The sequence below is a fragment of the Excalfactoria chinensis genome, chromosome Z (assembly GCF_039878825.1).
Source record: "Excalfactoria chinensis isolate bCotChi1 chromosome Z, bCotChi1.hap2, whole genome shotgun sequence".
NCBI classification, from domain to species: domain Eukaryota; kingdom Metazoa; phylum Chordata; class Aves; order Galliformes; family Phasianidae; genus Excalfactoria; species Excalfactoria chinensis.
The window spans coordinates 5,558,510-5,702,688 of record NC_092857.1 but is presented as its reverse complement, the minus strand read 5'-3'; the positions used below and the strand labels follow the sequence as shown (position 1 = coordinate 5,702,688).

General features: G+C 41.1%; 2 protein-coding genes across 2 annotated transcripts; both read right to left on the bottom strand.

Moving 5' to 3' along the window:
• Positions 1–57,107: 57,107 nt before the first annotated feature.
• On the bottom strand, positions 57,108–87,535 carry LOC140263891 (rho GTPase-activating protein 32-like). The gene is made up of 10 exons (XM_072359204.1): positions 87,485–87,535; positions 87,219–87,300; positions 86,600–86,743; positions 86,063–86,165; positions 85,770–85,902; positions 85,492–85,574; positions 85,022–85,129; positions 84,509–84,654; positions 82,880–83,040; positions 57,108–57,278 (listed from the first exon to the last, which is right to left on the bottom strand). Exons 1-10 carry the CDS (start codon positions 87,533–87,535, stop codon positions 57,108–57,110), a joined length of 1,182 nt encoding a protein of 393 aa, XP_072215305.1.
• Positions 87,536–95,880: 8,345 nt separating this feature from the next.
• On the bottom strand, positions 95,881–105,785 carry LOC140263890 (rho GTPase-activating protein 32-like). Its single transcript, XM_072359203.1, has 10 exons — positions 105,735–105,785; positions 105,469–105,550; positions 104,850–104,993; positions 104,313–104,415; positions 104,020–104,152; positions 103,742–103,824; positions 103,271–103,378; positions 102,758–102,903; positions 101,056–101,303; positions 95,881–95,901 (listed from the first exon to the last, which is right to left on the bottom strand). Exons 1-10 carry the CDS (start codon positions 105,783–105,785, stop codon positions 95,881–95,883), a joined length of 1,119 nt encoding a protein of 372 aa, XP_072215304.1.
• Positions 105,786–144,179: the final 38,394 nt, after the last annotated feature.

Sequence of the window (144,179 nt, the reverse complement as noted above, 5' to 3'; positions counted from 1 at the left end):
TTTTTTTTTTTTTTTTTTTTTTTTTTTTTCCTGTTTTCTTAACTATTTTCTTTCCTTCTTATCTCCCCTATTTTGCTCTTGCTGGCTGTGGATTTTTGGCTGTGGATTTTATCTTTCTTTCTTTCTTTCTTTCTTTCTTTATTTATTTATACTTGGCACATCCCCCTTTTCCCTATGTTCCATGTTAGAGCCATAACTTAAGATTCCAGAAATAAATCTCTCTTTCATTTCTCCTGTAGTGTGATGCCAGAAATATCATGTTGGCAAAGGATTATAAGAAAATCATACGGAAACTGCCAATAAATTGATGTTTTATTTTAAGTGGTTGAATGCAAGAAGTTATGCCTTCCTTTTGTTTCAGACTCTTGCATTAGCCATCTAGTTTCCCCAAACAAAGGGAAATTTCTGAAGAATCCAGACACTGTGAGATGGAATTTGAGGTGAAAGTAAACAAGCTTGGTCAGTCAAAATTGCATCAATAAACAAGGCAAGAGCCACTGATGTTGTCTATGTAGATTTCAGTAAGGCCTCTGGCACGGTACCCCACAGTGTCCTTCTTTTGAAATTGGAAAGATATGGACTTGGTGGATGGACTGGTTGATGGACAAAAAACTGGATGCAGGATCATGTCCAGAAATTAGTGATCGACAGCATCTTGTGTGGGCGGAGATCACTGACAAGAGGTGTCCCACAGGGATCAGTGCTGGGACTTATGCTCTTTAATATCTTCATTGATAAAATCAACAGTGGGGTTGAGTGCACCCTCAGCATTTTGCGGGTGACACTAAACTGTGGGTTATGGTCAACATACCAGAGGGACAGTATGCCATGGAGAAGGACCAAGATAGGCTTGAGCAGTGGGTCTGAGTACATCATGCGGTTGAACAAATCAAAATTCAAGGTACCTGGGCTGAGGCAAAATCCTTTATCTATACAAGCTGAGTGATGAAAAGATTGAATACAGCCCTGCCAAAAAGGGCCTGGAGGTACTGGTGGATGGCAAGCTGAACATGAGCCAGTAAAGTACCCTTGCAGCCCAGAAAGACAACTTTCTAAAGAAGTGCGGCTAGCAGGGTGAGGGAGATGATTCTGCCCCACTATTCTGTACTGGTGAGACCTCATATGAAGTAATTTGTCTGGATATAGAATCCTCAGTACAGGAGAGACATAGGCCAGTTGGAGTGAGCACAGAGGAGGGTCACAGAAATGATCCAAGGGATGGAACACCTTTCCTGTCAGGACAGGATGAGAAATCTGGATCTGTTCAGCCTGCAGAAGACTCAGAGATGACCTGACAGCGATCTTCCAGTACCTAAATGGGAGCTACAGGAAGGAAGGGGACTGACGCTTTAGCAGAGTCTGTGATAACAGGACAAGGGGAAAGGATTTCAGACTTAAAGAGGGTAGATTTAGGTTGGATATAAGGAAAAGACTTCAATGTAAGTGAGGATTGTGAGGCACAAGAACAGGTTGCTCAGCGATGTGGTGGATGCCCCATCCCAGAAGATTTTCAAAGCCAGGAGGGACCAGCAATCTGATCTATCTGTGGATGTCCCTGCTCATTGCAGGGAAGTTGGACTAGATGATCTTTAAAGGTCCCTTCTAACTCTAAGGATTCTATGATTCCATGACTCTGTGATATTTAGATTTTCAATAAATTATATGAACAGAAATAATGCAGCTTACTATTCTTTTAAATGTACAAAACTCCTGGAATAATACCATATGTAAAAAAGTACTTTATAATATAGGAAATAAAATACTGGACATTGTCCTGTAAATTTAACTTCTTGAATTACCCAAATTACTTTCAAAAATATATACATACATATATATATTTCTTTTTCCCACTTGATCTTTGACATCTTCCTGTACATTTGATTTGAAAAGGTAAGGTGCCTATCTGCATTACTGTCTTCATTCTAGAGCAGTGAAAGCAAAACAGCAAAAGTGAGACTTTTAAATGAACAATCACCTCTACAATGATCTATATTTCAAACAGTGTAAGTACAAAATGTGCTTAAGAACTTGAAAAAATCCTACATATAGAAATATTTTGTCTGTAGCAGTCAATTACATCTTTTTCTGCACTTGTATACATATAAGAGGTATAGAAAGGTTTGTAGGCTTAGATCAATAATCGAATTACCACAGTTTAACAATTTAATACACATCACATCTCTGTTTATGAAAGTCCTTAGCAAAGATGACATAATGAAATGGCTTTAAAATAACTTTCATTATGATTCATGTGTTACAGACTCATAATATGCGCCTTGAACACAAGCGAATCACATTGATGTCCAGTTATCTGATGAGCTGCAGTGACTTGTCTGAGTTTACACACTACAAATAGCAAAATTTCTATGCAAATATGAAAGGATCAGCCTTGGCAAATGGGACGTGATCAAAAATGCTTCTCAGTCCTGTTTTCTCATGGAAAGCAGTAGTGTTGAAAATATAAAGCTTGGTACCAGTGAAAAATGTTGCCGAAGATGGATGTCAAAAATCAAATCAAAACAAAACAACCACAAAAAAACCCCACAAAAATTAACCGTCTTTCCTTAATTTTTTCTCATCTCTCTGCCCTTGGCATCCCATTTTTGCCAATTATTACATTTTACTTTATTCAGTAGAAGAGTTTAACTAATGTACAGGCAGAATATTAGTGCTGTGCTATTCTGCTTTGGTAGAATCTTGATTGCAGGCCATCAGTTATGGTAATAAAATAAATAATACCAAAGCTTTCAGTAAGCAGAAGTCTCAGACTCTAATACATACTTAAGCTTATTGATTACACTAGTTTATGTGATAATAAAAGTACAAACATATGCACATACCTTTTGCAAATAAGAAAAATCATTTGTCTTGGGCTATCTCCTCCTTTGTGCTTTCACAGCAATTCAAAAGTCATAATAGATAATGGGAAAACAAAGTGTTTGCATTTCATGGATGACCTTGGAAAAGTTGCCAGATTTCTCTGCACTGCAGTTCTAGTGTGTTGTCCCAACGTAAACATTTGTGAAATCATACAGCTCTTGCTAAGGTGAGAGTGAAAATACTTTATCTAGTATTTTTACATTATATATTGTTGTGAGCACACACTAATATTTAAAAGCAAACAAACAAAAAAACTCAATAAGTACACTGTAAATTTTGATTTTTAACATTACTGTATACATAAAAAATAAATCTATTATAGACATATAATTTCGTCTCAAGTGAAAAAATTAGTGTAGGTGGACTGTTCTATTTAGTACCTGAGTGGTTTTTGGTGAGAAATTGGGACATTTTTTATTGAGAAGAGGCTATGATCTTCTCTATAATTCTACCTGCATTGTCTTTCCTGTTATTCGACTACATGAACTTTGATATTTCAGGGACATAGACATGCATTTCTGTCTTTTCTTTCTTGCTTTTTTTATTTTTTTTTTTTATTTATTTATTTTTTTTTTTTTTTAAATGGGGCAAATACACTGTTGCATTTTGAAATCATTGTGGTTCATATCATAGAATCATAGAACCACAGAATCACCAAGGTTGGAAAAGACATAAAAGATCATCCAGTCCAACCATTCATCTATTACTAATAGCTCCCACTAAACCATGTCCCTCAACACAACATCCAGTCTTCCCTTGAACACCCCCAGGGTCGGTGACTCCACCACTCCCTGGGCAGTCCATTCCAGTGCCTGACCACCCTTTCTGAGAATTAATATTTTCTAATGTCCAGCCTGAACCTCCCTTGCTGCAGCTTGAACCCATTCCCTCTAGTCCTATCAATAATGACACGAGAGAAGAGGCCAATTCCCAGCTCACTACAACCTCCCTTCAGGAAGTTATAGAGAGCATTAAGGTTTCCCGAGCCTCCTCTTCTTCAGGCTGAGCATTCCCAGCTCCTTCAGCCTCTCTTCCTATGTCCTGTGCTCCAGAGCCCTCACCAGGTTTGTGCCCTCCTCTAAACACATTCCAGGGCCTCAACGTCTTTCTTGCAGGGAGGGGCCCAAAACTGGACACAGTACTCGAGATCCAGCCTTACCAGAACTGAGTATAGGGGGAATGTTTCTATTTGTGGGGCACAACATAATATGAAATAATGAATGTGAAAAAATGTTGATACTATAAAGCAGGGAATATTAGTCATTAATCACATTTGGTCTATACGAAGGAAATGTAAATCAAAATGTTGCTAGCAGTGCTAGTTCTACAATCATCCATCATGATATATTCATACAGCAGTGCCTGGATCTGGACACTAGGCTGGATCATGGCGTATGCACTGCCACCATCTCTGGCATTCCAGACTATCTAAAATGAGATCTTTTCTTGTTCAGCTCTGCTGCCATTATACTATAGGTACAGGCACCCTCCCAAAAAATGTTATAACTTGTTTGTCCTCAATGGACTGTTTTCATATTCCAAGTTTTGTATCCCTAGGAAGACAAACAAAAGGTAGACTGCCTGTTCAAGGGATATAATCCATGTTTCTACTCCTACATCTTTGCACAGGTTGTACAGAGATATATTCTGTGGCAAAGCAGATTTGAAATAAGTGCAGTCATAGTCAGGGATACTTAAGTTGCAGTCCAGTTAGCATGCTTGAAGTTCTGAAAAGGGATTGTACATCAGTGAACACCTGTCTGGCTTGGAGCCACCTGTGTTCCTCTTTTCCCAGCCAGACAACAGACTTTGCTTATTCTGGTGTAGCCTGAGTCCAGAGAAGTTTATGCACCTCCAGTTATGACTTATGGACTACTTTGGAAGAGAGAAGCTCTGGAATGCCCTGAGGCAAGTGATATTTTCTATTTTTATTTTTATATTATTTTATTATCTTATAAAGCACTTTAATCAATGAACTTGCGTAGATAGTAGAAACAGTCTTCAGTTTATGGGGAAACTTTTGAGATTTATTTTGGCCATTTGTAACTAGTGTCAGTGTTTGAGCTCTGAAAGAGGAGGAAGTGGAAATTGAACTAATGCTTTTTTTTCTCAGTATATGAAGAGCCAAAATTTTCTTAGCAGGGGCTCCACAAAACAGAAAAGTGACAGGATTGTTGTATTTATGATGTTTGTTGTGCATCTGTGTGAAAATAAATAGATTATTCCATATGAATTCCAAATAAAATATATGGCTAAAGTAAATTTTACTTATGGATATTGATTGTATTGACTGAAAACTCCTTCTTACAAATTCCCTTGTTTGTATAACACAAGTGTTATCACTTGGCTAAAAAATAATATATGATAAATTCTGACACTGCATATTTTACTTAACCGTGAACTGAAAAGCTTTTATTCTTCAGAGATCTGTATCCTGAATCCAACGTGGTGGTGGTGGTGATTATTTATCTCCCACAAGACAGTATAATCCTATGCTTTTTTTAAGAAAAAAGAATATATATATATATATATATATGTCTCTGCTGGTATGCCTACATAAACTACAGTATTAAAGGTAGCACTGGTTGAAGTCTGTTCCTGTGTCTTAACAGTATGCTAAAATGTTATTTCTGAATTCAGTCATGCCTAAGCTAGCAAAGAACTCTCTTTCTTTTTTTTTTTTTCTTTTGAGAATTTTGATTAATAATGATTGTCTTGTTCTGATAAAGCCCATCATTATTTGCTAATAATGGCATAGACGGGCAAAATGCAGTGTAAAAGAGACTGAAACACTAAAATGCTCTAGGATGCATTCTAATGTGAGTAAAGCTGAAATGCTTCCATTTTACTCAGCTCAGGTGACAGCATATTATTTATTTTCGGTCTCTTGCTTCAATTACTTGTCTTTACCATGCCTGAGGTCACATATCTGCTTACAGGATAGCTTTGTTAGAAGCACAATCATATTAACACAGGTACTGCCACTTAAAATCTTCAGCACCTGCATGGATGCCTGTCTTCCTCTCAACTGAATCCACAGGGAGTATAATCCCAGCTGATATCTTTAGATAGTCAACAGAGTAGATGTAGAATTAATTTGGACTGTTATTCTCAGAAAATATTCAAGGAGAGGAAATTAACCCCCCAGTACATACCTAAATCAGGAGAGAGGAGCAGCAGAAGAAACACCGGTAAGATTACATGAGGTTCAGTATCAACTAATGTGTTATGTTTAGTGGATGCAAAAGAAACACCAGTGGTGCAACAGGTTCATCAAAAAGCTCTGCCAGTAGAGTGTCAGCTTACAGATGAATAAGTTTAGATGGGCAAGGAAATGCTGTGTAGAACATGGAGAAAAGGAAAACAAAAGGAATCATCTAACATAATGCTTCAAAGTCAGTTTCATTTAACTACAAGTTAATATTATGTCAATGATAATTATATATTTTGTGCTCGCTGAGAGTAAAGATGACAGCTGAAGTGGTGTTGCTTTTATTTTGGCTGAAAGTTTTAACCTATTTTTCTTCCCTCCTTTTTTTTTTTCCCCTTTTCCTTTCCCTAAGGGACGTGGTTAAGTGAGGAAATACTGTTTGTAGTTGGATGGTTGGACTATATGATCTTAGAGGTCTTTTCCAACCTTGGTGATTCTGATTCTTCACTGAAGATTATGTGTGAGTGTAGGAGCAGATTTACACACAAAAACTTGGCATCTCCCAGTAACCTGACAGACAACTCCTAAGCTGCAGGCTTCACATCAGGCGTAAGTGGAGTGCAATTTGCAGAACTAACTCAAGCATGCTAATCTGCATATACTCCAGTTCCCTCTGAGAACATGCGACTATATATTTATGTATGTATGTGAACATGTATATAAATGACATTGTGGCAAGTTCATTTTGTCTTGAAGAACCTGTCTTCAGCAAATATTTAAAGAGATTCATTTTTATCACTGCTGAATAGTGGGAGTCTAAAGCATCAGACAAGTTACAGAGTTCATCAGAATAAAAATCTTGTTAGAATCAACGCAGTAAATCTTAGTCTTCTCAATCACAGTCTTACGCTGTCACAAAGTGAATAATTTTACCTTTGTACACATCTGTTTGGTAACAATAATGGCACTTTTAATATTTGAAAACCCTGATTTGACACAGAAATGTTTCAAAGGGCTTGTCTAGACAGCTTGTACTTCTGCTGCAAGAATGTGTTTAATCATTCTATGCCTTAGTTTACTGATCTGCAAAATGGGAATAGGCTGAATCTGGCCTTAACTCAGAGAAAAATTTTGTCACCCCAACAGACTGCATAAAAACTTAAGGATTTGGCCCTGTGCTGACAGTCTGTAAGCTGGAGTGCAAATGTTCTACATGTGCTGTTTGACCTCTACAGTTGAGGATTTAAAACTTTAATTATAGGAATGAGAAGATGAGAACAGATTCTGAGTTAGCTACTTTTTTTGAATAGATATTCAGACTCCAGAGGGAATAGTGATTTGCAGGCTCATTGAGGGAGAAAAAGGATGTCCTTTCTTTCCTAGGTGTACAGGGGAGGAACAAAAGCAGGCCTTGATACTGTTCCATTAAAATAAATCACTTCTCAATCCAGGCGAGAATTTGTATCAGAATATTTGATAACTGAAACTTTACCAACAAGAGCAAATCAGAGAGGGCATTTGATTATAAGGGGCCATATCCAGCTAAGCCTCTCTCAGAAGTGTCTCACTGAATTCAGAAGGAAATCAGTATGCGGGAAGTTACCTGGATAAGGCTGTTAGACAGTGAAGTCTGTGAAAGAGAGCTACGTTGCTGTTTTGTTCTGGGAGAATTGGCAGTGGACAAATTATAGGAGTCCTAATCCTATAGCCCAACCTCAAGCTGCCATTGAAATCAGTAAAAAACAAACAAACAAGCAAGCAAGCAAAAAACCTCTGACTTCAGCAGTGATAAGACAGGACATTTAGGATTTATTAATTCATTGTTTTCCAGAAAATGCTTTGATATCCTCAGTTGTGAAGGTCCTGCATAATGGCAAAGTGGCATTGTAATCCAGAGAGCACGGCTTCATAGTTAGAGAATTATCATTCATGAATACTGGAATACTATCATTATACTGTTGTGAATATGCTTGCTTCCTCCTGTTAGGGCAAAGAGATACATGTTGAGGGATTCAAATTGTCTAATCAACAACAGAAGCAGTAGTTGTGTACAGTGAAAGGAATAAAACTAATAAAAGAGTTCAGAGAATGGGTCTATCTGCAAGCAGTGTCAAAGAAATATGCTGAAGCAGTCAAATATTTTACAGAGACATTTGTTAGAAAGGGAGAACCTGAGAAGAGTGGTGAAATAGCTGTACTGGATTCGAGGGATACTTTACTGTGGAATTTAAACACACACACCGTAGGTTTCAGAAGGAAAAACAAACAAATGAACAAACAAAACAAACAAAACCAAAAACTACCACCACTAACAAAATATTCCAAAAGATAAAGTCCTTTCTTCCTAGTGTTTTGGGTTATATTTGGAAATAAAATTAAATCGGAATATCACAAATTGATTTTTTCTTCCTTACTGACCAAACAGTACTTTCAAACTTAAGACAACAGTTTGTGTATATATTTGTAAATAGATGCACATTCTTGCACTTTTACACATAGGAATTCTCATACTCTTGCTTTCCGTATCCTCTCCAGATTCTCAGAGAGAAATTACCTCAAAGCAACCCTAGAAAGAAACACTTGAGCCTGAATATATGTACTTTTTAAAAGACAGAAAGAAAGTTAAAGTTCCTTGCCTGAAATGATTATTAGCATGAACAAATGTCCTGTCTGTATTCTCTTTCAGCTATAGACTGCAGTACATCTTATATGTAGTCATTTACTTTTGCAACGCCCTGACAACATAGTACAACATTACCATTCCCATTTTATAGATGAGCAGAACCAAGGCAGAACGATTAAACAAGTCACCCAAAGTTATACAAGGTCTGGGGTAGAGCCAGAAATAGAATCAAAGTCTCTTGAGTCTCTGACCTTCATATTAAACACAAGATCATCCTCCCTCTGTTACTAGTTAGAGCATTCAATTCACCCCATCTGGTGTGCATGTATAATTTGTACCAGAGGGGTAATTTATCCCTAGAGGAGGGCAGGCGGGGCTTGCAAGGGGTGTCAGCTGTGTGCTCAAGATTTGCATAGCCTACGCATTCATTGAAATGAGAATTTCTCCCAAGGAGTATTTCTGGCAAACATATAAGAAGAGGTGAGGCAAAATTCTGTTTACACCTCCCCAAGTTTGTAAGATTGTGATGTTCCTCGGTTGTTTTATAACTCTGATTGAAAAGCCAAAAATGAAGCCTATCCCTCAGTAACTCTAGGCTTTCTTTACTACCCTGAAACTGTCATTTGGTGTTTGAGATAGGTGATCATTTAACGTGTTCTACTTAACCCTGCAGGGGACAGGCTGTTGATGGGAATTGTGTGGCTGGGAGAACCAATCCTTTACATGGCTTTCATGTGCTTAATTAGCCAGTACAAAATAAATGCCTCTCAGCAATCAATGTCATCATTGTTGGAGCTCAGCAGTGCTTGTTCCAATAATGCACCAAAGATTTGAGGGTGCTACCTCTAATAAGCTTGGGCAGAACCTCAAATGTGTTTGTGCTCCTGTGTGCATGTGTAAGTATACGCAAAAAATATGTCTATTATTTGTAAAGACATAAATGCTCCCAAATCATGTTTAAGGATATCTATCTGAAAACTGATTTTTTTTTACTATTAATTTATAGATTATTGGCTATAAATTATATTAAAATTAAAATATAAAATTATTATTAATTTATAGATTATTGTTTCTTAACTAGTTTTTTCCTTCTATGGTACCAATTCCCCTTTGGGGCAGGCCAAGAGAGTCGGGGTATTCAGCTCAGAGAAGAGAAGGTGCTGCGGGGACCTTATAGCAGCCTTCCAGTACCTGAAGGTGGCCTACAGGAAAGTTGGAGTGGGGCTTTTTAGAAAGATGTTCAGTGACAGGACAAGGGGAAGTGGTTTTAAATTGGAAGAGCGTATATTTAGACTAGATGTTAGGAAGAAATTATTGATTGTGAAGGTGTTGAGACAGTGGAATGGATTACCCACTGATGTTGCTGATGCCACCTCCCTGGATGCATTCTAAGCCAGGTTGAATGGGGCTTTGAGCAACTTGGTCTAGTGGGAGGTGTCCTTGCCAATAGTAGGGGGGTTGGTACTAGGTGATCTTAATGGTCCCTTCCAACTCAAACCACTCTATGATTCTATGAATTAGGACATAGAACTTATCTAATAAAGTAGGTTAGCTGTTCTCACAGGATTACCTGCAAGATGGCTCAAACTCAGGGCCTTCAAATTTGGATAAGAATCCTAACTTTGTACCTTTAACTGAAAGAAATGGTTCAACTTCTTCAGATTTATCAAAGGCTAAAAATTAAAAATTTAACTTGTCAGACTATGGGCATGTCCACTGTGAATTTGAAACACTTCAGCTTCAAATTTCTTATATCAGTCTCAAGAGTGGGACTGAATCTACTCTCTTGTCTGTTCTCTGAGAATATAATCCTTCTGTCTTCAAGAGCTTTCTGGCAGATTTGTGTCACTGTATGAAAGTAGGAAGAGAATCAAACTCAGTATCTCCATGCCTAAAGCAAAAAGCAAGATAATTTGATTTGTTATTTGGTGTTAAAATAAGCAAAGTGTCATTTCACTTAAGTCCATAAGTTTTGCAGTAATGCTGGACCATTTTCAGCTGATGTTGAAGTCAATGAGTGTTATTCACATGACTTCAGTAGTCAATAGGCTCATATTTGCTTTAATATTTATCTTTCCCAGGGGAGTGAACCACTTCTGCTGATTTCCTCTAAAGGTCTCAATCAAGCAAACTGGTATTGACAATGTACTCTCCTGAGTTTGGCCCTTAGCAGTGCTGAGCAGCCCAAGGGCAGGCAGGTATTATCTCGCTACTATAGAGTGATCTAGTCCTCAGCCCCTCCTGCAAATCTGCAACACTGCCTGATCTAGGAGTGTGGAGCAGAGCAAAATAGACCCTCAGCTTCCTCCAGTCCCTAGTCAGGGAAAGTAGTTTCTTATCTCATCCCTGACCAAGAGGCACCTTAGAAGCATCATATTTTGGGGAGTCAGTATTTAAACTAGTGGATGTAGTACATTCAACCTCATTTCTTCCCCAATTCCAGACTTTATCAATAACTGTGCATGAAGATCTGTAATGAAATCTGTAGTAAAGCCTTCTCAGACAGATTTCTTCAGAAGCAATGGAGCTCCTCACATGAGTAAAGCTGAGCTGGATAGGGCCCAAATTTAGTATTAAATCCTGGCAGTTCCAGAAATGTAGCTTTAACAAGGCTTATTTGAGATGAAGGCACATTTTTCAGTGCTCATAACAGCAGCAAGATTCTTATTATACAACATTTAAAAGCAATAATTTCTGCAGATTTAACCTCATAGATTTTCTAATACAATAAAATTAAATTTAAAAAACCCCGAATGCAGCAGATATAAACCCTTCATGTGCAATTAGCAAATTTTAAATAGAAACTTTAATATTAACATTATTCTTTATGCCTCGATAAGTGGAATATTATTTAAATTGATATGACATAAGAGGATATAAATAATTCCTAAGTGTAGATCTAAACCAGAATTTCAGACCATCTTTAAATGGCAAAATGTTATCAATTCCTTATCTCCAGTGTATCTTTCATTACAAGCCTGATGACGCTTTATTTTTTTTATTATTATTTTTTTTTTTAAGAGATTAGATTAACATTAGAGTTCTGATAAACATTATAAATAAATACAAAAAGCTATTCTAAAAATCCCATGTAACAGAAAATAATTGTGTATACTCCACCAAACTGTCTCTTCTTTCCGGAGGCTGAAAAAGTGTTATGAACATAATTAGAGAGACAGTGAACTTTTAGTGAACTTCTGCTCTCTTCACTGACGTAAAAATATAAACATCTTAAACTTGTAAGAGTAATTTAATTAGGGACAATCTTTTGTTGCAAATAAACATAGAATTCATAAGGGAGAGAATTACAACCGACATTTCTGACTACAGAAAACAACAACAACAAAAAAAAAGTTCTCTCTGTATAAGTTAGATGAAAAAGTTGCTTTCTCCTCTGTAAGGCATAAGAAGAAATCTGTAAAATTATGACAACCTATTACCAGAAATAGCCCTATGATCCATATTTATTTATTTATTTACTTATTATCACAGCAATAATTTCATTCAGATCAAATGATTGTGTGATGACAGCACATCCAGCAGATAACAGACCTCTGCAGTCTCTATACATAGTCTGTTTAGGCTGCAGCTATTTTAGATTCTTTCGGGTGAAAATAGTTTAGGGTACAAATCCAGAAATCTCTTGGCAACATTCTCCATAAATTTGTAAGGATTAAGCTTTTATAAAGTGACATTCATTTTCTAATATTGCTTAAGTAGATAAGAAACAAATTACAAGAGACAGGATTCCGTAAGATTCACCTTTTTCAAGATACTCAGCAGGAAAGTTTATTTAGTTGATGGAAACATGTTGCTTAAAACTTCTCTGCCTATATCCCGCAGTGGACTTCAGAAAGGCAGAATATATTTCCCTTCCCAAGACTACCAGAGCAGAATAATTATCCCATGGTGAATTTCAAGATCACTTGATATCTACAGATGCAAAATACATAGATCCCAATATTCTCTCTTAACACATACACTGAGGATAGAAGGCAGGCTGAAATGTAGAGCTAAGAAGTACTCTCAACAGACTGTGTTCTGCTGTTTCATGTGATGGGTACATGCTTCAACCCATGTACAGAACCCGTGTACATGTGAGGCCATGTACACAGTTACTTAAATCTTCAATAATTTTATTAATGATGTTCTGTGCCTTAAGCTCTTTATGAAATTAGAAGTGTCTGTAATGTCAAGACCTTGTCATCATAAATTCTTACAGAACTCATGGTCAAGTCGTTGCCAAGAGTCAATTTCCAGAACATGAATGAAGTCTGTGGTGCTATCCTCAATGACAGACTAAGTCTCTTTCAGAATCTGTAAATTAAAGTAACTGGACAAAACAAAACTATATATATATATATATATACATACATATAAATGCCAAAGGGACTTTTAACAAAGGATTTTGAAGAATAATTAAAAAAAAAATTCTCACACAAAAAGAAAGAATTGGAAATCCTGAGATCACAGACTTTCTTCAGGCTCTTTCTGTTTAGTTCTAAGTGAAAAAACAAACAAACAAAAACTCCTAAGAATAAAACACTTCCATTGCTTTCTCTGTGTATTAAATCACAGTGAAAAGACAGAATCATAGAATCATAGAATTACTGAGGTTGCAAAAGACCTTTACGATCATCAGATCCAACCACAACCTAACCATACAACCCTCCACTAAATCGTGTTCCTAAGCACCTGAGATATCCTAGTATTCCCATTTCACAGGCAGGAATAAAGTGAGAGAGTGAGAACTTCACTACTCCAGTAGCTCATACAAGAATATTCCTTTTTCATTCATACAGTTTCATAAGAAGGCAGACAATTCACTTTAATAAGAGAAAAATAATTTTATACTCTAATACAAACAAAATCTTCCAGTTCCAAAGTGATGGCACTTTGCTGAAATAGAGCTGTTAGGCACAGAGCTCTTTTCACTGCTACCACCCATTTTCCAAATTCCTGTGGCAAGTGAATAATGGAAAAAATAACAAAAAATATCCCCAAACTAACATGAACTATGCCCTACTTGTGGATAAGAGTAGAATGGCAAATAAGGGGAAGAGCTTCTAGACACACAAGTTAATCAACCATATACTCTGAAGCATAAGATTTGATTAACCTTAGTGTGTGCAAGTACAAAAGCTTTTCTGAAGGTAACTTTATTTTTTCTTTTCTTCTTCTTTCCTTTGAAGTGATAGAGCCAGGCTTTCAGTGCAGGTCTGGTCACTATTTCTTATTCTGTATGATCAAGCATATAGTTTTTTTAATGACTTCCATGATGCCACAGCTCTTTGAAAGTGTGAAATGATTCACTGAACCACATCCAGCTACAGACAGACATAGTTCCTCCTGCTAACCAGTATGAGATTGGAAGAAGTGAATATTAGGCATTTTAAAATACATACTACAGCCACAGGCTATTCCCATAGTATGTTTGGTATTGCATACCCTGCAAGTATTAGTAATTCCATGAGCTGAATGGTCAGATATCTGCAGATGGATAAGGGAAATATGTTCACCCTTATAAAACATTTTGAAAACTGAGACACATGGTCTCTGTTTGCTGTTTGGGTGATAACACCCAAATACACAAGAAATAGAGCATCACCAGAAATGTGAGCATCTCACAATTTTAACAGATAAACAAAAGCAAACAAACAAACAAATAAATAAAGACTATGGTTCCAAATTCTCTTCTGCTATTTGCCCTTTCTCTGGGTCACTGACAACACTGTGTCAGATTCAGAAGCTAGCAGCTTTATCTTTCAGCTGTGCAGAAGGTGTGCTAGCCTGCCTCAATTTATTCCAAGGCTGAAGTAACATATCCGGCCCATGTCTGCTCATGCACTGTAAGGGCTGAAGATTGCCTTAAAGAAAGAAGTTCCATCTTCCCTGGATTTGTCTTCCCTGATCTGATGGACATCTGATAGTTGGCTCTTATTGTACAGTGTGATAATACTAAGTGGTTATTTAATAAGATATTGAAATATAAATACTGAGGCACAGTTAGTCACTCAGATTTCTTGGACGATCACCATCATGAAGTGAATGAACACAGCACTACACATAAAGCATTCATGAGAGGAGATATCAGAAAAGGTTTATCCTTTTCAGCATCATGCAAATTAGTTTATTAGCTCTGTAGGAAAAAAGCCAAAAAAAGCCCTGCATTCTGTGAGAGAAAGGATAATACTCCTAAATCCCAAACAATACCTTCCTATGCTGTTTGATGGACTGGTAGAACAAGTCTAGGATCAGCAAAAAATGAGGGAAGAAATAGATGGAAATGTTAATTTAAGTTTTTTAATCCTGGATAAAGAGCAAGTCATATCCCAAACTGTTCAGACTGGGCAAGTAATATATGTTTTCTGCAGTTCTGCACTTAATACACTTTGCTATGAAAACCAGCACCTATGTAATGCAGAGATAGCAGCTTGTGTTCTCAAAAAATTAGCTACCTGGGTTGTCAGATTCTTTAAAATCTTTAAATCAACTTCTGGAATGCATGCAATACAGTGAGCACTTCCACATGTTTTCCTTTTCTTTTGGAATCAGCAGCATCCACACCTGAATGAACATGGATAAACTAGGTTGTGTAAAGTGCACAAAAAAAAAAAATGGTATCCTCGTTGCTTCAAAGACAAAAAATAAATATTTCTCCAATTTATTAAGGCTTACTGGATATTGTAGTCCATTCTATTCCTTTACCATGGGTATTTTTTAAGTTAATGCAAGTATTAGGCAAGGTGAATAAGTCTCAGGGCTTTTAACAAAACTTTATTAATTTGATAGTTCCTTTTAATTTCTTCTTGAAAACAATCACAGGCCAAATCTCATGACTTTTTATGTCTCATAGTGTTAAAGATTTTGCTTGAAGGCTAAACTTAAAAATTATAGCAGTTACATGGAGCGTAATCTCTAATTCAAAAAACAGAGCTGGAAGATACGTTGAGAAGCCAAGCAGTCCATCCTCAAGGACTCCAATGCAGTTTCTCAAAGAAGGATCAATTCTACCCACAACATTCCTGATAGATGTTAATAATTTCTCGAAGACCTCCAGTACTGAAGAGCCTACAGCTTTCCTTCACTAATGGTCTCAGAACCTTCTAGTCATTAACTCAGTTTTCTTTTTCCTTTTTTTTTTCCCTTCCATAAATGGGGTCTGTATGGACATAATTTAAATTGTATCCTTTTCTCTCTGTGATGAAAAGATAATTCCCTTCCTTTTTAAATTAAAAATTAGTACTAACCATCTACTCATTTTGAGTGTTTGCTTTGCTAAGAGCATATATGTTCACACAAAGTGAAGATAAAGGGGTTACAAACAAGAATCAGTTCAGAAATTACTAAGCCAAATTAATATTCAGGGCTTTCTCCTGCCTCAACCAGAGTTATCTACAAAATGAATTTTGTTTATAAACAATGCAATGCAGCACCCAGCACATTTTCCTATTTCTTCTCCTTTTTCACATTTTTGTATAATAAACAAAAACTCCCAAATAAATAATTAACAAAAATGACTTATTTATAATCAGAAATGTTTGGCTACCAGATGGTCCAGAGTATATCTTCATATAATAGGATCTCTAGTACAGTTTTAACTCTGCGGGAACAAACAGCAGAATATTAATAAAATGTCAATTAGTTTAATTTAGTCTCATATCTATTGAATGTATTTATTGGCACCTAGATGGTTTTAATTTCATTTTGAGATTCCAGCTGCTTTTGAGGGCAGAAAACTTTAAAACAATCAAATACAATAATAAAAAAGAAAAGAATTACAAAGAGAAATAAAAATGTCAAAGAATGGAAAGAAACAATTTTAAATGAAGCTGACAGGACACTTCAGTGGGAATGAAATAACTTTTTGTGCATCGGTATTGTTTATATCCTTGATTGTTTTCTCTCTAATTTTGACATTAATCTGAAAGTCTTACCTCAATTTTAAAGTATAAATATTGCTTAAGTCCCTCTTCAGTCTGTTTTCAGACACCTAAAGCTGCTGGTGAATGCGCAGATTTCTGCACAGTTTATCCAAGTTTATTCTCAGAATCACAGAATCATGGAATCACCAAGCATGGAAAAGACCTAAAAGATCATCCAGTCCAACCGTTCACCTATTTCCAATAGCTCCCACTAAACCATGTCCCTCAACACAACATCCAGTCTTCCCTTGAACACCCCCAGGGTCGGTGACTCCACCACTCCCTGGGCAGTCCATTCCAGTGCCTGACCACCCTTTCTGAGAATTAATATTTTCTAATGTCCAGCCTGAACCTCCCTTGCCGCAGCTTGAACCCATTCCCTCTAGTCCTATCAATAATGACACGAGAGAAGAAGCCAATCCCCAGCTCACTACAACCTCCCTTCAGGAAGTTATAGAGAGCATTAAGGTTTCGCAAGCCTCCTCTTCTTCAGGCTGAGCATTCCCAGCTCCTTCAGCCTCTCTTTCTATGTCCTGTGCTCCAGAGCCCTCACCAGGTTTGTTGCCCTCCTTTGTACGTGTTCCAAGGCCTTGATGTTGAACATGGTCCAGGGCTTAGATAACGTCTTAGGATAAAAATTACAGTTTTATACATTTTCCTGAATTACTGTCATGTTAATGGTATCTCAAATAATTAAGCAGTCAATGTGAGGTAATCACAAGATTGTACTTCTCTTCAATGCAAGATGTTTGAAGGATCAAACTGCGAATAGGTAATGGATGATATATCAAACTCAATTTTAACTTAAGGCACTGCTCTGGATCTGGCTGGGATAGAAATAACTTTCTTAACAGCAGTCTGTATAGTGCTGCATTTTGGACTTGAAACTGAAATAGTGTTAACAACCCTGATCTTGTAGCTTTTGATAAACAGCACTTGCAGTGCCAAGTTCTACTCTGTTTCTCACCCTGCCCCACTGCCCACAGTGAGTAGGTTGGTGATGGGCAAGGATCTGGGCAGGGATGCAGATGGGTCAGGCAACCAAACTGACTGAAGGCAAATTCTATATCATACAATATCATGTTTAGTAATAAAAGCTAATAGAGACTGTCTTCTAAGATAGGTCTTGCTTAGACACTTTGTAGGGCATTGGATTGGCTCTGGCAATCCTAGACTTAATACATGTACATAGGCTCTGTGAATGCCTAGTCTGATCAGAGTTTATGGTAAATACATTGGTCTGTTTTTAGAGTTTGAGACAAACTGGGATTTGTTCCATCAGAGTTACAAAACGTAGTCAAAAGTGCTTCACTTAGATGAAAATAATAATAATAATAATAATAATAATAATAATAATAATAATAATGTCAACAGTGACAGAGTTCTGAATTATTAATAAACACAGATCTATGCTTAAATTACAGGACAGTATTAACTTCTAGTTTAAGACTAGATATACAGATACAGATAGACAACACAAGCAACTGAATCAAAGTCAAACCCTTAAGATAGTATTTCAGGATTGTTTGACTTTCTGTCTGTGCGGTAGTCTGAAGTTCAAGTCCTGTACTTCTCCAGAAGTTCATCATGGAGTATTCTTTGCTGCTGTAGAAAAGGAAAACAAAAACAAATACACAAACAACAACAACAACAACAACAACAAAACCCTCAAACCTAAACCAAATAATGAATGAAAGAAAGAAATCCCAGTAAAACAGAACAAACAATAAAAACCCCCTCACATTTGCCCTGATTTTGGCTGAGATAGAGAGAAAACTGAATAATATTTTAACCCATGTTTGAAATGTGCTAGAAGAATCTAACCTCCTGTCTATGCTGTCCTGGGTATTACTTATGTGGATAACTCCTTCTTCCTAAACTCCACGTTCTTCAACGTTTTCCCCATGTTTGTGAACAGGTATATAAGTACACACTCTCTGGCTACAGTTATTTTCTTCAAGGAAGGATGAAGTACTTGAGTGTAATAGCCATATTACCTAAACGAAAAGCATGCAAAAGGAAGTGCTAACAGAAAGGATTTTGGTTCCCTCCTTACCTCCAAATATTATCCACAGGAGAAATACAGTCTTGTCTTTCTGGCATAGTGTTCTTTTTGAACACTGGGTTGCTGAATTTCTTCCTCTCTGTTTTTAGTTTTTGTTTTTTTAACTTGTAACACATCTACAAGGACTCTCTGAAAGTAATGCCTCCTATTTTATCATGCTGGTCCACAACATCAGAGGCAGGTGTCAGTGGCATGGCAGTAGAAGTTGAACCTTCCCAGAAATATTGAGTTAAATTTTGTTGTCGTGTTGCAGATGGCAGCAGGAAGCAGTTTAACAAAATGTCATCTAACAAATGAAGCAAACCACGTAAATGAATTCTTCTGTGACCCACTGCCATTTGTCAGCATTTGATGAACATTTATGGAGACCAATCAGTGGATGTTAGCACAATGAGTAGCCACAGCAGTGGCAACAGTGATGTAAAAGACAAGCCACATATTGGATGGCCATTCACAACTGTGACATTATGAAATGAAGAGCATTTTGATCAGCTCATCCATGCAGATCAATGCATTATGACCAGAGAACTGCATACAGAGCTGAATATTGGCTTCAATGCATGGGAAATGATAGTGTTAACACTGAAATACCACTGAGTTTTTAACAGGTAGGTCCATGAATGCTCACACAAGAATAGACAGAACACTGCACAAAGTTTGTCAGGACTTACTGAAACAATATGAGACTGAAGGAGAGTTTTTGGAATTGGGTTATTACCAGTGATGAGATGTGTCATCAGTACAATCTGGAGTCAAAACGACAGTGGAGTAGTGACATAAATGCCATGCTGGAGATAAAGTCCTCAGTGGGCAAAGTGATACACATCCTTTTGGGATAGGAAAGGGATGATCCTTCTGGATTTCCTGAAATCTGGACAAACATCAACTCTGACCATTCCTTTTTATTGCTAATTAAGCTGAAGACATGAAATTCCGGAGTCAAGCCAGAAAAGAAGAAAACCTTCCTCTTGAAAAATGGTAACATCAGGCTTCATACCAGGTTGAATACCATGGAGCACACTGCCAACCTTGGCTGAACTGTCCAGCTACACCCATTGTATAATCTGGCTTAATTGTCTTGTGATTTCCATCTGATCAGGCTAATGAAAGATGGACTGCATGTGAAAGCTTTTCTAATGATACTGTCTTTAGTAGCCATGAAACAATGAGTGGGTTATCTCTAGTGGTACAGATTTTTACGAACATGTAATGCAGGCTCTTGCTCAACACTGGTGAAAATGTATAGCTAATGGTGGTAACTATGCTGAAATATATATATATACTTCGTAGCAGAAAATTTGCTCAATCAAATAATATTATTTTGCTTTTTATATCTGCTGTAGTTTCCATAATAAACAAACAAAGAAAGAAACAAATAAATAAATAAATGTCATTACTCTAGAAGGGACCCACGTATTTTCCATCAGATAAAATCCCAGTCACCACTGTTATTATCAAGGTCTATAGTGGTATTTGGGTCCCAAGATTTTGCACGGCTGCACTGTATTGGAATTGCTGGTGAAAGACAAATCCTGTGTTGTCACCAGATTGTTTTATTTGCTTGTATGATCCGTATACTACATGTAACCCAGAACCATCTGCAACCACACCAGCTGTGCAAAGATAGACTAACATTATCTTTGACATGTGGATTTCTGAGATTTGTTTCAATTATTATTTGTATAATGTTCCAACAGTGAACAGATCCGCTTTGCACTTTGGGCTGTATAAACATGCCACAAGGGATGGTAGTTACTCTGAAGGCCCTACAATATAAATAGACAACATTGTGGGGAGGGGAAGTTGGCTCAGAGACTCACCTAAATTCACACTGCAGGGAAGAGCTGGGAATAGTATCTAGGTCTCCAGATCCCCTCAAGTCTGTTGCTTTATTCACCAGGCCAGGTTGTCTCTCTCCATTTAATTTCCTTTTCCTTTTCTTTATTCTACCCAACAGAATTCATCAGCACAGGTTCCTGTATGTAGATAGACACCGAGCTAAAAGGAAGAAAACAAAATAAAGCAATCAATCAAATAAATAAAAATGTCTGGAATTATGCATGGAGGAGAAAACCCTCTTCTATATATTTGTGACAGTGCTCTCTGTATAGAGTAGTATGACTACTTTTGGTTAATTTGCATAGGAAATGTGAATGTATGCTTGATTGTAATCTGAGGAGTGGCAAGCAAGGCCATGCAGCTTCCTCCCATGGCTTATCTTCCTCTCTGACCATGAAGTCCCCAGAGGTATGTAGTTGTTTTTCTCTTCTGAGAACCAGGTATTTGGAAAGTTGTCAGTCCATGGAACTGGAGTATTAACTCTTTAATTACCCGTGCTTTACATGATGTTATGATACAGAATACCAATAACAAAATTATAAAGGCATGACAAAGAATAAACCGGAATGTGAGTAGAGCCACTTCAGAGCTTTGTCCCTACTAAACAGATGCCCAGTTTACCTGTAAGGAGATATGTGTTGTTATCATTGTTAATGTTGAGCTTCCTTTTCACTTTGAAACATGGTCAACAAATTTTGAGGATTCACAAAACCCTTTAAATGCTCTGTCCATTAAATTTGTTTGATTGTTGTGTTGTTAGGAATCAGGAATTAAAACTTTCTATGGGTTTGGGGATACCTATGTGAGAAAAATTCTACATACCACTCTAGTGGAAAAAGCTTCTTGTTAATCAGAAAGTTGATTTCACAGCTCGTTCATTGATATGTGATTTCAGTTTTGTCTCTTCCCACAGACTGGGACAAGCCAACTTCTCAGTCACATGCATATCTGCTTCTCTTGTTGCAAAATAGTGAATTACAATATCCTTTGCCTTGTTTGCTTAAACACAAGCTCTGCAGGCAGGAAAGAATTCTTTATTATGCATATGAACAACATCTGGCCTAGTGTGCCAGGTGTACAAATCATTTATTTATGTAATTAGCTAAAAAGTGAGCTAAACTGTGATAACAAATCCATGTAGACAGTCTTAGTCTGTAAGGTAAGTAGAATTAATTCTCTTTTTTTAAAGCTCAGTGTGTAACACTTCTGATTTGCTATGGGCAAAAATCACAGCAATCATCCCAGACGAGCGGACATAGGATCATGTGATGTACATTCACCTAGCCACTTGTTCATGTCTTTGAGCCTTTATACACTTGCCCATAATGCTCTTAGTAAAGTGAGTTATATTTGCAGTGTTAGTTGTACTAGACTTCAGAGAGTAGTTAGACCTCCTCACCAATACTTAGGCAATGCCTATTTTTGTCCTTGAGATACTCAAGAAACAAAGAAAATGCAGGAAAACTCCAAAAGAGCTTTTGATCTCTTATCAGTTAAATGTCATGGAAATAGGCAGAAATGTAGGAAAGTCAAAGGCTGGTAATCAGTGCAGTGACTAGTTGTTCTACACCAGCAAATGGCTGTGTGTTTATTTAATATTCTAACTCAGAGCAAACTCAAGCCAGTTTTCTCACACTATGAAAGAGCTTCCAAAGAAGGATTACAGAAGAGTCTGGAAAGCAACGTATCTGAGGAATGGCCAAGAGCCCTGGGTTTGCTGGGCCCAGGGGACCTGAGGGGAGCATCATCACGGCTGCAGCTCTGCTCTCTGCAACAGTAACAGGGCCCAAGGTAATGGCATGGAGCTGTGCCAGGGGAGAGCTGGGGGCCTGGGAAAGGCTCTGCCCCATAAGGTGGTGGGCATGGAACAGGCTGCCCAGGGCAATGGGTACCACCCCAAGCTGCTAGAGTTCAAAGTGTTTTGACAGTGCTTTTAGACATCATAGGTGTGAATTTCAGGTGGAGCTGGGAGCTGGACTTGGTGATGCTTTTTTTATATGATTTTATGATTTTAAGGTATTGTGCATTAATCTATTCACAAATTAGAACTGAACAGGAACAACAAGCTTCTACGTCTTGCTAATGTGCTTGGCTGAGATCTAGAAATGAAAAACATAATTTTCTGTGCACTATAATACTTGCTGCATTTATGCTAAGATGTCTGTACAGTAGATATAGCATGTAGGAGAATACATTAGTCTAAGGGGTACTTAAGTCCAAGACAAACACGAAGTATGTAAAACTGTTAGAGCACTTCCAGATAATTACTAGAATAAATAACCATATCATCTCAGACAGCTCTTCATCAAATTCTGTTCTTGAGTAGGTAATATAAATCTAGAAAAATACAATAAAGTTTTGCTAGATTCACAACCACAAAAACTTAGTAGAAGTAATAAATACTTCTATTCTAGAAATGCAGTAATAGAAGGTCCTTGCTGTGTACATGTTTTCTTTCCCTTTGTTTTGCTTGATTCAGATGTAAAGAAATAAGGATTTTCCACTTGCATTTACATATGGCCATGTGGATATGGTTTCCCTCCCTTCTCGTCCTCTCTTCCCTTCTCCTTCACTCCCTTTTCCCTCCCTGCCCTCCTTTTCATCTACCCCTACCCTTTCCCTTTCCTTTTCCCTCTTTACCTTTTTGGACTTAGTTTGGTTTAATATCAACCATCATTAAGTGGGACTAGTTTTTCCTTTGTATCTTTACTGACAATTTTTATGTAGGCTGCTCCAAAAGTAATGCCTTCTACTTATTTCCACAGAAACAACGACCAATAGAGCACAATAGCACTGATAGAGGAAATTTTCAGCTACAAAACACTGTTTTCCAGCACAGTCACCACCACTAGCTATGCCTTTTCTCAAGTGATTAACAAAGGCCTTCATACTGCAATGGTAAAAATCTGCACCAGTAGAGGTGACTCCCTGTCACTCTTGTGATTGGTGTAATGCAGTGAGTACCATATCACTATACTCATATACACTATCTGGTCTCCATAAACATTCAGCAAACATTGATTAATGTCAATGGGTGCAATGTTTTCCACATAGATGAGTTTAGTGACACAGCTTTTCTTCATATTTACTTCAATGTCAGATGCCATTTTGTCAGACTGCCTCTCTGTTGCCATCCATCACATAATAACAACATTTAATGAAATATTGGTAGGAAGGCTCAGCCTCTACTGCTGAACTACTAACATCTTCCTCTGATGTCATGGGCCAGCCTAATAAAATAAGAGGCATTACTTTTGGAGCAGTGTATTAATAACATTGATACTGTTTTAAATGTACACTATGGAAATTTTTTTTTTAGTCATTCAGAATTTAACATGTCACATATCACATAGACAAACATAGAGTATAATAAGTAGAACTACTATTAGCTTGGGTTATTATTACCTTATTATGGTCATTGAAATAGGCTGTAATTCTGTGAATTTAAAGGTCATTTTGATTTATTCAGTTTAGTTTGTTACGTGTTTAGAAAACAAATTAAAGAACAAACAACATGGTTAGATCAAATCTTAATAGCAAATATGTGTAGAGGGGCTACTCATTCTGAAACCCAATAGAATAATGAACATTGTTATAATTTTCAACATTCAGCATTGCTTCCTCTCAAAAATGATTATTTTTTTCTCTTGTATTAAAATGGTTTCCTGCAACTTTGCTCTTAATATTTTGAAAGGGATGCACTATGAATATTTTCCCCCAGGCCTGGAAGACTAAATGATCTCTAGTTAACTTGAGCTTTCAGAAAAATGACAAAAATAAATAATCGGGAAGAAATATGATAATCTCTGAAATAACCTTTAATCCTTACAACTGACCTACAATTTGTTTGTAAAAAAATGACTGTCAATTGCTAAATATTTCTATGAAGCCTTATTGTGCAATGACAAGTCTTCTACAGTCTTTCTTCAGTGAAGTACCTAAGCTTATCTGTATCAGGAAAGCAAAGGGAAGAAGACTAGGGAAAGAAACGGAAGGGGGATAGGGAGGAGTAAAGGTGAGAGGGGGAGAGGGGATAAGGGAGGAGAAGGGAAGGGAGGGGAGGGGATAGAGAGGAGAGGAGAGGAGAGGAGAGGAGAGGAGAGGAGAGGAGAGGAGAGGAGAGGAGAGGAGAGGAGAGGAGAGGAGAGGAGAGGAGAGGAGAGGAGAGGAGAGGAGAGGAGAGGAGAGGAGAGGAGAGGAGAGGAGAGGAGAGGAGAGGAGAGGAGAGGAGAGGAGAGGAGAGGAGAGGAGAGCCAAATGAATATTATGGTAGAGATTTCTATCTGATAGGTACAGAATTTATGAAAAAGACAGCAAAGTCTTAAGAGAACTAACGTCTTGATTGTGTCTTGAAAAAATATCGTAATTCTTCTGACCAGTAATGTAAAATGTTCCTGCTCATCCAGTTCAGGACTTACATAACAAAATTTTACACCTCTCCCTTTTCATAGCAGGACTACATGAAGGTCAGCATCACATGAATGCCTCTCCCTGATGGCATTTAATATAAAGGTTTCATGTTTTGAAAGGATCCAAATGGAAAATAAATAGGAGTTAATAACATAATTTCCTAAGGAATTGTGTTTATGATTACATCAACCAATATTTTTATTTTGTGATATTAGTTTAAACTCATACTTCTGTCTGGAAATTCTTTCCTACAGTTCTCAGGTCCTACAGAATTCAATGGTCAGGAACCTTACAAAGAAAAAAAAAAAAAAGTAATTTTATTTTCTAAAATCTAATAATAATAATAAAAGACATATTGTTCTACTGTTAAGTCAGTTCAACTTGCATTTAACCTTTGGAAGTCTTCTAGAATCATAGATAATGCTGAAAATGATTTGTGATGTTAATCTACTTCATTTCCCTGCAAATGCACACTCAATACCCAGTATGAGTCTTTTCAAGACATGTTTTGCAAAGGTAGTCAAATACTTCTGTTTTCTTTTGGAAAGGGAGAAACCAAGGCAGACTTCCCACTGTCCTTAAGAGATTTGAAAGATATGGCAAAAATCTGAAGTTTGTTTGGCATCCAGATGGAATTATGAGGATTAGTTGAGAGCCTAATCCAAATTTAGTTTTGACAGTAAATCTATTGTTAACACGATTAATTATTTCAGGTCTTATCTGAAAGATGGCATTTCTTGAAATCTCAGTGTTCTGACACTGGTGACAGACATTTTCAGCAGCAGAGAAGTGGATGCCTCTTGTGCATCACCAGCAGCATTTCCCATGAACATGGAGTTTGTCACTGTATCTCTTATTCAAAAATCAACCCTCCCAACTTATCCAGGGAGAACTGACAAGGTTATCACCAGAGGCAAGTTGCTGGAGGCCTGTGCTGACAACAAAAATGAGAGCATGTGAAGGCTAATATCCAAAGAGACAGCTACCTGCTAGAAGCATTTGCCTGGAAGAGGTGCAGGAAACTGTGGGGAGTGCCTGTATAAAAATAACCCTCTCCTTGTCCCATCCCTATGAGGCTTAAGGCCAACCAATACGTGCTGTTTCTTGGACCCAAAAGGGAGCAACAGGATGTTTGATTATTGTGCTCTAAATAAATGTTCCAAGTGGAAACTTGTTAACCCTAGTTGTTCCTGCTCTGTCTGCTTATATGCAAGACCTCCTCCAGCAAATCAATCCTTACATTGTAATGGCACTCACTTGACAAGGTATGTTTGGCTTAGTGCACTGCTGCTATTTGCTCTGTGTGTGAAACATCACAGAGGAATGTAATGTGTAGAGAATGTGTAATGTGCAAAGAAAACTGAATAATGGAGCTCATTGATATTCACCAAGGACAAAGAGAGCTGACTGTCTAGTATGGTGGTAGTGTGGGGAAGGACTCATCACTCTCAGTGCTGTTATGTACAGAGGGTGTTTAACGCTGGCTTAACATGAAAATAAATAGGGATGATCACTGCTGAGGTCATTATATCTTCCATAAATGCTACTCTTTATTTTGTTCTTTACTGATGTAAATTTATTTTGTCTTCATTTTTTCATCCTCGTTATCCCTTTGTTCCTTAATGAGAGCACTGTTAAATCTCTAAAATATAGGATGAAGGAGTAGACTAATTATGGAGAACGTAAGAGCAGGGATTCAATTAGTGACCAGATAACATGTAGGTGCAAGGTACACAAGCTTCTCTGGCCCAGAACGCATCAGAAATTAGAGACACTCCCTGAAGCACTGTCCCTCCAATGCTTCTTACCTCTCCAATGCTTCTTACTTGATCTGTCAAGTTAAGTGTAAATGGAAGAGGAGAAACTTCACAATATGGACATAAAACTATCAGAGAGCATCCAAAGAAGTGCTGTGAGGTTGGTACGGGGTCTAGCAGCTGAGATCCCTGGGTTTGTCCATTCCACAGCAGAGGACTCTGAGACACCTCATGGTGTGTGTAACACCTTGTAGAGAGCAAAGAGACAGCACTGAGCTTTGCTCTCTGTTGAGAACCACGGGGCCCATGGGAACTCCTTGGAGCTGTGTACAGGATAGGGCTGGGGGATTGTTAGGAGTGGTGTAGTTGATAAAGCAGAAGAAAGAAATGCCATCCAAAGAGACCTGAAAAGGCTTGAGAAGTGGGCCTGCATGATTCTAATAAGGTTCAACACAGCCAAGTGTTGGAGAAATACTGAGTATGTGTACAGGCTTGGAGAAGAGCTTCTTGGGAGCAGCCTTGCTGAGAAGGACTTAGAAGTCCTGGTAGTTGAAACAGATAACATGAGCCAGCAGCATATACTTGCAGCCCAGAAAATTAACAGTACCCTGGGCTTCATCCAGAGGGATGGGCAGCAGGAAGAAGAAATGACTGTCTCTTTTTACTCTGCCTTTGAAGCCCCGTCTGGGGTGCCCAACTCAGGAAAGATATTGAATTTTTGGAACAGGTCCAGAGGAGGACCATGAAGATGACTGTAGGGCTGGAGGACCTCTCGTATGAAGACAGGCTGATGGAGCTGGGCTTGTTCAGACTGGAATAAGCTGTAGGGATACTTCATCGCAGCCTTCCTGTATTTAAAAGAAGCCTATAAGTAGAGAGAAATCAACTTTTTACACAGACAAAACAAGGGAGAAAGGCTTTAAACTAAAAGAGAGGAGATTTAGATTAGATGTCAGAGGAAAGTTTTTCAGTGAGAAGGTGGTGAGACATTATCAAAGACTGACTAGAGAAGCTGTGCATGCACTGTCCCAGGAGGTGTAGAAGTTCTGCTTGGATGAAGTCTCAGGGAGCCTGATCTAGAGCCTGATTTAGTGGTTGGCAACCCTGCCTGCAGCAGAGGAGTTGAAATTAGGTGATCTTTAAGGTCTCTTCCAACCCAAGTCATTCCGTGATTCTGTGATAAGATTTTGGTATGTTGTTGTGTGGAGTTGGATTTGATGATCCTTGTGGATAATCTGGGTAATTCCTACTAATCTGGGATATTCTATGATTCTGTGATTTTAGGCCAGTACCTCTGCTCAATCCCAAGACATTCTGAGCTCTGCTTGCTTCAGTTTACATCCCAGAGCAACATGACCATAACTCCTTGCTGCAGCATTATTCAGTTGTATATGTGCAGGAAAAAAACAAAAACAAAAACACAAAACAAAAAAACCCAAAACAAAGCAAGATGACCTTGCAGGAAGTAGGTTATTTGATTTTTTCTTTTCTGTTTGCTGAAGTTTAATTAAAAACAACAACAAGACAGAGTAGAACAAGTAGAACAAGTAAAACATTAAATATTTATATATATATTGATGACACTAAGCTGAGTGGTGTAGTCAATAAAACAGAAGAAAGGGATTCTATCCAGTAGGACCTGGACAGGCTTGACAAGTGGGCCCATGAGAGTCTAATGAGGTTCAACCAGGGCAAGTGCAAAGTGTTACACATGGGTTTGGGCAATCCTAAATATGGGTGCAGATTGGGAGATGAACTACTGGAGCTTGAGAACAGCCCTGCCAAGAAGGACTTGGGCGTCCTGGTGGACAAGAAGCTGGACATAAGCCAGCAGTGTCCATTTTCAGCCCAGAAGGCCAACTATATCCTGGGCTGCATTAACAAAGACGTAGCCAGCAGGGAGAGAGAGGTGATCGTCCCCCTCTACTTTGCTTTTGTGAGGCCTCATCTGGAATACTGTGTCCAGGCCTGGGACCCCCAGTACAAGAAGGATGTGGAGCTGTTGGTGCAGGTCGAGGTGCACCACAGGTATGATCAGAGCGCTGGAGGGCTTCCTATGTTGGAAGGTTGAGGAAGTTGGGCTTGTTGAGTTTGGAGAAGAGAAGGCACTGGGGGGGCCTCATTGCAATCTTCCAGTACTTGAAAGAAACTTACAAACAGGAGGGAGATCGATTTTTATACACAAGTTTTTATTTTTGTTTTTTTTTTACACAGATAGGACAAGGGGGAATTGATTTAAACTGAAAGAGGGAAGGTTCAGGTTAGGTTTCAAGAAGAAATTATTCATTCAGACAATGATGAGGCACTGGTACAGGATTCCCAGAGAAGCTGTGGGTACCTGGAGGTGTACAAAGCCAGGCTTGATGATTCCTGGGACATTTGAACTAGTTGTTGGCAACCCAGCCCATGGCAGGGGGCTTGGCACTAGATGACTCTTGACATCCCTTCCAACCCAAACCATTCTATGGTTCTTTGATTCTATGCAGTAGAACAGCAACAAGTAGAACAAAGTCGAATCAGTGAAACAAGCTCATCGCTAGGTAAAGATACCCCATATGACACAAATATGTCAGTGTGAATCCAAAGGACAGAATCTCTTATCTGACTAGGACATATTACTTTCCTGACATGTGGTTACGTAGTGTATCAGTTGCCCCTTGACATTTTAGAATGTAGACTTGATTGGTTCCCTGTCCCAGAACCAGAGTTTATGTTCACCTCTCACCACAGCTGAATCTGATCATACAAGACATTGGGACTGTTTCTCTAGCACTCTCAATTAAAAGTCCAGATATACTTGCATTTTAAAATTATTGTTTTTTGGTTTTTTTCTGTTTGTTTTTGTTTTTGTTTTGTTTTTTTCTCTGACTGTAAATGAAAATCAGTGCTTTCAATCTGTGTTTACCAAGCCCAAGCAAATTTCGGTTTATGTGTAGTATGGGCTTTTCTGGCATCACACTTTAAGCAGCAATGCAGAACACTTAATAAACTGTGTTAATGCATCTCTATCTTATCCAGCAAGCTCAGAGGACAGAGAGGATAAGTTCCCATCTGTCTGCAAAAGACTGCATAGACTTCCACTGAGTCATGAGCTGGACTTTGTTAATCTGTAATGAAATTAATTAAAACCTCTCCCTTCCCTCAGTATTGGTTAAATATTATGACTCACCTGGTTGTCTTCTGAGGATAATAAAACTTGACAGGACTGAGGAGGGGGGAGATGTGGAGGAAGGAGAGGATGCAAGATGTTTCTCTGTCTTTGTGTTTTTTTGGCTTTTCAATGCAAAGTCACATTCTGTCATGTTACATACACACCAAAATATTTAGAAACACGTAGGGCAAAGATCAGCTTGCAAGCGTGAGTTCATGAACTCTGCCAGCATACAGATTTCTCTGCCACAGCAGCACAGCATCCCAGAGGCAAGTCAAATGAAAACAGTCAGAATAATACAGTCAGGTAACAGAAAAGGCAATTGTACAGCCAGCACCGATCCTAAACAGAATATACTTTGGCATGTACCTGAGACCTTGACAAAAGGAAGCCTCCAAGGTTACTGACCGAGTTGACTTAATTTTTTACCTACCTTTTTTTTTTTTATTTATTTATTTTATTTTTATTTTTAAAGGAGAAGGAGTGTTTAATTATCAGTTCTCAAGCAAATGGTAGTTCGGCAAAATGTCAGATCTCCAGCTGAGACGCCACCAGTTTGTGCTTGGGATTGTGTGCCAGGCGGCTGTATGGACAGGCAAAGACCTCCGACTGTTCGCTGAATGAATTTCCACTCGTGCCTCTCGACATTGATTGAAAGCGAAGGCTGCTGTTGGAGCCCTCAGGCTGTCTTAAGAAACCCATCCCTCCCCATGCTAGATCCTTGATGAGTGTAACTCCAGCTTCAAGAGAGACAGTGGAGTGGGAGAAATTTAACCCCTTTGGCCTCTAGAGGCAAAGCACTATCATAGGTCTGAGTTGATATTCAAAACAAAAAGAAAAGAAAGAAGAAAGAATAATGAAACCAGAAGAAACCCAGGAATAATATTTTCCTTTTATTTATTTATTTTTTTCTCCCCCAACTCCCCCCCCTCCAGTAAGTTATAAAAGACATCAGCACAGAATCCACTGTAAGATGTTATTTTGTTTTACAAGTTTTTGATAGACCTTTTCTCCTTCTCTTCATTTTAATATTAGAATTAAAAAGAAGGGGAAAAAGCAAGTCCATGTATTTGGCATTGAGCATTAGCTGTAGTTGTTGCCGAAGGCAGACAAATCAGACCAAACATAAATTGGTGTAAATGTGTCCTAGAATATCCTAGAGAGCCACTCCAGCAGTGGTTCCTCAGCTATTTGTACTCACTGAAAATTGAATTTGTGATTCAGTGGCAATAAAACTGGGACTGTAGAACACCGAGCTTGAGTTAAATAGTGTGCCACAAGGTTAATGCAAATGCTAATAGAAGCACCTGACAGCCAGATCCTAGTGAAGCATAAGGTGAGGGTGTTCTACCATTAAAGCCATACCAATCCATTCTTTCCAGGGATGTAAACCATGAAATATAGCAAAAAGTATTTGTTCATTACATGCAAAATTTAGATTTGCTTTTGCCACCCAATGTAGCATTTTTTTCTTAGAATTTCATATGGTATTTTTAATACCAGGAATACATTGCTATGAGAGATAAATGAGACTGCAATCTGTCATATCAATAAATGTATGCTGATCTTTTCTTCCTTTTTTTCCTTTTTGTCCCTTTTTCTCCTTTCTTCCCCTTTTCCCTTTCCTTTCCCTTCCCCATCCCTTCCCCCGCCCTTCCCCTTCCCCTTCCCTTTTCCCTTCCCTTTCCCCTTTCCCTTTCCTTTCCCTTCGCTTCCCTTTCCTCTTCGTGTTCTCCTACCTCATATTTCAGGGATTGTATTTTGACTCAGTCCTTGTACATCAGGTAGCACAGTGGGGTTCTTATATGTCAATTCTAAACATGATGGTAACTACACTAATAACTGGAGGCAAACCAAGAGAGGCACTACCACTGCAGATCTAAGAAACACCAGTCAGAAACTGAGTGAAACAAAAATTTATTCTCCAAGTCAGTACAAAAATAACTAAAATAAACAAACACAGATAATTAGCAGTGTGTATATTAAAAAATAATAATACTAATAATAAAAATCTAAAGATAATCCAAACTATTATTGACCATCACAAATTTTTGTTCAAAACTATCCTCTAAATTCCCAAAATAATTACTTCCTTCTGCACGACACTGCATAAAATCCTTTTGTTTATTCCTTTGGATTTTGGTGGTTCATGTAATAAATTCAATTTTCCTTTCTTCTACTTTGCTAGTTTTCAAAGCAGTAAAATGTTTGGAACAGCAAGATAAATAAGTGAGTTTTCTTTTCTTCTCTTTTCTTCTCTTTTCTTTTTCTTTTTCTTTTTTTTTTTTTTTTTTTAATGCTGTTAAATATTCTGTTTTTAAGTATATAATTATTTGTATTGCCTTTTCCCCAACAGCAGAGCTGTTCATAAATGTTCATAAAACCGAACATTTTCAGTAAAAGGGGAATATTTTTGATGTAAATAACCATTTGGTAGAATACCAAACCAACTTCACTTGTATCATTTAGCGGAGGACGAAATGCTAATTAAGGTCCTCTTGGCATGTGAGGCTAGAACTACCCCCTACTGAAAACAATGAAATGCCTGATATTGACTGCATGCTGAACTGGCCCTTAAAACAGGCTGATGAGAAGAAAATCTAGTTTTGATTCCTAAAGTCCCTGAAATCATTGAATTCTCTGACATTAATTTCAGCCTCTGAATGAGCAGTTTCTGCTCATTTATTAAGGACAATTTGCTTCATCAGCTAGAGCTACATGTGCGGGTGTGACAGAGGAACATTTTTGCAGTTTTCCACTGGTGAAAGACTTTGCAGATACCTTAAAATCACTGCACTTTCCTCTGTGATGAGAAGGTTCACGTACAGTTGTGCTTTCCTCTGCCATAACAACTAAGGCAGTAATCAAGCAAACCTTTCATCCCTTTAAGGGACAACAGAAACATCTGGTCTCTGTCCTACATCTCACTCTCCTGAAGAGGACAACATTATAGTGACTTTGCACAGGGGATGTTCATCCTAAATAAACCCCTGCGGTGGATCCTGGCTCTAGTTTTTACCCACAGAATTGCTTTGGTTTTCCACCAAAATTGAAAAATACATATACCAATTTAGGCATTTGAGCCTCACCTTAGAAGTATGCTGCAATCCCCATGTGTGCACGCCCTCAACCAGGAGACTTGCAGTCCATGCACAGCCCAAGGGGTGGCTGCTATAGTGAAATATAAGGAGATATGTTCTGCTAGAGTACTGGAAATGAGATTTTAGGCTCCTGGAGAATGTCATCACCAGAGAGAGATCAGAAAATAGGTTTGCGGTAAAACATCCCTTGCCTCCCTTAAAAGAAGAGAGCCACATGCATTTAATTCAAAGAAGAGCAGTATGAGACTGCCCCCAAGGAGGGGTCTGGGGTACCAGATACCAAATGATCGAAGGCTGCTACCTACAGTCTTGATCAGGAGTCTGAGCTTGACATATGGCCAGGATTTTTGACAAACCCCAGTATTCACTGGTTTTGGTTTTTTTTTTCCTTCTTTCTCATCCCTCGGCTTTCCTTTGTGAAAACTCTTTGAGGTTCATTATACTTTTATTTCATCCTTTGGAACAGCTAAGGTGCCCTAGAGGTCTATTCTTTGAGGCAAGGACTGTTAAGTTAGTGCCTGTTTTCCAGCATGTTTCAGTCAAAGTGATTTAGATGACAGGTAGAACGACACTGTTAACAGTCTGGTTCCTGACAGTACCTAGCACACACAAGTCATCCAAATTTCTTTAAGGAAATAACATGCAGTGTAACGGCAACCCACACTTTCTACTGTTTTTCCCTGCATGGATATCTGCTTGTATAAATGTGATAGGTGTATAAACCACACTGGAACATCTCTTTCCAAAGGTTTATTTGGTATTACTGTTAGAGAAATTAATTTATCTGTTACAAACACGAGAAAGAACATGTAAATTCATTAGGGATGTTGAACTGTTGTTGGAAACTAACCCCATGGTTATTTTTATGACACAAGTCTCTGCACTTTCTTTCTGTGGACAATAGAACTACCATCCAGAACATGCAAAGGATGATCTCATACAGATACATTCTTCAGTTCATGTGTCAAACCTTCCTTGCAAATTTTCAAGTGAATTTTCTTCTGCTGAATTGAATTTGAAATCACAGAATCACAGAACAGCCTGTTTTGGAAGGGACCTCAAGCTCCACCCCCCCTCCCCTCCAATCCCCCCCCACCACAGGCCACCAACCTCCACATCATGAAGGAAAAAACAGTTCAGCAAATTCTGCTTCTCTGTGTAACAAGTTATAATAAAGCAGATTGTCCGTTTGGATTTAGATGTAAATGTATCACATGTTTAACCACATGATCTTCTGCTTTAAGATATAGATGGGCATGGGGAGCTGGGAGGAAGCTGCAGAATAATGCACAATTCTCAGGTTTATAAGGCCTCTTGAAGAGCTAACAGTTAAGATGGTTTCTTGTCTCCTGGTTTGGAGATGATCTGTACCCTCTGTCTTGGCTCATATTTCAAAATATGATGAAGATATATCTCTAGAAGTAGTCCTGCAAACACAAACTCCTGTTAGATATGTGTACTCACATGTGAAAGGAGTGTTTGTATAAATAGCCTTTTGATGAGAGAAGTATAGACTAAACCTGGTATAAAAGCTCTGTGAATGTTCACTTAGCTTAGTCAAATCACAGATTTTCTGAAGCCTGTAAAAAGCTCAGAGAAAAATAAATTTGGAAAAAAAATAAAAGATGCAAGATTTATTCTTCACTCTCATTGGCTGATCCTACAGGATTTATGCTGAAAAAGGCAGTTTTATGAACATCAGTAGAAGTTTGGCCCTGTAATGAGTTTAATCACAGAACAGAAAATGAGTAAAATCAAGTCCTTTTCTTCCTGCTTTCAAGAGATACATTTGCTTCTTACTGGACAGCAGAAATATTTCAGTTAACAAGATTGGAAGCTTCCATTGCAAGTACCCAACTGGGCTCCCCAGTACAAAAAAGACAGGGATCTCTTGGAAAGAGTCCAGCGGAGGGCCACAAAGATGGTGAAGGGCCTGGAGCATCTCCCCTACGAGGAGAGACTTAGGGAACTGGGTCTGTTTAGCCTTGAGAAAAGAAGGCTGAGAGGGGACTTGATCCAGGTTTATAAATACCTGAGGTGTGGGAGCCATAGTGGCGAGGCTGGTCTCTTTTCAGTAGTGCGTGGGGACAGGACTAGGGGAAATGGGCTGAAACTTCAGCATAGGAAGTTCCGCATGAATGTGCGCAAGAACTTCTTTACGGTGAGGGTGACAGAGCACTGGAACAGGCTGCCCAGGGAGGTGGTGGGGTCTCCTTCTCTGGAGATATTAAAGACCTGCCTGGACTCCTACCTGTGCGACGTGGTGTAGGGAGCCTGCTTTGGCAGGGGGGTTGGACTCGATGATCTCAAGAGGTCCCTTCCAACCCCTACAATTCTGTGATTCTGTGATTCTGTGCTTAACACGTTACTAGAAGATGAACCCTGTAACATCCCGCAGACAAACTCTCATAATGCTAGTGCAGTCTGTGCACAACACGTTTTTTTAGCTCAGTTTCTCTTCATAAAGTTTGATCTGGAACATTAAAAAGGAATTGCGGCAGATAGAGTAGTAGACAGACTGAGGAAACCTTCATTGCTAGCTTTTGCATTTTTCCTGACCCTTGCCTTCCTTATTTATTTAGTTATTCAGCACGGAGAAAGGAAATTCTGAAGATGAGTACTGTTTTATTTGTCCTGATGAAGAAACTGTTCAAACACATGTTCAACTCCAGAAATGAGCAGCAGACTTCCTAAGACTTTGGGTGCATCTTAGGCAGAAGATGTAGAGACTTACATATTTCCATATTATTTGTTGAACATATGTCCTCAGTTTGGAATTACAGGTTGTGCAGAATCTGCAGACAAGTTTTTGGGCTTCATACATAGGACTTTTTGAGATTTGATGGCCACCTCAGGTGAACAGAACAGAAAGTCAAAACAATGAGAAAAGAGTAACATACAGAAAGGCAAAAGAATATAAAAAACAAGTACTTACCTAGAAAGTTGTCTCCATGCCTTCAGAATACAGAGCCTGGGTTAGTGTAAACATCCATCTTCTCCTCTCTGAGTGACAAACACTGTTCTGATTAAAATGAAAGCTGAATCTATTGCTATATCCTATGAAAACCTTTAGTGACATTGCAGCTTTCCTTCACTGTAATGCCTTCTAAAGCTTGAGAGTGCTCAAATTCACATATCCCACATACCTGGCTTTCAGGATATCTCTTTTTGATGACAGCAGTTCTTCCAGAGGAGGAGAAAAATGTGGACCTTTTTGCTCTGAGGAAGGTGGAGACCACAGATTTCCCATCTCTTAGCTGAGTTCTCTGATACAACTCATATACAGTTCCCAATTTAGAAAAACAAAGTAACTCTTGAAAATATATCTTTCCCAAGGATGGATACCGAGCTTAATTTCTGAATTATTTTGTTGTTGTTGTTGTTTATTTCCCATGGGATCTTTATGTTGATGGAACCTGAACCTAAAAGAGGTCATCTTTTCCACCCCTCTGCTCAAGTAGGGTTCCCTAGACCGTTACCTGGCTCCATATTTTTCTAAGTCTCCATGAGGTTGTGAAAGGCAATGAATAAACAAGGCTTTAGTTGCTTTCTCCACAGAGAGATCAGAGTCTGCTCCAGCAGCATCTCTGTGTACATCTCGCTCTCCAGGCCCTTGATCATCATGATCTTTTGCTAGACATCCTCTGATCTATCTACGTCTGTCTTGTGCTGGGAAGCCCAGCACTGGGCATAGCACTGTGGATGTGTTTCTTTGGTGCTGAGCAGGGATGGATCACCTCCCCCAGTCTTCTGGGAGTGTTCTGCCTAAATGTAGCCCACAATGATGTCGTCCTTCTTGTCTGTAAGCGAACACACCTGCTAGTTCACAATCAGCCTGTCCATCAGGGCTCACCCCAGGTCCTTCTTTTGCAGAGCCGTTTCCTAGCCCCACTCAAATAAAATCCGAATAATCAAGATTTTATTTAATAATTCTAATAATAGAAAAAGCACACAAAGAACTCTCATTAGTAGAGTTACATCAGTATTCCCTGTTCTGGTCAGGAAGCCAGACGCATTCAGAGCAATGCACGAAGGAGAGATGTGGCCCTCCTTCCTGCAGGGAGCTGGGCAGCACTCTCAGGGAGAGCAGCACGCCTACCTACTGTGTTTGTTTTTCATAAGGGGAAGGGAGTGTTTGCTGATCTGCTGTGCCTGTGTTTAAACTGAGTTCAGGACTCTAATTGCCTAATGTTTTCTGGAGTGTATTTGCTTGCTGTCTTGACTGGCTTTGGACTAGAGTGTGTTTGTTCTGAGTGATTTTGGAGTTTGTTTGCTTTGAGGGAAAGTGGGGATTTGTCTGGACTGAAACTTGCAGTGTGCCTGCGCCAGCTGCTTCACATGAGGAGTTTCTCTTCCCTGGGGGCACTACTTTCAAGCTTCAGCCTTATTTTTCCTCTCATGCAGAAAGGGGTCACCAGTTTTTCCTGTTTCATCTCTCTTGCAAAAGGAATTTTTTAGGAAGAAAAAAAGGGGGGGGGGGGGGGGGGGAGGTCGAGAAAAAAGAAAAAAGAAAAAAAAAATAGGAAAGAGAGAGAATTCCCTTTAAAATCTTTTTTTTTTTTTTTAAGCTACATCTTGATATTGTTGTTTTCTTCCAGAACTACAAATTGAATACAGTCATTTCTTATTTGTAGACATAAGTGCGTCCAATCTAAAAAATAAACAGATACAGCTATAGATTTATTTCCTATAAGGAAAATGTCAGTTATAACTGACAAACTGACAAAGCTTAGAGTTAATTATATATGTGGTCTATATGTCTGTACTGTCAACTAGTTTGCCGTATGTAGGCAAGAAATTACTTTTTAAAAAGCAGATTTCAGGACCCAATAAAACGTGGATGGCAAAGATGGACAGTTTTCCAAGGGGAAAAACATAGATAAATAAAAATAGAAGAAGAAAAAGTTTCTATTTGTGTTACTCATCAGCAGTATAATGCCAGGAGAATTTCAAAGGAATTGAAAAAGAAATAAAATAAAATAGGAAAGAGAAAAGTATTGTATTGGAGTTTCTTTAGAAAATATGCATCAGCTGTTTCTGTGTGGTTTTTTGTTGTTGTTGTTGTTTTGTTTTTTTTTTTTAATTCCAATTGTTTCCTTTCTGAAATGCATTTTGAGTGATTAGACTGGAATATTCTAGACAAAGCATAGACCAATAAAGCAGAAGTGGAGACCTAAACTTTTCCCCAAGAGAATTATAGGAAAGGAGCTATGAAGCATCAGCTAAAGCTTGGTGAGTAGGGAAAGGTTTCTTTCTGAAAAACAAAACATTACTTCATCACTTGGACAGACTGGGAGAATAGGATCCTTAAAATGTGAAGAGAACTAAAGCATTTCTTTTTGTGTATCTTCAGTGATAATGAAAGCGCTGCATACTTACATGTTTATCTGCAGTTTATCAGTTATCCACTAGATGTCTCTAATTATTGCACAGGGTTTCAGACCAGTTCAGTTTCTGGTAAACAAAGGAGACAAAACTGGATCTGGGGAAGTACAGTATCCTCTTTATGTAGATTTCAACTTACTTTTGCTATATTAGATAAATTGACTACTTTTGAAACAGTTCTGGTTCTTTATACTGCAGCAATGTCAATGTTTCATATGTACAAAATGCCTTCTATCACAAAAGAGCCAGGTATGGATCCTTTTAACTTCCAATTTTCCTCCTTTTTGTGGCTTTTCAATTGTGTAAATAAGTGTTTTCTGATTTTTCACAGTAAGTGAAAACAAGTCTAATGCTCTCCACAGTAGGTAGTCTATCAATTTGACAGATTACAGCACTGTGATATGCCAGAATTACACAGTTACACTATTTACTTACAAGTGTGCCAGATAATAAATAAAATTTCTTTATTAAATACTAATTGTGTTCACTGGAGTTACTAATGTTTTGTTTTGTTTTGGTGTGCATCCAAAACAAATACTTGTGAATACTGACAGAAACATGGTGGGAAATATTATAGCAGTGTGGTGAGTCCATTCCCATGACTGGAGTGCTGCAAGGGATGGCTACAAACCCTTCAGGAAGGATAGGTAAGGAAGGAGGGGTGGTGGTGTGGCTCTCTATATTAGAGGGTGCTTTGATGTTGCTGAGCTTGTGGCTGGAGATGATAAGGTTGAATCCCTATGGGTAAAGAACAGAGTAAGGGCTGACAAGGCAAACATCCTGGTAGGTGTCTGCTATAAACTGCCAAACCAGGATGAAGAGACAGATGAAGTGTTCTCTGAGCAGCTGGTGGAGCTGTGCGATCGCCAGCCCTTGTCCTCACAGGGGACTTCAACTTCCCCAGCATATTCCCCAGTACAAAAGAAGCAGTCTAGGAGGATTCTGGAATGTGTGGAAGAAAATCTTCTGATGCAGCTGGTGGGAGAGCCCACAAGAGGAGCTGCCCTGCTAGACCTGCTGTTCACAAACAGAGAAGGTCTGGTGGGAGATGTGGAGGTTGGGGGCTGCCTTGGACAGAGTGACCATGAAATGGTAGAGTTCTTGATTCTTGGTGGAGCCAGGAGGGAGAGCAGCAAAACTGCTACCTTGGACTTCTGGAGGTCAGACTTTGAATTGTTCAGAAGACTGGTAGGGGGAGCCCCCTGGGATTCATTCTTAGAGAATAAAATGGTCCAAGACAGCTGGTTGCTCTTCAAGAAGGAAGTTTTAAAGGCTCAGGAGCAGGCTGTCCTCCTGAGCTGCAAAATGAGCCAGCACGGAATAAGACCAGCATGGATGAATAGGGAGCTATTCTTGAGGCTCCGGGAGAAAAAGAGAATCTGCCTCATGTGGAAGAAGGGATGGGCGACTCAGAAAGAGTATAGAGATGTTGTTAAGCTGTGTAGAGAGAAAATCAGAAAGGCAAAAGCACAGCTGGAACTCAACCTGGTTGCTGGGGTAAAAAGGAACAAGAAGCTCTTTTGGAAGACTCTGTAGAGGAAGTGGACTGGGGTGTATTGGTTGATGCTCAGCTGAACATGAGCCAGCAGTGTGCCCAGGTAGCCAAGAAGGCCAATGGCATCCTGATTTGCATCAGAAACAGTGTTGCCAGCAGGAGCAGAGAGGTGATTGTCCCCCTGTACTCAGCTCTGGTGAGGCTGCACCTCAAGTACTGTGTTCAGTTTTGGGCCCCACACTGCAAGAAAGACATTGAGGCTCTAAAGCGTGTTCAAAGAAGGGCAGTTAAGCTGGTGAGGGGTTTGGAGCACAGGCCTTATGAGGAGCTGAGATTGTGCAGTCTGGAGGAGACTCAGGGAAGACCTTACTGCTCTCTATAACTACCTGAAGGGAGATTGTAGTGAGCTGCGGGTTGGCCTCTTCTCTCGTGTAACTGGTGATAGGACTAGAAGGAATGGCTTCAAGTGGTGCCAGGGGAGGTTCAGGATGGACTTTTGGAAATACTACTTCTCTGAAAGTGGTCAGGTAGTGGAAAAGGCTTCCCAGGGAGGTGGTGGAATCACAGACCCTGAAGGTGTTCAGTAGATGTTTAGATGTTGTGCTGTGGGACATGGTCTAGTGAGAGCTATTGGTGATTGGTGGATGGTTGGACTAGATGATCTTGTAGGTCTCTTCCAACCTTGGTGATTCTGTGATTCTGTGGAAATGGCATACTGGCCAAATTGATCTGAGTCGAGCACATCCCCTATCTTGGATTTCCTGGAGCTTTTGACTGAAAAAGCAATATCTAATATATTTTTCTTAAATGTAGTATGTTCGGACAAGTCTTTCCAGGCCTGAGTGATGATGATTAGGGTAACAGAATCTTATACACAAGTGCACATCTATTTCTTGTAACATGGAACCCAATTCCATGCTGTCTTTTCCTTGCAAAGTCAAGTATAGTGAATTTCAAAGCATACATAAGATGGAATTGGTCTGGAACTGAGCTACATACACCTGTATAATTTAAAGTGAAGGTGAAACTGAATATACTGAATATAATGACATGTTTAGTTTAGGAAGTATTCAATTTGTAGCTGTCTTTTTATGTCTCCTGTAGGTCCAAATGGGAAATGATATCTTGTTGAGGAAGGAGACAGAGCTGGTACATTACAGAAACATGCAGGTTTAGCTGCTTACTTTTCTTAAAAAAAAAATCTCTCAAGATTGGAAAAAATCTGAATCTGACAACCTGAGTGCCACCTTCAATTTCACCATCTCTTTAATAATGTTCTGAAGTGGGTTAGGACCTCTGGGATGTGTTAAATGTATCACTTCATCATGATAATGATCACTGGAAAGGTTTATTCATTGCCATTGTTGGCAACAATTTTTTCTCTGTGCTATGCCAGCCATACTGAAGGAAAGCATCTCCCTATTCCACATTGTGATTAAGTGTGCTGGGATGTCAAACACAGAGAGGACTTCTTGGTAGAGAGCAAAAGTGATAGAAATAGGAACTGAGATTCACAGGGAGATAAATGAGTAGGAGAGATTTATTGATGAAGCATAGATAGTGCTAAGAGTAGAAGTTAAAATAGCAGAAAATGAGGTTCAAGGGAGTAAATTGAGGGAAGAGATTTGTACTACAGGGAGAAGCAGCAAATGGAAAGTATGTAGCCATGATAAAAGAGAACAAGAAACACAAGCAAGAAACAGAGATGGGAAGCTATAAACACTGCCTGGTCCTCCCGTGTGGGTAACCCATTTTAGCAATCTACCTGCAGTGTCATTACTGAAAATGAAACTTGGTATTTACATGATGACTTTGAAAGGTGGCAGGCCGTGTGTATTGCTGCTGTAATCCCAGTGGTGTCACCACAGGCTGTGAAGTTCCTCTGGGGAGAGCACACTTGGATGTTACACCTGCAATTAATAAACCTCAGCGTACCTCGGCTTCTCTTTTCTGATCAAAGGCGGTGGCTCATGATAAGCCAGACATAACAGCTGGCTTGAGCATTTTGTGGCTGCACTTAGGAGCTAGGCTTACTAGCAAGGCTGGCTTTACTCTAGCTAGTGTAATTCTTACCCTGTTCTTTAATATACTCATACAGCAGACTTGAACCAGAGCTGTTAGAAGTTAGTTTGAACAGTATTTACTATACTTAGAAGTATGATAAATATTTCTATTGGATATAAATTAAATGTTAGAAGAAGAAATGATTACATTTTCTTGGATCTATATGCAGATGAGGTTTGTAATGAATTCTGATGGAGAACAACTTAGCTAATTTTGATAATAATTCAGTGCAGAGGCAAAGGGATCTGGTGAGAAAGATGTCATATGAACTGTAAACATAAAGCAATTGACTCTTCTAAGAACGTAGTCAGATCATCAGGCTGCAGTTTGGGCTATAGTAACACATGCTTTATGTAGTTACTCCTGCACTGATGATGCTTGAGTCAGAGCGTACTCTGGCCCAGCTGAACTAGTACTCATTTCAGCTAAAGGCATGAGTCTTATCACTGACTTTGATTTATACTGATCACAGAACTGATCTGAAAATACTGTAATTAAAAAAGAATTACTCAAGGTGTCTTAGTCAGAGATTACAAGCTTGTGTGTCACTGAAGTAGCTAACAGTGTAACATTTGTGTGGAATTAGTATAAGACGTCTAGGCTTTTCAGTAGAGGCACATCTCAGAGCTGTGATCACAGGTGTTGGAGCTCAAGCACTCAGAAAAAGAAAATGTTAACAATTAACTGCATAAAGACTTCTAAGGGTAGTAATCAGTTCAGCTAGGACTTAGACATCTCGGTCTTTGCTATAAACAAGCAAAGCATCAGCACTCCTGTTTCAAAGTTAGAATTGGGAAAACTTGTTTATTCAGAAATCAGACAGAATATGCTGCACTCTCTGCTGTTACAGTGATCTCACAGAATGTCGGGGTTTGAAAAGGACCTTGAAAGACCACCTAGTCCAATCCCTCTACCAGAGCAGGAACACCTGGATCAGGTCTAGACACAGGAACATATCCAGGTGAGTTTTGAATATTCCAGTGAAGGAGACCACACAACTTTTCTAGGCAGCCTGTTCCAATATTCTGTCACACTCACCATGAAGAAGTTTTTTCTCATATTTATTTGGAACCTCCTATGTTCCAGAATGCACCCACTGCCCCTTGTCCTATCTTTGGATGTTACTATGAAGAGTCTGGCTCCATCCTCATGACTCTCATCCTTTTCACAGTTATAAACAATAATTAGGTCACCCTTCACTCTCCTCCTCTCCAAGCTAGAGACCCAGCTCCCTTTTGTTATAAGGGAGATGCTTCACTCCCTTAATCATTTTTCTGTGTATGTGTTGGATTCTGTCAAGCAGTTCCCTATCGTTCTTGAACCGAGAGGCTCAGAACTGTATGCAGTATTCCAGATGCAGTCTCACCAGGGCAGAGTAGAGGGGGAGAGTTTGAGATGCATGGCTCCGGCTTCTCTGTTTCAAAGCAAGCCACACTCATGTGAAGAAGTCTACAAGTTATTCCAGCTTGCAATAAATAATAAATCTTGTCAGCATCTGAAATCAATGGCTCACATCTTGAATTCTGTTCTCTATGATCCATATATATTGGGTTAAGCAGATACAATGAAAAAAGTTATCCCACTATCCACTAGTGACAATATGAAATATACCTTTATTCACATTTTGTTTGACCAATGACTTCTCTCAAATTACTCTGCATTTTTAGGAGGGCCAGCTCTTTCAAACAAACCAGACAGTGGAGGTTTAGGTGAGATATTAGGAGGAAGTTTTTCACACAGAGATTGGCGACACACTCTAACAGGTTGCCCAAGGAGGCTGTGCATGCCCCATCCCTGTAGGCATTTAAGGCCAGGCTGGATGTGGCTCTGGGCAGCCCGATCTGGTGGTTGGTGACCATGCACATAGCAAGGGGTTTGGAATTAGATAATCCCCGTGGTCCTTTTCAGACCAGGTCATTCTATGATTCTATGAAACCACATTCAAATCCAAGTACAAAACACAACTCTGCCTTAAGTTTTTCCCATAAGCACCTACAGAGAAACAACCACAGACACAGCCTGGAAAATTGAATGATATCCCTGCTCTAGAAATGAAGAAAAAGATTATAGCTGTCCTGTCTAATCTGAAATATTTGAGACATACCGAATTACTGTACTGATGAGACTTGTGATTTCCATGAGAAAATGAGACGTGTCTCCTTCTGGGAAGGTGTTCAACTTTAACAGAAACATGCATGTTCCCTCAGGCTGGGATATGACTAGCAATGTACCATTTATCTCTAAATCTACTGATTTCTTATCCTGCTTGCCATGAGCAGTGTTATCAGCAAAGAAGCTGATCCACATTTACCACAGAGAAGCCAGAAAAAGTGATGTTCCATCCCAGATTCTCTCCTCCATCCATCTCTACTCTGTCCAGCATTCAAATAGTGGAACAGGTGAAATTTTCTTTCCACATCTCACACAGAAAAACCTAAGATAACATGCAGGTGACTCATTTTTCTGTGTTAAGAAGGCAAGAAGGATAGCAAATTAAAGCATACTGAAGACCTTGAAGTCTATGGTAGTTAGACACAAACCTCACACCTGTGCTGATTCCCCAGTGTTTTTGGTTCTCCTGTAATCGTCTGCTCTGATTGACCTATCACAGACATCCACTAGCATCCTTAGACAACACTTCTTCCCTTCTGGTAGTGATCAGCCTTTAATATTGACTCTGTCCTGGGATTTGGGATGAAATGGGTAAAAAGAGATCTGTAACTGAAAATAAATGAAATAAAATAACAAAAAAACAAAATGAATAAAATAAAATAAAAAAGTAAAATAAAAATAAAATAATAAAGTAAATTGTCCTTAAAATCATACAGTCAACTCCAAATGGTGTTAGATACCTTACTCTGGGGTGTTCATAATCCTTCACAAAGAGCATAGCATTGTGATTTAACTCCCGTTAATACACTCCATGTCTGTCTCTCTGTCATATTCTTCAACAAAAAAGAAAATCAACCCCCCCCCCTCAAAAGACAGATCATAGATTTCAAATCCTTTTATTGGAATTAGTTTTAAAATGCTTCAACACTTATTGATAAGGTTTTATTTGATACTGGTTGGTTAGGAGCAGTGCAGATAACAGTGCATGTTTTTATTTGAAAACCTACAGACACTGGGTTTGATGTGGAGAGAGTACACTTGAGGAATGAATGAGTGGGGAGAGGGACAAACAGTAGATGGAGAAATAGAAGAAACTGATTTTCATCACTGGAAGTAAATAGGGTTTTTCCTCTAACCTCAGGCCAATAAAAATGGATGTGTATAGGTTGGAAAAAGAAAAAAGAAAAAGAAAAAAGAAAAAAAAAAAAAAGATATTAAACATGAAGTGTAGAAACTTGTCTTCCAGCCCATTGTTCAGGTGATAGATGACTTTGTAAATGTCACACAACTTTTTTTCTCCCATATGAAAAAGGAAGAATCTGATCAATTCCTCCCCACTCCCCCCTGCATCCTCAGGCAACTTCTGCAACGGATGCAAAGCATAGCATTCAGTGTCAAAGTCTGTTACATGCTGCTATCTCCTAATGATATTAAAATGAAAATGAAAGTAGCTCCCAAACAATCTTTAAATCAATCCTAATATGATCAAATTTAATATCTCTTTTTTTTTCTCTTCCTCCTTCCCACTCCCTTCCCTGTCTCTTGAGCATTTACTACAGCATTTTGTCTGCAACAATGGATTCAATTGTCACATTGCTGATTGGTGTCCAGTCTCTTAAGTTTGACATAATTGTTCTGTTCAAGGGGTTGCTGTACCTATCTTTTTAATGTTTTTTTTTTGTTTGTTTGTTTGTTTTTTGACCTGAGGATGCAGCATGCTTTTGGTGTAATTGAACTGACCATAAGAAGATAAGAATTTTTACAATATTTTTACAATGACAGGGAAGGGAGCAGTTTCTGCCTATTCTGCTCTAAAGATGGTCTCTACTTTCCAGACCTTGCCTTTCTGTGTGCTAGCCTTAATGCTTACCAGAACTGTTATTGCTGGTGTACAGTGTTTCCCTGGTTTTTGCTGCTGCTATGAAATAGCTACCATAAAGCTATAGTTTGACATATTCTGTAATTCTGAACTGTGCTTGGGTTGTTTTTTTGTGGAAAACTAAAAGCATTTAAAGACATCTGGAAAGGTATATAGAACAGTTATCACACAGAATTTTCTTTTTATAGAAAAGAAAGGGGTTCTGTTTGTTTGTTTGCTTGTTTGTTTAAGGACTAAACCCCATTTTCAGTGATTCTGTCATTACTTTTTGGAAAGACTGGTACTATAGAGTGCAAAACAGTACTTCAAGGTTCTGTCTGAGAACTGATTGTAAGAACTCCTGCAACATGAAGAGCTCTCTAAGAAGGGGAAGAGGGAGTTGGTAATGCTTGTTTAAATAATTAATATAGCTTACTTTGCAAGGATGAAAATATACGAACATTTGGATCCCAAAATATCAAATAAAATGAACAGTTGGCTCTCAAAAACTCATTTCAGTGTGGAATTCTAGAGAGGTGACTGCTCATACCTATTATTAAACAGTTTAATAACAAGGACCTGCATTAAACATATATATACATGTATATTTTGAAGAGCATTTTCAGCTGATGAATTTGGCGAGAGTAGTAAATAATGAGCAAAATAGGTAATTTAGTTAGAGCTCTCTTGATTGTTTGACAAGGTGGATGTAAGCGAACAACTGGAAATAAGTGTTCTGATAAAAATCCAGAGGTGAAAAGGGATTAAAGCTGACTATACAAACAGGAGGATAATACAAGGAGGTAGTGACCCATTTTTTAAACATGGCTATAACTGCTGCTCTTCCAGACTCCTTTTTTAAAATCTTTTTCATTGCAGAGTTCAGACATAAATTATTCTTATGTCTCCCTGTATGAATTCAGTATTTCATTTGATTTGGCTTGGCAGAGGTAAAACACATGTGGAGATTTGATTAGTCTGTAAGTATCTATGAAAAGAGCATTGTGGACAAAGCTGCAGTGTTGTTCAAAGGTTGGATGTTAAAGCTACAGAAATTCAAACTGAAAATAAAGCGTAGATTTAAACAGCAAGATGATTAACCACAGGAACTATTTACCAAAGAAGGCAGTAGATTTTCCATCTCTGGGTGTTCTTAAAATGGGTTTGCTAGACTTCAAACATACAATTTGGACTTCATGTAGGAATTAATGTAAGGAACTCCCAGGGATTGCTTTGTGGAAAGAAGTTTTCCTTCATCCATACTGCTAAAGAAATTACACTGCCAGCAATGTCAGTTAGTGTGAGAAATTCTGCTTGCATTACCCACCAAGCTCCATTCAGCTAGACATGTGGACACAAACCAGAGGACTAACAGTGCACTGTAAATTCTCTGTCTCCCTTCAAGTTATCATCTATTTTTCCCATTTTATACTCGTGTGTTTTTTTGTTTGTTTGTTTGGTTGGTCGGTTGTTTTTCATATCAGTCCTAAATTTGGCACTGCCTCAAGATTTGTATTATAACTTCGAAATAAATCCTTAAGTCTCATGATATAGCTACTTATGTCACAACAATCACCTGAGCAAAACATGTTCCTGTTGTGAAGCTTGATAGGTTAATTGAGCCTATAATGAGGTTTGAGATGCTGGTTGAAGAGTGATAAGTATTGGGTGAAATCATTATTAATATTCTTTAAAACCTCCCAGCTTTAGTGGCACCCATTTAGACATACTGAGAATATTAGCAGAGTATTAGTCAAGATATACATCAGCACCTTTCTCTCCTCAACCTTCTTTGCTCTAAGAACAGAGAATTAATTTTGTCCGTAGATTCAGCACTGAATCATTAGGGCTGGAAGAAGGACCCTAGTGGGTGGCATATCTTGTGCTTGTGCTTTACAGCAAGACTGAATTCATTTTCCTTAAGCCATTACTGTTAGACTGATTATAAGTCCGCCCTTCAAAGCTTCTAAGTGAAAGTGATTCTGTGACCTCCCTTGGCAGTTTGTTCCATGGCTCTAGCTATCCTAATAGTTATAAAGTTTGTCTTAATCATTAACTTAAATTTCTTCTTTGTTGCAACTTCATCCCATTACTTCTTGTTCTGACCTTGGTGACTAATTAGAATAATTGGCCCCTGACCTCCTTCTATTATTCTTTATGGATTTGGAACAGAGATGGGTGTAGGCCAGAAAATGTGGTACCAAATCCTAGTGTCCTGACAGCCTGCAAAAACATACATCCTTGAGACTTCTGTTTGACCTATAGGAAGGGTAAAAGCCATATCCAAAAGTTAGAAGAGCATTCTGTCTTTAAAGAAGCTGCCTTTTTCTGGAGTTGTTATGTAGACTGAAGAAGTCATCCCAATTATCAAGAAAAACGTATCTTGCTGAACTGGTTACAGCTACTGGTTAATAAATGCAGTTCTCCCCTTACTCAACAGGAAAGGTAGCACTGAGGGAAGCAGTGTGTAGTTTAGAGTAGTTCAGAGTTTTCCACTGGGGAACTTGCCTGTCATTCAGTGTTACATTACCTGAACAATGCCAGGTCTTAGCTGATCCATCCAGCAAGGCTGGGATTTGTCAGCATCCTTGCTTTTGGGAGGAAGAACAGAAAAGACAGGTTAGACATCCAAAGATATTTGAGGAATCCATGTCTCTCTAAGAAACTAATTTGTATCACATCCTTTTGCTCACTCTGGAACTGACCTGTTTAGTTTAGGATTTAGAATCTTCTCTGTGAACAATACGTTTACTTTGTAGGTCAGCCTTATTTCTGAGATAAAGGATTATTAAGATTCAAAATACTTTTATTTTCTATGGCACTCACAGTTCTCAGTAGTGACAATGATCTATTTAAGTTATTTTTCATGAAATATTTATACAATTTTACTATATATTTTGTCTTAAGTGGATCAAATTTCTTGGAAGGAATGCGGATAACTCACAAAACTTTATTTCTTCCACAAAGAGTTTATAATTTCTTTTCCACACAAACTTGGATGTCCTTAAAGCTGCTTTCCAGTGTTACATATTGAACCAGGGAACTTGCATCCAAAAGATACACATGACCTTGAGATCACAACAACATTGATAATCTCTTAATGCAGGGTGTTAGAATGTCATATATTTTCAGCCCACCCAGGCACAGAATATATCCAGAGAATGTGATGGATTTAAAGGAAAAGTATATATATATACTTTATACTATAATCTCTTGTTGGGTGTGCACCCCGTGGTTACGTCAGCTATTGGCATGGTCTGAAGCTGTCCTCAAATGCCGTAGAAACAGTCTTAGTAGGATTCAGAATAAATCTATCAATAGTTTAATTTTACCAACAAATTTAGGTTTTTAGAAATGAATTCTGATATTTTAAAATTAATTTATACTTTTTTTTTTTTTTAACCCCAGTGATGAAAAATTGTATTGTGTTCTCTATGTTATCCAGAATTCTTTTGCTGAGAAGCAGAATAACCATTTATTTTTAACCGCTCTCCACAGCATTTTTGTATTAAAGATCTTTGTTTCTTTTCTATTATTTATAGAGATCTAATATTATTGCACTTGCTTGTACTTCTCTCACACACTGACATTTTAGGTGTCAGTGGAACATGTATCCCATTGATTTCAAAAGGACTGTATGGGAGCAGACATCTTTCTTGCTCTGATAAATAGATTTTTCCTCTAAATGACAGAATAAAATAATTCAGTACATAGAACAGTGCACCTAAATTCAGGACCAGATGCGCAACTGATGTGTAAAGAAGTTGAACAAGATTTCCTTACCTTCTGTTCTTTTAACATGATACATCCTCGGGGTAGTGTAACGAGAACATAGTGAAGTACTGGCTCCTAAATTAGGTAGGTAGATAAGTAAATTTTACTGGATTTCATGCCTTGCTTGACAGTTGTGACAGAAGGTAACTTCTGAGTTACAACATCTTATTCATGACATGTCACAAAATATTAACACCCTTGAGTATGATTAAGTAAGTGACACATCGTAATAACTTATCATATATCTCAAAGTAAGTCAGAAGAGAGTATTGGCCTCACTTGATGATCAGCTTCTACTACATGTTGAAAAAAATATATATTTTACTTGCAACCTAAGACCTTACATCCCATTAAGATATCCAGTGAAAAGGTTCTCCAGTAATACTTAGAATGAAATTGAAATTATCCTATCAAATAAAAGCAGTAAGTATGTAGCCATCAGCATAATTCATTTTTCTGCAGTATACATTGGCTTGAAATGCAATGACTGCATTTGCATACAGTCTGTTTAACATAGGGATGCAATAGAACAACAAAAAGTCCAAAAATCTGAATTCTTGTTGGCTGATGGTGGTTGCCATGTCATGACAAATATTTTCTCAAGCTGGTCTGTGTTTGTACAGATATTTTGGCTATAATTTAAAGCAGAAACAGTAACAGGTAGAAAAAAAGATGTATATACAAATATATATATGCATAAATATAGATATACTTCATTCATGATATTCTGTAGGTTTATTAAGATGTATTTAATGAAGAAAAATCCCTGTCAACAAACTTTTTTGTCTTCCTGAAGTATTAAAATTCTGAAAATGTTCAAGTTCTATAGTTATAAAAATAATACTAGCTTTATTTAATTTTATAAATACATATAATATATATGTATTTCATTTCCAAAATCCATCTATTTCAGTTCCCAACCTTTCAAAACACTACAGGTCTATGGATTTTTTCACAACATAATGCAGACAACAATTCTTAAGAAGATTTTTGATGAAAACCATAATAAAATATCTATTTTTCAAAATCATGCATACAGAAATGCAGACTTTCTCCAAAAGCTTTTATCTCTACTCATTTGAAATCTTCAAAGGAAAGTATCAAACAGTCTTAAGAGTGTATTTTTTACCATTTACATTAGCTATTTTTCAGTTCCACATTTCATTATTCTATGAAGCTTGTATCAGGTGTTCTGAGATTCTTTCTCTTTGTATTATGGAGTGTCTTGATCACAGTTCATCTAAGGTAGAGGATCACTTAGCTGTTCTTCACAGAACTGCAGCTGCGATCCACAGCTCCCAGGAGACCATCTGTGACACAAGGTAAGTGACTCCCAGGAGGATGTCACACAGTTTTCCATCAATTAGTATGTTCAGATGCTAGGAATATCTGTTAGTTAATGAAGAGAGGGGAAAAAAGAGAAAATGAATAGCAAAAGAGGACTATGAAGCTATAACGGAGAACCATGAACACAGAAGAGAGACTGTACTGCTGCCTCTGAGTGTCCCTGAGGCCACCCAGGCATATTTCCGTAAGTTTAACATGGTTCAGAATTCATTTATTTAGACAAAATGCAGTGTACTATTGTATCTCCAAGGCAAACAAACCTCCCAAGATTTAAAAATATATATAGTCCCTGTTTTACAGTTTAATAGCATGACACATGCTATTATGAACGTCTGATGACTGTTCACTGCTGGGTAGTGGCATGCAAGGGATGCGTAGACAGGGGCAGAGATAACTACATACATCCACACCCCTCCAGGAAGAATTTCTATCATACCAAATTAGGAAAGAAACAGAAATTTCATGCTCCACTGTTTGAAATGTTCTTAGTGCCAATCTAAAGTGGGTAAGAGCAAAATCCATTAAGATAGGGAGTGTGACACCCAACTTCAGGCAATAAAATAATACACTTTTTAAAGTCTGTGTTTTTACTTTCAGAGTATTTTCCATTATCTCATTTGGCTTCACTCAAAAAAGAAAGTCTATCAGAGAAGTATCAAATGACACTTATTATTCAGAAATAAAACAATCTTGACTGATTTTAGAAAGAAGCTGTATCTCAATTGCTGCTGTGGTATGTGGGTACTATTCTAGACTTCGTTCATTCCACTTATCTAGAAGGTAGCAAAATACAATGAAGTTTTAGATAAATATAAACCCAGAAAAGAAAGAGTAAGTGAAACAACCATGGCTGTACAGAATGTATGTGGCTAAGCAGGACCTTAGATGATTATATAACCATTACAGTACTGCTAGCCTAACTATCTCTTGTTTCCTGCGTCAGCAGACAGTCAGGTATAAATGAAGTAAAGCTAGAGACATAACATATTAATAGCAATCTGCATGGGCTCAAGCTGGTGAAATCAACTACTTAAACTGTTGAAAGAAGATGTGTAGTATAGGTAAAATCAAGAGAGACAGGGACAAGAAGAACACTTGGCAGATGGATCTCTTCTCTGCCCCACCTCATTCTTCCTTTGCTTTCTTGCTCTTTTGCTCCTTTCTCAACCAGCAGCAACTGATTCAGAGGTAGACAATTTTGACAGCTACTTTGTGCAGTTTTTGGTGGAAGGGAGGAAAGAAAGGGGTTACCTGTGCTCCATGCCGATGTAGGACATTCTGCTTTTGTTTCGTTTTGCGTACTCTTAGGTCCACCCTGGAACCATCAAAGTCACTTGTACAATGAGACCATTTGGCTTTAGATTTAATGACCAGTATTAATAATAGTCATTCAAAGGGGACAAAAAATGTCTTTCAAGATCTGATGATCTCTTCCTTCTGCCTGCATCATGACTGCTTTCAATTCTGCTGAGGAATGAGTTTGCTTTTTCTTACTCCAAATCTCTCTTTTCTTCTCTTTTCTTCTTTTTCTTCCCTTTCTTTCTTTTCTTTTTCCATTTAAGTTCTCAATTTTTCTTTTTTATCTGTTACCTCTTTGTTCTTCTTCTCTGTGGACCCCTCTGCCAAGATCAGATTTCTTTTGTTTTTGCCAGTTTCATTTTCACTTTCTAAAACTCATTATTTCTTTTGATGACCAGCATTCATCCTTCTAATAATTCAGATATAAAGAAAGGCAGTATGTAAAGAGAATAGCTAATAACTTCTCCTCTTAATGTTTCAGTCTGCAATAGGAACTGACATCCTCAGGAGGACATAGTAACAAGTTTTGGAGAAAGTTGCGAGGGATCTGCCGTTGAAATTAACAGGAGAGATCCTAGTCACAAAGAAAGAAAAGCAAATTCTTCCCCAGGCTGGTGACAGCCCCTTAACTCATTTGCGTTTTCTTCTCAGAGGCGCAACAGGAAAAAAAAAAGGAAAAAAAAAAATGCCTGCAGATGGGAAAAGGGGATGCAAGGATTGATATTTGAATATCATGAAAATGGACCAGATCCTCAGCTGGCATAAATCAACAGCCCCACAGGAATCAATGCAGCAATGCCAATTTACACCAGATGAAGACCCAGCCCAATAAATCTATCATGCTCTGGATAAAGGGGCGAGTGGGGAGAGGGAATGTGCTATGAATTAGTGTCTGGGCAAATAGGCAATGAAATAGAAGCACAGCTCCTTCTCATTTCAGAGTTGTAGCTGTAGCAAATGGTTCCTTTGCAGAGCATACATATCCCTGTGGACCCTCTGCATCCTTCACTTCTGCCCCCATGAAGGAGGTGGTGGCAGATGTAGCACCACAAACATTTGCCTGAAGGTCTGAAGGAAATTGAGACATTGATTCCATGCTACACAGAGGGGGCTATTAGGAAGCTGTTTAAATGCAAAAGAAGGCAACCATCTAGTATAGGCTCTACCTCTTACATATCCAGTCTTTGCCCCAAAATACCAGGCAAAGTGCACTGAGCTTGCACTCTGTGTTTGGTATCCCCTCTACCAGCCATGCTGTTATTAACCTGCTGTTTCTGAGCATTTTATAATGACTAAGTAAAATACTCCATCCGTTTCTTCACATTTGGTGTCTTTTAAGTGTTTAAAATTATGGTTTTAGGTTTGCTTGTGGTTTTGGTGATAAGTGATGTGAAGAGTGCGACATCCTCTACAATGTTGCTGAAAGTCAAATAAACAAGGATGTAAACACCTTCATTTTGTTCTACTGTTAGATTCCTAATATTCACTATCTCTCATTTTCCATCCCCCATGGCCCTACATTTGAGAGGAAAGAAAAGTAGGAAGCAAGAAGAAGAAAGGCCGAAATAAAATGCTTGTGATTCTAATCCTCAGTGCTCAGGGATTTATTATTATTATTGTATTTATTTATTTTTTTTTTTTCCATTTGAGGAGTAAAGCAAGAAAACTTTCTTCTCTCAAAATCTCTATTAAAAATTTCCTGGAAAAACAAGAAACTCAATTTGAAGATAGGATGTATAAAAGGTTTAGCTCAGTTCTCAGTGTTCTAGGCTGACATTTGCTTTCTGAGAGCAAATGCTAACTGCTTAAAAGAAGACTGCTGAATAACTCCCAGGTATTTTCAATAATCCTTGAACTCACCTCTCTGTTTTGTTGGAAAAGTTTTTGCTTTTTTGCTTTTCTTTGCTTTTATTATTATTGTTATTATTATTATTATTTTCTGTCTCTCCCTTAATGCAACTTCGGTATAGTAAGTTTATGCAAGTTCAGTATAGTAAAATGAATACAGTACATATCTGCCAAAACCAAATACCAGCTAGTTGTCAGAAACCAATGCAAACAGTTATTTTCCCAGTGACAAAACTGTGCAATTTCTCACTTAGTATTATATATATATATATCAGATCCAACAGAAGAAGAACAAAAAGTGGCAAAAAATGGCACACAAAATGCCAAAATTATATCTGGACTGCAAAATGAAAGTTTCTGTTTCTCTTCACGTCTGAGAAAACTCACTTGGAGATGTATGTAAATAGGTAATGTTTCCATTCATCTTACTGATAAAACGTGAAAAAACAAACAAAAAACAAAAAAACCCAGCAAGGTTCAAATATAAACAGTAGCAGACCATCAAAGCAGAGAAATTGTTGTAAAACCTGATGATTTTTTCCACTTCTGAAGACAGATTTACCATGGCAGAAACTTCATTTGCTCCTCTCTTGCTTCTTCTCTTTGTTTCCTCTACCTATTCCCCCCCCCCCCCCCCCTCCCTTTGCCATGTTTTCAAGCCTTTTCTGGCCCTTGTCTATCCATTCTATTTCTGCATCTGCTCCTTCACTCTTCTCTTCCCTCCCCTTCTTTGCACAGCTGCAGACAAAGCAACACTCCCTTTTTCCACTCCACTGCTGTATTCTGATTCAGAACACTGTTTTCCACCCACGTACTCCAGATTTATTTTACATGTGACCTGTATTTGGGGCGGTGGTTCTCATTGTTTCAACCGCTTCTAAACAAAGGGTCAATTAATTGTTCCCTCATTTAGCTCCAAGAGGAGGTCTCTGTTAGGCACACTCACTTCCCTGAGATTTTCCCAATCGTAACAGAGGCATTTTATTATATTGTTCAAAATTAAAATACTGAGAACAACGGGCTAAATAGATTTGGGCAGATGAAACTCCATGGAGAGGATGAAATATCAAGCATTAAGAAAGGAGAAAGTAAGTGAAAGAAAGTGACTGCTGAACAGAAACAAAACGGGAGAAGGGGGGGGGGGGGGGGAGGATAAATGCAGATTTAAGTTACAAAAATGTTCTAAAATGTCCCCAAGGAGAAATACAGGACTTTATTCAGAAGAAGGAAGTCTTATCAGGGGTTACAGTGTATAAATATTGAAATGCTCCCTAACAGGTTAGCCACACTGCTAGATGTCAGCATGTTCTTTTTAAGATCCAACTTGCAGCAAATTGACTGTGAAAGGAAGGAGGGGAAAAAAAGAATAAAGAAAAGAGGGGGAACTGCTCAACAGAAGGCCTTCAAACATCTCCACACCCCACCCCCTTCATTTTTGTTTGTTTTTGTTTTGTTTTTTTTCTTCATTCAGCCATACTGCATATAAATGCACATCTCTGAAATACCTAGTTCATACAACTTCTGTCTTGGACTGTGATTTTCTCCAAAACTCCTTTCAATTCTCGGAGAAAAAAACCACAAAGTTATTTTCCCTGCCAATAACACCTCTGTGAAGTCTCCTTAAAGGATGGTACTTCTTGCACCTATGCTCTTCTTCTATAAGTCACCATCTGCTGTAATTCATCTCTATTTTAAGCTTTGGAGTCATGTGACTTAAATCCACATAAGTGTTGATTGTGTGTGATTGCCTTTATTGATTCTTCTGGGGACAAAACTTGCCTGCATCCAACTTTATACACAGTTGTACCTTGAAATTTTCTTCCACCCCATCTCTTACACTTTTTCTTTCATTTTTTTTCTTCCATATTTTTCAGTATTCTTTTTACTCTACTAGTGTGTGGAAAATTTGAGTAGTTAGAAAGAGCCGCTACACTGTACTTGCAACAAGTGTTTTTCAGAGGAAAAAAAAACAAAAACAAAAAACAATAGGAGGTATTTCTTTGTTATTGTAGTAACAGACAAACCCTAAAAAAAAGTCAATATAATACAAAACTAAGAGAAAAAAAAAGTACAGTAGGAGATGTCTAGTATTAGATACAGAGGTTGGTGGCCCTGCATATGGCAGGGGGGTTTGAGCTTGATGATCTTTGAGGTTCCTTGCAACTCAAGCCAGTCTATGACACTGTGATTCTGTGAAAGAGAAATAAATTAAAGGATAGTGTTAAATAGGCATTGTTGTAGTTTACCGGAGATAAGTAAGAGTCTTAGGCCTCCTTTATTTTCAGATTTCTAGATTGTAATGGAAACCAGATATCTCACTGACTTGAATTCTGCTGTTGCTTGATGTTGTTTTCCAGATTGTTTCCAGGATGAAGAAACTTTGGGATATCTCTTATGGCAGTGGATTGACATGTTTAGAGCACCAGACTGATCCTTTCTGATCAGGAGAATCTACCAACAACTATTCCTGTTATTTGTTTTCACCCTTCTTCATCTTGAACAAATATAAATGGTCATGAATTTTCCGTATTGCTTTCAACATTACGCTCTTTTTGGTATAATTGTATCTAAATTTTATTTTATTTTCAGCTTCAATAGAATATTCTTAAAGTAAATAATACTTCTCTCCCTGTAATTGACATCCTTTAATATGCAGGTATTGAACAGGTATCCCAGGTGCCAGAGCAGCTTCGCTCAAATCAGTATGACTGCTCATATGTTTGGAATTAGGCACCTGCTTAAGTAGTTTGCCTAGTGAGCAGCTTTGTGAGTGAAATGGTTCATGAACATCCTGAGAAAAAATCTTCAGATTTATCTCCAAAAATAGTTGCTAATGCTTTAAAAACATAATTTCCCCATATTTAGTCAGGAGAAAGTGTGACTCCTCTTGGGCAGGATTTGACTTTATAAAGAAAACAGATGTTTTTTGAGGAATTATCCAGAATCCTTGCTTTTGTATTTGTGTATTTTGGTGACTTTTATTTACTTTACATATAATATATATATATAATATATATGTTTAATTATGGACTGGAGCGCAGATCACTAATGGCTTCTGGATACAGATTAGCATACATAGAGAGTCTCGAATCTTCAGTTTCACAGTCTGCTTGAGCAGAGTAATAGTGAGAGGTGCTCTCAGGACCTTTGTCTGCAGGAAGTGGTAAGAGTAGCAAATTTCTGTGATCACACAGCTGGGGAACAGAGCACAGGATCTTTAGATGACTGAAACACTGCGAACTGAAAAGGCATTTGATTTTGCTTACCTCTGTGCACACTGTAGCTGATAAAATAAATGAAGAAGTATTCTATATTCCTTCTATGGACAGGAAGGAAATGGAAGGATAAAATACAGAACTAAAATACAGCAAATTCAGGTAGTACAAGTTGTACCAGAGGAGGTTTAGATTAGACATAAGGAAAAGCTTTTTCTCTCAGAGAGTGGTCAGGCACTGGAATGGCTGCTGAGAGAGCTGGTGGAGTCTCTGTCCCTGGCAGTGTTCTAGAGGCATCTGGATGAGGAGCTACGAGATGTAGTTTAGTGACTTGTGGTAGCAACGGTGATGGGAGGACAGTTGGACTAGATGGTCTTGTAGGTCCTTTCCAACCTTGTGATTCTATAATTCTATGAAAGAAAAAACAGCAGTGAGGAAGGTGACTCGGATTTCTCTGGTAGAACAGGAGAAGGGATCTGGAGATGAGGTTGGGAGTCATAGATTATCCTGTTTAGGAATCTCCAAAAATCTTGCAAAGTCAGTAGATTTTGTCTCTTCTATGAAACAATTTCACAAAGAAGTTTGTTCCCTGTTTCTCTACTAATTATTTTTAAATAAAATTGAACACCTCAGTGAAGAGATCCTTTGGAGTTTAATGCAGAAGACAAGAGACACACATAGCTCCATCTGTTTGCCTCCAGAAAGATGCTTTTCTCCTGGATTTCTTCAGTCAATGGTGCCAAAATTTATTTGTACTTAGCATACAATCAAACATCAAAACTAGTTAAGCAGGAAAAAAAAGTGGCTAGCTAAATATATATATATATTTTCAACTTGTCCACTGTAGCAAGTAGTAATAGGATTTCTATATTTTAACATTAAGGTGAGGGAAGCATTAAGTTGGATTCAAGAGGAACCTCTGAATCATGTGCCTTACCTAATCACTATACATTAATGGGACATTAGTGGGATTGCAGAAAACAGTTGTGGACTCACCAGGCCTAGCAGAGTACTTGTGAGCTAATTCATTATGGTTTGGTGTTTTTTGTTTTGTTTTGTTTATTGATATTTGTAATTTAGAAGAATGTAATTAAAACTGAACTTGATAATTAATTCTGAACCGGTGAGAACCAGTTCCAGAGATTATGACTATAATGCTGTGTAGCCACTGATATAAATATTCATGAGATTTCATTGTTTTATTTTTTTTATGAAGCACACGGCTCATCTGAAGAAGTAAAATTAAAGTATTATTTAACATCACAGTGTAAATAAGACTCAATAGAGAGAGACAAAAATATATGCACAGAGATATGTAACATGCACATTCTCCAAGTATGATTTTGAGTATTTGTGCATTTAAATGTGTATGTGTTATGTAACACTATATAATGTATGGATTTTGTGTAGTTGAATTCTTGATATACTTTTACAAGCATATACAAGTCTGGAATATATGAAACCGTCACACATAAAAGTATGTGCACACATATTCCTAGAATTTCCATCATCCATAAATACAACAAGGAATGAGAAATGAATGAACTGATTTGGATCTTAATCTGAGCATCACTGGGGTGGCTGAAAATCATAGAAATTGACATATCCTGCCACCAAAAATAAATCATCCTATAAAGCTCGTCATTTGTAGTTGATGATGGTAAGAAAATGATGGTCAGCATCGTTTACCCCCTAGTTTGATATATATATATATATATAATTTCTTAATTAGTGCAGAGATATGATGGTTTACAGAAAATTGCTTCATGTAGTATTGGAGACCTGTAGAAGCTGGCTTTAGTATAGTCCATCCAGTCACTGAATGCAACATTCATATTAGAGCAAGATTTAAATCTCCTGTGCTGGTATGTTCAGTTCATTTATTGTGAGGTACTGAAAAGTCAAATTCAGTATTATGTGATTAAGCTACATCTGTCTCAGCACAAGCAGTAACCATATTTCTTTAAGTTCAGCAGGTGTTTTGCAAAGAATCTAAAGGATTTTGCACAAAATTAGTGTCTATAATAAAGCGCCAGTGATGAAGAGACAGCTCTTTATATCACTGATATATTGTAGTTTCGTTCTAATAAATGTCATTGCCAGATATTTCAAAACCTAAAACAGGTTTGCTGACTGAACTGTTTTGCAAGCATATTTGCTATGCCTTATTGCAAAGATGTTCTTTTATAGACATACAGTTTAGAAATTTTATTTGACACTGCTGACTACTAAATTAGCAGCTTTTCAACTTTGCCAGACTTGTGCAACACAATTGAGATAAAAGGTAAAATACATAACTTCTGCATTAATTCTTGTTGGTAATGTCATAAGACTCCTCTAGATGTGTTAATTGAGCATAGAATATGTGAATCAAATTATAAAGTCTGCCTCCCACCTAGAGATCCTCTCTCTTTCTTTCTACCTCATTTTGTCTGTTTAGTCTTCACTCAGTCTCTTACACCTGAGTGTAGCCCAAATGGCTTGCACTGAGACATGTGAAAATAGGTCTTTGGTAGACTGCTACTTCTGAGAGAAGCTATTTTTCTCAATGAAAAGAGCCTTTACAGCTTACTTATTCTCACTTCTTTCATTTCCTGGTGGAAAGTTTATTTGGGTTATGATTGTAACCATGCATCTTTACAGTTTCCTGTCACATCAAGATGGGGGACACGACACCTGAAACATAATCTCACTGAATTTCTAATAGATGTGGGTCATGAATACCCCACAAAATTAATAATAAAAATAATAATAATAAAACACAAAATGCAATAGGGATTGATAGGCTTTGATTTAGAGCCACATATGAACTACAGTACATGTTTTGTTACTAATTTTTATATAGAAACCAAATATATATTAAATGCATTTTTCAATGTGATTTTTTTTTTTTAACTTTTCTGTTGTTTTTTGTTGGTGGTAGTGGTGGGTTTTTTTGCTTGCTGTTTTGTTTTTCCTCCTCCACCCTTGAAATCCAAGGGAAATCTTTAATAATAAAAATTTTCGGAAAGTTGTTAGTTTTACCTAAATTTTCAAAACTGTGAAGAAATTGGGAATTGGTAATAAAAAGTGGAAATTTAGAAAACTAAATAAGTAAGTGGGAGGCTTTGTTCCATTATGTGCTTGTCCAGAAAGATCTAGGATTCCTGCAAGTTCATATTGAAATTTGTTTTGCCTTCCATTAGGAGTTTCACTCACTCTCTTTCATCTCCTAAAGCATGATAGAACAAGCAAATCAGAGCTGACGGATTCAAGGAGAGATTAGTCATGTTAGTTTTATAACTTATATCTACAACTAATTTCTATTGGCATACAAATAAAATTTAACAAATTGTCCAATCATTTATTTAAGGTCTGAGGGAAAAGCAAAAATTAATCCTTTCCAAGTGAGAAATACAGTCTGCCAAAAGAAAAAGGAGGAAATTGCAGCTTAAAATTCCACTACACAAATTAAAAAGAATACACTTCCAGCACTGTCTTGAGTCTTACTCAGTTTTATTTTATTTTGTTTTGCTTTGTTTTGAGAAATTTCTATATAAACATCAAAGTTTTACTGGCATAATGTAAAATATCAGATGCATTTAAATTAGGAATGCAATTACTCTAAGGTGTCCCTGTTTTCATGGTAGAAAAATAAATGCTTCTCTGTTCTGAAGCAAACCAGTCTGTCCTCTGGAGTTACCAATTTCTTTCCATTGATTATGAAGCAAGCCTACTGTGGCTGTGCTTCTAACTTAGGCATTACAGTTAGGTTCCCATTGCTAGCGAGGATGAATCCAAGCAAAAATCAATAGCAATAACAAAATCTATGTCAGACTTCTGGAAATAAAAACTAAACTAAAATAAAAATACCATTCTCTCTCTCCTCCTCTATCCTATTATTTTATTCTCTAATTTTGTAAACCAGGAGACTTCCCTCCATGCTCTTCTTTGCAGTGCTACAGCTGTTCTTTGCAAAGAACTTTGAAAGCAAGGAGAACACATAGAGCATGTTGATCCAGAAATAGCCTCTGCAAAAATTCTTCAGAGTACAGCTCCCTCTTCAGAGAGCCTTTCTGAGTTTGGAAAAGGTGACTGACTGCTGGACAAGGCTAAGAAACTGTGGTAGTATAACAGTGATAGTCAGCTAAGCTCCAACGCTGTATGTCTTATGTAAAAAGGAAAGGAGTGGTGAAGGGAGAGTATGGGGAGGAAGGGGAGGAGAGGCCATATGGAAGCAAAAGGAAAAAACAATTAGTTTCTACTTCCCATCAACAAGTGATGTTCAGCCACACTCTGGGAAGCAGAGCCTCAAATACTCATACTGTTTGCTTGAGAAAACAAATACTTTCGTATTGTGAGTATTCTTTTTCTTTTCATCTTCCAGCTTTTATTGTTAAACATGACATCATATGGTATAGAATATGCTTTGGTCATGTATTCTGGTGATGTCCCCACCTCAGCTCTTGTCAATTCCAGCAAGAGGGTGTGAGGCAGCCTTGATGCTGTGCCAGCACTACTCTGCAATAGCCAAACCAGTGGTGTGATATCAACACCCATGTTTTAGTTGTAAGTCAAAGAACAGCACTAAATAGACTGCTGTGTTGAAAGTTATCTCCATCCAAGCATACTCACTACAGAAATCTTGTGTACATCCCAGTGGATACCTAGACTTTACGTTCAAATACATTTATCTGCTGTGGCCCTGATCTACTGAATGGGAAGTTCTGTGATTATGCACTTCAATCCAACAGTTCTATAAATATAAGGAATAATGAGCACCAGGAAACAATTTTTTTTTTTTCTTTTTTCTTTTTTTTTAAAGGAACACAAACGAGGAATATGTACCACAATACGTATCAAAGCCAGCTGTGAGTTCAATTATCAGAAATAAACTGTTGCTTTTTTTTCTCAAAAAAATAAAAATCACATTTGCAAATATGCTACTAATTGTACTAAGCTTTTCTTTTCAATCTAGAGCATACATCTATGGAAAGGCAGAATATTGTTGTCATTTAAAAAAATGAAGGGTCTATTTAAGCACTGTATTTCTTATAAGTTAAGTTTTATCTCTCCTAGATTTAAGGAATTTCCAGTAAATTTAAATAAACAACACTTTCTAATAGGAAAAAAAAAATGGAAAAAGCAATAAAACAAAACATTACAGAGTTTTTTGTCCTTTTCTTCTACCAAAATATTCTACCTTTACAAAATTCTAGCAGCAGAATTTGATCACATAAGACCTTCCTTTTTTTGACAAATCAAAAGACAAAATACTTGCCGAGTTTCATTTATATCCCAGCTCCAGCTACTACTCCAGGAAAAAAAAAAAAATAGTATGAAATACAAAATACAAAGCTATAAAATGTAGAAAATGTATTTGAACTAATACTTCTTTCAGTGATGAGATAAAAGTATGTAGGTTACTCTGAAAGTAATGTCTCCTATTTATTTTCGTGGAAATTTCAACAGCTACAAACAGTGCAATAAAACTTTTTGACTCCGCTACAAAACAAAACAGTATTTTCTGACATAGCCAGAATCATTATCTATGCATTTTTGACAGCTATAAGCAAGAACATTCATGCAGTGCTCATAAAAATCTGCATTAGCAGAGGTGACCCACTGTTGCTGTCACTGGTGTTGAAACACACTGCTGTCGGACCACTAACATCTGCCTCTGATATTGTAGGTCATCATAACAAAATAGAAAGCATTACTTTCAAAGCAGCCCTTGCATTTACAAATCTCACAGCTTCCATAGCTGCTTGTCTTTTCTCAGGGAAACATCAGATAGGTAGAAGACATTCTCTCTACAAGGCTGGAATTTGTAATTTAGATTAATTCTTCACTTTGTTTTCAGTAACACTGTTGAGGAAGTATGTCTACAATGTGGAGAGGTTTTAGAAGATAGGTACTGGAGAGCGTAGAAATATGTCTTTGATGGTGGAGAGGGATATGAAAGCACTTTCAAGTTTTACCCTTCAGAAGGTAGAAATAATCCCTTCTTCCTGGGACACAGGACAAGAAGTTGCTCATTTATGTTGCTGTAATAGAGATATGATTTACAAGTAAAGAAACATTTTAGTGATGAGACTCACTAGGGGCTAGAATATGAATTCATAGAGATATGATGGAATTTCCATCTTTGAAAGACTTGAAGAAAAGATCTAGACAATTGTTAACTCACAGTAGTAGAGGTAGGGTCAAATTTGGCACATGCCTGGGACACAAAGACAGCATGATTCACTTGACATGTTTTTGAGCCATGTTCTATGATCATACGAAGAACTATTTGGAGATAAATGCACAAAGGTGAGCACTGACAATATGTATTCAATTTCATTTGCTTCCTAAACTTTGTATGTCCCACAGCAATTATCTTTCATTTTTTCATACCTTAGCTTTATAAAATAGTACAAATTCCCTATTTTGTCAGTCCCTAGAAACGGTATCTTAAAGACAGCCCAATAGTGTTGTGACAGAAGCTTCAGAAGCGCCAGAAAGCTATAGTAGTGACAGCCATTGTGTCTGCTGAACCTGAAAATAGGCTTCTTTTTCCCAGTCATGAACAGATAAAGCAGTGTAAATAAATATTAAATTTGATGTACAGATAACAAATTTTGTCTTCTTAAAAGAAAGGGAAAACAAAAAACCCTCACAAATTTAGAAAAGAGATTTTGACAATTTATGCAGTGGGTGAATTCTTTAATTACTTCTATGAAACAAGCTGACTGAGTATACTGAACAAATACAACAATTATTGATGCTAGTGGCTATACTTCACTAATTTTAGGGTTGTACTGTTATGGTTACTTCTCTCTTTGACCAATAACTTTTTGTAATATCTTAGACTTATTCTTAAATCATTTTTTCTGGGAGCCTGGACCAATTGGAACCCTATTTAGAACCCTAGGCAGTACTTTTTGTATTACATTTCTTCAAAAGTTGTGTTTACTTGTCTATCATAGTCTCTTCCATACCATGACCAGCAGGCACCTTTCACTGAAGTCCAGAACTTGTGTGTAGTGTGTAGTTATGTAATATCCTACACTGAGTCTTAGTGAAAAAGGTGAGTACTGTATGAAGATATGTATTATTTGGGTTTTAGTTTGGAAAGACAGCAAAGCGAAACTGGTATTTTGTTAGATATGTGAGTTCTCTCAGTTATTTCTGGAATACAGGCTACATAAAGGTATATGAAAGTTTAATGATTGAGACTTCCAAAACTCAGGAAAAAAAAAAGAATGGAAACAGGATGCTTTCCATGTTATCATAAATACAGTCATATTTATTATTTAACAATAAAGAATGTAACTCAGACATTGAGTCACCACACTAAGATGGAGATTTACTAACAACTCTGCCATCAAAGTACTTCTAGAGATTCACTGTAGTTCTGAATCCCTCCTTCCACCCTTTTTCCCCACATATACAAATATCTGTAAACACAGAATCACAGAATCACAGAATCACAGAATTATAGGGGTTGGAAGGGACCTCTAGAGATCATCGAGTCCAACCCCCCTGCCAAAGCAGGCTCCCTACACCACGTCGCACAGGTAGGCGTCCAGGCGGGTCTTGAATATCTCCAGAGAAGGAGACTCCACCACCTCCCTGGGCAGCCTGTTCCAGTGCTCCGTCACCCTCACCGTAAAGAAGTTCTTGCGCACATTCGTGCGGAACTTCCTATGCTGGAGTTTCAGCCCATTGCCCCTAGTCCTGTCCCCACGCACTACTGAAAAGAGACCAGCCTCGCCACTATAGCTCCCACACCTCAGGTATTTATAAACCTGGATCAAGTCCCCTCTCAGCCTTCTTTTCTCAAGGCTAAACAGACCCAGTTCCCTAAGTCTCTCCTCGTAGGGGAGATGGTCCAGGCCCTTCACCATCTTTGTGGCCCTCCGCTGGACTCTTTCCAAGAGATCCCTGTCTTTTTTGTACTGGGGAGCCCAAAACTGGACACAGTATTCCAGATGAGGCCTCACCAGGGCAGAGTAGAGGGGGAGGATCACCTCCCTTGACCTGCTGGCTACGCTCTTTTTAATGCACCCCAGAATGCCATTGGCCTTTTTGGCTACAAGGGCACACTGCTGGCTCATGGCCAACCTGTCGTCCACCAGGACGCCCAGGTCCCTCTCAGCAGAGCTCCTCTCCAGCAGGTCTTCCCCCAACCTGTACTGGTGTATGCAATTATTTCTACCAAGATGCAAGACTCTACACTTGCTTATGTTAAACCTCATCCGGTTTCTTACTGCCCAGCTCTCCAGCCTGTCCAGGTCTCTCTGAATGGCCGCACAGCCTTCAGGCGTGTCAGCCAATCCTCCCAGCTTCGTGTCATCAGCAAACTTGCTGAGGGTGGCCACTATCCCCTCATCAAGGTCGTTGATGAAGATGTTGAACAAGACTGGACCCAGCACAGACCCCTGGGGGACACCACTAGTCACAGGCCTCCAGCCAGACACCGCACCGCCAACGACAACCCTCTGCACTCTGCCAGTCAGCCAATTCTCGATCCACTTCACCGTCCACTCATCTATCCCATACTTCCTCAGCTTTGTTATAAGGATGTCATGGGGGACCGTATCAAAAGCCTTACTGAAATCAAGGTAGACTACATCTACCGCTCTCCCCCCATCCACCCAGCTAGTGACATCTTCATAAAAGGCCACCAGGTTGGTCGAGCACGACCTCCCCTTGGTGAACCCATGCTGAGTACTCCTGATAACCTCCTTTTCTCCCAGTTGTCTGGAGATGGCATCCAGCACAAGCTGTTCCATCACCTTCCCTGGGACAGAGGTGAGGCTGACTGGCCTATAATTACCTGGGTCATCCTTCTTGCCCTTTTTGAAGACTGGGGTGACATTGGCCATCCTCCAGTCTTCAGGCACCTCCCCAGTTCTCCAAGACCTTTGAAAAATTACAGAGAGCGGCTTAGCAATAACCTCCGCCAGCTCTCTCAGCACCCGCGGGTGCACCCCATCAGGTCCCATGGATTTATGGACATTAATGTTTCCTAAGCACTCACGGACCACCTCTTCCCTGACTAAAGGGAAATCTCCCATTCCCCAGATTCTCTCATCAACCACCGGGGACTGGGATTCCTGGGGGAGAGCCCTTTCACTAAAGACAGAGGCAAAGAAGGCGTTCAGTATTTCCGCCTTCTCAGCATCCCCCGTTACCAGAACACCCCCCTCACTTAGTATGGGGCCCACATTCTCCCTAGCCTTCCTTTTGCTGTTAATGTACTTAAAAAACCCTTTTTTATTATCCTTTATCTCCTTAGCTAGATTCAGCTCCAGGTGGGCTTTAGCCTTCCTGGTCGCATCTCGGCAGTCCCTGACTACATTCTTATATTGTTCCCAAGTGGCCAGACCCTTTTTCCACATATCGTGTACTTTCTTCTTTCTGCGGAGCTTGCACATGAGTTCCTTACTCATCCACGCAGGTCTCCTGGCACCTTTTCCTGACTTCTTAGTTGCAGGGACGCACTGATCCTGAGCCTGGAAGAGGAGCCGTTTGAATGCTAGCCAGCTCTCACAGGCCCCCTTGCCTTCTAGCACCCTGGCCCACGGGATGGCCCCAAGTAAGTCCCGGAGGAGATCAAAGTTGGCTCTCCTGAAGTCCAGGGTAGCAATCCTACTTTTTGTTTTGCTTCCTCCGCTCAGGATCTCGAACTCCACCATCTCATGGTCGCTACAACCCAAGTTACCCCCGACTTTTACTTCCTTAACGAGTCCTTCCTTGTTGGTAAGAATAAGGTCCAGCAGCACCCCGCCCCGCGTCGGTACCTCGACCATCTGCATTAGAAAGTTATCTTCAATACACTGCAAGAATTGTCTGGACCGCGCATGCTTGGCCATATTGGTCGTCCAGCAAATATCTGGATAATTGAAATCCCCCAAAAGTACCAACATTCTGTTTACCTAAAAACTAACTTGTGAATTTCAAAGCAAGTTCATTTTAAGAGGACCCAAAGACATTTTTACCTTTAATGAAATGTCTTCTAATATTTATGGAGAAAACATCAAAGATCAAAACTGATACCTATGACTGTAAGTGGATTACACTTAGGTGTCTGTAAGAAGAACTTGGACATTTCAAAAAAAAAAAAAAAAGGACTGAACAAGTAAATAAATAAATAAACACCCACCCAAACCATAAAGATCAGCTTTATCAAACCAGACCATCCTCTTATCCTTTTTCTACCTGTCTCCAGAGAGTACGTTTACACAGCCTCAAAAAAAATTAGTGGCAACAGAATTTTTAAAGAGAGATGATATCTTTGCTTTCAGTTCCCTGAAAAGTCATTATTCTGCAGTCATTTCTTCTGTTACCTTTTTGAAACCACATGAAATACCCTCTTTGCCCACATATAAATGTCTGTTTGAATGAGAGCAGCATCATGATGTACTGAGTAGGGCTCCAGAAACAGAAATTCTATTTATTTAGTTAGTAAGATTTACATTGGTTTGGACAAAAGGTGGTCTCTAGCAGTGGTCATGGCTGCAGCATCAATTACCAGAAAATAAATAGGCAGTAGGTAGAAAGACATACATGACCCTTTGCAGAGGGACAGATGTGTAGATACATATGTATGTGTACTGGTTATTAACCTGAGATATGTCCAGCTGATGAAAAACAATAGAGACAGAGGTAAGAATTTATGCTCAGAGCCTGGTTTTCACTTAATGTTGCTATATGATATTTAAGTGATCTTTATAAATGATAATAATAATAATAATTCATCTCCCTATTAATCCCCTCCCTTTTCTAAGATTGTAGAAGAGTCCATTACTTCAGATTTAGTTTTTATTTTTGTGTTATTTCCTTTTTAATCTTCCTTTCAAGCACTGAAGCACTGAAGACAACCCATTGTCTCCGGCTACATTATATACTGCACCTAGCACTGTGAAGACGTGGTATTATCAGGGGATTCTAGACATTACTGAAAGGCAAATTATGATAATTACATTGCAGCTGCTCAGCTGGTCATTTAGTTTGAAGAAAAGGAAGTTTCTCTCTACTTTCCTCACACTGTATTTCCATCTTTATAGATCTGCAGATGTAAAGAAGAAAGGGAAACAATAATGAAAAGTCCTTATGATTGTTTTCTGGAAAGGACAACACTTTCATAAATTCCCCTTGAAGCAATATTTCTTTTTATAGCATTTTTTTTTCTTCTTTGGTGGGACTGCCCACATTTCAGGCAAAGGTTGCAGGGGAGGAAGGCAGAGGAACAGAAGCTGATATCTTTGCAACTAAAAATTACGTCTTCAAATTCTTCAAATAATAACAAAAACAATCTGCTGTGCCCTCAAGCACCCATTGCCAGTCAGATGTTTCCAGTCTTGAGAACTGAAGAAAGCATTCTCATGTTGCAGATACTTTTTGGAAGTTACCACCATGTCAGTGATTGCAGCATTATTTATGTAAGCAAGAAGAATTTAATTCCTTGGCTCCTGACGGCATAGATACAAGGCTGGAATTTGCGTACTGTTGTTAAAGCACAGGGTGATAGCAAGGCTGCAGCTGCTTGGCTCCCTCTTAAACAAGCCTCCTAACCAGCCACTATGGAGAACCTTTCACTCTGTTCCCATGGCAACACCTCTATCCTCTGGTGTCCATGTTGTCTCTAATGCTTTCCACTCCTTAGATTCCTTGGCACCTGCCTCCAGTGCTAGGTCTTGTCAAACCTTATTAGACTGAGAATCCATTTCTACTGCACTAGTGGGAAAAGAAAGCAGACAAATTTAGTTCACCTGAGATCTCTTTCAAATCCCCGTAAAGTCAATTTCTCAAGTTTCTAACTAAGAGGTGAACTTGCCTAGGGCAAAGACCTGTTCATGCAAACACACAAATACACAAAATCTCCCTGCTTCTCATGTACTTCTTCTGTAAACTATACATGATGATACTTTCTTGTGCGCATAGACTAATATAGATGTTCTTACTTTTTGTTTTCAACAAGAAAATAGAAAAAAAAAAAGTGCATTTTACTACCAAAGAAAAAGTCATACAAAAAATTTTACTACCTAGTTAGCACATTAGCTCATTACAGGCTTCCTTGAACAGACATAGCTGTAAAAACTACCTATCCATTTCCTACATTGATGCATGGAAACTGTTTTAGAGGTGTTGAAGTGATAGACACAGTCACGGGTTTACAATACAACACACTGTTGCTGATGCTAAATTTTACTTTGTTTAGTTCTTTTCACACATTCACTCTTCTGCACTCACAGTATCTCCTATAATATCATTATGTCTGTCAAAACACAGATAAAACTTTATCGATTTAGTAGGGAAACAAAAAGCTCATTCCTAACAAATATCTATGCTTACTGACTAGGAGAAACAGTGTTCTGAGTGCACCTGGATATGATTATGTCCCATGATCTCAACCCTCATATTCAAATACCTATGCATGTATAAAACATCTTAATTTGCTGGAATGAATTACATGCAGGTATTTGTAAAGCATCTTTGTTCAGCATGTTTTACTATTTGGGGTATATCTATTTTGACCTTGATCACCAAACTGACTTTTTCAATTAACATGAAGTTTAGAGTGAATTTAAGTGTTTCAGAAAGAAAAAGTGATTACTTTGGCTTCCATCTGTATTTTATGTTATGTACTGATGACTTTCTTCAGTCATCAGAACAAGTCCTGTCTAGTACTCTCTAATCTAAATAAGTCATCCAGGTTCTTTCTTCAGAGGCAGAAAGGAAAAGACCTGTGGAGATGATTCAGTACACTAAACATACCTTTAAATATCTTCTTTTCAGTGGAACTTAGATGATTGGTTACTTTGCAAAGCATGTAGCATCATGCATCAGATCCTCCTAAAGTCCCAACTATGGAACATGGGAAATAAATATGAGGTGATTGGTGGTAACCAACATGGTTTCACCAAGGATAAGCCATGCCTGACAAATTTGGGTCACCTTTTATGATGGAGTAGAAGTGACGGCAGATAAAGGAAGAGCAACTGATGTCATCTACCTGGACTTCTGAAAAACATTTGACACTGTCTTGCATGTCATCCTGGTTGCCAATTGGAAAATAATAATAATAATAATAAAATGGATTTGATGGATGGGCCACTTGCTGGGTATGTAATTGGTTGGATGGTCACCCTTACTTAGAGAGTTGTGGTCAACAGCTCAATGTGCACATGGAGACTGGTAATGAGTTGCCATTCCTCACAGACCCATTTGGGGACTGGTGTGATTTAACATCTTTGTAGGTGAGATGGACAAAGAGATCAAGTGCACCCTCTGCAAGTTTGCAGATGACATCAAGCTGAGTGGTTCATTTGACATGCTAGAAGGAAGGAATGCTACACAGAGGGACCTGAGCAGGCTTGACAGGTGGGTCCATGCCAACCTCAAGAAGTTCAACAAGGCCAAATGTCAAAGGCAAATGCATCTGGGCTGGGACAATCCCAAGCTCTGATGCAGGTTGAGTGGAGAATGACTTGAAAGCTGCCTTAAGAACGCGGCTTTGAGGGTCTTGATTGATGAAAGGCTCAACATGAGCCAGCAACATGCTCCTGCAGCCCAGAATGCCAGCATATGCAGGGTTGCATCAAGAGAAGCATGACCAGTAGGTCGAGGGAGGTGATTCTGTGCTTCTGCTCTGCTTTTGTGAGACCTGACCTGGAGTACTGCATCCAGTTTTGGAGACCCCAAGACAAGAGGGGCATGAAGATGTTGGAGCAAGTCCAGAGGAGGCCCAAAGAGAAAACTGGAGGGCTGGGCTATCATTCTATGATTCTATAGTTCTATTACATGTAAGTTACAAACCCAAAAATGAATTCAAAAATAGGCATACACTTTATTTTCTGTTGAGCAGACTGATCTAGCTCTGGATGTCCCTGTTCACTGAAGGGGAGCTGAACTAGATGACCTTCAGAGGTCCCTTCTAATTCCAAAGATTCTATGATTCTATGATTGTATTTGGGGGAAATGCAAATACTATTCTCTTTAGGTTACTTTCCACTGTACAAAATTCTTAAAGAAAGGAATACATCACTTTTCTCTGTTAATATCCTCCCCAAAGTTTTTTGAGCAAATAACAACTCATTATAACTGGATCCTCACTGGATTTGCTAGTACATTGCCTTTTCACATAGTCAAACAATAAACAGCTCTTGCTCTGTCAAAACAAATATATTTAGTTGAAGATCTTCCTATCTTTTGAAGTTGTCTACAATCCTGCATGTTTATATGAAACTATTCATGGTGCAGAACAGTTTTAATGGAAATACACTTTCATCAAGATTTTACTAAAAGATGGCCTGTTCTATTAGTTGTGAGTTTAAGTAGCATTGTTAGGAAAAAAATATCACATAAGAGAAAAATAATTTTTCTTAGTTGTTCACAATTTTGTACTCCCCTTTACATTCCCAAGCCATAGTAGGGAATAGATGATTATTCAGTCATGAAGACTAGTATCTACAGATACTCTTACTATGTTGCTAGTTATGCAAAGTTGTAGTGACATATAAAAATATAAAAATATCTGCCTAATCTGACCAAGTTTCAACTTTTGCCATGGGAACAGCAGTCAGGAAGAATGTCAGGCTGTGTAATGCCTAATTTTTCTCACGTGTCAGTTTTTTGCATAAATTCATGCTTTGCATTAGACATGGTTAAAAATGATTAGTTTACTTTATTCTGTCTACAGCAAAGGTTGAAGGAAAATTTTAATGTTTGATGAGAGGGCAGCATAAATGAATCTGACAATCATACTCATGTCATGACATTAGAGAGGCCTGTAGTCAGTAACTTCTTTGAGATTCCTCTCAGTGAGGAGTCACTCAATCTCCTTCACAACTTTTGTCAGAGACCAGCTCCATGAAACTGATCAATTGGACATAACTCTGCACAGGGCTATGATCTCCATTCACAGATTCTCTCCAAATTCTTCTGCCATCACTGAGTTTAGAGGCTGACAATTAAGCTCGAGTCTTAAGAGTGCATTCCATCCATTAATGTGGTGGGCCAATATTACTTCTGTCAGATTTTGTACGCTATACTGCAATTATTAAGATGTCACTACACCCTTTTATAAATGTCAGAAATCTCTACTTAAGTGGACTTTCAAACATACAATCTTATTTCCTTTCAGGGAACATTAATATAGTAACAACAAGAACAAAATAGTACACTGCTTTCTATTTCACTCATAACTTCAATGGAACTCACAGTACTTGGATTTCACACTTAACTAATTGAAATTAATCATCAAAGAAAGCCAAGGATCCTGTTTACTCACACTCAGTGGCTATGTAAATATCTTAGTTTGGTATATTTGTTTGTTCCTTTTACTTTAATTGGAAGACTTGGTTCACCCCATTTCTCTGGTGCATCCTTGGACAATCAACATTTCAGATTATCTTGTTGTAGCAATTATGTACTTTAAAGATAAATGGACAAAATTACAGTAGTACCAAGCAATTCAATTTCTCCTTAACACATAAATAGAACAGCAAACAAAATCAAATATAAGGAATTGTGATTGTTTCTCTCTGATGTTTTCTGATAGCTTTTTAGTTTTTCAAGGCTTCCCATTGGGTAACTATTTGTCTGGGAATCCCAACTTAACCTATATGTCCCCAGACTTTAAGTTTTAGTATTAGGAAGGCAGTCTATTGATTAGTAACATAAAATATTCATTTTTGCTGGGAAAAAAAAAAAAAAAAAAAAAATCAACAACAAATTAACATGCAGGATTTTTGTTTGGTTGTTTTTAAATCACATTTTCTTCTGAAATGGAGTTGAGAATTTCAGACAGTATTGAGTTGTGTGAAGCCAGAGAGAGTTCTTCCTAATCATATTCTGTCCTGTAATCTCAGTCTCATCTGTTCATCATGATAACCTGAGACCACAACTTTCTTATGTTAGCAGAGTTTAGAGGTGATGTTCCTTTCATCAGAAAAGTTTTAATCCCTGAAGAATAAGAATTCCCTCACAAATAGCCCAGGCAGAAAGATGGATAACCTTGATAACGGAAAATTCAACCTTGCAAAAATTCATCTGCTGAAAAATAAGATGTAATTTGTACAGGCACTTGTTAATTCCATTCAGATCACTGCCAGTGATCTTTAGGAGACTATAGTGCACTTAACAAACAAAAGTTGTAAATTTAATATTCAACATTAAGCAGCAACAATAACAAATTTAGCTAAAATTTAGCTAAAATTTGGAATAAAAAAAATGTTAAACAGTAAAACAAAGATTATCTATTTTGTGCTTGATTGGTTGCTTTTTATTTTAGTTTATATATATATATATATATATATATATATATATACACACACATATATATACATATACATTTAGCAATAGAAACAATAGGCTTTACTATTGTTATTAATATTATTCTCCCTTTTCATCTTAAACTCAGTTATTATAGGTGAAATCCAGATATTTCTTTCAGTTTTTTACTACTATCATACTGAAAAATTAATTCTTTATTCTCCTTTTGCCCACTTTGCATTTTGTATCTTACTTCTTGCAGGTTTTGTTCTAAAGCATAGCAGAAGGGCTGTGACTGAATTGACATATAGAGACGCATTTCAAAATCCATTTAAACTTCTGAGCTATCATTGTGGATAAAACTGATTTCTGCTGTGATCTTGTAAATAGTTATATTTAAGTACATGGAAAAAGTGAAACGGGACTTTCTGGCAGAGTTATCAGTAGTTGTCAGTTCATGCTACTTGGTGCTCTTGGTCGGCTTAATTTCTAACTTGAAAATTTGAATTGGATTTAGCAGTTTCCTAACAAAATTAGGTATAGGATCTGGAAAAGGGGTCCTGGATCTGAAATCTCACTGAAAATATAACAAATCCAAGTCTCTATTAAAACTTTAAATTCAAAAGAAAAAATACAGCATGGAAAACAACAACTCTAAGAGTTTAGGTGAAATGGGAAGTGAATGCTAACAATACAGCAATAACCTTTAGATATTTCATCCCTGATTAGCAACTTTGTCAGCTACAATTGGGAATCCTGCAATACTTCAGGTATCCCGTGAGAGACTCTATATCTCGTAGAAGCACAAGAAACACATAACTTGTCTATTAATTTGCCTTCAGATAGCAAACCAAAAATATGGCAAAAGTTACAAAGACACATATTTGGTTAAATTCATGCACATACTAACACAGTTGCTCAAGAGAAGTGTTTCAAATTGTCTTCTATAAGCTTCTGTAGATGAGATGCATGTACACCTGGTCTGTAGCAACTGAAGAAGAAACTTTCAGAGATGCTTCAGTTCACATATCTGAAGCATCTTTTTAAAAGCTGGCATCTCCATGGCCAAAAGAGAACTCACATGACCATCCTAGACTAAATATTGAACATTTACACAGTGAAGTCTAGGTGAGATTAAAAACATATTTGACTTCCTTGATTCACTTACCAACGATCCATGTCACCTTATAAATTAATTCAGTTAGTATTTTTCTTACCTCCCCAATCTAAATTAGTGTTTGGCATTATTAAAAAACAACTGTTAACATAGCTGCACCTTGTCACCAACATTTGAAAACTCACTGACAAATCTGGACATCTCTTTAACAAGGGGCATGCTTATCTTGGATTGTTAGGAAGCATTATTGTAAGAGAGCATGCTAAGATGCTTTAATAAAGTATGCTTCTCCAAAGAACATTATTATTATCATTACAGTAATATTTAATATTGCTACTAATCATAATTCTAAAATTATCAGTGCAGTAAGAAGAATTAAAATACTAAGTTGAATAATAACAATAATAATTGCAAAAATAATACCAATGATCAGTGCATATTGTAATAGTAATGCTGTGAATATCTGCTGACAGTTGTAGCTAAAGAAATCAAATAGTAGTAGCTATAACGGAACAAACGTAGAACTAAACAAATTCAGATGTTAAGTGCTACTGAATATTAATTCACACTGGGAGAAATACCTAATAGAAGACAAACACGTGAGCTTTGGCATGTGAACAAGTTTTTGTGAACAAGTTGGCAAAGTTAGGAAGATTTGTTCAATTCTTTGTTTGCTGTAATTGTATTTTGTTATTCAAATATCCAAGGTCTGGGTCAGACATATTAAAGAAGATCACCAAGATTTTAGAGCATTTTAGTAACCATTGAGATGGATGTCATTGTATAAATGCAGTGTATCATTACTATTATTGCTGCACATTACAAATATTGTTTGTCTGGAATGCTTTCTGACACTCATGCAATCACTGATGTTCTCTGTAATGGGAAAAACAATTAGTTTTCAGTCATTTTCCTTCCTGAGAGTGCTATGTGCTAAATTACATCCCTCATTCTTCAATGAAGACATTCTGTAAGACCTAATATTTCAGTTGCAAGAATTTCAGACAATAAGGGTGGATTCATTCCTCTTGCTTGCTGTCTGCATCATTGTTTTTAGAAGCTATAATCACACTGCAAGCATGTAGGTTTGAAAGCAGTCTCTGATAATTTTCCAAAGCCCCTGCTGTTGTCCTAGGGACTCAGATATGTGAAACTCAGCAAGGGGCCTCAGGAAGAGCTGGTGACAATGTGACCTCGATGTCTTTCTAAAAGACTACCTCTAACACAGTCCAGGCCTGATGCAAGAATTATTTGGCAATTGTTGTTGTTACATAGAAGGTCAGATTGGAAACAAACTGTTGGCTTTTTGAGCTTTAACAAAATATGTCTAACTATTTGACTACAGTCTCTGACAGCAAGAAATGCCAAGAGGACATTTTAAGAGACAAAATAAGCACATAATTATGGAGGAAGAAACATGTGCTTTTTACCAATAAGCATTCAGTGTTTATCTGAAGTTTATCTGGAATCTAAATACCACAGAGGTTCAGAAATTTGCAGTGCTGTTCTTCCTGATACCTAAAGTTTGTAAATAGATAGCTTCCAATGTCCTTCTAACCCAACTGAGAAGCTAGGAGATGGTGAAGGTTTGTAAACTTCTGCTAGAGTTTCAATTAATTTTAGAGTTGCAATTGTGGACTATAAAGCTGAACTGAACTCCTCTTCTAATCATGGGCCAAAATACATAGCCCGGCCCTAATTACAATGCATGGAGGTGGACTTGGAAAACTGTGTAGCCCTTCTTTATATGAATAAACATGCAATAACTCCTTATCAGATAAATAGCAGCCTCAATAACTGAAGAGTTCTGAGCATGGGGGGAAAACAACAAAAACTTACTGAGAAAGGAAGAGTTGTTTCTTTGTTTGACTTTTCAACAGAGTGTATGTCTTGAAGGTATTTTCTAGATGTACTGTGCTGACATAAAATTATTATTAGATACAAAAAATGCATTTACCTTCAGATTCAGATGCTACCAGAAACGAGGGGAGATTGTTACATTCTGATGAATCTTAAAGTAAAAATAATAAAGAATAAATAATATTATTTTTAAGTGTCATAAATATACAGCATTTAGATCAAGTTTCAGATGTTCTAGGTGTTACTTGCTGAATACTCTGAGATTTGCAGTTCTAATACTTCTGGTTAGCTAAGTTAGAGTTGCAGTTTTGGGTATAGCAGCTCTTTCAGTTAACCCAAATAAATACGGAAATGGTCATGCCTTCACATTGGAGATAAGTTTCTGGAATTAGGAGTTCTGTGTTGTTTGTATTGTCATCTACATAAAAATATTCATTCTTCTACAGAAAGACAAAATTAAAGCCCAATATCTGTAGCCACCTGATCACTTAAGAGAATTGGAGAACTCGCTGTTATAACTAAATTAAGTGAAACAAAGCTGTAGATCAAAACAAATTCAGACAGGTGAAGCCCGGCAGTGAGTGCCTACAAACCCAGCACAAAGCCTGAGGCCTGATACTGGCAATGATGATTGGGTATTATGGGATAACAACATCATCAGTCACTTTCAGTCATACCATTCTTTTGTTAAAAACAATGTAACTTTCAACAGAAATTTCAGTACATCACGTTGGACATAATGGAATTATACTGGTAAAAGGGGAGTAGATTTTCTATTAAAGCCCTAATCAAACATGGTTAATTTGTGTTGAGTATCTTAGGCATTCTACAGCTGCCTATCCTACTTGCAGATTAAGCTGGTTATTCAGCATTGAGGCAAATATTCAGGCCTTGTTTCTGCTTCAAAAAGCTTACTGTCTAAGTTTAGATACATGACATGGAAATGAGAAATGACAAGTGAACAAAAGAACAGCAGGGGAGAGAGGGAGCACAAAAGGATAGGTTCTGCAGAATTACCATAGTTTCTCTAAGGCATGTTAAATCTCACCTAAATTTAGTTATCAAAGTTGTATGTCTGGTATCAGCAAATATAAGACTATTTTTATGTGTGGCCAGTGGAGCTAACTGGATGCCTTCAGAAGATTATTTAATTTATAAATTTATTTTAAGATGGATGAGTGACTTTCTGGATGTCACTGTTTGTATTCTCAAACAAGTGAAAAATCCTTGGTTCATCCAGCTCACCTAGTTTCCAGTTTGTACAGTGTTTTTCTACAAAGTGTTTGTAAGAAGACCTATAGGCTGGCTAAGTAATGATGATAAAGTAACAAGGCAATGATAAGGAATTACTGTAGTGAAAGATCGTGCAGCTTCATTTTGTACCAGAAGGCATTTTAGAGCTGTTTTAAAGAGTGACAAAGATTGATACCTTTCTTCTCTCTTAATACACTTAAATTTAGCACACTCTCTGCCATAGGTCTTCTGTGGTGAGATTCTTCTTGCTTCAAAAGAGTGTTCAGCAAGGAAGCTCTCACAAAAGCACAGTTGTTAGCTTGAACAGATGAAAGAGGAAGAAAGCTTCATGCTTCTAAATAGCAATGCAGCTACTCTGTAAACTATTTTAATAAAAACTAAATAAATAAGTAAACAAATAAATGCATCTCTTCTGTTAATCCCGTTAAAATCCAGCAGGAAACAACACCATAGCCTTGGCACAATGTAGATATTCAGACCTCACAGTCCTTAACAAGACTAGATTTCCTGCACATGTAGCTGAATTTTCAAATCACACAATCACAGAATTGTTTGAGTTGGAAGGGACCTTTGGAGGTTATCTAGTCCAACTCCCCTGCAATGAACAGGATCAACAATGGCTAGGCAAGGTTGCAGCATCCACCACCTCTCTGAGCAACAAACAACTTACTTAAAGACTTACTTAAATATTATTTATATGCCTGTATCAAGTCTAAATCTCTCTTCTTTTAGTTTGAAACTGTTCCATCCTGTTCTATCACAATCAATCTTCCTAAAAAGACTTTCCTCAGTTGTCCTCTTTTTAGACACTGAAAGACCACGATCAGGTCTCCCTGGAGCCTTCCTTTCTCCAGGCTCAACAGTCCCAGTTCTCTCAGCCTGTTCTCATGGGGGGTGAGGGGAGTTGGATCTTTTTTGTGGTCCTACTCAGGATGTGCTCTGCTTGATTGAGTAGCCTCTACTAGACTAGAATCATGAGGTTTACTTTGTTGCCTCTGTTTTAGTCTCTCCTATCTATAGGCTTTCAGCTTGCTCACGGCCATTTTTCTGGAACAGCAATTCACACTCTGTTCCTTACCTGATGAAGAGGACAATGCTTCCTCCCCTCATTCCTCCCTCAAATGTGCCTTTTGAGCAGCTTGTAGCCATAGACAGCCACACTTATGTGCAGCCCACAGGTTTTCAGTGACAACTACATTATGGTTTTCATGGGGCATGGTGGCTTCCAACTCCTCCTCTTTATTTCCCAAGCTGTGTGCACTAGTGTAGAGGCACAATAGCTGGATAGCTAGCCTTGTTGTCCTCTTGGAGGATAACGCCTTTGTTCCTTTGAACTGTTTCCCTTGAGTTTCCTTGCTGCATTCTCCTATTGCCTCAGCAGTTCATGGCTAATTGTCGTAAGATTTCAGGTGTTCTGCAGTGTTGCCAGCACATCTCAGGCCACTAGTATGAATTCCTCTGCTAGCATCCTGCACCTCTATCTGTAATTTACAACTAATATCTGGACTGGCAATAGGAGGATACGGCCTGCCTTCAGACTTGTGCATTCCATTCTTTTATGATCAATTACCTTTGAGCAATGACAGAATATGCTTTTCCTCAGTTTCTTCTCCTCTTTGGATTCCTTGAATTTTATTTTAACACATTTTATCACGTAGCATCACCACAATGCTGAGTAGATTGTTCAACTGCTTGTTCACACAGACATTCTCACTTTTGCCACACAGTGACAGTGAAAGGATCAGGCACTCTGTGCAACTGGAGGTATGAAAGGATGTATGTTGGCCTGAGAGATAAGTCTGGGTAGCTACAACCATTCTGATGCATGTAGACTCATCTGTTGGGTGGATACCATGACTAGGGTCTCTGTTCTTGAAGAGTGAGAATATTGCAGAGGATGATGACCCTATACTTTAAGGCTGATAATCACCTATTGAACTTGCCCCTCTGTGCTGTGAGTTGCTCGGCTTCCTCACATGCCTTGCCTGCATATAAAGCCTGCCCTTACTGCCTGCCAGGCCTGGACACCATATACCCTAGGGATAAAAACTTTATGAGTGGAGGATTGGCTGCCATCACTCATGGACACATCAGGCGATGCTTGGGTTGCTTTGCACTTCCTTGGGAGGTGGGAAGGAGCTTTGGGTTGGAGGCACATCCCGCGCCAGAGCATCCCAATGGCACGTGTGGGATCAGCAGGTCTGTCAGAGAAGTGGGTGAGGTTGCACACCAAGCTGCAGCAGAGGAAGGGGAGGAGGTCCCAGCACAGCTCTGCACCACGCTCTGCCACGCTGGGCAGCTTGTTCCTGGCTCAGCAGTGCCATCAGACAAGAAGCAGGGAGGGAAATCAAGGATGGGGGTACCATCAAACACAGTCCATGCATGCCTGTGCAGACCCGCAGACCCAGAGCTTGAGGGTTGTTTCTGCTTTTGTAGCATTTGTGTGCTGTAGCTGAGCAAAAAGTTCTGCTGCTTGATTCTTCTTCTGCAACAGCCGCCTACTGGTAAATGGCTTTGGGGATGGAGGATGTGACAGAAAGCATCTGTCTCCACCACAGCGGAGTTACACTTGGTCTAGAGAGTGAGGGAGGCAGGCAGTACTGCCTGACGTTGGTCAGGGTGAGCTCCTCCTGCAGCAGCGTGATGATGGCAGGGCTGCAGATGATCTGCAGGGCCAGCTCGTAGGTGGGAGCTGGGAATGGACACCGCAGGAGGACAGAGGTGTTAGGGAGCAGACAAGGCAGTGGAGAGCATCAAAAGGCCCTGAAAAGCATCACAAAGCCACAGCCAGGAAGCTTGGGGTTTTCATGAGCAGCATCCAGTATGCTAGAGACTATTTGCTCCCCTACAAAACGGTAACAGAGCTCTCGCTGCAGGCATCACAAAGCCAGGCAAAACGGGAACACACCCAGAGCTCTGCTGCATGCACCCCACAGCCAGAGCGTTGCAAGCTGAGCTGCCTTGCTGTTTCTTGCATTCATCCCAGTCCCTGTGAATGAAGACTCGCAACACAGTCAAGGCGTTGATTGAGCACCAGAGTGCCTTTATTCAATCGGACAAAGGAGGACGGGAGAGGTCCGGGGAAAGATAGGATTCATCCTCTGTTGTTGAGGAGAGAGTGGCTCAGAGCTCGTGTTGCTGTCTGGTCTCTGGGTCTGGAGGCCTGACTCCAAGTCCCCCTCCAAGAGGCTCGGCTTCTCCTCAGTGACACTGCCATGGTCCTGCTTGGAGGTGCCGCTGTCGGGGCACTCGGGCTGTCTTTGGGCTGGGCTGCACTGCAGAGGCACCGCACAGGTCGCCCATAGAGAATTTCATATGGGCTTCATCCTTCCTTGGTTGGGGTTTACTTCGAATTCTCACAAGTGCCAGAGGCAGTGCTTGCAACCATGGAATCCCAGCCTCCTGGCCAACTTTTAGTATTTGCAGCTTAGATAAATGGTTCCTCTTTTCCACCTGGCCACTTGACTGTGGCCTGTAAGGTGTATGCAACTGCCAATTGATTCCCAATAAAGTACTGACTTGTTGAACCACTTTAGCAATAAAATGGGGGCCTCAATCTGAAGAGATTGTTCCCAGCACCCAGAACCTTGGAATTATTTCTTGTCACAAAACTTTTGTTACTTCCCTGGCCTGGTTAGTCCGGCACGGGTATGCCTCAGGCCATCCTGAAAAGGTATCTGCTAAAACTAACATGTATCTGTACCCCCCTTTTCTTGGGGGCTCTGAAAAATCTACCTGCCATTATTGTCCTGGATTTCTCTCCCTGTTTGCCCTAACTGAACTTTGTGGCCTGTGTTAGGATTATTTGGTAAACAAACTTCACCTTGCTGGGTCACTTGCCTAATGGCAGTATACCAATTTCGGGTGACCTCTCGTTGAACAAGATATTTATATAATGCTTCTGCTCCCCAGTGAGTTTTCCTATCTTCAGTCACCACAGCCCATCATATGGCTGCTGGAATCATTCTTTTCCCTTGTGGTGGAAAGGTCCATCCTTCCTCTTTTACCTGCCCTTCCAAATTGTTTATCAAGTTCCAATACTCTTTTGAGTGCTTTGGCTCACCATCCACCTGCATGTTACCATCTGGAATCAAGGAAGCCTCCACCACCTCACCCTCTGCCGCTCGCTTTGCTTCTCTGTCAGCCAGCGCATTTCCCATTCCTTCAGCACTGTCTCCCCTTTGCTGGCATCAACAGTGCATTTTAGCAACCTTCTCCAGCTGTTGGACTGCCTCCAGGAGTCTGACTATTTCTTCAGCGTGTTTAAGACCTTTCCCTTGGCTTGACAACAGTCCTCTTTCTTTCCATATTGCTGATATGGGTGCATGAACAGCACTAAAGGCATATTTTGAAGCAGTCCAAATCTTTAACTTCCCATGTTGAACAAAGCTGCTCTCGTCTGTGTATCAGGCGTCTTCTGCATCCTCCAGTGGCTCTTCTTTCAAGTCTCTGTGACTGGAATAGACTGCTTCCATAGTCTCTAAACAGTCATGAGACACAGGTTCTCCTTTTAATTCCACTAAGAAAAGCAGCTGATTTACAATATTGGTTACTGGTGTTTCTCCATCATCTTGCTCCACTCGAAATGCTTGATACTTTAAAAATCTCTGAGGGGAAAGCCAATGTCCCCCTTTCACCTCCAGCACTGGAGAGACCATGTGGGATACCAGTGCCGTTCTCTTCTGCCCCACTGTCCTAATGCTGGCACCTTCGTTAACTTCATTAACTTTTAACTGCTTTCAACCAAGGCACAGTCCAGGCTGGTGTCTGTGCTTTCTTGCTGGCTCACGTCAGCCCCTTCAGCAGAGCTGGGAGAAACGACTGGCTGAACACCGTCGAGCTCTTTCTCTCCATCGCTGCTGACACTCACATGGCTTTCATTTGAAGTGCAGCCTGACTCCATGTCCCCCTCCAAGAGGCTCGGCTTCTCCTCAGCGACACTGCCTTGGTCCTGCTTGGAGGTGTCGCTGTCGGAGCACTCGGGCTGTGTTTGGGCTGGGCTGCACTGCAGAGGCACCGGGCCACAGTCCAGGCTGGTGACTGTGGTTTCTGTCAGGCTCGGGGAAGCCCTTTCAGGAGAGCTGGGAGAAATGAGCGCTTCAACCACGATCTCCTCCTTCTCTCCGTCGCTGCTGTCACATGCAAGGCTGACATTGGACATGCAGCGACTTGGGCTTCCCATGAGCTGTCCATTGATGGAAGCACTCTCTAAGCCATCAGCACTTGACCCGGCTATTCTGGCTTCACCACAAGGGCTCGATTCACCTAGGAAGGAGTGGACACACAGGGGTTGGTGTCAAACTCTCTCTGCCCCTGGAGGGATGAGTGCCTGATGACAGTGATGGTGCTGCCTGTCAAGTAGGCTTCAAACAGCTTGAGAGGCTCCTTTGGGAAAACAGGGCTCAGCTGCAGCTGTCAGGCACGGGCTTGAATGCCAGAAGCAGGTACAAGCCCACTGAAAGCATCAATTCTACCTGTGTTGCTGACAAGCAGTGTTTTGAAAGCTGGATTTGCACCCTTACCTGCCAGGACCACGAGTTCTGCTTGTGAGGGCTCCCTGGCACTGCGCTGCTGTTGGCGTTTGCCCACAGAAGATGGTCTGCGCAGGCAGAAGCAGGAACACCAGCTGACAGCCGGTGATTCCTTCCTCTTTCTCAAAGAACTTGGTCTGGAGAGAAAACAGAGCATGCTGTCAGTCGTGGTGCAGGGTGAGGGAAGACTCACACCGAGCCCTTGCCAATAGTTGCCCATTCCTGGCACTGCCTGCTTTCTGCTGAAACACAGCTTGGAAACGCGCTCTGTTTCAAACAGCAGAGGACGCTTCCATTCCTACAGCTCGGCCCTCAAGCCCTGCTGGCTACATTCCTCTCAACCATGTCAAGCAAGATGCAGAGCATGTGAGCAAAGGCTCCACAGCTGGACAGGACAGGAGCTGGCAGGCGTTAACTGCTTTATGAGGAACTGTGCAGCCATAAGGGAGATATCATGGACAAAAAGTAAACCAAGAAAGCCCACCTGACCTATGATGATAGGAGCTGGAAAGGGAAATCCTCTTTACCTTTGAGATGGAAAATCAATGATTGAATGGAATCTCCCTGATACGGCTGCGGGGTCTTTCTCCACTTCGATGTCGCTGCTTTCTGCCACAGCAGGAGAGCTGCTCTGGCCTCTTCTCAGAGCCTGCGCCTCCTGCAGGGTGAGCAGCTTTGTGCTAGGAGGAGACTCCCGCACAGACTCGGGCCCAGGTACAGAACTGTGCCCTGCAAGGGAAAACCACAGGTAAGAGGGAGGATCAGAAAGCAGCAGCACAGCCATCCCAGTTCTGCATTCTTCGCAGACTTGCTTATTCGAGCCACTGGAAGAAGAGGAGCTCAAAGTAACCGGCTGCTCAGAGGTATGCTCGTGGCAAAGGACACGGTCATCATTAAGAGCTGAGCACTGCAGCAAAACAGGTATAAAAAAAAACAAACCTAGAAAATGGATCTGGGAACTCAGAAAGCTTTGCTGCCACACTTCAATCATGCTTCACCCCCATTCAAAACATCCTAAAGGCAGGGACGGTTTTCTCCATGTAAAGTCTGGCCTCGGACATTCTCGGGATCCAGCAACAGGGTGCCATATTCTCATCTAAGCCCAGAAGCCTCCTGTCCCGTTGAGAGCCCAAGCGTACTTGAAAGATCTCAGAGAAGGCCTGGATTGGATCAAGATCAAGCTAACGGAGGAAGACGCTCACCTGCTCCCTCTCCCACGGCTGACGTGGATTTGGTGTGGAAGAGGACGTCTGTGTTGCCGATCAGGAATTCCACCACTGCTGCCTGCGTCTGCACTTCTAAGCAGGCAGCTCCTCCGCTGACGCAGGCAGACTGGCTCTGCTGGGATCTGAAGAAAAGGCAGATTTTACAAGTCGTTCCTCCAAGACTGTTTCCCCAGGCCTGAAGTTTTGCAGCCCAAAGCAGTCCAGCTGGGCTCTGGAGACTTCCGCAGTGGGCAAGCAGCAATGCCACTGACAAAATTCTCCTGGATGATCAAGGACACAGCAGACCCAGCTCAACAGGAGAGCAGAAACTGCCATCTAGAAATTGGGCCCCTGGGCCTGGGGGAGAGCAGTCCAGGCTCCTCCTCTGCTGCCAGCCACTTCTGACAGCTTTTACAGGAGAAGAGCACACTAGAGGAAGAAGAAGGGAGGACTGCTTTCTTTCTGGAGAGCAGAACTAAGCTTTGTGCTTCAACAGAAAAAGAAGTTTACCTTAAGAGGTTTGGAGCCCACACGATTGCTAAATTCTTAGCATCCATGTTGGTGACCGAGCTGCTCCCAGCAAGAGACGCCAGATGCCTCATCAGGTACTCTAAAGTCCTGGAAAACAAGAGGGGCAGATGTTCAGCACCAAAAAGCAAACCGTGCTGCAGTGCACAAAGCAAACCTCACTTCATGCTAGTTGATGGCATTGCTACCGTCCCTGAATAGGAAGTAGATAAAACGTTCCCAGTGCCACCACACTGCAGCACCAAGCCCTGCAAAGCACAGCCGCAGCCATCGGCTGCACCAACCGTGCCCCCGTGCCAAGGAACCGACCCAGTCCATTGACCCGATGCAGCCTTCAGCCGCTTCAGCGTGCAGACGCATGATGTTGCAGGTGTCAGGCAACACCTGGAATCGCATCATCGCCCTCTGAAAGGCAGCAGGGCTGAGCTCAGCAGACCGAGCGCAGCACTGACCTGTAGTGAGGAGCGGGCAGCTGCTGGATGGCGTCCTTCATCCTGAGCAACCGCTCCTCCTCCGTAGCAGCACGAGCAGCGTCCTGGAAAAAGGCAGGAAGGCATTCAGACACCAGTCAGCCTTGAGAGCTGCCACAGCTTTGCGAACCGTGGGGACAGCGCGCTGGTGCTCAGCACCGAGGCAGACTTGATGCCTTCCAAGAGGCATCAGGGGAACACCGCGGCACGCAGCCTGTGACATCAAGGCCAAGCAGTTCAGGGCATTGCCCTGTGCTTACCGAGAACTTGTCATAGAGCTGCTCGGGCACGAGAGGGCTCGGGAGCTCCCTGAAATACATCTTACATACGGAGCTCGCGCTGTGAATGTCACGGACGCTCAGCTCGGGAACCTGCTCTGAATCAAATTCATGGCTGCAGAGAAGGACACAGAATTGCCAAGAGGGCTTTGAGAAAGACGAAAACAAGTCCAAAGCCACACCAAGTACAGTCAAGAAAAGGAAGGGCTTCCTCTGAACGCCCGCAGCATGGCACGTGCCCCTACTGACAGCCCTGTCAGTCGCAGCACTCTTACCGTAGTCGCTGGATCTTGGACGTGACGCCGGACAGGCGGTAGATCCCACGCACCACGCCATGCTGCTCGATGAATTCAGAGCAGCTCTGCAGGACCTGGGGGACTACAGAACAAGAGACAGCGCTTAGCTCAGCTTCTTCCTCAAGTCCTGCTTCAGGCTGTGCTCTTCTCACATCCCATCCACTAAGCCCAGCCGCGCTACCGCTTGCCTCCTCCTTAGAGGAGAAAGCTGGCAGAGACAGCTGTGAGGAAACTGCACAGAAGTGTGTTCTTGGCCTTCCAGAAACGCCACGACCTATCAACAGCCTGGAGAAAGTAACTCTGGCAAAGCCACAGACACTGCAAGTCCCACCACAGCTCCCTCGGGAATGGAGGAATCCAATCTCACCACCACAAGAGCTAGGAAAAGGATGCATTATGCTCTCTGTGGCCAGAAGCCTTCCTACGTTTTCGGGCTGAATCAATTGCTCTAGACCATCTCCCTTGCATCTTCAGATGCCCAACGGAGGAAGATCTCAGCAATGGGCTGTTCCTTACCATCACGGCCAGAGCAGAGAAGGTGCTCCCCCAGGTCACACCCAAACACCCCTTCCTTCTCCGGCTCCAGCTGCTCCGCTCTCCTGGGGCGCGCCTTCACCACCGAACGAAGGAAGGGTGGGAGCTTGCCCCGTTTCTTCGGCGCTGCGCAACAAAACAGAGAAACCAGTTCATTACAGGCTTGGATCGGTTGGACGAGCCCGAGCGTAACGCATTTGACAGAGCACGGAACAATGGGAAGAACATTCCCAACATGGACACGCAGGAACGGATTTTCCCCATCCCTGAAAGTGCCCAAGGCCAGGTCGGAAGGGGCCCTGGACAGCCTGCTCTCGTCTCCTACTAAATGCGCAGGCTGGTGACCCGGACTGAGGCAGGGGCCTTGGAGCCTGAGGATCCTTTAGGCTCCTTCCAATCCCAAGCCATTCCAGGAGGATTCTGTGACTTCCCCAAGCCCAACAAGAAACACGGTGGGATTGGGCCAGATCTCTGCGTGTTCCCATGGACCTTAGTGCAGTCCTCTTGCTAACCTTGCTCAATTCCGGCATTAACAAAACCCCTGAAAGCCACGCTCTGACCCCATTTTACTAACCCGCAGTATCAAATGTAACATGTGTACCTGGCTTTGGCAATGAATTGGCGACGGACTCAGGAACCTTTCCGCTAATGAGTTCCACGCACTCACTAGGGAAAGATCCAACCTGTAACAAGAACAAAAAGACAGCTGGGCATTAGCCCGAGCCCAGAGCCAAAGGGAAGGTCCTCTGACAGCGACACAGGGCAACTGTTTGCGTCCAGAAGCCATCCTGCTCAGGCAGAGCAGCTCCAACCTGAGATTCCTGACTCTACTGAAGTTGTGCTCTCCTGTTGGAAGCATCTGCCTACCTCAAAGCCACGCTTGCCTCTCCACCAGGGGCTCAGCTCCTTTGGTGGCATAGAAATAATGCACACCAAGTCTCCCACCTGCAAGAGATTGAAACGTCAACCCCAGCTTCAGCACAGCTGCGAGGAAAACACAGCTCAAACAACTGCCGCCTTCTGCAACGCTGAATAGCCTAAAGCTTGACAGCAATTGCACCAATGCAGCCCACAAGGCATTTTCCCTTCTAAAACTGAACTTGGAGGGACAAGAGTTACACAACATACACAAGACAGCCGAGCAGTAGGAAACAGGTCTCAAAAGCAGCAGGCTCTCTGACAAAGCCTATGCAGGAGCTCCAGTTTAACCACGGGCATCAGTTAGCAGGGCTTTCTGAACACATCTGCATACTTCACACCCGGTCTGCTGTTGCTCAGAGACCAGGCTCCCATACTGGGCTTGTGATCTGCTTGATCACAAGGTTCAAATGCCCAATCCAACCATATTGGAGAGATGGCTCAACTCCTCCCGACCCAGCACAAGTCTAAGCTGGAACCTTCCAAGCTTCACCTCACCAGACATTCTGAAGGTGTCTGAGAAGATTCCTGAGCCGTTCACACCCTAGACTACTCTCCCGCGCATGACAACAAGGAACGCCTGGAACTGCTTACCTCCAGGGAGACTTCATCCGGCCCCTGCGCGACGTAGCGCTTAATAACATGGGCTGCCGCAATCGCTGGAACGTTGAGAGAGGACTCCGCACGCACCAGCTGCGGCTTCCACATGTTATCAGCCTGCAAAACAGAGCACAGGCCGTGGTCAGGAGCTGAGGACAAACCAGGAGGATTTCAAGGGAAGGAGCACATCTGCAGAGAAAGCTGCAGGAAATGCGCTCCGTCCTGATCAGGAGCACTTCAGAAGGAGCTGCACGTCTCATGACAGTTGTTTCCCATCCTGGTGTGCAGTGGGATTGCCAGGCCATGCAAAGATGCATCTCTCTCTACACAGACTAATCAGCAATGGCACTGGCGCAGACAGGTGGCCTGGCCCCCTTTGGCCCACTCTTTCCTGCAGGAGACTACATCTGCAGCTCCCTCTGCTGGCTCAACACAGGGAACAAAGACAAGCCAGAGCTTCATACTCTACCTCCGTCGCTGCCACCTCAGGCTCACCGCTGATCTTGCTGCACTCAAGGCCCATCACACCAGGTGTGACAAGCTGGAACAGAGCAGAAACACACTTCTGTTATCTCGATTCACACAGCACAGTATGCAGAGACTTCTTCAGAACTACCCTTGCATACCCTGCGGCATAGGCAAGTGTTTGAGAAACTACCCCTTGCTTCAGTCTATTCCAACGTGACAGCCTCTTAGGCAGCACTGTACCAAGTTGCTATCCCTCTGCCAGCAGATGGGGACTCTGGCACAGAGCAGCAGATGCATTTGCTCAGAGCTCTCTGACAGTGTGACAGCAGGGCATTAGACAGCACCCTTCTGAGGGCTGAGCTGGAGGGCAGTGAAGAAACCCACGGCATGCAAAACAACAAGGTGGGACAAAACATGGCACGTACCTGGCAACAAGATCACCTCAGGCTACCTGCAGCAGTTCCTGGTCACTCTGCTCAGATCTTCTGAGAGCAAAAGCTGCACCAAGGCAGTGGGCGGAGGGTGGGCAGAGGAGAGAGAAAGAGCAGGTCAGTGAGCAGGGCTAAGACAGCCATGGCAGAACGCACACAGCACAACTGTCCCATCCACTTGCTGCAAGACATGCTGAGTCTCAGGCTATGGGATGCCTGTCCGCCCAGAAACTTGATGACGCTTCCACAATTGAGCACAGAAGACGACGGAAGAAGCATGGGACGGGTGCCACCTTTACAGACACCCCCTTTGGAACGTGTCTAGTGGGGAAAAATTACGTCTGATGCTCAAGAGTAAGCAATACGGTGCTGGGAGCTCCGACAGCCAGCACTTCTCAACACCTCGCTGCCCACCCGTCCATCCCACGCTGGCTCAGCTTACCTACAGGATGCTGCGCACGATGACACTCAAACAAAGGCACTAAAGGCACAAGAACAACAAGAAAACCAACCACTCCGAACTCCTACTCGCCCACAAAGGAACACAGAACGCACCGCCCCTCCCCTCATGCCAGCCGCTTATGACATCACCAACAGCCACCAGCCTGGTCCACCATGACCCCCCACAAGGCGGGGGAGGCAAGACCACGTGGTCACATCTGATTCCAATATGGCACCACAACATTCCAGAACTCACTGTGGGGTTGGAATTACGTCCTGGTGTGGCAGCGCAGTGGGACGTGTTTGGGCGCAGCTGAAGAGCTGACAGACACCGCAGGTTTCCAAAGGAGGGTGCCAGATTCACTCTCAGCATTCTTTTGCAAAGCTCTTTGGGATGCTTCAAACCCATTTCACTGCCTAGGTCATTTCTAGAAAGTCCAGCTGACAAATGCTCACTTTGTCTGGGTAACGCCTCTATGCATCATGAATGAAAAGTAAAATTAAATGGGCACGCCACCCTGTGAAACTTACCTCTCTGCTCTTCTTGTCAGCCAGACACCTGAGATGAGCATTGCGTGTCCCTGCTCCTGACTGAACATGCACCCAAGTCTGTGTTCCACTCTGCTCCACATCAGGGTCTAAAAGAAACACAGACAGAGGTGATTAGAAGATCCTTTGCGCAATCGAAAGTGCAGGCTGCACGCCTATTCTCTTTAGCAAGAAATACTACTTGAGGATCCACAGACAGTTTTATGAGAGGGAGTATGAAAGATGAGCAGAAAGGAAATAGATTCATTAAAATAACCGAGTTAATCCTCTCCCTGTCAAAAAGGAGGCCTTCTGGGCACTGTAAGCAGCAGTTCTGAGAACACCTTGCACCACAAATTGTGGCACATGCGCTTTTTTTCCACAGGTCCCTCATTTCTGTCGTTAGTGTCAGATTCACTCCGGTTAAACTACGGGGATCGGAACCGCCATTCAGTTCTGCTGAGGCAGGATCCCACCGCTGGGACGTCCCCCAGTCCCATTCCCTGCTTCTCCTGGCACGGGTGGGGAAAGGAACAGCAAGTGATATCACCTACCCAGACTTCTGCTGGGCCTTCCATTCCTTCGCCCATCCCAGGGAGAAGCAGGAGAGCTCTCGTGGCACAAAGCTCGCAGCTGCAGAAATCAAGGCTGCCTCTAAGATGGTGCTTTCAAACAGCACGAGTAACTGCATGTAGGACTTGAAACACAAGGGTAACATGAAAAAGCCACCAGTCCCCACGGATGGGGCTGTTCGCTGAGACAACAGCTGCGTGATTTCCAGCAGTGTGATGCTCACCCAACAAAGCGCTCAGCCAGCAGATGCCTCCAGTGTCTGAGCACCCATTTGGAGACGGTTTTCTTAACATCCAAGCTGAATCTCCCCTCATACAACCTGAGGCCGTTCCCTCCACTCCTGTCACTAGTTACACGGGAGAAGAGCAGGACAACCCCCACCCCCACATAACCTCTCTTCAGGTAATCGTACAGAATGATAAGGTCCTCCCTGTGCCTCCTCTCTTCCAGACTAAATAATCCCAGTTCCATAAGAGGCTCCCCATGAGATTTGTGCTCTAGACACCTCACAGCGTCAATGGTCTTCTCTTCTTTACATGAAAAAAAAACAAACAAGAAAAATACATACATAGATTCCGGACCAACAAAGGTGGGAGTTAATAACCACCAAAGAGGTTCCTGTTCCCTGCACTAATCCTCTCACTCCAACTACTGGGTGATGCGCACAGGCTTCAAGTCTGGTCTCAAATCCATTGGACTCCCGTCAGAGAATTCCATGAAAAACGATGTCACACAGGTGGCACTTACATACATTTTGCACCAAAAACAGCGCTGCCAGCAGGAGCGGAGAGGTGACCGTCCCCCTGTACTCAGCGCTGGTGATGCCGCAACTCAAGTTCTGTTTCCAGTTTTGGACCCCTCAATGCAAGAAAGACATTGAGACTCTGGAACATGATCAAAGAAGGGCAACAAAGCTGGTGAGGGCTCTAGAGCACAATGGGGCCATATGAGGAGAGGCTGCAGGAGCTGGGAATGCTCAGCCTGGACAAGAGATGGCTCAGGGGAGACCTTCTTGCTCTCTATAACTTCCTGAAGGGAGGTTGTAGTGAGCTGGGGGACGGCCTGTCCTCTTGTGTCATTATTGACAGAACTAAAGGGAATGGGTTCAAGCTGTGGCAGAGGAGATTCAGGCTGGACATTAGGAAATATTACTTCTCAGAAAGGGTGGCCAAGCACTGGAATGGACTGCCCAGAGAGGTGGTAGAGTCACCGACCCTGGGGGTGTTCAAGGAATGACTGGATGTTGTGTTGAGGGACATGGTTTAGTGAAAGCTATTAGTAATAGGAGAACTGTGATAACACTCAGGATTCAAATTACACAGAAATCCTAGCACAAGTTCTCGGTGAGAACTGCACCTAACATTTCCCCTTCTTCAAGCAAACAGGCCCAACACGTGGTCGTAAAAATGCTTTCATCAAAAAGAAGCAGAGATGGCACGGCACAGGACAGACGTACTCGGTGTGCACGTTTGAAGCCATTCGAGAACCTAGTCATTCTTGCTGCAGGACCCCTGACTTCTGTTAAAAGCTGAACGGAATACCTGTTTCCATCAGCTGCCACCATCCCAAACAGCCAGCCTTCTTGCCGTCACCTGGCCCAAACATCCCTTTGGCTCTACACTTGATTCCTGCAAGAGAGATGGGAGCTCGGCACGCACACCATCCTTCCAACACCCCATCCCAGCAGCAAGGGATCACAGCCCTAAGACAGCCAAAACAAAAAGGGCGTGCGAGTTTCCTGTTAGCACTCACTGTGAACAAATCTACCACTGAGCAACACCGTGAGCCCCCACTCACCTCAGCACAGGTCAACCTGTAACCCCAGCCTTCCCCTATCCATGTGCACACGCCCACCCGTGCACCACCCTGCCTGCTTTGCACACCCCCATGCACGCGCTGCATCTTGTGCCCCCCTTTGCATTCACAGACGTGTGCAGACCTTCCCTGGGAACACGGACGTGCCTACACCTACCACAAACATCCCTTTGTGTGCACCCGTGTGCAACCCAACTCCTCAGCACACGCACACGTTTGTGCCACCCAGTCCACGCACTCACCACGTGCCCTCCAGCATCACTGCTGCCTCCTTCGGTACCGTACCCATAGATGCTTCAGAGCTCATTAGCATGGGCTTCCGTCCTCCCCTCGGCAGCTGCTCCTGCGCTCACCTTCATTCCTACTGAGATACCGTCCGCTTCCAGCACCAGCTGACCTGCAAGACACAGAGAAAGGAAAGGTGGGATTCATGCAAACTCAGAAGCCCAAGGCTGCATCATCACCACGTATGGCAGCCTCGGGAAGTCAGCTGCAACAACAGCCTTTGTCAGAATGGAAACAGGCACCGTCAATTAAGTGTGACCTCCAAAGTCATTGCCACCATCAGAAATAGGCACGGAAATCGCTCACTTCACTGCAGGTGGTTACCTCCAAATTCTTTTGCTTTTGGGAAAATGTGGACACGGAATTGAAGGACACCAGAAAAGTGACATCTACTTCCCTGGAGGTGGTTAAGCTGGGAAGCAGGACTTGAGCGAGAAAAGCTTCTCAGCTCCTTGTAAGGCACTAAGTGATGGGGTGATCTCCCATACCTGCAGAAATCCTGACCTCTGCCACAGGTGGGTGAGTGACACAAAAGCTGTGTCCTTGGTTCTCAGCCTTACCTTCTCATGCTGCTCATCTTGCTGTGCACCTCCTGCTCTCAATAGTCTTCAAATGCTCCCACAGGACAGGTAGAAAATGAAGACACAGCCCCTGCCACCAAGGTCAGCTCTGCAGCACACATGACCTGAGGAGCACTTGGCTACTCATGCAAACTGCGCAGTGTAAGGAAGATTGCTGCATGTTGCGCTTCTTCTTCTCCTGGCTCAGAAATTAATTTTCCTATGTAGAAAATGGGAAAGGAAAATAAATAAATATATAAATAAACAAATAAAGCAAAAGCCTGACACAAAGCAGACGTGATTGTTACTACGGAATTCGGAGGGCAAGGGATTTGCCCTCTATATGAAGAAGCTGACTGCAAAGGACTAAGAACAGCCATGAACACGTTGAGAACCTGCGGGTAAAATTAGGGACTGAACCAATCATGGGCTTCTGCAGCTGAGGGTCTGCTCCAGGCCGCCTGGCCCAGGGAGCCTGTTGACGGGCCCTGCTTACTGCAGCTACCAGCAGCACCGCGCTCACTGACTCTCAGCTTGATGGGCAGTCAGGCTGGGAAATCAGCATGGCTGGCTGCCAGCTATCTCAGAGACTGCTGGAGTGCACTGAGAAGAACTTTGTGGCCCAAGCATTGAGCACACCAAGCAGAAGGGAAGCATTACTGGACATGGTGCACGCCAGGGGTTAAGACTGGAGGTGGTCAGGGCTGTAGTGACCATGCCCTCCTAGAGTTCCTCATCACAACGAACGCGAGCCTGGCAAAAAGCAAAGTCAGCACCCTGAGCTTCAGCAGAGTCAGCTGCAGGCTGTTCAAAGAATTACTGGACAAGAGCCACTGGAAAACTGTTGTGAGGGGCAAAGGAATGGAAAAGAGATGGTCACTTGCTCAGAAAAACTTCCTCAGAGCTGGAGCTCTGAGCTCCATCCCGACCACATGAAATCCAGCAGAGGAGGCAGGAAAGCAGCATGGCTGAACCTGCTGGTTCCAGGGACCAACAAGAAGGAAATGGAGAAACAGCGGAAACACAGACATGCAGCCTGCTCACTTTGGTGGCCTTCTACAGCAGAGTGACAGCATCAGTGGGGAAAGGAAAAGCAACTGACATCACTCAGCCAGACTTCTGCAAGGCCTCCAGTGTTGAGCGAGTTTCCTGAGAGCACTCAACGTGAACAAATCTACCACTGAGCAACACTGTGAGCCCCCACTCACCACGGCAGAGGTCAACCTGCACCCCAGCCTTCCTCCTATCCACACGCACACGCACACACGTGCGCCACTCTGCCCCTTTTGCACACCCACGTGCACACGCCGCATCGTGTGTCCTCATTTGCATTCACAGACGTGTGCAAATCATCCCTGGGAACGCGTATGTGCCAACAACTGCCAGAAAACGTCCCTCTGTGTGCACCTGCGTGCAACCCAACTCCTCATCACACCCCTGTGCAAGCACACATTTTTGCCACTGCGTCCGTGCACTGTCCGTGTGCTCACACACACTCACGCGTCCACATCCCGTAGTGCAGCCCTGTGCGCACACACACAGACACATGTGTAACCCCTTCCTTTCACTCCCAAAGTGCACGCACACACCGGTACCACAATGCCCTTGTGCAGCTCCAACACTCTGCACAACCCCTGTGCACGCACATGTATGTGCATGCTCATCCTTGCACACATACCCACTGACCTGCACACACCTGAGCAACCCCACTGCTTTGGACACTCATGAACACAAATGCATGCAACACCATCCGTGCACAAATCCACACACACACACAAATGGAAGAGTTTGAATTCCTAATTGAATCCAAGTGCAAAACTCCAATTTTGTCAATTTGCTGAAGTTTTGGATACCAAGTGCTTTAGTTTGGTAGAAGACGTGAGGGCAAGTAATGGACTCATTGAATGGATACACTCAGTAATGGAAAATCCATGCACTTTATCAACCAAATTAAGGAGTGAATTTTTACCTTAAAAAAAATGAAGGAATGAATGTCTACCTTCTGGATTTGAGGGATGTCTCTTCTGCCTGGTTTGGCCAAAGGAAGCCTAAGGTTATTTGCCTTGGAATAGGAAAGCCCTAACAGAGGGAGAAGAGTTAACCTGGACAGAGTTACCCAGGGTTGTGGGAACAGCTTAATGATTTTTGAGAACTGGTCAACTCGTGAACCTGAGACCTGGGATCCTCCATCCTAGGGTGGAACTTTTCTGGAGCACGTGGATGCCACAGCAACAAAAGGAGTGTGTACAACAGACTGAGAGTTTGCCGAGTGTCTTGGTTTACAGAAAGCACAACTAACTCAGCAGCAAGTGACATACTTGGAATAGGAGATTACAGCTGGACTTTGAACCTTAAGGACTGCCAGGAAAGAAGCCATCTACTAAACCCCTGAGCTGCAAACTGCCAAGGAAGTCCATACTTTCCCAGTAATGACAGGAGGGTGCCAACCACGGATACACAGCTAAGGACTGATGGCAAACTTCAAACAGCATCGAGTGAGTAAGGGATAGCCAGGGTGCACTGGTGCTCAATGTTCAGGAAGCCCATGAATCTACACTGGGCCAAAGGACACTCATTTTATTATCTCATACAGGGTTTGCTGTATTGGAGGCAAAAGGGGGACATTGGTTCTCACCAAAAAAGGTTAACGAAACACCAAGCCATCCTGGTAGAGCAGGGCAATGTAGAAATAACTGTAACTAATACTGTCAACCCAGTATCTTTCCTTAGCGGAACTCCCGGATTGCACGACTGCTTTGAAACAACTGAAGCTGCACATTCCAGCTGCTCGGTCAGACCTGAAGGATGAACCCTCCGAGGATGCACAATACACCTGGTTAACCAACAGCTGCAGTTTGATGAGACAAGGAGACTGTAAGGCAGGACATGCAGTAACTGCTACTGACCAGGTAACAGAAGCACAACCACCAGCTGTGGGGACTTCCCCTCAGAAGGCTGAAATAACTGCCTTGACCAGAGCCTTAATTCTATGGACAGATGCTAAATATCTGTTTGGGGTGCCACACGTTCATAGTAACATCTGAAAAGAGCAAGGATTGCTCACACACAAGGAAAACAGCGCAATGTCAATCTACCAATGGCTACTAGAGGTTGTAAAGGACATCAGAAATGTAACACAGCACAGGAAACAGAGAATAAGATGATAGATCAGATGGCAGAACAGGCAGTTGAAGAAAGCTTCAATTCCAGACGGTACACTTAAAATCTCTGAACCCAAGTCAAAACCTGTAAGATATTCTAAGGAGAACAGGAGTCTAATTAACGATTTAGAAGGGAAGAGAGCAAGCTGACAGATGGGTGCAAACCCAGATGGACACAATGTTATGCCCTTTTGTGTTTTATGGAAATTGGTTAGAAGGGAAGATCAATATTGGGCAAACCAACACTACAAAGTACAATCCCAGGACCAGGAACACGGCACAAGTGGGCCTCTCGGGAAGGGGCCTTCCAGGGCAACCATGGCAAATTGATTTCACAGAACTCCCAAGAAAAGGGGGGTATCGCTGTCGGAAAATTTCTGTCACCTTAGAAACAGTTCAGGATGCTGCTGCAGATGCCTGATGGACAATCCAAGACGAGGCATCCTGTTTATCCAAAGTTGAATTGCAACATGGAGTAGGCAGGGATAACACCGACTGGGGAACAGTTTTCTCTGGACTATGGGATAAACTTGCTAGTTGCCAAATTTGGGATGACTGAAACAGCTTTTCTTAGCCTGCATCACCTTGCTACTCTTCGTGTGTTTTGCTTGTGTTGTTATAAGATGCTCTTTGCCTGTGCCAGGATACCAGAAGGGAATATGAGGTATAACAGAGGCATGAGCTAAGGCAAAAGGTAGAGAGCGGGGCTTATTTCAGGACACGTCAAGATAGAATAAAATAATCACGCAGGTGGAAGCCCTGCTAGATTAAAGAAAAGGGGGGAACTGAATAGTGAAAAAGGACTCCATAGTAGCTGAAAGGGGAACACTCTGCTACAGAAAGGGAAAGGGGGCCTCACTAAGGCAAAGGGTAGTTACAGATAGATAGTTTATGTTAAGGGAGGACAGAGAAAGGGGGAATTACAGTCACTTACTCAAAACAAAACCAGAAAAGAGGGCAGCAAAGATAAGAAGGCACTGTGCGGAGACCTCTGACAAGAATAAGGATTAGATACACCCGGGCAAGATGATGCTGACATGGGAGAACGATAACGGCAGATAATACCAAGAAGAAAACAGAAGAAGAATTTCAACCCAAAACAACGACAAGGCTCGCGGGGAATAGGGTCAGAGGGAATGAGGGAATGGGGTTGCGGGGAATGGGGCCATAGGGAATGTAATGAATATGTAATCAAACTGGGGAGGAGACTATTGATTATGTATTAGCTTGACCTATATCTGAAACACATATTTCTCCTTACGGTGTGCAAGTTTGGAGGAGCTATCCCCCTTGCACCCAGCGCTGCGAAACGCTGGAATAAACAGACCTGCTTTATAACCAGTCTCTGGATTACAGAGTTTGATTCCGCAAATCAGTACCACAATGGCCTTGTGCAGCTCCAACACTCTGCCCACCCCTGTGCACGCACATGTATGTGCATGCTCATCCTTGCACACATACCCACTGACCTGCACACACCTGAGCAACCACACTGCTTTGGACACTCATGAACACAAATGTGTGCAACACCATCCGTGCACAAATCCACACACACTCACACAAACACACAACTCATGGAACCCCACTGCTTTGAGCAATCCTGCGCACACTCACCTGGGTCACGCACTGATTTCCCAGCCGGTCCTCGTGGGCTCTCTTACATAGGTCGGGAGTGCAAGGGAGCAGCCAGAAGCTGTTTGCATTCCCTGCTGTCTGCTGGGCAGGTTTGTTGGCGATGCTTGGGTTGCTTTGCTTCTCCTTGGGAGGTGGGAAGGAGCTTTGGGTTGGAGGCACATCCCGTGCCAGAGCATCCCGATGGCACGCGTGGGATCAGCAGGTCTGTCAGAGAAGTGGGTGAGGTTGCACGCCAAGCTGCAGCAGAGGAAGGGGAGAAGGTCCCAGCACAGCTCTGCACCACGCTCTGCCACGCTGGGCAGCTTGTTCCTGGCTCAGCAGTGCCATCAGACAAGAAGCAGGGAAGGAAATCAAGGATGGGGGTACCATCAAACACAGTCCATGCATGCCTGTGCAGACCCGCAGACCCAGAGCTTGAGGGTTGTTTCTGCTTTTGTAGCATTTGTGTGCTGTAGCTGAGCAAAAGCTTCTGCTGCTTGATTCTTCTTCTGCAAGAGCCGCCTACCGGTAAATGGCTTTGGGGATGGAGGATGTGACAGAAAGCATCTGTCTCCACCACAGCGGAGTTACACTTGGTCTAGAGAGTGAGGGAGGCAGGCAGTACTGCCTGACGTTGGTCAGGGTGAGCTCCTCCTGCAGCAACGTGATGATGGCAGGGCTGCAGACGATCTGCAGGGCCAGCTCCTATGTGGGAGCTGGGAATGGACACGGCAGGAGGACAGAGGTGTTAGGGAGCAGACAAGGCAGCGGAGAGCATCAAAAGGCCCTGAAAAGCATCACAAAGCCACAGCCAGGAAGCTTGGGGTTTTCATGAGCAGCATCCAGGATGCTAGAGACTATTTGCTCCCCTACAAAACGGTAACAGAGCTCTCGCTGCAGGCATCACAAAGCCAGGCAAAACGGGAACACACCCAGAGCTCTGCTGCATGCACCCCACAGCCAGAGCGTTGCAAGCTGAGCTGCCTTGCTGTTTCTTGCATTCATCCCGGTCACTGTGAATGAAGACTCGCAACACAGTCAAGGCGTTGATTGAGCACCAGAGTGCCTTTATTCAATCGGACAAAGGAGGACGGGAGAGGTCCGGGGAAAGATAGGATTCATCCTCTGTTGTTGAGGAGAGAGTGGCTCAGAGCTCGTGTTGCTGCCTGGTCTCTGGGTCTGGAGGCCTGACTCCAAGTCCCCCTCCAAGAGGCTCGGCTTCTCCTCAGTGACACTGCCTTGGTCCTGCTTGGAGGTGCCGCTGTCAGGGCACTCAGGCTGTCTTTGGGCTGGGCTGCACTGCAGAGGCACCGCACAGGTCGCCCATAGAGAATTTCATATGGGCTTCATCCTTCCTTGGTTGGGGTTTACTTCGAATTCTCACAAGTGTCAGAGGCAGTGCTTGCAACCATGGAATCCCAGCCTCTTGGCCAACTTTTAGTATTTGCAGCTTAGATAAATGGTTCCTCTTTTCCACCTGGCCACTTGACTGTAGCCTGTAAGGTGTATGCAACTGCCAATTGATTCCCAATAAAGTACTGACTTGTTGAACCACTTTAGCAATAAAATGGGGGCCTCGATCTGAAGAGATTGTTCTCGGCACCCAGAACCTTGGAATTATTTCTTGTCACAAAACTTCTGTTACTTCCCTGGCCTGGTTAGTCCGGCACGGGTATGCCTCAGGCCATCCTGAAAAGGTATCTGCTAAAACTAACATGTATCTGTACCCCCCTTTTCTTGGGAGCTCTGAGAAATCTACCTGCCATTACTGTCCTGGATAATTTCTCTCCCTGTTTGCCCTAACTGAACTTTGTGGCCTGTGTTAGGATTATTTGGTAAACAAACTTCACCTTGCTGGGTCACTTGTCTAATGGCAGTATACCAATTTCGGGTGACCTCTCGTTGAACAAGATATTTATATAATGCTTCTGCTCCCCAGTGAGTTTTCCTATCTTCAGTCACCACAGCCCATCATATGGCTGCTGGAATCATTCTTTTCCCTTGTGGTGGAAAGGTTCATCCTTCCTCTTTTACCTGCCCTTCCAAATCGTTTATCAAGTTCCAATACTCTTTTGAGTGCTTTGGCTCACCATCCACCTGCATGTTACCATCTGGAATCAAGGAAGCCTCCACCACCTCACCCTCTGCCGCTCGCTTTGCTTCTCTGTCAGCCAGCGCATTTCCCATTCCTTCAGCACTGTCTCCCCTTTGGTGGCATCAACAGTGCATTTTAGCAACCTTCTCCAGCTGTTGGACTGCCTCCAGGAGTCTGACTATTTCTTCAGCGTGTTTAAGACCTGTCCCTTGGCTTGACAACAGTCCTCTTTCTTTCCATATTGCTGATATGGGTGCATGAACAGCACTAAAGGCATATTTTGAATCCGTCCATATCTTTAACTTCCCATGTCGAACAAAGCTGCTCCCGTCTGTGTATCAGGCGTCTTCTGCATCCTCCAGTGGCTCTTCTTTCAAGTCTCTGTGACTGGAATAGACTGCTTCCATAGTCTCTAAACAGTCATGAGACACAGGTTCTCCTTTTAATTTCACTAAGAAAAGCAGCTGATTTATAATATTGGTTACTGGTGTTTCTCCATCATCTTGCTCCACTAGAACGGCTCGATACTTTAAAAATCTCTGAGGGGAAAGCCAATGTCCCCCTTTCACCTCCAGCACTGGAGAGACCGTGTGGGATACCAGTGCCATTCTCTTCTGCCCCACTGTCCTAATGCTGGCACCTTCGTTAACTTCATTAACTTTTAACTGCTTTCAACCAAGCCATGGTCCAGGCTGGTGTCTGTGCTTTCTTGCTGGCTCACGTCAGCCCCTTCAGCAGAGCTGGGAGAAATGACTGGCTGAACAATGACAATCTCTTTCTCTCCGTCGCTGCTGTCACTCTGAAGGCTTTCACTTGAAGTGCAGCCTGGCTCCAAGACCCCCTCCAAGACGCTTGGCTTCTCCTCAGCGACACTGCCTTGGTCCTGCTTGGAGGTGTCGCTGTCGCAGTTCTCAGGCTGTGTCTGGGCTGGGCTGCACTGCAGAGGCACCGGGCCACAGTCCAGGCTGGTGACGGTGCTTTCTGTCAGGCTCGGGGAAGCCCTTTCAGGAGAGCTGGGAGAAATGAGCGCTTCAACCACGATCTCCTCCTTCTCTCCGTCGCTGCTGTCACACGCAAGGCTGACATTGGATGTGCAGCGACTTGGGCTTCCCATGAGCTCTCCATTGATGGAAGCACTCTCTGAGTCATCAGCACTTGACCCGGCTATTCTGGCTTCACCACAAGGGCTCGATTCACCTAGGAAGGAGTGGACACACAGGGGTTGGTGTCAAACTCTCTCTGCCCCTGGAGGCAAAGGCTTGGTGCTGCCTGTCAAGTAGGCTTCAAACAGCTTGAGAGGCTCCTTTGGGAAAACAGGGGTCAGCTGCAGCTGTCAGGCACGGGCTTGAATGCCGGAAGCAGGTACAAGCCCACTGAAAGCATCAATTCTACCTGTGTTGCTGACAAGCAGTGTTTTGAAAGCTGGATTTGCACCCTTACCTGCCAGGACCACGACTTCTGCTTGTGAGGGCTCCCTGGCACTGCGCTGCTGTTGGCGTTTGCCCATAGAAGATGGTCTGCGCAGGCAGAAGCAGGAACACCAGCTGACAGCCGGTGATTCCTTCCTCTTTCTCAAAGAACTTGGTCTGGAGAGAAAACAGAGCATGCTGTCAGTCGTGGTGCAGGGTGAGGGAAGAGTCGCACCGAGCCCTTGCCAATAGTTGCCCGTTCCTAGCACTGCCTGCTTTCTGCTGAAACACAGCTTGGAAACGCGCTCTGTTTCAAACAGCAGAGGACGCTTCCATTCCTACAGCTCAGCCCTCAAGCCCTGCTGGCTACATTCCTCTCAACCATGTCAAGCAAGATGCAGAGCATGTGAGCAAAGGCTCCACAGCTGGACAGGACAGGAGCTGGCAGGCGTTAACTGCTTTATGAGGAACTGTGCAGCCATAAGGGAGATATCATGGACAAAAAGTAAACCAAGAAAGCCCACCTGACCTATGATGATAGGGGCTGGAAAGGGAAGTCCTCTTTACCTTTGAGATGGAAAATCAATGATTGTGTGGAATCTCCCTGATACGGCTGCGGGGTCTTCCTCCACTTCGATGTCGCTGCTTTCGACCACAGCAGGAGAGCTGCTCTGGCCTCTTCTCAGAGCCTGCGCCTCCTGCAGGGTGAGCAGCTTTGTGGCAGGAGGAGACTCCCGCACAGACTCGGGCCCAGGTACAGAACTGTGCCCTGCAAGGGAAAACCGCAGGTAAGAGGGAGGATCAGAAAGCAGCAGCACAGCCATCCCAGTTCTGCATTCTTCTCAGACTTGCTTATTCGAGCCACTGGAAGAAGAGGAGCTCAAAGTAACCGGCTGCTCAGAGGTATGCTCGTGGCAAAGGACACAGTCATCATTAAGAGCTGCGCACTGCAGCAAAACAGGCATAAAAAAAACCAAACCTAGAAAACAGATCTGGGAACTCAGAAAGCTTTGCTGCCACACTTCAATCATGCTTCACCCCCATTCAAAACATCCTAAAGGCAGGGACGGTTTTCTCCATGTAAAGTCTGGCCTCAGACATTCTCAGGATCCAGCAACAAGGTGCCATATTCTCATCTAAGCCCAGAAGCCTCCTGTCCCGTTGAGAGCCCAAGCGTACTTGAAAGATCTCAGAGAAGGCCTGGATTGGATCAAGATCAAGCTAACGGAGGAAGACGCTCACCTGCTCCCTCTCCCACGGCTGACGTGGATTTGGTGTGGAAGAGGACGTCTGTGTTGCCGATCAGGAATTCCACCACTGCTGCCTGCGTCTGCACTTCTAAGCAGGCAGCTCCTCCGCTGACGCAGGCAGACTGGCTCTGCTGGGATCTGAAGAAAAGGCAGATTTTACAAGTCGTTCCTCCAAGACTGTTTCCCCAGGCCTCAAGTTTTGCAGCCCAAAGCAGTCCAGCTGGGCTCTGGAGACTTCCGCAGTGGGCAAGCAGCAATGCCACTGACAAAATTCTCCTGGATGATCAAGGACACAGCAGTCCCAGCTCAACAGGAGAGCAGAAACTGCCATCTAGAAATTGGGCCCCTGGGCCTGGGGGAGAGCAGTCCAGGCTCCTCCTCTGCTGCCAGCCACTTCTGACAGCTTTTACAGGAGAAGAGCACACTAGAGGAAGAAGAAGGGAGGACTGCTTTCTTTCTGGAGAGCAGAACTAAGCGTTGTGCTTCAACAGAAAAAGAAGTTTACCTTAAGAGGTTTGGAGCCCACACGATTGCTAAATTCTTAGCATCCATGTTGGTGACCGAGCTGCTCCCAGCAAGAGACGCCAGATGCCTCATCAGGTACTCTAAAGTCCTGGACAAACAAGAGGGGCAGATGTTCAGCACCAAAAAGCAAACCGTGCTGCAGTGCACAAAGCAAACCTCACTTCATGCTAGTTGATGGCATTGCTACCGTCCCTGAATAGGAAGTAGATAAAACGTTCCCAGTGCCACCACGCTGCAGCACCAAGCCCTGCAAAGCACAGCCGCAGCCATCGGCTGCACCAACTGTGCCCCCGTGCCAAGGAACCGACGCAGTCCATTGACCCGATGCAGCCTTCAGCCGCTTCAGCGTGCAGACACATGACGTTGCAGGTGTCAGGCAACACCTGGAATCGCATCATCGCCCTCTGAAAGGCAGCAGGGCTGAGCTCAGCAGACCGAGCGCAGCACTGACCTGTAGTGAGGAGCGGGCAGCTGCTGGATGGCGGCCTTCATCCTGAGCAACCGCTCCTCCTCCGTAGCAGCACGAGCAGCGTCCTGGAAAAAGGCAGGAAGGCATTCAGACACCAGTCAGCCTAGAGAGCTGCCACAGCTTTGCGAACCGTGGGGACAGCGCGCTGCTGCTCAGCACCGAGGCAGACTTGATGCCTTCCAAGAGGCATCAGGGGAACACTGTGGCACGCAGCCTGTGACATCAAGGCCAAGCAGTGCAAGGCATTGCCCTGTGCTTACCGAGAACTTGTCATACAGCTGCTCAGGCACGAGAGGGTTCGGGAGCTCCCTGAAATACATCTTACATACGGAGCTCACGCTGTGAATGTCACGGACGCTCAGCTCGGGAACCTGCTCTGAGTCAAATTCATGGCTGCAGAGAAGGACACAGAATTGCCAAGAGGGCTTTGAGAAAGACGAAAACAATTCCAAAGCCACACCAAGTACAGTCAAGAAAAGGAAGGGCTTCCTCTGAACGCCCGCAGCATGGCACGTGCCCCTACTGACAGCCCTGTCAGTCGCAGCACTCTTACCGTAGTCGCTGGATCTTGGACGTGACGCCAGACAGGCGGTAGATCCCCCGCACCACGCCATGCTGCTCGATGAATTCAGAGCAGCTCTGCAGGACCTGGGGGACTACAGAACAAGAGACAGCGCTTAGCTCAGCTTCTTCCTCAAGTCCTGCTTCAGGCCGTGCTCTTCTCACATCCCATCCACTAAGCCCAGCCGCGCTACCGCTTGCCTCCTCCTTAGAGGAGAAAGCTGGCAGAGACAGCTGTGAGGAAACTGCACAGAAATGTGTTCTTGGCCTTCCAGAAATGCCACGATCTATCAACAGCCTGGAGAAAGTAACTCTGGCAAAGCCACAGACACTGCAAGTCCCATCACAGCTCCCTCGGGAATGGAGGAATCCAATCTCACCACCACAAGAGCTAGGAAAAGGATGCACTATGCTCTCTGTGGCCAGAAGCCTTCCTACGTTTTCGGGCTGAATCAATTGCTCTAGACCATCTCCCTTGCATCTTCAGATGCCCAACGGAGCAAGATCTCAGCAATGGGCTGTTCCTTACCATCACGGCCAGAGCGGAGAAGGTGCTCCCCCAGGTCACACCCAAACACCCCTTCCTTCTCCGGCTCCGGCTGCTCCGCTCTCCTGGGGCGCGCCTTCACCACCGAACGAAGGAAGGGTGGGAGCTTGCCCCGTTTCTTCGGCGCTGCGCAACAAAACAGAGAAACCAGTTCATTACAGGCTTGGATCGGTTGGACGAGTCCGAGCGTAACGCATTCGACAGAGCACGGAACAATGGGAAGAACATTCCCAACATGGACACGCAGGAACAGATTTTCCCCGTCCCTGAAAGTGCCCAAGGCCAGGTCGGAAGGGGCCCTGGACAGCCTGCTCTCGTCTCCTACTAAATGCGCAGGCTGGTGACCCGGACTGAGGCAGGGGCCTTGGAGCCTGAGGATCCTTTAGGCTCCTTCCAATCCCAAGCCATTCCAGGAGGATTCTGTGACTTCCCCAAGCCCAACAAGAAACACGGTGGGATTGGGCCAGATCTCTGCGTGTTCCCATGGACCTTAGTGCAGTCCTCTTGCTAACCTTGCTCAATTCCGGCATTAACAAAACCCCTGAAAGCCACGCTCTGACCCCATTTTACTAACCCGCAGTATCAAATGTAACATGTGTACCTGGCTTTGGCAATGAATTGGCGACGGACTCAGGAACCTTTCCGCTAATGAGTTCCACGCACTCACTAGGGAAAGATCCAACCTGTAACAAGAACAAAAAGACAGCTGGGCATTAGCCCGAGCCCAGAGCCAAAGGGAAGGTCCTCTGACAGCGACACAGGGCAACTGTTTGCGTCCAGAAGCCATCCTGCTCAGGCAGAGCAGCTCCAACCTGAGATTCCTGACTCTACTGAAGTTGTGCTCTCCTGTTGGAAGCATCTGCCTACCTCAAAGCCACGCTTGCCTCTCCACCAGGGGCTCAGCTCCTTTGGTGGCATAGAAATAATGCACACCAAGTCTCCCACCTGCAAGAGATTGAAACGTCAACCCCAGCTTCAGCACAGCTGCGAGGAAAACACAGCTCAAACAACTGCCGCCTTCTGCAACGCTGAATAGCCTAAAGCTTGACAGCAATTGCACCAATGCAGCCCACAAGGCATTTTCCTTTCTAAAACTGAACTTGGAGGGACAAGAGTTACACAACATACACAAGACAGCCGAGCAGTAGGAAACAGGTCTCAAAAGCAGCAGGCTCTCTGACAAAGCCTATGCAGGAGCTCCAGTTTAACCACGGGCATCAGTTAGCAGGGCTTTCTAAACACATCTGCACACTTCACACCCGGTCTGCTCTTGCTCAGAGACCAGGCTCCCATACTGGGCTTGTGATCTGCTTGATCACAAGGTTCAAATGCCCAATCCAACCATATTGGAGAGATGGCTCAACTCCTCCCGACCCAGCACAAGTCTAAGCTGGAACCTTCCAAGCTTCACCTCACCAGACATTCTGAAGGTGTCTGAGAAGATTCCTGAGCCGTTCACACCCTAGACTACTCTCCCGCACATGACAACAAGGAACGCCTGGAACTGCTTACCTCCAGGGAGACTTCATCCGGCCCCTGCGCGACGTAGCGCTTAATAACATGGGCTGCCGCAATCGCTGGAACGTTGAGAGAGGACTCCGCACGCACCAGCTGCGGCTTCCACATGTTATCAGCCTGCAAAACAGAGCACAGGCCGTGGTCAGGAGCTGAGGACAAACCAGGAGGATTTCAAGGGGAGGAGCACATCTGCAGAGAAAGCTGCAGGAAATGCGCTCCGTCCTGATCAGGAGCACTTCAGAAGGAGCTGCACGTCTCATGACAGTTGTTTCCCATCCTGGTGTGCAGTGGGATTGCCAGGCCATGCAAAGATGCATCTCTCTCTACACAGACTAATCAGCAATGGCACTGGCGCAGACAGGTGGCCTGGCCCCCTTTGGCCCACTCTTTCCTGCAGGAGACTACATCTGCAGCTCCCTCTGCTGGCTCAACACAGGGAACAAAGACAAGCCAGAGCTTCATACTCTACCTCCGTCGCTGCCACCTCAGGCTCACCGCTGATCTTGCTGCACTCAAGGCCCATCACACCAGGTGTGACAAGCTGGAACAGAGCAGAAACACACTTCTGTTGTCTATTCACACAGCACAGTATGCAGAGACTTCTTCAGAACTACCCTTGCATACCCTGCGGCATAGGCAAGTGTTTGAGAAACTACCCCTTGCTTCAGTCTATTCCAACGTGACAGCCTCTTAGGCAGCACTGTACCAAGTTGCTATCCCTCTGCCAGCAGATGGGGACTCTGGCACAGAGCAGCAGATGCATTTGCCCAGAGCGCTCTGACAGTGTGACAGCAGGGCATTAGACAGCACCCTTCTGAAGGCTGAGCTGGAGGGCAGTGAAGAAACCCACGGCATGCAAAACAACAAGGTGGGACAAAACATGGCACGTACCTGGCAACAAGATCACCTCAGGCTACCTGCAGCAGTTCCTGGTCACTCTGCTCAGATCTTCTGAGAGCAAAAGCTGCACCAAGGCAGTGGGCGGAGGGTGGGCAGAGGAGAGAGAAAGAGCAGGTCAGTGAGCAGGGCTAAGACAGCCATGGCAGAACGCACACAGCACAACTGTCCCATCCACTTGCTGCAAGACATGCTGAGTCTCAGGCTACGGGATGCCTGTCTGCCCAGCAACATGACGACGCTTCCACAATTGAGCACAGAAGACGACGGAAGAAGCATGGGACGGGTGCCACCTTTACAGACACCCCCTTTGGAACGTGTCTAATGGGGAAAAATTACGTCTGATGCTCAAGAGTAAGCAATACGGTGCTGGGAGCTCCGACAGCCAGCACTTCTCAACACCTCGCTGCCCACCCGTCCATCCCACGCTGGCTCTGCTTACCTACAGGATGCTGCGCACGATGACACTCAAACAAAGGCACTAAAGGCACAAGAACAACAAGAAAACCAACCACTCCGAACTCCTACTCGCCCACAAAGGAACACAGAACGCACCGCCCCTCCCCTCATGCCAGCCGCTTATGACATCACCAACAGCCACCAGCCTGGTCCACCATGACCCCCCACAAGGCGGGGGAGGCAAGACCACGTGGTCACATCTGATTCCAACACGGCACCACAACATTGCAGAACTCAGGGTGGGGTTGGAATTACGTCCTGGTGTGGCAGCGCAATGGGAGGTGTTTGGGCACAGCTGAAGAGCTGACAGACACCGCAGGTTTCCAAAGGAGGGTGCCTGGTTAACTCTCAGCATTCTTTTGCAAAGCTCTTTGGGATGCTTCAAACCCATTTCACTGCCCAGGTCATTTCTAGAAAGTCCAGCTGACAAATGCTCACTTTGTCTGGGTAACGCCTCTATGCATCATGAATGAAAAGTAAAATTAAATGGGCACGCCACCCTGTGACACTTACCTCTCTGCTCTTCTTGTCAGCCAGACACCTAAGATGAGCATTACGTGTCCCTGCTCCTGACTGAACATGCACCCAAGTCTGTGTTCCACTCTGCTCCACATCAGGGTCTAAAAGAAACACAGACAGAGGTGATTAGAAGATCCTTTGCGCAATCGAAAGTGCAGGCTGCACGCCTATTCTCTTTAGCAAGAAATACTACTTGAGGATCCACAGACAGTTTTATGAGAGGGAGTATGAAAGATGAGCAGAAAGGAAATAGATTCATTAAAATAACCGAGTTAATCCTCTCCCTGTCAAAAAGGAGGCCTTCTGGGCACTGTAAGCAGCAGTTCTGAGAACACCTTGCACCACAAATTGTGGCACATGCGCTTTTTTTCCACAGGTCCCTCACTTCTGTCGTTAGTGTCAGATTCACTCCGGTTAAACTACGGGGATCGGAACCGCCATTCAGTTCTGCTGAGGCAGGATCCCACCGCTGGGACGTCCCCCAGTCCCATTCCCTGCTTCTCCTGGCACGGGTGGGGAAAGGAACAGCAAGTGATATCACCTACCCAGACTTCTGCTGGGCCTTCCATTCCTTCGCCCATCCCAGGGAGAAGCAGGAGAGCTCCCGTGGCACAAAGCTCGCAGCTGCAGAAATCAAGGCTGCCTCTAAGATGGTGCTTTCAAACAGCACGAGTAACTGCATGTAGAACTTGAAACACAAGGGTAACATGAAAAAGCCACCAGTCCCCACGGATGGGGCTGTTCGCTGAGACAACAGCTGCGTGATTTCCAGCAGTGTGATGCTCACCCAACAAAGCGCTCAGCCAGCAGATGCCTCCAGTGTCTGAGCACCATTTGGAGATGGTTTTCTTAACATCCAAGCTGAATCTCCCCTCATACAACCTGAGGCCGTTCCCTCCACTCCTGTCACTAGTTACACGGGAGAAGAGCAGGACAACCCCTACCCCCACATAACCTCTCTTCAGGTAATCATACAGAATGATAAGGTCCTCCCTGAGCACCTTCTCTTCCAGACTAAATAATCCCAGTTCCATAAGAAGCTCCCCATAAGACTTGTGCTCTAGACACCTCACAGCTTCAGTGGTCCCTCTGGACACATTTCAGGATTTCAGTGTCCTTCTTGCAGTGAGGGGCCCAGAACAGAACACAGAACTCAAGGTGAGGACTCACCAGTGCCAAGTACAGGGGGATGATGGATTCCCTGCTCCTGCTGGCTCCAGCCTTCTGCATTCCAATTCGAATCTAAACCATTCCTGCTGTGGTAGGACTTGAATCCTCATTTGGGGCTGGAGCTCAACAGGTCAACACATCAGAAATCACACAACGTGCAACTGGAAGACGTGTCTCAAAGCCCAGCAAATCCAACTCTCTAACCTTGGTGCAACTCACCAACCAAGAGCCAGGCCTTGACAACTTGGCTGATCTGAGCACGCAGGAGGGGGCCAGACACTGGACCACAAGTGTCCATTTCCACTGCAGCTCCCTGTAGAGAACAGCACCAATCAGCAGGCGTGAATGAATTCATTTACAAGCTGCACAATGATTCTATTCTTTATACAAAAAAAAACAAACACATCAATTCCTATTCAAAAAAGGGAGGAATTAATAAGGACCAAGATAGTTCCTGTTCCTATGCCTCATTCTCTCACCCCAATTTTCCTTGCCTCACCCCCAACTCCTGGATGATGTCCACAAGCTTAGTGGCAGGTCTCAAACCCATAGGATTCCTTTCACAATACTCCTTCAGAAAGGATGTTACACTTGTTCTATACACTCAAGCGGACTGAGCATTGGTTTCTCAGTCACTTAAAACACACAGAAGCATCCAAACCCAGAGCACACACATCCCTTCCTGTGGTAATGGAGCTCACAGCTCACCTTCACGCCTCTGTCGATTCCCGGAGTTTTACACCCATGCAGCCTCGCTACGGTTCCATGGGTGTCACCCAAGACCTGCAGGACCTCTTTCTCCGCAAACCCCACCTGCAGGCACTGGCTCATGAGGTTCACCACCTGCCCTCCTGCGCAAGAACAAGCACTAAGAACGTGAGCAAAGTGCATTGGATTCAACCTGGCCTGCTCTGACCCTCAGTCCCGCCAGGGATGCAGACTCATCCTCAGAGCCAGGCTGGACATCAACACATGCATCATTCTTCAAACACCCCAACCCAGCAGCAAGGGATCAAAGCGCTGGGACAGCCAAAACAGAAATGCTGTGAGAGTTTCCTGTTGGCACTGACCATGAACAAATCTACCGCTGAGCAACAGGATGGGAGACAAACAGCAGAAAACAACCAACCTGCAGAACTAACTCGTTTGGGGTCGGCCCAGATGTTTGCATGCTCCCTTTCCACGGCCCAGGCCAAGCTTGCTGAGCTGCTCCTCATTTGCACAGGGGGAGAACGCTGAAGATGGGATGTGGTGGCTATGCACACCATGCCTTTCTCCTGCTTTTCCTCTCTCCATCTTCCATAAGCAAACAGCATCTCCAAGCTTTCCTTCCTGAAAAAATCACAGGTAAAAAAAGAACTGGCAAGCTTGCTTTTAAAATTGCCTTGTTTATACAGCTTGATGCTTTAAAGCAGAAGCTCACCTAGCAATGACCTACGTCAGACAAGCTCAACCTGCAGGGAAAAGTTATTTCTCTCTGTCGGCAGGCTTTGCACACATTCGCAGGTGCAACATTCTGCCCAGTTCTCAGCACAACTTTACTAATGGCAGAAATCCAGTTTATGCCCGCCACGTTTTTCTCTCTTCTGAACCACTGTACTGCTGCAAGAAGCAATGATGCAAGTACAGAATCACAGAAGTGGAGCTGGAAGGGATCGCTAGAGATCATTCCCCTGCTGGCCACGCTCCTTTAAATGCACCCCAGGATCCCACTGGCCTTCCTGGCCACCAGGGCACACTGCTGGCTCATGGCCGACCTGTCACCCACCAGGACACCCAGGCCCTGCTCTGCAGAGCTCCTCTCCAGCAGGTCACAACCCAGCCTCAACCAATACCTGCAGTTATTCCTTCCCAGCTGGAAGACTCCACACTTGCTCTTGCTAAACCTCATCTGCTTTGTTGTTGGCCCAGCTCTCCAACCTATCCACATATTGCTGAATGGCAGCACGGCCTTCCGGTGTGCCAGCCACTGCTCCAGCTTTGACTCATTGGCATACTTACCGAGGGTGGACACTACCCCTCATCAAGGTCGCTGACAAAGGCACTGAACAAGTCCAGACCCAGCACCAACCCCCAGAGAGCATCGCCACTCACAGCTCTCCAACCACACTCTGCACCACCCTCTGAGCTTGGCCAGTCAGCCTGCTCTCAGCCCACCTCACCGGCCACTCATCTGTCCCACACTTTCTAAGCTTCATTACCAGGATGTCGTGGGAGACTGCATCAAAAGCATTGCTCAAGTCAAGGTAGACGACATCCACTGCTCTCCCGCCATCTGCCCAGCTGGTGATGCCATCAGAGAAGGCTAACAGGTTGGTCAAGTACAGTTTGCCCTTGGTAAATCCATGCTGACTATTCCTGAAGATCTTCCTCTCCTCCAATTGCTTGGAGATGGCATCCAGAACAAGCTGTTCCAGCACCTTTCTGTGCTTCTTTATACCACAAAAGCTAGGAAAGAAGAAAATATTTCCACATTAGGCATACATTTCAAGGAGGCTCCAGACAAGTGGAGACAGGGGAAAGCACTGGCAAGCCAAAGCAGGGCAAAATTTCCCACACTGCGTTAGCTACAGGGACAATAAATCGTGCCCCCAAACTGCTTGCACTAGAACACCCAACCTGAAATCATAGAAGCTGCTGAGATACGAGTTTATCACAACCCAGAAGTCCTTTAGATTGTGCACTCCCTGGTGCAGTGACACTGGAGGATCAGAATCCTTGAAGAAAAGAACCGGGCCTGCTCAGCTCCTTCCCACCCTCCCAAGGAAAAGCAAACCAACCGCACCGCTGCCAGCACAACCCCGCAGCACACAGCAGGGAACACAAACAGCTACCCAGTGCTCCCCTTCACTCCCAGCCTAACTACGAGTCCACCGGAGGATTCAGCGGGAAATCAATGCAAAACACATGTGAGTGCACACAAGATTGCATAAAGCCAGGATGGAATTACACACGCGTGTGTGTGTGCACAGGGCTGCACAGAGCACATCTCCCTATTGTCCACCCTATAGACATATCCCCCCGTATCAGAGAATCATAGAATGGCCTGGGTTGCAAAGGACCGCAGCGATCATCTAGTTTCAACACCCCTGCTGGGTGCTGGGATGCCAACCACCATACCGGGCTGCCCAGAGCCACATCCAGCCTGGCCTTGAATGCCTCCAGTGATGGGGCATCCACAACCTGTTCCAGTGCGTCACCACCCTCTGAGTGAAAAACAAACTTCCTAAGATCCAACCTATATCTCCCCTGTCTCAGTTTAAAACCATTCCCCCTTGTCTTATCACTATCCACCCTCAAAAACAGCCATTCCCCTTCCTGTTTATACGCTCCCTTCAAGTACTGAAAGGCCACATCGGGTCTCCCTGCAGCCTTCTCTTCTCCAGGCTAAACAAGCCCAGATCCCTCAACCTTTCCTCATAGGAGAGCTGCTCCAGCCCTGATCATCACAGTGGCCCTCTTCTGGACCCACCACAACAGCTCCACATCCTTCCCGTGCTGGGGGCCCCAGACCTGGACTCAGTATGGGAATTCTCTGTCAAAGGTGTCTTTGGAAGTTTGTCTCCAAAGTCCGCAGTTTAGTGAGGGCCTTTTATCCCCCATTTCTGTGGGGTTGTTCTTTCTTCTTCTTTGAAGTTTGAGGATTACAGCTCAGCATTTTTGGGAACATTTCTCGAACAAACACTGAACTTCTAAACAAGCAGGCACAATAACAACCACCATTCACCCTCCTAGATAGCTAGCAGTCACCAGTCAGAGTCTTACCATCAGAAAGGCCTCACGAAGAAAGATCTGAGACAACAAAAGAAAACCAGTTCTGTCCTTCACACCTGGACTCAGTACTGCAAATAGGGCCTCACAAGAGCTGAGTAGGAGGGACAATCACCTCCCTCTCCCTGCTGGCCACCCCTTTTCCAGTGCAGCCCAGAACACTTATGGATGTATCTTTTTTGTATGTATATTCCCATATACATACATACATATACCACACCTACACCCCCACAATCTGCTATAACTCCATATTCCTCCCCATAGCCCCCGACAGCCCGCAGTAGCCCCATATCACCCTAAGGCCCTCACAACCCTCTATCTCTCTATACACCACCCCTTAAAGCCCCATATCCGCCCATATCCTCCAATAGCTCCCCACAACACCTACACACCCTCACAGCCCCCTAGAGCCCGTAGTCCTCTTATGGCCCACCACAGCCCTATGTCCCCCCTAGAGTTCTCCTCAGATCCCTATAGGCCTGCACAGCTCCCTGCAGTTTTGTATGACTACCTATAGTCCCCCCACAGTCCCCCTACTAGTTCAGGTCTAGCTGGTTTTTGGCTTTTCTAATTTCCTCCTTGTACAGCTTCACTAAATTCCTGTAATCATCATAAGTAGCTTGCCTGCTCTTCCAGAGACCATAAATTTTCTTTTTGTTCTTGAGATCCAGTCAAAGGTCTCTGTTCAGCTAGTCTGACCTCTCTGCCCATTGGCTTGTCTTCTGTGACTTGGGGATGGTCAGCTCCTGCACCTTTAAAATAACTTCCTTAAGGTATTTCCAGCCTTCCTGGTCTTCCACACTCTCCAAAACAACCTCCCAAGGGACCCTCTCAACCATGGTCCTAAAGAGATTAAAGTCTGCCCTCCAGAAGTCCTGTGTGGCAGTTCTAGTGACTCTCTTCTGTGGTGGTTCAACAAGAACTGAGAAATATGGCATCTCATGATTACTGTGCCCCAGATGGCTTCCAACCTTTATATCCCCCACAAGATCTTCTCTGTTAACAACCAGAATGTCCAGGATTTTTGCTTCACCTCATTGGCTCCCTCACCAGCTGTGTCAGGAAATTATCTCCCACACACTTTATGAACTTCCGGATTGTTCCCTATCTGCTGTGTTATAAATCCAGCAGATGTCTGGGAAGTTGTAGTCCCCCACAAGAACAAGGGGAGTGACCATGAGACCTCACCCTACTGTCCATAAAGTGTTTTGTCCACCTCTACATCCTGGTTGGGTGGCCTGTAGCAGACACCCACAGTAATATCAGTCCTATTAGCCTTTGCTTTTATTCTGACCCACAAGATCTCCAGCCCATTATCACCATCATTAATTTCCATACATTCACATTTTTTCTTAACACAGAAGGGTACACCTCTGCCTTTCCTGTCTTGTCTATCTCTTTTGAAAAGTCAGTAGCTATCCATCACAACATTCTAGCTGTGCAAGTCATTCCACCATGTTTCCATGATGGTGACCGTATCATAGCTTTCCACAGCTCCTCCCGCTTATTACCCATGCTGTGTGCTTTAGTGTAAAGGTACCTGAGGTGAGCCTCCTTTTGAGTGACAGTAGCCCTAATACCCTCGTGACCATATTCTGGGGTTTCCATAGCCACCAATCTCACACCAACCCTCAGTCCTTTTCACAAAGGGTGAGTCATCCTCCTCCTTCACCAAGACACAAGACTGTAAGATCTTACCAGCACATCTGTCTCCTACAAGCACTGGGACACTACATACAGGTTCTGTACTAGTGACCTGTGTTACACCCCCACCTCACTTTGTACCTAGTTTGAAGCTCTATGAATGAACCTTCCCAACTCCTGTTTTAAGACCCTTTTCCACCAGTGGAAGAAGCTACTCCAATCGGTTACTGGCTGGCCTGGTCTCATGCAAACAGAGCAGAGGTCAAAAAACCCAAACCCCTGCCGGGCACACCAGCTCAGAGCCAGGTAATCCATTGGCCCATCATATTTAGTCCCTATAGCTGGAGGGTTAGAGGAGAACACAGCTTGTGCTCCAGAACAACTTGTTGCCCCAAGGCTCTGAAGTTCTATTTCATAGTCTTTAGGAAATGTCTTCTTATATCATCACTGCTAACCTGAAACAACAACAGGGGATACTAATCATACTAATCTCAGGGCCAAAATAGGGCAGGAAGTTTCTTCCTCACGTCTTTGACCCTGGCTCCCATGAGACAGCAGAACTCTATGACATATTAGATCACTTTTCTAAAGTTTGGACTACTAGAGATTCTAGATTCGATCCATTTAGGGAAACAAACAAACAAACAAAATAATGCAGAAAAAAAACAAACAACAAACCAAACCAAAATATTTTTAAAAACAATTATTTTTCTTACTATGGGTTGTAAGAAAAGTAGTGGAAATCTGGAAAAGGTTTGGATTTTTTGTTCGATTCAGATATAGTGTTGCTGTCCCAGCTCTGTCTACCGAGCTTCAGTTCTTTTCTTCTCCCGTGACTCAGGTTTCTCATCTGTAGAACAGAAATAACTGTAAGTATATTTTGCTCTGGTTATACAGAAGATGTAATTACAACTTAACGAAAACTGACAGAATTGCCAATTTCAGCTGCATATGACTTGAAAGAAGAACTGAAATTGTTAATTTCTCATCACGAAAAAAATCTGGCTTAGATTGTTATGAGACATTTGAAACATTACAATTGACTTTTATCATTTATATTATGATGTAGTATGGTCTGGAATAGTACTGTATTGTGTGTTATGCAATATTAAAACACAAAATGGAAAGTAATTTCAGAAAAAAAAGAGACAAAAAAGAAAGAAATAGCTTATTTCAATGGTGTCAAAATGTAGTATTTTGAACTGTGAGAGCTTTTATTCTATTTTTCTTCAGAATAATATTATATTGAAGCTGACCCAATTTTGTAAAGTGTTTCATTTCTGACTGAACTGTGCATTCCTGATGGGAATGTGGTTTTGTCAAAGCCTCTTTTACTTCCTTGAAAAGTGCTGTGAAATCTAAGAGTGAAAAGTGCTATATAAAAACCAAGAATTGCTATAATGGGTGTGATCCCAATCAAGCTAAGGAAGGATGACAGCTCAGACAACTTGCTCTTCTCCTTTTATAGAACTATGACAGTATCAACATATGCCTGTTTCTTGATCTCTGAAGGAAGAGTGCAAAGATCTTGGTCTTGAATCATGCATCAAATAATACCAAAGAGGCAGCATAAGTAAGGAATCCATGTATACTACGGCTGTTTTATGTCTGGACTTCAAATATCCATGGCCAGATATTTTACAAAAAAGGATCATTCACTGCCATATTTTCTGTTGCTGGGTCAGAACTTGGTCCTTCTTCCCATATGGACTCTGTTGTCATTCTTAAGAACACATTTCATGATCTTGCCCATCAGATGATAATATGGATTAATAATATTTTATTTTATTTTATTTTATTTTATTTTATTTTATTTTATTTTATTTTTTTATTTTTTTTATTTTTTGTTTCCAGCCACTATTTTCAAGAAATAAATTGCAGTTTAATAAATGTCTTCTCTAACAGTTGTGAACACAACTGAGTAACAGGTTCTCGAGCTGTTGAACAGGGAGTGCTGACACATAGATAAACAGATAAATATGCACACATGGAATTAAATGTAATGACAGGATGTTATTTTATCAAGTTCATTTACTTAGAAAACCTGAATAAAATGTACCCAGATAAACAATTACACATGCCGATCAAATCTTATGGATTGGAATGGTGAATGTCCCAAGATGTAACATGCAAGATGAACTATGTCATACAAGAAACTGAAAGCTGGAAAGAAAAAGACTGAAAAAGTAAAACTCTCTTGGTTTAAGTTGCATAAGAAATGTTTTCTTGTGATTGGAATAAGATGTATTTGGATCAATACATGAGTGAGAGCCTTGGTCATCTGCTGTAAAGCCTAAGTGTTTAAAGTATCACTTGGCTCTTCCAAAATAAGAAGCCATTCTATGAAGCCAAAGTGCAGTCTTACAGGATGAAGTATCATGAAAAATCCAGTAGTTATGAATGAATGACACTAGCAAGGATAAAACAACAGGAGACCTCAACCCCCCTGCTTCAGGGCTCAAACTGTTTAAGAAAGATGAAAGGTATTTTCACCCCTTTTTCCCTGAAGTATAATACTGAACAATTGGTTCTTCAAGCTGCATGTCAGAATCTGTTGCCCTCAGGAATCAAACACTGATCATCGCTGATGAGAGGGCAAGAGGAGAGTGGGACCCTTGGGTGCTAATTCTTGTTTACACGCAACAACAACACGTGCAGGCAGATGGATGCCTCGAAGCAGGGGAAAAAAAAAAACTATCAGTGTGGCTTCTTGTAAGAGTTAGAGGTTGAGACATGCAGATTCCTGTGCCTTTAGGTTAAATAAAGTTTTGTCATCCTCAGCCTTTGAAGTGATTAAATTTGTCCCAGTATCATTACAAAATGGAATTAACAGCAATTCATGGAGCCACAGTAGCCTGGGGGTGGTTTTAACCGATAAGATGACACGGATCTAATAACAAGGGATGAGAATGACATGTCATAATTATTGTTGGTGCTGCTGTTGATTTACGTCAATGCACAGTTCCATGGCAGCCATCATTCAGTTTTATGCTGATTTCCTGGCATGTATTTCTGGATATGTAAATGTTACCAAGGCATTGGTATGCACTAGTGGGTAATGACGAGACATCCATTATATGGTGAAGCAAAAAAAAAAAAAAAAAAAAAAAAAAAAAAAAAAAAAAAAAAAGCATGAAATTGGATGTTAGAAGAAGGTTTCTGGCAGCCAGGCCTCAAACTGTAGAAGTGAGGACTGAAAGGAATGACCAAGAAAAATAGCTAAGTAAATAAATAAAATCTAAGGAAAGGAAATCTGTTTAAAAGACACTGTAACATAATATTTCCACTAAAGTTATGATACCTGATGATTCTTGCACTTGGGGAGGAACAACTGCATGCATTAATGCAGACTAGGGGATGAACTGCTTGAGACTGGCTCTGTGAAGAAGGACCTAGAGCTCCTGGAGGACAACAGACTGGACATGATCCAGAATTGTGCCCTTGTGGCAAAGAAGGAGCAAATTAAAAAGAGCGTGGTCAGCGGGTCAAGGGATCCACCCCCCTCTCTTGGATTCTAAAGTTCCAATTAAAATACATAAAATGACAATAATGACAAAATAAATGCATGTGAAGATTAAATGGTATCTCAGTGTTTCTCACTTTTCAACAAGGTTTGCATTAGGACCTAGAAATATCTTCAGTCCTTCCTATTGCCTCTTTTTGCATTCTGCTTTCATTTTATTTATTTATTTATCTATTTATTTATTTATTTATTTATTTTCCTTCTCTTTCTTTCAGTGATCTAAAGGCAGATACTTTCCTTTTCTTATTCTCAAGTTTCAGTGTGTCAGTGAGATGTATGTACTGGAGGCAGGAAACAACTATGACATGTACCATGCCTTCTATACCATGCTCTGAAGAACAAAGTCAAATGTGACTTTTGAAATATTGGAAGAATTCATCTTGTAGAAGATATTTTTCTTCAGACAACATAGTCTGAATAAACCACCTCTCTGGAAAGAAATAAATTTGAAATAAAATTAAAAACAACAACAAAACTACATAGATAAGAAAAATTAAGTGAAATGATTGGAAGTTGGCTGAGAAATAGAACTGAAGACTTGGGAATTAAAACTGTTCCTTACCACAGAGAAAACACAAAATATTTTATTTCTTTATTTGTTATAATTCTATTCAGGGAATTCATTCTGTGTATTACTTCCAACAATTTTTTTTTCATTTTTTTATTATTATTATTATTTTTTAATCCAAAGGAAAACAGAAACAATGAATAGAATGAAAATTCATCAATAAAATATAAAATCTTTTGACTGTATGACTTAGCAAGCACAGAGTTGTGAAGCTCAAAAGTTAATTTGATTAAAAATTGTCCACAAGTTTTGTTTTCTTCTACAAGTAAAATAGCATTCTGTAGGGTTTCTGGGTGGTTGTCCATGATACGTGCCAACAGCTGCACATACATGTGCATATGCATGAAATGTCTATCCAAGGAAATGTGATTCTGTGCACAACAGCACTTAATATCAGTTACATACCGCACATCTAACTTTTCTCAGGTAAGATAACAGTATTGAGAGAAGCCCAAATAATTTTGTTTTGTTTTGTTTTTGTTTTCACTGAGTTCTCATCATCAAAATACGTTTTAAAATCTTTATCTCTTAGGTTTGATCAGTCATTCTGGTGCATATCAAATATTTCTTATTTAGATTCACTAAATACAGAAATGATGCCTAGTCGAAATGAGTATATGTTAAGATTCATCTTTATTTGCTTTCTCTACATCATTTAACAACTGTTTTTACTACCTCTCCACCTCAGCTCTGAATTTAAACAAAGTCAGGCAAATGCTTCACAAACACAGCAGCTTTAAGATTCTTCCTGAGACCCTGTGTAACCTCTCAACTCCAATGTTATAATTGTGTGAGCACTTATAGATTTTTTTCTTTGCAGCTTTCTTGCACTGACATAAAGGTTGACAAGCCTGGTTGTATGATGGCTATTATTTCAAGTAGTTTCTAAACAATATCAATTTTGCGCCCTTCTGCTTTCAATAAAATTATAGGTTTCTTTATTTTTTATGAAACAATGGCACTCAGCTCCTATGTTATGCTTCTGGGGTAAATTTCCAATGAGTCTGTCATGATTTGGTATTAACGCTATTATTGTTGACGTCAGTGTAAGCACTGGCTATGCTGAGATTACCAATCACAGTGCCACTTGTGAGGACAGAGTGGGAACAGTTATAAACAATGTCTTGCTATTTAGCCTGCCAACCAACCAACCAAAAAGAAATATATGTATAGATAAAATGAAATAAAATAAGATGCTAAATCAAAATACATCCAGATAAATAAGAGCAATATTCATAAAAATGCATTGTTGAGAGATCAGAAAATATGAAAAGAAGTTGATGAATGCTCTTTAACTCTTTTGGGCTGACAATTAAAATGGCCTGCTAGGTTTCTGCTGGAAATTCAATCAGGTCCTGCAAATAGCTGACATCCCCTGCAAAAATCCAACATGTGTAGAGTTTAAGTTGGTATTTAGATATTCCATTCCTGGACATTCCAGAGTAGAAAAGGCCTGTCAGGATTTCAAACTCATCTAAGGCACAAATGAACCTTAAAGTTTTTAAAGCTTTATCTCTCTTTCTTCCTACTTTAACATACGGAAAGTTTCTGTTTTAAATCCTAACAACCAAATAGAAAACTTATGTTTTTCATTTTTCACGTCCTTTGGTATCAGTAATAATTTATATTGACCCCACTGCAATGGGTCTGCAAATAATCAAACTGAAGAAAGAAGGGATTAACTATGGTGGTGATAGACATGATGCTTTATATGACCTCAAGAACTTTGTTCAGCCTCCATCAATTCTGAAAGCATTGCCTTTTCAGTCAGAACTCTCTCTCTAGCCCTCATTTTATATTCTGAATATCCCCAAAGCCTCTTATTGAAACTCCTTAATATCCTTCTGTCCTGTCTTAAAAATTGACCGCCTCCCAATAAAATTACATTTCTCACTGTGGTCTCAGTGGTTTTCTGTTGGATTTCATCAAAGACGTGCTAAAACTATATTTCTTCTTGGGAAGAATGAAGAACCATTAGGCAGGAATTCCCGGTGGGATGGGGAGAGGGGGGAAGATAAACTGAATTTACACATCTATAACTCAAAAAGCAAAACAAAATTAAGAAAGTATTAATGCAACTCATGCAGGATTTTGGAGAGCTACCTACAGATTTTGCCTCATTTTTCCCCAAGACTGATAAATGATGTATTGGACATATTATTTGAGAAGGCTCAGGAATGACACCGGAAAACAGGAAAAGGACAACTTATTTTAGAACTAATTTGTCTTGTTTAGATCAGCAGTATTAACAAAGAGAGGAAATTAATTGTTCACCATCAAAGGAAATAAACTCTCTCATAGAGAGCTCACTCAGCATTACTAATGTCCTGGTAAACTAAGACATTTAAAACAAACAAAAAACAAACAAACAAAAAATGATTAATCACAAATAGTTGTGCTAGAAGTGAAGGAAACCGATAAATACCAGAGAATTGCTATTCTGGAAGATTATTCTAGAAGAAACAAGGTAATACAAGATTTCTTAGATTTTTATTATTACTAATATTTATTTATTTATTTATTTATTTATTTATTTTTCTTGCTGGCTTTTATTTTAAGTTTAAACATGATCAGCATGTTAATGGCATTATATATAACTCAGCTTCCTATGACAACAGGGGAAACTATCGCATGATAAATTTCACTTCCTATCTTACATGTTTCTAGTTATTATAGTGATACATAGCATTAAAACAAGCAAGAAAGCCAAACATCTTTTTGATAGATTGCACATATACATACATATTATGAAGTCGCTGATACACTCAGAAATTTTGCAGGTAAGATAAATCCAAATACAACAATTAACGACACTGAAGACACCTTCCAGCTGACTAAACCAACTATACATAGAAGAACCTTGAGCTCATTCAGGCAAGCAAAATAACTCTAATGAATTTTATTTATATTTTATGCTCTAAATACTTACTCTTGAACATAACTTAATAATTTACCTGAACAACAGATATGTCTTTGTGAGACTGTTTGGTACTGCAGTCTTTTCTACCAAATGGTTATTGGGCAGCCTACCCTAATGGCTGTGATATAGATGAAGAATTCAAGGAGACAATATTTGATTCTGTCATTAATTCAATGAACTTTGTATTTCTTACCAAATCACTTTCTTACAATCAGGACATCAGGACTTGGTATTTTTTTGTGGAAAATGTGCATGGCAGCTGCCATATGGATCCAGTTACTATTTCCCTTTAGAACTGCTGGTTTCTCTCCATTGTAGGTATTAGGACAATAGACTGCTGGTCAGACTTACTTACACTTTTAACTTTTAAATACATCAATTATATCAATACTTGATTTTTTTTTTTTTAATTATTATTTTTAAAAGGATACTTAGAGGTAGACATTCAAATCCTTAAAATACATTCACGTATTTTCTAGATTTCAGTGTAAGTACTGTCTAGTTTGAAAGAAAAGGTATCAAATAAGAAAAAATCCCTTTGGAAATTTAAGGGAAAGCAAAGAAAGATGCTAAGGTCAAGCTGACTAGGCAGAATATCATCCACCAGGCAAAATGAATGATCCATAACATCACAAACTATAGACATGGAGGAATTATGATTTTTGGAAGCAGTTTATACTGCAGGATGATCTCTGCATACTTCTGCTTTCAGAATTCTGTGTCTTCTCCAACAAATTTTCTTACTTTCACACTTTTTTTTCCTACAATATAATTGTACAAGCTAAATGCAGTTAATGACAGTATTACATACTTGCTATTCCTAGAAACACTGCAATTCTGCTGCATCAGGCAGCTTTAATGAAGGTATTATGTGAGTCTTAGATTCAATATCCTTGTATCCCAACTGATCCTAAAGAATATTCTTCTGATACAGAATTTTGAAATCAGTTAGAGCCTTTGTCTAATCATGTCTCTTAATTGAGAAGATGAGTGTTTTAGAAGGTACTAGAGGTAGTGGGAGATGTATGAAAGCTTTTCTGAAAGTATTATGTCAGTCCAAGATGTCAAAGGGGAGTGTTGGTGGTTTGGCAGTAGAGGTTTCTTTCCAGAAATATTCTGTTACATTCTTTGTCCATGTGACAGATTGCAGCAGAAGGGCAAGCTGACAAAATGATGTCTGACATGGAAGTATGTATGAAGCAAAGGTGTGTCACTTAATTCCTCCATGTATAAAAAATGGCACCCACTGACATTCATCTATGTTTGTCGCGTTTTTAAGGAGACCGAACTGTGGATAGGACCACAGTGAGACAGTGGGTGGTGAGTTTCTGCAATGGCGACAGCAACAGAGGGTCAACTCCCATGATGCAGACTTCTATGAGCTTAACAAGCAGGTTCCTACCTGACAAAATTCATAACTAATTGTGGTGAGTGTTGAAAAAAAAATGGGTGTTTTGTAGCTGAAAATTTGCTCTATCAAACAGTGACCTTGGAAATCACGTAGTTCCAAATATTCTGCTATGGCCATAGTTGCCAACCACTAGTTTAGGCTTCCCATCATGTACTGCCTTCTATATCAAAGTTTCTGAAAGTTTTTGTTGAATGGAAAAAGTGTAAGGATTGTGACAAATTTAATTCCTTTAGGCAATATGTTCCATGGGCAAAACCAGTCACTGTGTGTGAGCTTCTCTTTCATGCAGACAAATATAGATATAAAAGAGAAGCAAATAAACAAAATCCTCCCAGCAATTAAGTCTGCATTAAAGTCACTGTAAGTTGTAACAATGACACCTGCACTTCGTTAGAGACATACCTGAAGTTTGGACAAAGTGAAATGCTTTCAAAGAATTCCCCTAAGTCCAGAAAGAAAAGACAATTTTCCAGTTCAGGCTTTAGAAGAAGACTGACAGTATAATTGAGATCCTAAACAGCTGGGTAGCAAGCCAAGAACACCTGTTACAGTCCCCACTGGAAAAAGGAAAAGAAATTATAGCATTAAGAAAAATCTACAAAAGTTTTATTTTTCTTAGTTCAATTCCATGATTATGAGTTTTCTTTCCCTCACAAAATATGAAGATTTAGTTTAAGAGGGTAGTTGGCTCAAGAGCTGTAAGTTGAAGATGTGAAGGGTTAGGTGCCCTATAGAGAGGATGGACTTGAGTGCTCTGCAATGATTGATGTGATTAACTTGAATTATTGTTATTAGCACTTGTACAACAAAGCAATTGGATGAAAAAGTGAAATTAAAATGCAGTACAGAAAATACTGCAAGAAAATTGCTAACTCTTCTTATTTCTAGCTAATTTAGCATATGCTAAAATAAGTTGAAAAAAAAACAACAGCATGTCTGATAATCCTTCAGACTAACTTATATACATGTCACATATATATAAATACATATATGCATATCTATATATTTTATGCATGTCTAAATACATTTTTTTGCATATATGTATGTACACACGTGAGAGGGTACACACAGAAGAAAACATACATGTATATTTAGCAATGGACAGTTCTGCTTGGATTTGTTAAAAGAAAAATGCATTCAATTAAACAGCCAGACAATCATTACTGTCAAAAGCGCAGATGTGCAATAACTTTCAGGTATTACATCTTTACCTATAATTTCTCATGTCTTCTCTACTGAGCTATTTCACTTTTGTTTCATAATTTTTCCAGTGCTTTTTATCACTTACGTTACAGAGGAAGAGGCAGACGAAGGGACCAACTATTCACAGGGGCTTTGATTACTCTTACTAAAACACGTACCTCAGAAGATAATTCTCTGAATTTCATGCCACGGGAGGGGAACATAGGATGACACTGGCAGGGTCAACAATGAAAACAAATTCAAACATTCATTTTTTCCATCTGCTCTGGCAGTTTTTGCAAGGCATCAACAAGTCTAACACAAAAACATGTCCACCTTTGCTAAGCTGTCCTTGTCCTTTAAGCAGGCTTCTTCAAATTGGTACAGGTGTTTCTTAAGTGAGTTACAGTGTTTTTTTGGCCTTTAGACCATGCTGAACAAAACTCCATGACTTTCTGTCTGGAGCTGGCTTATGTTCAGTAAAAACAGTGTACACAAAGCTCAAGTTCTTTACTCTCAGTTCACGCAGTTTGCACTTTCTGACACTTATTACTTAAATTCATATAGATTAACATACCTAGAAATTCTAGGAACCAATAGCTCAGACAGTTTTCTATAAGATAAAAATGTACCACTTCTGGAATGCAAGGTATTTTGAAGTGATAAATGAGTACTGACATTCATGATCATATTCAAGTTAAATGATATTGGATACCTCATGTTTAATCTAATGATCTATTAGGCTTTCATATCTTCCATAATTTTGACCAGTTTCTCTTTGCTAATCTTCACAATGGCTTTTATTAAGGCTTATCTTAGAGAATAATATCTCTGTCACAGCTCATGTTTCCAATGTGTCTTTGTTAGGGTGTTCAATACAAATATCAGTACTTTATCTTAACAAAATTTATTTGCCAAAAAGCAAGAGGGATTATAAGAGCAATGTTTAATTCACAGTTACTACTAGCCATGGGCAGTGCCAAGCAGCTCCCCTCTTGTCTTATCAACAAGTGGCAGAAGCCTTAGCACTGCACTCAACATCAGCTGGTTCCACAGCAATAGCTGCACTGACAGCCCTGTATGTGTCAGGTCCTCCAAACCATAATAAGGCCTGACAGTTTTAGAACAGCACACGCTTATGCTGGCTAAATATGTCAGAAACCTAAAAAGAAATTGCCACAAGAAAAAAAAAAAAAAAAAAAAAAAAAAAAAAAAAAAAAAAAAAAAAAAAAAAAAAAAGTATTAATAAAACTGTACTTTTTGAACTGACAGTGCCAGATGGGTTGAAAATCAGGACAGGGAGAGACAATGAATGAAAGTAGAGGGAGGCAGGTAAATGAGAATGATACAATGCCCATTAAAGCTAATTGGATCCTAGTCCACAGTGTGCTTGGCTTATTTAGTCCAACCCAGATCTCTTCCATAGGAAAGGTTCACACTGAGGAAAATCAAAGCCAGAAAACCAATTGTCCCCACTTGCAGTCCAAAGTTGAAGAGTCCATTTATCATAGTTCACCCTTTCTCTGTTCATGATCATAACTTCATGTATTAATGCAAGCCTACATATGAAAATCAATGTTTCCTACACATATAAACACTGCAGATCTGAATCAATCCCTCAAAGCCAAAGAGGGTTAAATATTTAAACAAGCTATGTATTGAAATGCATTTTTAATGCCATGAAGTCATTCTGATGAAAGATTACTCAAGAGCCTTCATTACTGAGTTTAGAGAGTAATGTGGTATTATTGGAACAGATGGCACAGCTGTGAACAGCCTCAGCCTCAGCCCTCCCCCATGGGGTAAATCCAAGTGCCACTCCTGTGCAAAGTCATCTGCTGTCAGCCAATGGACTGAATGGATGGATGGCTGCATCTAGCTTGCACATTCACATATGACATCCAGGACAGCTAAAATCTTTAAAAAATCAGGCTCCTTAAAAAGAATGGTGCCTTCTGTAATCCCTTGTTTCCTATATGCAGTGGTAGGCGAGCAGGAGAAGAGGGAGGTAATGCCGCGAGCATTGAGAATGAACTCGCTGTGCTGCTCTTTGACTTAATTGCTAGGATTATGTGGTATCATTATGTCAACTGCAATTGTCTCCGTTAATTTCAAGCTGGCATCTTCCCTCTCCCTCCTTCCTCCCCCTTCTTTTTTCTTCTCTCCCCCTTACTGGGTGAGTGGGTGTTGAGAGAGTGTGGAAAGGAGAGGGGAGAACCATCCAGACACGTTTTGATGATTATTAATTAAACAGAAAACAAAGGAAGAAACAGGCAAATGTGAAAGCAGGGTCTGTGCTGTCACAGTCCAAGAAAGGATTAGCTGCATGTCTATTAACACTATCACAGCTGCAGGGAAGAACAGCCTCACACCTCAGGAGACTACTTCTGGAGCTTTCCCTTGTATTGAGTTTTCTGTTGGATACAGGCACAAAGAATGATTAAGGCACTGGCTCCTATATTTACATGGTAGAGTCAGTGTCATCAAATTCCCCATTGCCCACGTTTTCGATATTGTATGCAAAGAGACAGAACAAACCCACAAAACTCCCTCCTGGTCTTGCACTGTTGTAATTTGTTTTGCTTTCTGTGGAATGACTTCTAGTTTAAGTGTGTACCGCTTTATCCACCTAGCAAATAGGTTTTCTGAAAGACTAGTATTATAGATGCTTAGTGTCATTCAGTCATGTTGGATAATATTTTGGAACAGAAGGCAGAATCCACATTAAAGGATAAATATCTTCATGGAGCATCTACAGGAGAACCGTCAGTCTTGCAAAATCTACCAAATTATCCTTCCAGAGACTTAAGGATTTCTTGTGAGCTGAAGTACTTAACCTGGGGGACAAATATCCTACAAAATGCATTTAATATGTTGATTTTTAATTCCACAAACCAGATATAGAGTTACAGAGCATGTAGCACTACCCACAATGTTCTGTAGTTCCTCCAGAAATTTCCTTACTGATCTTAAAGATCTTTCTTATTTTTGAAATAGGATTTCCATAGCTTTAGTTATCCTTCTCTTTCTGTAGCCAAGTCTGCTTGAGTAAAAGTGGCCAAGACTGAATTCAGTATTCTAGGGAAGATAACAGAAATGCTGTATAACAGCATTAGCTCTTCTTTACCAGCATTATAGACAACTACTTTACATCAATTAACTCTGCATTTGTTATTTTCCATAGCCACATGGATGCTTCAAAATCAAGCTATAATCAAATAAGACAAGCAAGTCTTTCTTTTCCTTCTTTGCCAGAGTAATAAATTCACAGCTTTCTGTAAAGCCGCATTTTCTTAATCCTTCAGAAAGCAATCTTTGATCTGATGTTCTGATGTTTGTTGTTTGTTTGCTTGTTTTTTTTTCTATTATTTAAATTTCTAAAGCCAATGCGCACAAAATATTAAACAGTGCAGCAAACACACCCCTTTCAACTCTTTAAAATGTTAAGAAATCAATAATGTCAAACAAGTAAATAAAGCATCAGAAGAGAGTAAAATATTATAAAAAAATGGATTTGCTTAATTTATTATTAATTATTATTATTATTTTGTCTAAGTGGTCATGAATAGTATCAGATTTACGAATTCAGGATAGATCAGTGACAGGACTGGAAGGAATGGCCTCAAGTTGTGCCAGGGGGTCAGGCTGGCTATTAGGAAAAATTTCTTCTCTGAAATGGTGGTCAGACACTGGAATGAGTTGTCCAGGGAGATGGCTGAATCACTATCCCTGAAGGTATTCAAGAAAAATTTAGATGTTGTACTAAGGGATGTAATTTAGCTTGGAAATACTGATGGTAACTAAATAGTTGGACTGGATCATCTTGGAGATTTTTTCCATCCTTGCCTATTCTATGATCCTGTGATTCCAATTGCTAGGTAATGTTGCCTGACTTGTACTACAGCAAAGAAACTTACAACAACTCACTTTTTCTTTTGATTATGCTAAGAATATCTGAACTGTTTCTTCAGTCAAATGACTACCACTGCTCTACTGACCTCTACACAGAGCTAAATATCAATGATTTGTAAGCATAAAAGAAAAGGTAGATTTTTTAAATGGTAATTCATGAAAGAACACAAAAAGTGACAATCTCGATTATGATTTTCAAAATTCTACAGTAGCGGATATTTGATTTAAGGAAGGATAATATTTATATAGAAAATAAATAAAAGTGATTTATTGTGTGCCTTAGGAATTTTTCAAGCTCTTTGAAATACGTGAAATTGCAAACTGGATTAGAAACAAGGACTGTCTTGGTCTCCAGAATTTCCCATTCAGATTAGTTTGCTGCACTGTTCCTCAAGCTTCCTGGAACTATATTCTCATTCTTCAGTGAAAACTTGAGGCATTTTGCTGGTAAATTTGAAATCTAATCATTATGTGAGGGCACCTTAACTCTTTGTATTGTCTTATATAGTTTTAAATCAATGGCATTTCCTAGAAATCAAAAGAATGTATAGGAGAAACAAATAAAATGGAAGGATTCAAAATAGGATACAGCACTCGAGTTGTGTTGATCACCTAACATTTTATTGGCTTTAAAAAATGTCATGATCTGTTTTGATCTGGACTGCTAGGCAAGCATGCAACCATTTTAAAGGGTGACACTTTGCTAAATGAAATCTCTATTAACAGAGTAAGATACAGTTGGGAATTAAAGCTTCCTGTGAATTGAAGGGTCTTTGCAAAGCCAAGCAATTCTTAAACAACATATATGCATTCTATCTTCACATACATTGTTGTTTGCCTCATCTTTCACTGAATCATAGAATATCCCAAGTAGGAAGAGACCCACAAGAATCACTAATTCCTCCTTCTGGCTTAGCATAGAAACAACCAAAATTTAAGCCACAAAACAAATTGAATTGTCCAAATGTTTCTTGAACTCTGTCAACTTAAGGCCACGACCAATGCCCTGGAGAGTCTTTTCCATGTCCACCATTCTCTGCTGAGCACTACCTTTTCCTAATGCCCACTTGGTCTCTCCCATGACATCACTCCTTTCCTCGTATCCTGTCACTGTCACTAGAGATGAGCTCAGCATCTCCTCCTCTGCTCCCCCTCCACTGGGAAGATGATCAACCACAAAGACCATATCTCCATGGAAGGAAGATTTGAGTGGGAGTGTGTAATTGTCCAAGCTGACTGGCTATCAGCTAAATTTGACCCCAAAATCTTCTCACTGCAATAACTTAGTTCTTAGAAAAGATAAATTTAACCTTGTCTACCACACTGTGATAATGCAGTTTTACAGCTTTTGTACCCATAGCGGTTTATGTCATAAGGCTTGCATAGCAGCTCCATCTACAGAGACATGCCCACACACTTACAAAAATGCTTCAGACAACTCTTAATTTCCAGAAATGCTTTCTTTAGATATTCTCTTTATTTATCCATTCCATATCCATGGACTCCATTCCATTTTCAAGACCAAAAGCATTAATATAAAGAAGACCGCAAGATTCCAAACACCTTTTTGTTAGGAAAGGCAATGGAAATTTACTCTATCACCAGAGATAGAGGATGTTTAGTGCTAATTTACAGCTTGAAACACAGGGATAAATATCAGAGATAAAATGCAAGATGTCCTTTGAAAATAACTATTGCAATGATAACAAGATTTTTCTTTAAAACAAATCAAAACAAAAAAGGATTTCCTTTTACAAAACTATTTATTTATTCATTTATTTACCTATTTATCCATTTATCTATTTATTCACTGAGAGTAATTTTGTATACTTGCACTTCATAGACACCAATTTACATTTGATACTCTTCTGTCAGCTGGGGTTAAAGCTCACCAAAAACAGCAGAAAGAATTGGACGGCACCACAGACACAGCAGAGAGAGACACGGAGATGCTAAACAGTGTGATTATACATATTTATCTATGTAGGAAGGAGCTTCAAGTAAAACTAATTTTCCTAATGATCACTGAGGGAGACAGTCAGACATATACCTCCCCTCTAGATGCACACAATAATTGACCTATAAGCTACCTCACCTAAGCTTATTATTCCTGCATGTGATATCAGCAGTATCTTGCTAAACTGAAGAATATTTACCTGCAGAGTAAGTAATAGAAGAGCAGACACTATCCTTTAAAACAGCAGTGTTGTCCCTGCTCACAGCATGGTGGTTTGAGCAGATACAGGCATGCAACAGAAAAGAGATAATTTTGAAATCCAAAACTGCTGCAGATTTGCAATAACAGCACATGGGAGTTTGCATTTGTCTTCTGAGTATGTTCTGGCTACACACCCAAAGAGTGTCTGAACAACAGCTATCAAGGACAGGTATTTGAACTTTATTAAGGAAGACAGAGTTATTAAACTGGAAGTGCCCTAATGTACTACAGTTTCAGCTGTGCCTCTCTGTGGAATGAGCACAACCGTCTCACAGAGGGAGGTGACTAGTTATTTCTGATTCAGAAGGGCATTTCTATTTAAAGCTCATATAGTTACAAATCAGCGCTTCAAAAGTATGCATAAGAATTTTTGTTATAAAATAATCAGATTTTTGAAACATTATGATCAGATTAGTTATCTCCACCTCTTTGATTGCCAGTGATGAAACCACCCCTTTCCTCTTCACTATCTTCAGTATAATTTTCATTAAAAAAAAAAAAAAAAGAAGAAGAAAAAAACCCCCTAAAAATCCAAACTTTAAACAACCTTCCTCTATTAATATCCTATTTTCTTTTTTTCATATCTTCTGTAATAGAAAATTTACTTCTGAGGGCTGTTTTTTATTGTTGTTTGAGTTTCAGGTGCTAGAACCCTGAAGCAATATTTTTGGCATATGGGGCAAACAGATGTTTTTCCAAGTGAGGCCTTGAGTAGTTCTAAGAAAACATTCCTGCAGGTGAAACTAAAAAGCGTCTCTTGTGTTAGAAAAAGAATGCCTGCAACAGTGGAGCTCAACACTGAAGAATTGGAGAGCCACTTCATCACTGAATACAACTACAAACTAATTATGCTTCTACAACATTATACTGTTGCATCATTTTAAAGTCACTATCTGAACTACTGTATGGTGATTCAATATGTCATTAGATACACGGTGAAAAATCCACAGGGAGAAGAACATTAACATAGGTTTTATCCAAAGCACTTACTCAGCAAGCACAGTAAGATTACATTTTACACTCTGAATGTCCAAGTCCTTTGCTGTCTCTTGTCAGGAGCCTTCTAACTGATTTCAAGTCTTTAGAAAGTTTATGTAGACTTGCATTTGTTTTGGCATGATTTTTATATCCTGTTGTCTTTTTTTTTCATGCTGCATCAGATAAATGCATGCCTTTTATCTTTCCTAAGGCACTGAGGAAGTGTCACTAAGTGTGACCACTTGCATGGTCACAACATCATGTTATACTGAGTAGGTCCACTTCTCCACAATATCACTGAACCCTTTGCCAATTTCAATTAAATTTGACAGAAAATCATTTATAAAAATGCTTAGGTTGGAAGACACTTCAAAGATTATCTGGTTCCAAACACCCTGCTGTGGACAGGGTTTCCATCCATCAGATCAGGCTTCTCAGCCACATCCAATCTGGCTTTGAATGCCTCCAGGGATGGAGCATGCACAGCCTCTCTGGGCAACCTGTTTCAGAGCCTCACTACCCTCTGAGGAAACTATTTCTTTCTTGTCTAAGTTACTTGCTCTCATTAAGTTTAAAGCCAATGCCCCTTGTTCTATCTATCTATATTAAACTACGTAAAATAGTCAGTCTCTCTCCTCATAAGCTCTGTTCAAGTACTGGAAGGCTGTACTAAGGTCTCCCTGAAGCATTCTCTAAGCTAATGAAGCTAGAATCTCTCAGCCTTTCAACACAGGAAAGGTGCTCCATCCCTTTGATAATATTTGTGGCCCTTCCCTGGACCCACACCAAAACATCTGGAGTTCAGAGTGATAATTCAGATCCTATAAATACCACAGTGAAATGCAACAAGCATAAAACATCAATTGTTCTTATTAGTTACTAAAAAAAGGAAATTGTGTTAAAACATATTTTCATTTCTGGAACAGATCCTCTACTTATGGCAGCTCATAGCATTCCTTAGTATGGAAGGAAGGTGTAGTAGATCAGACAAGAGCAACTGTGCAGGTTTTGAGACTGATGTTAAATCCCTGCTTTAAGTTTTTAAATGGTTAGTGTGATGCAACTTTTAGGATGAAACAGCATAAAACAAGGAGATGTCCTACTGTGAGATCTCAGGTAATGAGCCATGTGAAAAATCAGGAGTAACTGGACTAATGTGATTAGTCTGTATCTGAGCTGGTAAGAAAACTGACTGTTTGGACATAATGTATGTGATCACTACATTATCAGGCATTTTTGTAACACATGCCACTGTCCTGAATATGCATCCCCAGATAACTGATCTCTAAGGTCAAATGGGATCATTGTAATAACACTTAATGAATAATATAATCTATAGGAATCAGCTAAATCAGTACTCATTTAAAATAGATTATTTATTTACTGTAAGAAAAACACGAAGAAACTTCCAGTTTTTTACTTTTAAGTTCTTATGAAGGAACATATGACACAAGCAAGAAGAACTACAGGCTGTCACGGAGTTCTCTCTAGAGCTCCCTCCGTGACAGGGGAACAAACCCTTCTCTAACGGCTCGGCGCGGCGCGGCCCGGCCCGGCCCGGCCACAAACGCTCCGTGTGAGGGGAAGGGAAGGGAGACCGCGAATGGGTCTAGGAGGAAAAAAAGGATGATCTGAGAACGAACGGCAGTTTAATAAACCCAGTAACACTAAACAACAACGAGAGAGTTTCAACACGGAGAAAACCAAATCTCAAACTCACCGACGGGCTGCGGGAGGCGGGAAGCTCCGACCACGCTGTCTCCTCACAGGGAGCCGGGCCGGGAAACCCCGTCCCTTCCCGACCTCCCCTCAAGAGCCGCTCCCCACATGCACATTTAAGGCAGTCCGCAGAAAAAAAAAACTTGTCCCCTTAACTCCCATTTTCTTACATGATGTTCTGATGTGGAATAGCAACACCAACCCGATTACAAAATCATAACACAGGCCTATGAGGTTATGATTTCTTTGGCATCACTGAGACGTGGTGGGATGGCTCTCACAACTGAAATGTAGGAATAGACAGGTATCACCTCATTAGATAAGACAGGTAAGGGAGAAAAGGTTGTTGCCCTCTACATCAATGACTTCCATCTGTGGATGGATGAGGAGCTGACAGAGACTACGGGTAAAGGTTAATGGGAAGGCAGGGGAGGGAGACACTGTCATGGGGTTCTGCCCCAGGCCCTCCAAATAGGAAGACTAAGTGGTTATAGCCCTCTGTGAACAAATAGGAGCAGCTTCACACTCACAGAACATGGTACTCATGAGGGATTTCAATCATTCTGGTATCTGTTGGAGCATGAGCAATCAAAGAGTTTCCAGGAATGTGCTGCCACTAATTCCCTCTTCCAAGTGGTATGGGATCCCATGAGAAAAGGTGCTGTGTTGGACTTTGTCCTCAACAATGTGGAGGGGCTGTTGAATAACATGGAGCTCAAGGGCATCCTTGGCTGCAATAACTACAACATGTTGGAGATCAAGCTGCTTAAGTCATCAAAGACGGTGATCTCTGGGCTTCAGGAGAGCAGACTTTGACCTTTTCAGGGAACTGCCTGACAGAGTGACAGTGGACAAAGCTCTGGAGGGAAGGGGGCATAAGAAAACTGGTCAATAATAAGGAACATCTCTTCCAAGTCCAGTAGTGGACTGCATGAAAAAGGAAGGCAAAGATGCTGAGAAGGCTTTATGAATCAACAAGTAACATCTAAACTTACTAGGGTGGAAAAAAAAAAAGTCTATAAGGAATGGAAGCAGGAATGGGTTCCCTGAGAGAGCTATGAAGAAGTTGTCTGAGTAACCAGGAATCAGGTTAGGAAAGCTAAAAGCCAGACAGAATTAAATCTATTTAGGGACATAAAGGGGAACAAGAAGAAATTCTACAGATATATGAGTAATAAAAGGAAGGCCAGAGAATATGTGGGCCTTCTCCAGAAGGAAACTGGAGATTTTGTCATGAGGGATACAGACAAAGCTGGTACAGAATGACTTACTTGCCTCAGTCTTCAAGCTGCAGAAAGCACAGGTAAGAAACTGAAGAAGGAAGATCTGCCCTCTGTAAGAATCAGGTTTTAGACCATCTAAAGAACCTGAAGGTGCACAAGCCCACAGGTCCCCAAAAGATCCATCCATAGGTTCTGAAGGAAATGGTGGATGAGGTTGCCAAGCTACTGTCCATCGTACTGGAAAGATCACAAAAATCTGTTCCTACTGACTGGACAAAGCGGAACATAACCTGGATTTCTTATGTCCAGCAACTAAGCAAAATTTCCTTTTATTAGCAAAGTTCTGCTCACTGTGAGGACATTTAAATCAGGAGTCATTTCAGTTAACTTGAAGTGTTGGTTTATCTGCAGCTAATGGACTAGCTTCTCTTTGTAACGAATGCAGTGAGAACTGTGTGCCTGTGGACTGAGATTCACCTAAACTGTCTTGGAGACTAGTGAGTCATCACTTGAGACACCTCAGTGATAATGTGAACTGTCTTACACTTTGATAATGAGTGGAAATGGTGATCAAAGTTAGAAAACTGTCTTATGGCAAATAATAACTTTTTCCTGTTTACCTGTTTACCTAACTAGATTGAGTTTTTGTGTCCAGCAATAAAAGTAGTTTTTTGTTTGTTTGTTTGTTTGTTTTCTTCACTTAGTTTTATGGTTCTTCTCTTCTTTATTTCCAATTTGCTCTTTAATGGTCTGTTATATCTAAGTTAAATAAAGAAGCATTGCAACTGGCTTTGCTTAGTTTTCCCTTTGTTTATTCAGTGTTCATACTAATCCATTTGACCACTATGATGAAGTTGTTTTCAGTATCACTCAATCCCATAGCAGTTTACCTGCTTTCTAGTTACAGCCAATGTTCTTGATTTCTAGAAGCACAGCTTTATACCTGTAATGTGCATTTACACATATGTATGTCTCTATTTTGTGTATGCACTGTTCACATGCAAATTTCCTCTTTCAAAGAAAACATTAAGAAAACATGACCAGCGACAGTGTTCCACTCAAAAGCATAATTTCTTTGAGGAAATCCTTGATTACACTTCACTTTGGGACCTTGCATCTTTTGAAGTTAACACTGAATTCATACTGTTCTCATTTCTTAACAAAAATGTTTCAATATCACAATGAATCTCCAGAAATTTAAACATTAAATCATCAGAACTGGTGTCATAATTCTTTGGTTGTACTTTAAAAAAAGATATTAAATTTCTGTAGACAATGGCTATTTATATAAAGCAATTTTGTCTGATATTAGTTATATTACCTTCCTTTAATTCTGTGTTAATTAAGTCTCATATTAGCCATTTTATTGTTTGCCTTAGGTTAACTTTAAACTGACAAAAGGACATTTATCAGGGTCATCCCATTTTCCTTTCTAAATGTTTCTGTACCTTAATTTTTTTTCCAGATCTTTGAGGACTTTTCTATGTCAGAAGAATCATTATTATCTCTTAGACTCCAGAGAAAACATCACAAAGCAATTTTGAAACTCTTGAACGTAATTACTGGTATTTTGGGGGTCTCCCCTGTACTTTATCTATAATTATTGTTGAAATGCAAAGCATTTTAGTTTTATCACCTAATGACTTGAAAACAAATTCTGTCTCTTCCCCACCTACAAGGCAGAAATTATTACTATTTTTTAATATATTCATTATCAGAAATTTAACTCATTATCAGAAAATTATTCAGCCTCTACATGATAAACATCACTGTTAAGATTCCTCCAGCTTATAACTTATTTTGAAAACTCTTCTTGTTATTGGACTACTAAAACATTCCCAATATTAATTATATAAGTTAGGACTTCTATACTTTTATACCATACTAAACATTAGAAATTACTGAACTACTATAATTCTCCCATTTCCAGAATTGTATACAGTAGAAACTAATCTCATTAGCCCAAGCAGACAACATTCTTCTTGTTCTTAAGTAAGTTTTTGAAATGTAAGACCTAAAAATCTTCTGAAGTTGTTTGTATAGAAAGTATATAATCAACTGGCATGGTTTAACTTTATTAATGTGATGTTTAAAAAAGATAAACAACCTGCTTTTGCTGACATCAGTAGACACTGATTTTATTATTATTATTATTATTATTATTATTATTATTTTCACCAGTACATGTTACAATGTTGATTCATAATTGTTAGTAAATTGGAATGAGCTTTTATTTTTATTTATTTATTTGTTTGTTTGTTTATTTGTTTATTTTGGCTTCATTCTCTTTTCTCCTATGTCCACTGTATGGTTCTTAAAAGTGTTATAGACACTCATTTTAAAATTCTAGTCATGCCTTCCCATGAGGTTTCAGTAATACCAAGTAGGTCAAATTTATGCTCATAAATGAGCAATTCCAATTCCCTGTGTTTATTATCCAGGCTTGAAGCAGTGGTGTACAGGCAATTAAATAATTTCTTCTCCTCATGTCCTTCGGTGTCTTGATTAATTTGGTTCTCAACATTCTGATTTTGTTCTAAGTATGTTTGTTCCTGTTTTTCACTTTCTTCTCTCTCTCTCTCTTTTTTATTACTTCAGCACCTGTCTTACTACAATTATTTACAGTTATTTCTTTGTACTAATTAGTTTTTTAATCAGAATGTACTAATTGACCAAAACTAAACCTTTACATAAGGATATACAGTTTTCAATTTAAATCTTACCTAAAAAAGATTTTAATTCTAGTCAGAAGCACAACTCCTCCTGGCCTTCTCTTTTCCAGACTAAAGAGTACCAGATCCCTCAGCCCTTTCTCATAAGGGAGATGCTCCAGGCCTTTAGCCATCTTTGTGACCCTCCACTGGACTCATTCTAGGAGATACCTATATTTTTTCAACACAGTATTCCAGTTGTGATCTCATGAGGTCAAAGTTGAAGGGGAGGATTACATCACTTGGCCTGCTCTTTTAAATGCACCTCATGATAACACTGGCTTTGAACACAAAGGCTGTCTCAAGGCCCATCTGTTGTCCACCAGGACGCTCAGGTCCTTGGGAAAGTCATGATACACAACAGCTACTGTACTCTCCCCATCTACCCAGCCAGTGATGACATCAAAAAGCTACTCTGTCAGTTTGGCATGATTTCCCTTCAGTGAATCCATGCTGACTGCTCCTGACAACATTATTCTCTTCCAACTGCTTGGAAAAGGAGATCAATAACAAATAGTTCCATCACATTCCCAGGGACAGAGGTGAGGCTGACTGGCATGTAGTTTTCCAACTCCTCTTACTTGCTTTTTTTTGAAGTCCAGAGTTACATTGGCTATCCTCCAGTGCATCCTGTCATTTCAGTTTAACCTGTGTCACAGCAGTCCTCACAATCATTTCAATCTGGAGGAGAAAAGGATTGATCACAGCCTTTCTAAAAACGACCTGGGGGTACAGGTGAATGGCAAGCATGTTCATGAGCCAACAATGTGCCCTCACAGCCAGAAACCAAATTGTATAGTGGGCTGTATCAAAATAAATGTGGTCAGCAAGTTGAGGAGGTTAGACCTCACGTGGAGAATTCAGATGTGGAGTTCTCAGTACAGGAGACATGGACCTGTTGGAGTGTGCCAGAGAAGAGCCAAAAATATGATCTGTGGAATGGAACATCTCTCCTACAAGGACAGACTGAGAGAGTGGGGGTTGTTCAGCCTGGAGGAGACAAGGTTATGGAAAGACAGGATAATAGCCTTTCAATATCTAAAGGGGAGCTTTAAGAAAGAAGGATGCAGAGTTTTCAACATATTCTGTTGTGATAGGAAAGAGGAGATGGTTTCAAAGGAGGGAGGTTTAGACTGAATATTAGGAAAAGAGTTTTTTACAATAAGGGTAACTGGTTGCCCGGCATGTTGGTGTAGGCCCCATCCCTGAAGGCATTCAAGGTCAGACTGGACAGGGCTATGCACAACATGACCTATTTGTAGTCATCTCTGTTTATTTCAGGGGAGTTGGACTAGATGGTCTTTAAAGGTCCCTTTCAGCTCAAAATTCTATGATTGTATGATACTATGATTTAGGTGTGTTGAGTTTTCCTGGATGACCAGAACCTTCTTGACCAGGGGGAATTCTTCCCTTCTCTAGACTCTCCCTCTTCAGGGTCTGGGATTCCAGAGGGCCAATCTTAGCACTAAGGCTTGTACAAGTCCCTTTGGATGGTGTCTCTTCCTTCTAATGGATACACTTAGATATTTTAAATTATTATAATCTTAGAAAGAATATTTTAAATGGTTCTCTTTCAGAGACTGTTTTTTTAAGTGTTCATATTTTACAAGATAGAGATTTCAAAGAAAATTAGATGGGCCTTCTTTTGAGATCCCTGAATACGCTGTGTGACATTCCATATGCATTTACTTTAGGAAGAATTTATATAATCAGAAACAGCTGACAGACTTTTGCATGCTAAACTCAGAATTTTCAGCAGCCTTTAATTCACATCTCTAGTGCCATGGTTGGTCCAGTGCTTCTCTCATTTATGCTTTTAATGGAAAATTTCCCTTTCTAGGCAAGAAAAGTCTAGGCTTTGTTTGCACAACTGTTTTTACACTTTCTTGTTAGTCATAAAATTAGGGAGATCTGATGATTTTTCTTCCAGTGTAATATCTTTTGTTACTGAATGCATTTAAAATACAGGATTATTACTATTATTATTATTATTATTGTTATTATTGTTATTACTACTATTATTAAATGCTTTTAAGAAGAAAATTAATACATGGCTCCATGGTTCCAAGTCAGAACTAATATTTCACTGCAAGGTAACACATTATTGTGCATAATGCTGACCTGAGGAAAAAAAAAAGTAATTAATCCTTCGCAAAATCTTTTATTTCATTACTCATAAATTCCCTTTGCAATTGGTTTACTCAGTAACACTCAGTCATTGTCTCTATCCCTCTATTAACAGCAGATAATTAATTCTGAAAAGGTTTCAAACATATGGACTGATTAGATGATGTATTTGAAGGTGCATCGGTGAACAAATAAAAGATAATTCCTTACAAGCATCAGAAATCAGTCCAATAGTCACAGACTAATGTACCTTTTATTTGTCCTGCCTATTTTTGTAGCATTCTGTTTATCATGTTAATACTGATAACTTTTAGACCTTGCCAGAAATTAGTTCATTAGGAAAGCTGAAAATTACTTTTTCAGCAAAACAAACAAAACAAAACAAACAAAAAAAAAACACAACAACAAATGAGCCACAACATTTTGAAACCTTTAAAACCTTTAAAATTAAAAAAAAAAAAAATGTTACAACATGATTTAATGGATGTTATTTTTTATTTATTTTTCATTGACATTATTTGACAAAGCATTTGCTTGGGGAAATATGCAGTGACTTATAGACTGATATATAACACTTTACATGGAAACATGTCCACAAAAATGCTATAGAGAGAACTAACATAAGTGAGGAATGTTGGACTAGAACCCTCAGTCCACGGACCCTGAAGTGTTGTTAGTCTCATATTAAGTATAAGTATAAAAGCAGTAAGAGCGGGAGAGATGAAGCAATTTTACCCTTGTGACAGAGAAAGGATGAAACAGAGCAGTGATTTGAGGGAGTTCATACAAGTAGTCCACCTGTCTTTCACTATCAAAGCAAAATTTTCTATGTTTAGTTTTCAAGAGCAATTTATAAGTGGTGACATTTAGAGCATTCTAGAAATGAATTACGACATGTTTAGGAGTAAATTTTTCAAATCCTTCCCTAACTTCAGATATTCCTGAAGAACTTTGCAGTAGCTGTCTGATCTGTTTTACTGTAAATAATAATAATAATAATCAGAAATAACAAAACATTTCAGCTTAATAAGTCATATTATCAAAACGTTTTAAACTCTTAAATTTCTCTTTGATACTACCAAAGTTAGGAGAACATCTAACCACTTTCCATTGGTTGAAGCCATGGTAACATCCCTCAAACAAAGTCTAAAACCAGCAGGTTTTGAAATCAATCTAGATGCACTAAAGCAGCAGCATGTTCCATGAGTTACTTCTGGTTTGTAAACTACATCTTTGCAGGAAATAAATACACAAATAAACAACAAACATCTGGGATGAAGTTGGTTAAAGAAATCTGTACTGCTGTGAAAGGGATGCTGCTACAGTAAAGAACACTAAGCACCTGTGTGACGGAGGGGGAGGGAGAAGTCTTTCTCATGTATTAAAAACATTCAAAGCCTTGTGTACATTTGGAATCATCCAAATGCAATTTGAGAAGCTCACTTCTAATCTATTTGAGCTCAGATGATAACAGCTTCAATTTATAAAATCAGAGCTATTGCTGAGTGACTTTGCCTTCCCCTACATCAAAGGTAATTATTATTTTTATAGTTCAATTAGCAAACATTAGATTTCTGTTTTTCTAGCAAAGATGGCGCCACCTAATTTAACAATAACAAACTTATCCCTGATGTCCTCTCAGGGACATGATGTTATTACAATAGACTGTTCTGGACCTATTGATTCTTGGGAGCAACTTTCATTCCAATTTACATCTTTCAACCCTTTTCTTTAAACTTCCATTAATTGGGCAATTTGCCAGTTGTAGATCATAGCTTGCATTTTTCTTAAAGAAATCTATAAAGCATTTTGCACTACAAAGTCATTTTTAATACCTGTTTTGTTTTAATGGCTAGAAAGAGTACAGGTATGTCCTGTTTTTGTGGCTTTTTTTGTTTTATTTTGTTTTGTTTGTTGTTGTTTTTGCAGAAAGATCCAAGCAAGAGAGCTTTTTCCTGAGTTATTGTACATGTTGTGTCCCCTGATAAAGCTAGTATTCCTTCTCCAAAAACAAAACAAAACAAAACAAATCTACATTGGGTTGGGCCACCTGTAAACAGGCTTATTCAGTGCATGCAAGACAGAGATCAGATCATCTCATATATTTCTGGATATTTGACTTAACTGCTAAAGCGAGCTTTACAGTAACTCATGGAGAAGAACATCTTTCCATCACTGTTCACTGTGTGTTGACATAGTTTCCTCAAAACAGAGTAGTCTAAATTTCTCTCTTATATTCTTCAGTCTTAAATAAAAGACACTTAGTTGCTTCATGGTTCCTGAAGGGACAAATGCAAGATAGAAGCAATTGTAAAGGTCAGTCAAATTCTGGATGGATTAAAGCCACACGAACTGAAGTGTCTTTCTTCTATGACCAAGTTCTCTGGGTTAAATCTACAACAACAAACCTTACAGAAAAGAGTAATTAAGAACTGTAATAATTACCTTGGTTGTTACAACACTCATATGGAGCATGAAAGTTTTTTCTCTTTTATCTGATGTAATCAGGACAAGATTTTGATACTGATCTTTCACATCGTAGTACTCCAACCATTTTATTATAACGTGGGTTCACTTGTAGTGTTGTGCTTTGCCCATATATTCCACTGAGGTTCTGTGATGTTTTTAATGATGAATACTTAATTGAAACAAGTACATTTTGGTGTAAAATGTATGATAAAAAAGGCCATATTTTTCATTAAAATATCTGTTTTAAATTGAACAGAGTAAAGGAACAAAAGACCCAAACCTTGTGTTCTGGGCAGTCTTCTTAGGAGGCTATTCTTCATTGTATGGGAGATTATTATAATTTATAGTTGCCATAGGTACTTGGAATCATGTTCTGCATTTTCCAGTCTCCACTAAATGGTTGGAAATCCTGAGTAATATTGACAGACAGCTTCTAGGCTGTTGCAAAGACTATTCTTTCATTTTTTTCCTAGCAATTTAGCCAAAGCTTCACTCATACATCCTCTGTTATGATACCTGTCAGATCTCGTGCCGTTGTCTGGGACACCTCCATCACATCACTTCTGCCTTAACCTTTAGGTTCTAGCTAAATGTGCTTCAGTGAGACTTTGTCACGTTCCACTAAAGCAGGTTTGCATTGATTATGCACAATTATCTCCTTGTATCATGGCTATTCACCTCTGCACACTAGCCCCTACCAGAGTGATTTATTACCAGCTGAATTGTTCATAGCAGAAACCTGTTTATCACTGTCACATGTGCAAGCAGCAGATACGAGTATCTACATGGTCAGTGTGCCTTTGTGCATGTGTGTGCACATGTGTGCACATGAGGGTATTTAACCTGGGGTTAGATAAAGGTACATAGGCTTATGAACATTCCTGATTAACTCTGTCATGTCCATTTTCAACTCCTTACCAATGATCATTATCATTTTCCTGTTTCATGGCATTTCTAATGCAAAAATTGTTTTCTGCAGAAATCTCTGTAGATCCTAAAGTAACTCTATTGATCTCTTTCAACCTCCATCTATATAAGGTCACTAAAGATGTTCTTAAGGAAGCAAGACAATTAATCAGAACTTGAGTTAATTAAAGATTCACAATGACACTAGAAACCTTCAGAGATGATGGAAGGATTCTGGAAAATAGGGGCATTTGAGTTTCAGAAAATATATTCTTCTAAAGCTTCTACGTGTTTCGGATATGATAACTACGATTTTCCTTTTTAATGAAATACTAAAGAAAAAACAGTGAGGTGAATGTTTTTGAAAGGATTTATATTGTATTTGCTAATATGTATACTGTTACAGAATGGAAATAAAAGATTCACATGAAGCTACAGAGGGCAAATGGAAGAAAACCATGCAATGTATTTTAATAGGATTAGACAACTTAAAAGATGGTTTAACTTTTAACTTTTCTAGAGAATGATTTTTTACCCTTTTGTGTCTTTTGTGTCTTTGGTTCTGTTAGGTAGACAAAAAAAAAAAAAAAAAAAAAAAAATGTTATATTGATATATTTGATGTCATTTTTGCAAGCAAAGATACAACATAAAACAGTAAAGGGACTGCTGCCCTCTCATTTCATATACCAAATCTTACACTGAAATTTCCCAAAGAGACCAACTGAATGATAACTTAATACAGAGAAAGGAACCTCATGGTAATGTTCCTTACCTTCACTTTCCTTATCTTCACAGCACTCTACCACTCCTCTTAAAATCTTGTGTGCAGCTGTATGCAGTACTTAGTTGCTTACTTTCTGATGCGATAGCTGTCAGCGATCCACTACTGAGTAGTTATCTTAGACCAATAAGCAGAACATCAAAGAAAACATCATACAACTGATACTAGCTGGTACTCTGCTCTGATCTGAAACCCAGCTGAGTAGGGGAGGAGAAATTGAGATCAGAGAATGACATGCCATCTTGCCCTGAGAAATGCTCCTGAAAGAATAGTTTTGTTATATGATGATTGAGTGTATACAGTTTGTACATATATATTAGGATAAGGCTTTATGACAGAGAGTGAAACTCCTCTTGCCTTTCCAACAGCAAAAAAAAATGCAGTCTTTCTTTTGTTGTAAATAACAGTATCATAGAATCATAGAATCACTAAGATTGGAAAAGACCTCCAAGATCATCCATTTCAGTCATCTACTGACCACCAATATTTCCTCACTAAACAACGTCCCTCAGTACAATATCTAAACTTTTCTTGAACTCCTCCAGTGATGGTGACTCAAGCATCTCACTGGGCAGCCCATTCCAGTGCCTATCCACTCTTTAGGACAATAACTTTCTCCCAATGTCCAATCTAAATCACCCCTGGCACAACTTGAGGCCACTTCTTCTAGTCCTGTGGCTAGTTA

Coding starts and splice junctions, on each gene's coding strand:
- LOC140263890 (XM_072359203.1), bottom strand. CDS start 105,785: ATGCCACCAAAGGAGCTGAGCCCCTGGTGGAGAGGCAAGCGTGGCTTT. Junction 105,551..105,734: donor GAGGCAAGCGTGGCTTTGAG/GTAGGCAGATGC, acceptor TTCTTGTTACAG/GTTGGATCTTTCCCTAGTGA. Junction 102,904..103,270: donor TGGGCTCCAAACCTCTTAAG/GTAAACTTCTTT, acceptor CCTTTTCTTCAG/ATCCCAGCAGAGCCAGTCTG.
- LOC140263891 (XM_072359204.1), bottom strand. CDS start 87,535: ATGCCACCAAAGGAGCTGAGCCCCTGGTGGAGAGGCAAGCGTGGCTTT. Junction 86,744..87,218: donor CAATTCATTGCCAAAGCCAG/GTACACATGTTA, acceptor TTTGTTGCGCAG/CGCCGAAGAAACGGGGCAAG. Junction 83,041..84,508: donor AGCCGTGGGAGAGGGAGCAG/GTGAGCGTCTTC, acceptor ACTCCTTCCTAG/GTGAATCGAGCCCTTGTGGT.